General features: G+C 41.4%; 2 long non-coding RNA genes across 2 annotated transcripts in view; one reads left to right on the top strand and one right to left on the bottom strand.

Annotated features, from left to right (window-relative positions):
- The window catches only part of LOC137620697 (uncharacterized), a 36727-nt gene extending 1637 nt beyond the window's left edge, over positions 1-35090 (top strand). The window contains exons 2-3 of the long non-coding RNA XR_011040096.1: positions 28006-28124; positions 35001-35090. This is a non-coding gene — a long non-coding RNA (uncharacterized lncRNA). The remainder of the gene's footprint in view (positions 1-28005; positions 28125-35000) is intronic.
- A 28808-nt stretch (positions 35091-63898) lies between these two features.
- Positions 63899-109031, bottom strand: LOC137621163 (uncharacterized). The gene is made up of 3 exons (XR_011040143.1): positions 108904-109031; positions 102083-102209; positions 63899-65439 (listed from the first exon to the last, which is right to left on the bottom strand). It is a non-coding gene; the product is annotated as an uncharacterized lncRNA (long non-coding RNA).
- Between the last annotated feature and the right edge of the window lie 13469 nt (positions 109032-122500).

Here is a 122500-nt window from a genome sequence, read left to right as displayed (position 1 = left end):
TCCCATTGAATGTTATTTATCATACACTCCATTTTATCTGGTTATATTACTTTTACACATTTTGTTATTACCTTGTCACTCCCAGATTTCACATAAATACTTGCTCTGCACAAGTTTCCCATTCTGGTTCATTCTTGTTTGCTCTCCAGACCCCGTTACTTTTCCGTTAACTAATCACGAACCTATACGTATGAAAAGTTTGCAAAGGGCGGTTAATATTTCCCAACCCGCACCTTCCAACAAACCCTTTTCCGTGGAAACCTTGGTTCAAGTCGGGTTTTTGTTAGTTCAAGTGACGTCCTTTTGCGTATTTTACGATGGAAGATTTAGAAACTTGTTACGTCTGCAGTAATCCATACTTGAAAGTATTTCGGTGAATTCCAAAGTTGATAATTTTCTTAAACCTCATAATGTAATAGCCCAATGTTTACAGTGTCCCAAGTGCAGTACTAATCTAAGACAAATTTCTTTAATTATATATATTTGCAGGTAGAGCCTTGGATAGGGGTTTTGACCTGGGAAGGGGATCCGGGGGCTTGCCCCCGGCTAGGGGTTGTGACCTGGGATCTTCTAGGTTAGGTTAGGTGGGTTTGTTAGGTTCTGTACCCTTTTGTACCTTTTTATATAGTGTAAAGGGTATATGGTAAAATGGTTTAAAATAAACATGCTAATATTATCGTAGCATTGCTAACGTTAGCAATGGCAGTGTAACATTGGTAACGTTGCGTAACATTTCTAATGTAAGCGTTCGCAGTACATACATTCTTGACGAGTGAAGTGGCTCGGAAATTGAACAAGTCGTCGTATTCAAACATTTTAACAGAAAATATATAACGAGCCATTATATTTAAAAATTTTCACTGAAAATTTGTTTTCCTGTAGAAACTAACGTGATTTAACCGGTTTTCACCATTTCAGTCGTAATAACAGCAACCAGTTCGGCTACTTAAAGTTAGTCGAAGTGATTGTTCTGTTTGTTTGCAGTTGAAATGAAGGTCAAAATCAGTCAAATCACATTATTTACTACAGGAAAACATATAATTTCTGTTCGAAATGAGAATGTAATACAGTCAAACTTTACCATTATGTTTTGTCCTGTTTTCACACCCCTCAAGTCCCAGGATCCCACCTGTGTCCGTCGGGAAGGGACCCGTCCATGTTTAATAGGGCCTGGGGCGTGATAATTTGCATATCGTCGATTAAAATGTCAAGTATGTTTTTCACTGTCCATTGTTTACATCTGAGAGACTGACGGGGACTTATTGCGCATGCTTTGTATCGATTGGTTTGGGGAGCTTTCTGTGCATTTACAATGATGTGTTTGTCAGGTGGGTTTTTTTTTTTTTTTTTTTTAAACAAATTAACAACTTAGAAGTGCTTCTTCATGAGTTCCAGGATGTTCTACAACAGCCATTTTTTCCTCCCCCTTCAGTTTCAACTTCGCACCATCACCATTTCATTTTATGTTGGCAATTGATCATGATGGAAGTGCTCTCCGTTTAGTGTATGCTATTGTTACTCGTAAAATTAAAAAAATAACTGAAATAATGATGCATATTTCAGAGAAGCTCATTGTGTTATCCCTCAAAGGTCTGATGTACTAGGAAGTTTGTTCCCTCCGGCAAGTGTTGTGACCCGGGAAGCTGGGTCCCCTCGGCTAGGGGTTGTTTCCTGGGAACCACTAGGTTAGGTTATGTGGGTTTATTAGGTTCTGTCCCCTATTAAAAATCTCAGAAGTGTTAAATAATCACATTTTGGCCTGTTTTCAGCCACTTACATGAACCATATATTTTTCTATCTGGTTACCTTATGCTTATTTTGCATTTCTGACCATTATTATTATTGCAAATCATTCTTTTGACATTTCCCCATCCATAAATCTCAGTTTCCCACTGGAGTCCCCCCTAATTGTGTTTATATAAGGGGGTCCAAAAACTCATGAGTTGGTAGTTAGCCCCAATAATCATTGTCAGAAATGCTTAGAGCACAAGATAGCGAGTAGGAAAAAATATGGTTCATGTATTTGGCTAGAAATTAAAGTATCATATTTGCCTTTGTAATTTTCCTTATTTCCTTTCCTCAGTGAATTACTTTCTGGTTGGGCCTATAACATCCTGCTTTTCCAATTAGGGTTGTAGCTTAGCAGGTAGTAATAACAATAATATTATTGCGCATGCGTTGCTTGCACTCTCTTTTGCTAGCTATTCTGTTTTTTGTATGACAACCATTTCCTGTCTTTTGCAACCAATTACGAGCATGCAGGTATTTATTCACAAGTTCCTGGATGTTGTTTTACAACAACCAATTTTTTTCACCCTCCCCTTCAGTTTCAGCTTTGTCACCACCACATAAAGATGTTTCCAAGAGGGAAGTACAATCTATTTCAGAATTGGTGTGATTTCATATGTTGGCAATGGATTATGATGAAAATGCTCTCTGTCAGTGTAGGCCTGTAGTTATTTTTGCTGATGTGAATGTAAAAAATATCCCCCAAAAATGGGGCGTGCAAGCGCAGCACCGCATGTTCCGCTTGCCAGAACATAGGAGCTGTGATGTTTATTTTGCGAGTACAGCGAGCCACTATGAAGCAAAAAACCTTAGAAGTTTAAAAGATAACCCCAAAATAATGACCCACGGGGCTTCCGAGCGCAGCTCAACATGAAGGCCTACCGGTTGCCAGAACATAACCATTAGAAGGATGTGAAGTGAATCGTAGATAATTATGATACAGTACTTTAATTTACAGTTGCTTACATGAACCACATATTTTTCCAACTGGTTATCTTGTGTTTATTTTGTATTTCAGATCATTATTATTGTTGCAAGTCACTCGTTTTTTTTGGCATTTCCCTACCCCAAAAAAACATAGGAAGAATATATGATTCATGTATTTCGATAGAAATTGTAGTATCTTATATTTCTGTTGAATTGATTTGACATGTAATAAGAAACTTGTGCCTGTTCAAACGAACTACATTCATCCTGATACATTAACATCTAGCCAAATACTGCACATGAACCCAATATTTTTCCTACCCACTGTCTTGTGTTTTATGCATTTCTGACCATAATTATTTTTACCCCTTATATAGAAACCACGGTTTGTTCTGTAAGTGAAATAGGGGTATTACTTTTGGCTTAGCTGAAATGATGAGCCATTAATTTCTAACTAGGGTTTACTACCCACACTGCTAGTTAGGGGGGTTAGGGGAGGGTAGCTTGCTACCCCCCTCCCACACACACCTGTGCTTGAGCTTACTTTGCTCTCGGCTCGGATGGTGGTCGGATGTGTCCGCTCTCATCCTCACCGTCATATTGACAGCCAGTAACGCTTTTTTGTTCTTCCTATTTCTAGTTACTGTGTACGTGAAGTTAACCTCTGCGATCATGCGCACCTGCCCTGGTTTTCCCGACCGCTCCTGTGGAACGTTCATGTCGTCAATCGAGACTGATCCTCACGCCCTTTGTCCTTCTTGTTGGGGCCAACAGTGTGATAGTGTTAAGAAATGTAGTTAGTGTAGGGAGTGGTCTGCCTCCCAGCGGGAGAGGTTTTCGCGACGGCGGAAGAAGTCCAAGTGGGATGTTTCTTCTTTGAAGATTGCTTCGAAAAAAAAAACCCAAGGCCTCTTCTTCCGTTGCCCAAACCTCCTCCGAAACTCCCACTCGGTCGGTCTCTTTCGAGAGACCGTCGAGTGGTAGCGTAGACTGAATTATTTCTATCCAACCTCGGGTCTCGAGAGATGAGGTTGCTTCCCCTAGGGAAGCAGCTCCACCTCTCCCCCTTGGAGGAGGCCATGTCACTAACTTCCCTTTTTCAGCTTTGGTCCTCCTTGGGGCTTACGGGTTCGCCCTCCAAGGAGGTTTTATTCGATTATATCCGCCTGGGTGCTGCTGTCAAGCAATCTGTCGTCACCGTCAGAGATTGATCCCCTGACTCTTGTCGACTTTGTAGTGTCAGAGGTATCCAATGCGGTTTCACCCATCTCCTCCTCCACTCCAGACTCTATGGTAGCTGACGGCTTAGTTTCCCCCGTTCCTGATCATCCTACGAGGGGGAAACTAAGTCCATCGCCAGTCTCTCCTGCTAGTGTTTCTCTCCCTGGGGGGAGTTCACTTACAGAGACTCATCTTCGAAGGACTGCTGAAGGTCAGCTTGCTGATCCAACTGCCCTGAGAGGGCTCATCCGTCCGAAGGCTCGCCTTTCTCTTCGCCATAGAGGCCTTCCTTCACCTGCGGTGAGGAGGCGCCTCTTTGGTTCAACGTCATCTATGCAGTCCCCCGCAGAGGAGCCGCTAGACCGATCTTCCATCACTGCACCTGCATTGGACCTGGACCTCTCTGCAGATCGTTCGCGATCTACTTCGGTGGAAGGTTGTCCTTTTAGAGGACACGTCGACCTGCCGTCACCATTCTTGTATGGGCCTAACAAGGCTCCACTTGAACGCGATATTGCGCACCAACAGTTCACGCGCTACGCGCCCATGTAATCTGACCAGCGCTCATCAGTAGCTTGTCAGGCCCCATCCCTACAGTGCGTTGCTCATCCTGCTCGCTTTAACACAGGGCATCGTCCTAAAGCGCTTACGAGCCAAAATGCGCATACGCGCCAACAAGAGCATAGCTCCATCACGCGCCAAGCATGCCCTCATGCGCATATGCGCCAACGATCTCCTGCGCTCACCCGCCCTGCACCTACATGCCAAGAATCTTCTACGCGCCAGCACCCACTTACAGTATGCGCTAACACTTACCTGCGCGCCAACGTTCTCCCGCGCGCCAACATTCTCCTGCACGTACGCATGCGCGCCCTACATCACGCTCTCCTGAGCGCCATATTGCGCGCCATCCTACGTGCCAGGTTAAACCTGCGTGCCAACTTTCCCCTGCAAGCAAGCTTGTAGATGAGACAGCCATGCTGCCATCACCCGCGCGCCATCTCTTACCAATGCGCCAGCGCTCACCTGCACACCAGCCTTCTGTGCGCACTCACAAGGATACGCGCGTGCCATCCTTCTCCTAGGGATGCGCGCCAACATTCTCCCGCGTGCCCATCACGAATCTACTGCGCGCTAGGGAACATTCTCCTGCACGCGCGTGCCCCAAGTCTTTGACAGAGGCGCGCAAACACACTCCCGCGCGCCCATCATGATTTTCCGCACACACAACATCATTCTCCCGCTCGCGAGCTTCAGTATTCTCCCTCGCGCAAGCGCTATCTTTCTAGCCTCGCCCGAGCGCCACCCTTCTAGCCTCGCCCGAGCGCCATCCTTATAGCCTCGCCCGAGGGCCATCGTTCTAGCCTTGCCTAGCCCGAGGGCCATCCTTCTAGCCAAGCCTCCCCCGAGGGCCATCGTTCTAGCCTCGCCTCCCCCGAGGGCCATCGTTCTAGCCTCGCCTCCCCCGAGGGCCATCGTTCTAGCCTCGCCTCCCCCGAGGGCCATCGTTCTAGCCTCGCCTCCCCCGAGGGCCATCGTTCTAGCCTCGCCTCCCCCGAGGGCCATCGTTCTAGCCTCGCCTCCCCCGAGGGCCATCGTTCTAGCCTCGCCTCCCCCGAGGGCCATCGTTCTAGCCTCGCCTCCCCCGAGGGCCATCGTCCTAGCCTCGCCTCCCCCGAGGGCCATTGTCCTAGTCTCGCCTCCCCCGAGGGCCATCATTCTAGCCTAGCCTCGCCCGAGAGCCATCGTTCTAGCCTAGCCTAGCCTCGCCCGAGAGCCATCGTTCTAGCCTCGCCTCGCCCGAGGGCCATCGTTCTAGCCTCGCCTCGCCCGAGGGCCATCGTTCTAGCCTCGCCTCGCCCGAGGGCCATCGTTCTAGCCTCGCCTCCCCCGAGGGCCATCGTTCTAGCCTCGCCTCCCCCGAGGGCCATCGTTCTAGCCTCGCCTCCCCCGAGGGCCATCGTTCTAGCCTCGCCTCCCCCGAGGGCCATCGTTCTAGCCTCGCCTCCCCCGAGGGCCATCGTTCTAGCCTCGCCTCCCCCGAGGGCCATCGTTCTAGCCTCGCCTCCCCCGAGGGCCATCGTCCTAGTCTCGCCTCCCCCGAGGGCCATCGTTCTAGCCTAGCCTCGCCCGAGAGCCATCGTTCTAGCCTAGCCTCGCCTCGCCCGAGAGCCATCGTTCTAGCCTCGCCTCGCTCGAGGGCCATCGTTCTAGCCTCGCCTCGCCCGAGGGCCATCGTTCTAGCCTCGCCTCGCCCGAGGGCCATCGTTCTAGCCTCGCCTCGCCCGAGGGCCATCGTTCTAGCCTCGCCTCGCCCGAGGGCCATCGTTCTAGCCTCGCCTCGCCCGAGGGCCATCGTTCTAGCCTCGCCTCGCCCGAGGGCCATCGTTCTAGCCTCGCGTCGCCCGAGGGCCATCGTTCTAGCCTCGCGTCGCCCGAGGGCCATCGTTCTAGCCCCGCCTTCCCCGAGGGCCATCGTTCTAGCCCCGCCTTCCCCGAGGGCCATCGTTCTCGCCCCGCCTCCCCCGAGGGCCATCGTTCTCGCCCCGCCTCCCCCGAGGGCCATCGTTCTCGCCCCGCCTCCCCCGAGGGCCATCGTTCTAGCCCCGCCTCCCCCGAGGGCCATCGTTCTAGCCCCGCCTCCCCCGAGGGCCATCGTTCTAGCCCCGCCTCCCCCGAGGGCCATCGTTCTAGCCCCGCCTCCCCCGAGGGCCATCGTTCTAGCCCCGCCTCGCCCGAGGGCCATCGTTCTAGCCCCGCCTTAAGCCTCGCCTTCAGACTGAAAGGAATGGACATTTCTTCATCGCTAGAACTTTCTCTACTCATACGGAGTTATGAACTGGTCGGAAGTGAGACCTCCCCCATGGAATGTGGTTCGAGTTCTCGGGTCTCTTAAGAGACCTCCCTATGAACCATTACGCCAGGCATCAGATCGCCACCTAAATTGGAAGACGGTGTTCCTGCTAGCTTTGGCCTCGGCCAAGCGAGTCAGCGAACTTCATGGTCTCTCGTATGACATCGCCCATTCTAGGGGATGGGGAGAGGTAACGTTCAGCTTCGTCCCTGGGTTTATTACCTAGACTCAGAACCGGGGAGTAGTGGATCCTCGATTCGACTCCTTCCGGATTTCTAGTCTCCGCATTGTAACATGACCCAGACCATCTTTTACACTATGCCCAGTGAGGAGCTTGAGGCTGTACTGTATCTCAAGAGAACAGCCGCAGTCCGTCCTCGTGTGCCAGCACTATTTGTCAGCACAGGAAGGACTAAGAGGAGGGTCACCAAGAATACCATCTCGGCATGGATTCGCAAGGTCATTGACCTGGCTCTGAATCCAGACCCTCCTCCGTCACGTAGCCCCAGAGCACATGATGTCAGGGGCATGGCTACGTTCCTGGTCTTCAAAAGAAATTTTTCAGTGATGCAGGTTCTTCAAGCTGGGATGTGGAAACGACAGACCACATTCACATCCCACTACCTGCAAGACGTGACCCACAGGAGACTCGATACTTTTTCTATCGGTCTTGTGGTGGCTGCACAACAGCTGGTTTAAAACCTCAAGCTCCTTTTTAGATAATTAGCAGAAGGTTGAGGGCATTGTTACCCGGTTTTAGTCTGTATGAATGAAAAGGTTTGACTGGCCCTTATTCTTTCTTATGAATGAAAAGGTTTGACTGGCCCTTATTCTTTCTTCATCATCCCCTCTCTGGGGAAAGCAGCATCCTGGGTTCTCTGCATAACTAACCTCAAACCACTGCAGGTAAACCATGCTTCCTTGTGTTCCTAGTATTAAGAGTAATACTGTTACTTCCCTATACCCTGGGAAAGTCCTAGTATACAAGTTTTCCATCTTAAGAACTTCGGAACAACTTTCTAGGACGAGTCACACTTCTACATACCTTCACACACAGCTTGCGTAGGCCGCAGACCTTGCATAGCAAGGTTTTAGCGAGTTGCAGGGCTCTTTATTTCTTGACTGCTAACACACTCAGATAAGGAGCCCCCTGGCAAAGCCAAAAAGCCAGACTGGCTGGGACGTCTACCCTTCATAATGGGTGAGTCACCCCTATCAAATAGCGTGGTTTGTATTTCAGTTACGGATCAAATGACAAATTCGTAGATAATTTGTATTTTTCCTAACTATACAAACCTTAGCTATTTAACCAAACTTGCCCGCCAGCCCTATCCCCCTTCAAGTCCTACCTCCAAGCAAAGTGAGCTCAAGCACAGGTATGCGAGGGAGGGAGGTAGCAAGCTACCCTCCCCTACCCCCTCTAACTAGCGGTGTGGGTAGTAAACCCTTGTTAAAGATTAATGGCTCGTCATTTCAGCTACGCCGAAAGTAATACCCCTATTAAATAGCTAAGGTTTGTATATTTAGGAAAAATACAAATTATCTATGAATTTGTCATTTTTGTGGGGCGAGTGATGCCAAAAATGAGTGATTTGCAGCAATAATGATGATAAAAAATACATAATAAACAAGATATTCAGTTGGAAAAATATATGGTTCCAAAAAAAGGTGTCAAAGTGCTAAAATTTTAAAAGTTATGACTTAAAATCACATTTAAAAAAAAAAAAAAAAAAGACAAGAACACCACCTAACCTAACCCAGGAGCCATATCCTTACCTACCGGCAAAGGCCAACCTCCTCTGCGACTCCTTTAAACTGCTGTATCCTTACCTACTTACCTTCCCCTTTAGACTGGTGTATCCTTACTGCTGTATCCCTACCTACCTACTTAGTCCTTTAAACTGCTGTATCTTTAACAACTTACTTTCCCCTTTAGACTGCTGTATCAATACCTACTTGGTTTCCCCTTTAGACGGCTGTTTCCTTACCTACTTGGTTTCCCCTTTAGACGGCTGTTTCCTTACCTACTTACTTTCCCCTTTAGACGGCTGTTTCCTTACCTACTTACTTTCCCCTTTAAACTGCTGTATCCTTACCTACTTACTTTCTCCTTTAGACTGCTGTAGCCATACCTACTTAGTTTCCCCTTTAGACTACTGTATCCTTACCTACTTACTATCCTCTTTAAACTTGTATCCTTATCTTCTTACTTTCCCATTTAGACTGCTGTATCCTTACCTACTTACTTTCCCATTTAGATTGCTGTATCCTTACCTACATACTTTCCCATTTAGATTGCTGTATCCTTACCTACTTACTTTCCCATTTAGATTGCTGTATCCTTACCTACTTACTTTCCCTTTATCCTTACCTACTTACCCCCCCCCCCCTTAGACTGCTTAATCCTTTACCTGAACACCGTGGGTGGTTGCAACCCCCACTGAAGAGTGCCACAACCTTAAGTCTCAACCCTGTGTATGCTTCCCAAATGGCTTTATTCCTGGCGAGGTAACACTGAATCATAATAGTTCGTAAATCTAAAGACACGATTCATATCATATTTTAGACCAAGATAAGCACCTTTGTTAAAAAACCTGTCACATTCACTGCATTGCAGGGAATAACAGATTGAGTGATTAAACAGTCATCCGGTCTTTTTCGTTGGCAAAATTGTCGTGTTGCAATGTAACCAAAGTTGAATGGTTAAAAGGTATTATGAACGAAGAGGAATGGATGAGCAATGGACTGGCTAATGAACCCCAACGGATGGGAACTAAGACAATAATGCTGGTTAGCTGATGTTCCGGATTAGTAATGGTCAACATGTATACAGTGAACCCTCGTTTATCGCGGTAGATAGGTTCCAGACCCGGCCGCGATAGGTGAAAATCCGCGAAGTAGTGACACCATATTTACCTATTTATTTAACATGTATATTCAGACTTTTAAAACCTTCCCTTGTACGTAGTACTGTTAACAAACTACCCTTTAATGTACAGAACACTTAATGCATGTACTAACGTACCCTAAACTAAAACAGGCAAAAAAATATTAAGGGCGACTTTATATCATGCGTTTCCTAAACACGCTAAAAAGCACGATAAAAAATGGCAACCAATTTTTTGTTTACGTTTATCTCTGATTATAATGAAGAAACAAACGCATTTACACATCTGTGTATAGGTTAGTTTCTGCATCGATTATATTGATTATTCAGTACAGTATGTTGATTTGGTTATTGCTAATGTTTTACTTAATTTTTCTTAGGACTTCCAAATGAAATGTTTTTCTTTATGACGCCGCCTGAAACGACGGCGTCATAAAGTACGCTCAGTAAACAAACTAAGGAATTTAACGCGCATGATGAAAGTGATAAAAAATGATATTACATTAAAAGCTTAAATAAAATATGTTATTACAAATATTATTTACCGTATCTATATAAAATCATACATACGTAGCAAAGCAGGAAAAAATCTACGAGAGAGAGAGAGAGAGAGAGAGAGAGAGAGAGAGAGAGAGAGAGAGAGATTGTTTTACATACGTAAATGTAAATTTTAAACAAAAAAAAAAATAGCCCCATTTCATATAAAATAGATTACAAATATTTTACTTTATCATATTACAGTAGTCTGTATAATACTGTAAAGTTCAGTACAGTATGTTGTTGTTAAAGTCGTGGCGATGAAATTCTCACGAAACAAAAACACGCCATTTGATTACAACAGCTGATTCTCGCTCTCTCTCTCTCTCTCTCTCTCTCTCTCTCTCTCTCTCTCTCTCTCTCTCTCTCTCTCTCTCTCTCTCTTCGTGTTATACAATACTTACATTTAGATGAAGAAACTAAAATTAGTTTTCTTAGTGTCAATTAAATACGAAACGAAATAATTAGGCCGAGTCTACATCCATTTCAATCATAGCTAAAAATACGGCATCCGATTTCATCAGCAAACCACTATTTTTTGGGAAATATCATTTTATTCTAGAAAATTGCCACTCTTTAAATAGTTAATTGCACATTAAGAAAGCGTGTACTTTTGTTTTTAAATTTCGGGTTTGTTTTAAAAATCGAATATTGTTGACTTCTTTTTTTTATTACTTTTGGCTGTGATTAGATCAGCTGTCATCTAGCTGCCGCTCTTGAGTGTGTACGAATACACTAACAAAGTATCATTTATACCATTTCTTAACTTATTCAAACCGTCTACAGTATACAGTTGATATTACATAAGCACCAATGTGTTATAACCTATCAAATTTTTTTGTTTATTACATTTAAACCCCCCCCCTCTCTCTCTCTCTCTCTCTCTCTCTCTCTCTCTCTCTCTCTCTCTCTCTCCTCTCTCTCTCTCTCTCTCTCTCTCTCTCTCTGTGGGCTACTTTTCACTACCTCCCATTCCTTACCTCTCTCTATCTCTCTAACAAATGATATCTTTGTTGCTCCTCAAAGTTTCATTTATATTGAAAATCAATCACGATTCAATTTTCCTTACTTTCTCCAATCTCGCACCATCGGTCACATCGCGGTATTTTCGATATTTCTGCAAAATCCGCGATATATGTATATACATGGGTTATGAAAAAATCCGCGATGGTCGAACCGCGAAGTAGCGAGGGTTCACTGTATTTATATACATGTGTGTGTGTGTGTGTGGACAAACGTTCTTTCATTATAGTGTAATGTTGCTGTCTTTTTATTGACATCTCTCCTTAGTAACCTCGGGGTACGAGGGTTTGCTGCTTCCCCTAGAGGAGCACCTTCTCCTCTGGCCGCTGTAAAACCATTCTCGCTTTCAGATGTGGTAGCCGTCCCTGGGAGCGACTGTACCCCATTTCAAAGAAGCTATGCTTCAGCTCCATTAGCGTGGGGTACAAAGAGATCCTTTGCCAGTTGCTGCTGCTGCAGCTGACCCCTTAGCTGTCTACAAGGTCCACCTTTCTCCCTCTCCTGGCCCTTCTACGCGGTATCGCGGTCAGCTCAGCCATTCGCCCATCCAACGGCCTCCTGCTGACGACAAGTCCCCTCGCCACCTACAGAGCTCGTCACCCAGTGATCCACAATTTCATCTCTTCTCCCCACAGGCAATGCTCGCCTACTGCGGATCACGAACCTACAAACAATCGTTAACCCTTAGTCAGCTCTTAATCTGCTCACCGATCGCCAGGACGAGGCCGATCTTCTCCTCGTCCTTGTCGACGCTCCCCTTCAGGACATCGTTCTCGACACTTCAATGATCGCCACAGATCATGAGATTGAAGGTCTTCACGATCTTTATGCTCTCCTAGATGTTCACATTCATGAGCTTAACGCTCACAATCATGAGATTGATTGTCATCATGATCTCGACGCTCTTCTTCTAGAGAACATTCAAGAGCCAAATGCTCACAATCTCGAGATTGAAGTTCTTCACGATCTCGACGTTCTCCTCCTTGTAGACGTTCACATAAACAAGCTAAATGCTCACAATCATGAGCTAGATGCTTACAATTACAAACAAGGTAATCTTCCTCAAGAGGCAAACGAGACTTTCTCCTCATGAGGTCGACGATCCTCCTAATGAGGATTATGTTTTCTAGCGTGTCTCACGCTGATTGCCAATCGCAAATGACTTATACAGTTCATTGTGAGCCAATTGCTGATTCTTGTTCACTGATCGCCAGATCACCGATTGTCAAATTGCCCATCGTTCAAATCCCATGCACGGGGGAGAGTTCCTTCACCTGTTTGGTCTTCCCTTCGTTGTATTCCTCAGGCAGGAATTGGATTCGTCCATTCCCGTCCTTCGTTCAGGTAAACCCCTTAAGGAGAACCCAGAAACAAGCTTCGGCTTCATTTCTCTAGCAACACCTTATGTCAATCTTCAAATTGAAATAGGGCTCGTTGAAGGGAAGGATAGAGTTGCCCGGGAGTTCTCCTTCAGGTGTTAGAATATCCCCTTCCGAGGGAGAGTCTACAGAGGCTGCTGTTCGGCAGTCTTCCTGCTTACGAGGAGAATTGCCTATGGTGGCAGCAGATGTTGGTTGCTCCTGCTTTTGTCTCCCTCTTTGGGGGATTCCTCCGACGGATTCCTTCGGCAGGAATTGGGTTCGTCCTATTTCTCACTTCGGAGAAGACCCCAAGCTATACGCTCACTTTCATGCGCTAAACGCTCACATTCACACCCCGATCGCCAGCGCGTCAGTCGCCGAGCATCAACGCTCCGATTGCCTACAATTGCCGTTCTTCAATTCGCTGATCTCCGATTGACTGCTTGTCTTGTGCCGATTCCCAGCTCGCTGATTGCCAATCGTCGAACCATTATGTGGTTCTCCAGCTCCCTGATCACCGATCTCAGATCACCTACCTACAGCTCTCGGATCCCCAGCTCACCAATCTCTAGCTCACAGCTAGATCAGCTTACCGTTTGCCAGTTCTCCTATTTACAGCCCTCCGATCGTCAGCTTGCCAGTCGCCAGCTTGTCGGTTGCTAGCTAACCAATTACCAGCTCACTGATCGTCATCTTGCCGATAGGAAGCGCGCCGATTGCCATGCCGATCCTCTGCTCGTTGGTCGCCAATGCGCTGATTTGGCAGAGTTCACCAATCGCTGTTTTAAATAGCTAGACGATCTCCAACTTCCTATCAATCGCGCCGTTGGCCAATTAACGTTCGACAACTAGTCATTCGTTGTCTCGCCATGTGATAGCTCACCGTTCTTTAACTTAACGCTCACTTGCTTGACTTTTGCTGATCTGTGGCTCGTGATCACTATGTGTCCTGTTCAGGCTCGTCACTAGTCAGATCTCCTGGGTTGCTGTTAGAACCGGCAACCTCTTATAGCATCTACAGTTTAGCCCTGGATACTTAGCCTTCCAAGGTAAAGCTCTTCTGGAACGATCCGTTCTGATGGAGAGACTTCATCGGAGCATGGGCTTCCCGGGAGTCTCCCTTTGAAGAATACTCTACAATAGACGACATACTTGAGATTGTCTTCTGACCTCTCTCTAGGGCTTATGCTACTTCGATAGCCCCTCCACATAAGTTGAAGGACCTGCTCCTGAGAGCCTCTCTTTGGAGAGCACTCTCATCTAGACGACATAGATCGTCTTTTCACTTCACTCGAGGGGGGGTGGCGTTTACGCTACTTCGGTAACCCATCACGTAGAGTTGAAGGAGTTTAATGCAGATTTCCTGGGGACCTAACCTAACACCTTCCATCGACGACTGGAATAATTACGAGGGTTATCCTTGGCGCTTAATGCCCCTCGCCCTTTTGGTTTTGTTTGTTTCTCACAAACAGGGTTTCTTCTGTTCCAGCCCTCTTAATGAGAGAATGCCTTGATGAAGTCATTGAGCTTCAGCACGGCATTTCATTCCTGTGCTGAAACTTGGTGACGGGCAAGAGGGCTCTCGAACTTGGGGAAATTGCTCCCCCAGTTCGAATCTAAATTTCTCTCGTTTACCTTTTTCTTTTTCTCAATATTACTACGACCTTATCCTAATTTCACAAACTTTCTTTAGTCTTTCTTTCCAAACTCTATGAAAAAAGTTTCCCTCATTATATGTGTGTATATATTATGTACATATATATTTATTTTTTTTTTTCTTTTCTCCTATGGCTTGGATGTTTTTACATCCATTGTAGCCCCGGCGGGGATGTTCATACATCCTTTATTACTGCCTGCTTTGATGAATGGGAGGAGGTATCACGGTTGGGAGGTGTTTGCATTCAAAGCTATATGTGAGAGTATTGGATGATTTCAGCCATCCCGAAGATGGTTTGGACCTTTTTGGCGGAACTATTCTCAAGTGTTGGGTCTTCGGAATCCAGGGGGATCCAATGCTTGGGGTAGGACTCTCGGCTTTTGGCCGGAAGCCCGTCATTATAGATATGGGGAGGATGATTCCATAATTTCTTGGTCTCAGTCCTAACAGGCGGGTTCAGCTTACACCTGTGCCTCTATATCTGTTTTGATGCTATCCTTTGGGTAGGGTATGGAGTGGACCATCTGGGAAGTATACTCTCATTGTGCCGATAGTGGAGAGTGCAAATTTCCTTTCCGACGTGTGATGGCCTAACATTCTCGAGCAGGTACATCAAACTAACTTTTCTCTCTTTAGTATAATGGATTCTTTAAGGAACAAACCCCCATCCCCTGGATACGCTGACTCTCCCCCGGCACTGTTGACGACCTCTGCTAATGTGATAAGGGATAGCTCTGTTGATGACCTCGGAACGGGAAAGGACCATTCTACTGATATTTCTAAATCGAGTAATTTGGGTAACACGAGGAAACTTCGAATCCTCCATGTTACACAAATTTCAATAGAAACAAATTATGATGATCTATGTAAAGCATTTGAATGCTATGGATGCATAAAAGAAATAAGGATGAAACTTGAAGCTGAAACTTGGGATTCATGGATATCTTATAGTAGTTATGACGAAGCATTTAGTGCAATAAGTAATTTGAATAATATTAAAATTAATAACTTGAATGTCGCGGCTGCTCTCTGCGATAAGGTACCAAAAGATTTAGATGTGTATAGGCCTGCCGATTGGTTGGAAAAAGACGCAGATTTAGTCATGCCCTCCCAGAGAAATCCAAAACCACCGATGTGGCTTATAGCTGAATCAAAGGGGGTTACAGGGAATTATTTTAAAATATGCAAATTGATTCAGAAAAAAGTAGGAACTATTGCACCAGGCGATATATCTCGTTTCGGAAAAAATAGTTTCCTTATCCATGCCAAATCCAGTACACAGTCGGTAATATTGTCCAATATGAAAATAAGTAATGATGACATTAAGTTAGATGTCAAACCCCACCTAAATTTTAGCTACGGAAGGGGCGTAGTTTTTAACAGAGATCTATATGATTTTACAGAGGAGGAGATACTGGCCATGTGTCCATTAAATGTTTGGAAAGTTCATAAAGTCCCAGGTACATCAATGATAATCCTTACGTTCCAGGATGCTGATGTACCTTTTCATATTATTATCGAGAACGAAAGGATTAAAGTAAGACCCTTCAAGCAGAAGCCATTGCAATGCTTTAATTGTTTTAAATTTGGGCACCCGTCCAAAGTTTGCAAAAATGAGAAGATGTGTGGTATTTGCTCCAAATCTTACCATGGAGAGAGTGCATTTGGAGCCAGGTGTTTAAATTGCAGCTCGAATCACAAATCCACAGACAAGATCTGCGAGCTGTATAAGTTGGAGGAAGCTGCCCTCAACAAATCAAACTTAGAACACATAAGTGTGACCCATGCCAAAAGACTATTAAATAAATCAAATACATATGCCAAGGCATTAAAATCAAACCAACCTAGCGCTGCCAATAGCTCAAAAAAAAGTATACTATCAGACAAAATGTCAAATAACGAGGTAACCATATCACCACCTGAGGCTTTACCACGGTGCATTAACACTAGGTCATTGCCCATTGCTGTACAGCCTTCAGCCGCCATTACAAAAAGTAATACAAACCTCTCTCAGGCCATGTCCCTGCCTGATCTGATGGAGGTTCCACTTAAGACTAACTTACCTGATGCACCTGTTGTGGGAAAGGTGCAAAAACCTCGAATCCCACCATCTATTAATCGCAAAAGAGAGAGACCTCCATCTCTCTCTCCACCCTCCATTAGAAACGTTAAGGTTATGACATCAAATAAATTTGATGTTTTATCTGTTGATGTTTCTAATGAACCAGAAGATGGACTAAATAAATCAGAAATTCAAGTTGAGGTCCACCATCCACCTCAACAAATAGATAAAAAGAATACAAAGAAAAACACCAACGTTAAACCCAACATAACAAGACCACCTCTGAAGAAACATACTGGTAATGATGTTAAATTAAAAACTGCTAATGGGAAGACCTCATCCAAGATGTCTTCCAGAAATAATCCATAGTTTTCTCCTCCATTTTGCAATGGAACTGTCAGGGTTTGAGGGCGAAATATGAAGAACTTAAGCTCCTAATTCATGAGCATTCCCCCATAATTGTATGTCTACAGGAAAGTATGCTTGATTCTAACACTCCTAGTCCTCGAGAGTATGTTAGCTATAGAACTCCATATAATCAACAAGCAGGGAGCCATGGCGGAAGTCTCATGTACATTCGTCGAGATGTTTCCCAAATACCCATGTCTATACGTACAACCCTGCAGGCAGTTGTTGTACAAATTGATATAGGGAGAAAATATACAATATGCTCTCTGTACTTACCTCCAAATGATAATATTTTATATGATGATTTAGCAGAGGTCATTCAACAACTCCCTCAACCTTTTCTCTTACTGGGAGATATGAATGGTAGACATCCTTTATGGGGTGATGTTTTGGCCAACACAAGGGGCAATATTATCTCATCAATTGTGGAGAATGAGGATGTGGGACTCCTTAATACAGGAGATTCCACACACTTCCATGTTCAGACAGGTATTTTGTCATGCATTGACCTTTCAATTGCAAGCTCTAACTGCCTTCTTGATTTTGATTGGAGGACATTAGATGATTGGCATACTAGTGATCATGCACCAATCATTATAAATACCAACAAGGGTCCGCCTTTGCAAAGATCGCCACGTTGGAATCTAGACAAGGCAGACTGGGTTAAATTTTCCGAGCTAAGTGAAATCGAAGGGAGAGCAGAACAGTTTGAAAGTGTTGATGATGCCATAGACCTACTGAGTGGAACTCTTCATACAGTAGGAGTCAATTCATTTCCCAAAACAACAGGGTTATTCAAACGACGACCAGTCCCGTGGTGGTCTTCAGAACTAACTGCACTCCACAGAGCCACAAGAAGATCTCTAACACGATTGCGTAGACGCAGAACTGATGAGAATTTAACTATGTGCAAGAAATGTAGAGCACAGTTCCGTCGTGCCATGAAAGAAGCAAGGAGCCAGTCATGGATGTCTTTTGTTTCTAACATTAACAGTCGAACACCACCATCTTCTGTGTGGAGGAAAGTAAAAAAGATAGCTGACAAATTCACCCCCAACCCACCACCAGTGTTGAAGGTGAATGGCCAGTATGTAACTGAAGCAAATGAAGTTAGCAATGCCCTTGCTAATCATTTTTCAAATGTATCCAGCAAGTGTGAAGGAGCCCCTGGTCACCAGTATAGGAGCACTGAAGAAAAGAAATTTTAAATTTTGCAACAAGAAGGGAAGAGTCGTATAATTCTCCTTTCACTGAAAGAGAATTTGATTCCGCACTTGCTCATTGCAACGATACATCCCCTGGACCCGATGGAATTCCATATGCAATGATTAAACATGTACATTTTAATACAAAGCTATTTATTTTAAGCATTATTAATAGAATATGGCATGATCATAGTTACCCTAGTGTTTGGGAACTAGCCATTATTTTAGCCTTTTTAAAACCCGGTAAAGACAAGTTTTTAGCAGCAAACTATCGTCCTCTTGCATTGACATCTTGTTTATGTAAAATCATGGATAAGATGGTCAATGCAAGGCTGATATGGTACCTTGAAAAGAAAGGTATTTTATCACCGATTCAATGTGGATTCCGAAAAATGCACTCAACGACTGATGTGTTGATACGACTTGAGTCTTCTATTTGTGAAGCCTTTGCTTCCAAACAGCACCATGTTACAGTATTTTTTGACCTTGAAAAGGCATATGATACCACATGGAGATATGGAATTCTTAAAACCATTCATGAATTGGGATTGAGAGGAGAGCTGCCACTATTTATTCAGGCATTTCTTTCACGTAGAGTTTTTCAAGTGAGAGTGGGGGAAACTCTATCAGAGAGTAAGTGCCAGGAAGGAGGAGTTCCTCAGGGTAGTGTGCTGAGTGTAACCCTTTTTGCACTAGCAATTAATGGGATATCCTCAGCCATTCCCCAGGATGTTCTCTCAACATTATTTGTGGATGATCTCTCAATATCATTTGCTGGCACTAGAATGGCAATGGTTGAGAGAAAAATCCAACTCTCTATTGATAAAATTATCCAGTGGGCTGACATGAATGGATTTAAGTTCTCGACAAGTAAAACTACCATTGTCCATTTTTGTCGTATCCGGGGAGTACATCCAGACCCGGATATATACATTAAAGGTCAACGGATACCATGTGTATCGGAAACCAAATTTTTAGGTTTGATATTTGACTGAAGACTTACATGGGTTTCTCACCTAAAAGCGCTAAAAGCTAAATGTGTTGAAGCTCTGAATATCTTGAAAGTATTGTCCCATACATCATGAGGGGCAGACCGCAATACTATTTTAAAATTATACAAGGCCTTGATTTTTTCCAAAATTAGTTATGGTTGCGAGGTATATTCTTCAGCCACCCCAAGCCGGTTAAAAATATTAGACTCGATACATCATGCAGGTATTAGATTGTCTACTGGAGCTTTTAAAACCTCGCCTATCCCAAGTCTCCTTGTTGATGCTGGAGAGTTACCTCTAGACCTTTACCGAATGTCTTCCATTCTTCGATATTGGTTTAGATTGCAAAGACTCCCTAACTCTCTAGCCTTTCAGACTGCAAGCCTTGTAAGACAAGCATCATACTTTGAGTTGCACCCAAAATCTCATCAACCTTATGGCTTTCGGGTGAAACGATTATTAAATAGTCTGGATATAATTAGAAATAAGGTACTTCCATTCAAGGTATCATCAACGCCTCCATGGAAGTTACCAGAGATATCTTTTTGTAAATATTTTATTGGAGATAAGAAGAATATGTCAGACCTAGAAGCCAGGTCTCTTTTTAATGAACATGTTAAAGAACATAGAGGATCAACTTTTATCTATACTGATGGCTCCAAATCTGATGCTGGCATTGGATTTGGAGTACATAGTAATGGTTTTAATTGTAGAGGTGCACTTCCTCTGACCGCTTCCATATTTACTGCGGAACTGTATGGCATATTAACCGCTATTGAGAAAATCGCGTTGGAGAAGGAGGGTAAATTTACAATTTTTAGTGATGCAAGGAGTGTCCTTCAAGCTATGGAAGTTTTTAATTCTAATAACCCTCTAGTTTTAAAGATTTTAGAATGGCTTTTCTTTATTGGACAGAGAGGTATAACAGTTCAATTTTGTTGGGTTCCAGCACATGTAGGTGTGTCCGGGAATGAGAAGGCAGATTCACTGGCTAAGGAGGCTGCATCCGAGTTGCTGCCAAGAAGGTATCCCATTCCCTGTAATGATTTCTTACCTGACATCAAGAAATTGGTTTGCAATGAATGGCAACAGCAATGGGATAGTCAAAATGGCAATAAAATGAGGGAAGTAACAAATGACATATCTCCTTGGAGGTATAATATGATGCCCCGAAAATGGGAGACGTCTCTTTGTCGTCTCCGTGTTGGTCACACTCGGTTGACACATGAGTTTCTGCTGAAGGGCCAACACCAACCGTATTTGTGACAACTTTTTAGTACCTCTAACAGTAAGGCATTTGTTGACCGAATGCCCCAATCATAACAACTTGCGGAATAGATATTTGTTTAAGGCTCGAGGTGAGGATGGCAGGTTCATCCTTGCCAAGATTCTTGGAAATGATGTGTTCTACCATGCAAGTGGCATTTTTAGATTTCTTTCAGAAGCAGGTCTTCTGAAAAATATTTAACTTTTATGACATTAAATTTTTATGATTTTAATTGAATACTCTTTAAATTTTCATTTTATTTCATGTTTTATTTTTGTATACATAAATTAAATGTTACCGGCGTCAATGACCTTAGAAGTCAGGATACCTGAAAACTTTAAATCATTCATTCATTCTTCTGTTCCAGAAGTTTTCAATTCCTTCTGTGAAATTTGAAGAGCCTGCATTCATGTTGCCAGGTTCCTTCATCAAATCCAACACTTTCATTGCTGCTTCGGCTGCTACCTCCTCCCTTGTTTTCACCTATGGTATATGACTACCTTGTGAGCCAACTTTGCTTGGATAAGTTTGTATAAGTTAGGAAAAATACAAATTACCGCATTTCCTGTGTCATAAGACGCACCTTTTTTTTCCAGAAAAATACCTCCAAGATATAGTTTATAGGAGACTTTGACAACCCTGAAACACCTCGGTAATGGCATACAAACACTCACACGCACCAGGCATGAAATATAAGCCTATAATTATCCTTCATATATAATAAATAAATATATTTCTAATGCACTTTCATTGATTAGTGAAGACAACAAGATATTTGTTTTTAATTTGGTGGACATCTGATGACTGGCCAAGCCATCTACAAGCAGACGATGCCAGGATTTCTCATTGTCTATGCAGTATCTATTTATTTTCTCATATTTTGTTGATATCTTTTAAGAAAGCAATATTTTGGTAATGACTTTGTTCTATAGGTTCCAAAACTAGACAGGTAGTGGTTGGTGAACAGAAACTTGAAAAAAAAACACACTGCAATTTGAGTGTAGTGTTACCGAGTTAGCTGTAAATCAAGTAGACCTAGAGTCACACAAACAATAGAAAAAATATTCCACCTTGTGAAATTTATACAAATTCTTTATTTGATCCATAACTAATTTTGTATGAAATGTGCACATGAGGAATTTGGGAAATATTACTGGAATTGTACTTCTCTACTTGAATTTGGTCATGAGAAATTGGAAACACTGCTTTCATGTAAACAAAACACTTGAAAACATTGTTACAATAGTTGGAACTATGACTGGTTTAGTGGCTTTTATATGAAAATGTCATAAAATTGGGATAACAGGTGTACAGCTAATTGATATTAACCTAACACATTTCATTATACACCTAAAATATGAAAATACTTGCCAAACGAAAAATCGCACTGGAATTCGCCGACTAGGAATTTCTGCTACGATAGGGTGTAAAATCCTCCCTCTTTTTCTTTTTTTTTTCTTCAAAATTACTTCGCTAGTGTCTCATGACATGGGAAATACAGTACTTTTAAATTTGTCTTATTACTTTCAAATTTATAATTTTTGTTTAGTTACCTGAATATATCATTTATGTATTCTGTCACGTCCCCAACCTCCTAGTGTGGAGGAGTTAGATAGTGTCATAGCGCGAATGGCCACTCACACTCGCTTGTCATAGTTGCAAAGGCGGTCAACTCTCTAGCATTGACAGGTTAACGGTTCACAGGGTGTTAAGATACTCTTCCCATGCTGTATAGAGCTCAGATTTGTTATCCCAGGTAAAGTTTTTCCTCCAGTTAAAAAAGGACTTCCCACCTTAAGGTGAGTGTATGTAAAGAACGAAGGTTTGTATTTATGCAGGGACAAATGACAAATTTGGAAATAATTTTTTTTCCTATATATAAGCCTGAACTTACACACACACTTGCCCTACCATAACCTTCCCCGCTAGAAGCCCTGCCTGCAATCAAAAGTAAGCTCAACTGTAGGTTGTGTGTGTGTGTGTGAACTGGGCTACCTCAGGTAATTAGCGGAGGGCGCTTAAAAGTTTTTGTAGCTTAACCATCTTGCACTGAATCATATATCCTATGTAAAGAATTCATTTGTTCCTACACTTGATACAAACCCTCATTCTTTACTGTAGGAGATATTCTAGCGCGAGCTGGAAAATACGGCAGAAAAACCTTAACAAGGCCGTTAACGACCTTGCAGGTAATTACCCACCTGTTAGTGGTGGGGCTGCTGTTTACCTTCAGTCGAAATCTAGCCGTCGCAGTGGTAACACCACTGCTCCTGCTTTATTTGTCTGGCAGACTAGCCTTTCTTTTTTGGTTTTTTGGTTAATCCTTTTTCTTTTTCTTTGTTAGATGTGATGTCTTCTATTATGAGGAAGTGTTCCGGGCGCATTTATGTTGCCGGTGGAGGTGGATCCTCTTTCCCTATGCCCTGGCTACAGAGGTCATAGGTGTTCTGAGGGCCCCCTTGCCAAGTATGTAGAAGTGGGCATCGCAGTACCTCCTCCTCTTCCTCCTCCACTTCATTGTCCTCGCCCTCTTCGGAGGCTAGGAGGGAGAGAGAGAAGAGGAAAAGGAGAGCTAGCTCTCCTTCACCCAGACGTTCTCGCCGGAGACACAGGCGACATAAGAAGAGACATAATCGTTCTCGCTCTTCCTCACCTTCTATCTCTTTGCGAAGTGTCTCGCCGCAAGACTATAAGCGCTCTTGTCACAAACTTAGAATAGCAATTCCTCCTTACCCTAACATAGGGCATCAAGACCGCAGGCGCCAACATGCGCATACGCTCCAACAAGAGCATAGCTCCATCACGCGCCATGCGCTCACCTGCGCGCAAACTACCTGCGTGCCACCAATCTCCTGCGCAATGGCGCTCTCCTGTGCGCCAGTGCTCTCCTACGGGCTCCCGCACGCTAACATTCTCCTGCACGTGCGCATACGCGCCTTACATCTCGCTCTCCTGCCCGCCATACTGCGCATTATCCTACCTGCGCGCCAACTTTCTACTGATGGCAGGACTTCTAACAAGTCAGCCATGCTGCCTTCTCCCGCATGCCAACCCTTACCAACGCGCCAACCTTCTCCTGCGCGCATCCGCAAGGATATGCTCGCACGTTTGTGAATCCTCTCCTAAGGATGCGCGCAAACTTTCTCCCGTGCGCCAACATTCTCCTGTGCTCCCACGCGCCCCGTATGAATCCACTGTGCGCCCGCGCGCTAGGAAACTTTCTCCTGCGCTCGCGCTCCCTACGGCTGGCACAGACGTGCGAGAACACACTCCCGCGCGCCCGTTTACGCCTTCACCTAGATGTTCTCGCCAAAGAGACAGGCGACATAGGAAGAGACGTCATCGTACTCGCTCTTTCTCGCCTTCTGTCTCTCCCCGAGACGTCTCGCCTCGAGTCTATTTGCGCTCTTGCCACAAACCAAAGAAGAACGCTCTCTCTCGTCATCGTTCTGCCTCGCTGTCGTCTTTCTCTTGCGAGGGATCATCTAAGAAGCCAGGAGCGCGGCCAAGGGCAAAGTACGTCCTGACCTCGAACCCTCTTCTTCGCATAATCGTTTGAGGGTCTCCGTTCGCTCTAGAAAAGTCAGATAGAGCGCTTCTCCTTGCTTCACTCCATATCTTCAGAGAAGATCGCTCTCGCCTTCAAATTCTTGATCTCTGACCCTTTGGGGTCTCTTGACAAGGAAACTTCGGTTTCCTGGTGCGTTATCCCTTCGTTTTCTCGCAACTCAAGTTGCTGAAACCTCGGGCTCTTGTGCATTTAGTCTCGCTGACACTTTGGTGTCTCTTGACAAGGGAAACTTCCGTTTTCCGTTGCTCTGGCCCTTCGGGTTTTGGCAACACAACCTCTAGGAGCACACACGATCACGCTGAACCTTCTGGTTCTTGTGAAACAAGTCACCAAGAGTTTTACTCTTATGACAGAGAGTCTTTGGACTCTAGTCGAGTGGAGTGTTCGCGTATGCTCAACCAACACTGCGCCCATGACCACCAAGAGTTTTACTCTTGTGGCCGAGTCTTCAGACTCCCGTCACGCAAGGTGTTCGCACGCAATTAGCGCTACACACGCAAGTCTCCGGTCATAGACTCGCCGGGTCAATCCCTCACTCTCGTGTTTCAGACAGGACAACCTCCCCAGTTCCTCCCTAATGAGTTAAGGATTACAAGTCTCTCGGAAACCTCAGAAGAAGATGCAGGGGTTCGGCCCTTCTTCTCTTCGGTTGAGAGCAGGAGGGAAAGGGGAAACGTGTTAGAGAGGCCAAAAGAAAACACCCAGATAGCAGCGACGTAGAACGCAATGCCGATGGTTTTGGCCGCTTTGTTGGTTATCCTGCGCTTCATGTGGCAGCTCATGAGCTGCCCTAGTCACGAGGTAGCACTCGTTGTCAACCTGCAACTTGATCAACTTGGGAAACATAGATTGCTGCCAGGAGATTCGCCTCCAGGGGTTAGAGAACCACCTCTTACGAGGGAGTGATAACCTTCCTCTGAATTGGGCTGCGTGAGAGAACCACCCCCCTTCCGAGGGAAAGCTTCCCCACTTCAGCCATTCAGCAACCTTCCCTCCTTCGTGAGAAGTTGCGAACAGCTCGATGAGTTTTACCTCTGCTATCTCGTCCCCGAAGACTGTGCTTTCTCCCTTTGAGCTGGGGGAAAAGGAAGTCTAAGGCTTGTTCCTCCTTCGGGGGGAGGAACTTCTCCATCATTCGCGAGAGAGATTATTACGCCTACACTTTTTTCCCATAAGAGCTGAGAGAAAGGTTGGCTCAGGCGATGTCCTCTGTCGGGAGGACCTCTCTCTCGTTCACGAGAAGGAGATTATTACGCCTACATTTTTTACATAAAACTGCGAGAAAACTTGCCTTAGGCGATGTCCTTCTTCAGGAGAACTTCTCTCGTTCGCGAGAGAGAGATTATTATGCCTACGCTTTTTACCCATAGAACTGGGAGAAAGCTTGTCTTAGGTGATGTCCTCCTTCGAGAGAATTTCTCTCTCGTTCGCGAGAGAGATTATTATGCCTATGCTTTTTTCCCATAGAACTGGGAGAAAGCTTGTCTTGGGCCATGTCCTCCTTCGGGAGGACTTCTTTCTCGTTCATGAGAGGGAGATTATTACACCTGTTTTTCCCATAGAACTGGGAGAAAACTTGTCTTAGGCGTGTGCTCCTTCGGGAGAACTGAGAGATTATTACGCCTATGCTTTTTTCCCATAGAACTGGGAGAAAGCTTGTCTTAGGCGATGTCCTCCCTCGGGAGGACTTCTCCCTCGTTCGCGAGAGAGAAATTATTACGCCTACACTTTTTCCCATAGAGCGGGGAGAAATCTTGCCTCTTAGGCAATATCCTCCTTCGGTAGGACTTCTCCCTCGTTTGCGAGAGAGAGGTTACTACGCCCACGCTTTTCTCCATAGAGCAGGGAGAGAGCTTGTTTTAGGCAATCTCCTTCGGGAGAACCTTCCTCCCACTCACGAGAGAAAACTTGTAGGAGTTTGCTGATCCACGCTCCTCCCCCTTATGCTTTTGGTTCTCCTCCAGGGGCAGAGCGAGAGCCTTGTCTTAAGCAACGTTCTCCTTCGGGAGAACAAATCTACCCTGCGGAGGAGTTATCTTCATCCCTGACGTTCTCCCCCTCGTGCTGTAAGGAGACGTCTTGGATCCCCTTACGGCGAGGCTCACACTGGGCTAATCCTCGAAGAGAGACACTACTCTTCCAGGCTCTTCTCAGTCACAGAAGCCTCGGCAATGGAAGCGACTTCAATGTCCCTTCTGGCTTGACACGTGGTCTGATACAGTCGGCTACCTCGCGAGGCACGAGGACTTATCAAACCAAGACTCCAGGCAGTCCCTACAGGAAGTCCTAACTGCTGGGGTCAAGACAATGGACTTCTTAACCACTACAACAGCGACCATGTGGAGCAATTGGGTTCTCAAAAGGAAGGATCAGTAGTTCCCACACTTCCTTTTATACCTCAGTGAGGAAAAGCTCCTCTCAGTCTCGGCGATTAAGGGCTATTGCTCAGCCTTGAGCCTCATCTGTAGACTGAGAAGGGGTTGACTTCTCCGCCTCAGAAGACATCACCTTGGTTGATTCGGGGTATTTAAATGATCTTGCCCCCCAGTTGAGAGTAGACCATCACCATGACACGTATCTTACGTTCCCTGAAGGGTCTGCCCTATGAGCCCTTAAGGGCCTCAGGCTACTTTCTGAACCTTAAGACCGTCTTCCTCGTACCTCTGTCTTCGGCAAAAAGGGTCAGTGAGCTACATGGTCTGTCTTACGTCACCCATTCTAAGGGATGGGGGGGGGGAGTGTCTCGCAACTTCGTACCGGGCTTGGTGGCTAGACTCATAATCCTTTATCTACCAATGAGAGATTTCAAGAATGTCAGTTTTCCACCCTCAATAAGGTAACACAGTATACAGACCAGTCGTTTCTATGCCCAGTCAGGGCGCTAAAGAAATATCTGAAGCGCACCAGACCTTTCAGACCACGTCTCCGTCATCTCTTCCTTAGTACCAACAAGGTAAAGAAGAGAACCTCTCGCAACACCATCCCTTTGTGGCTCAAGAAATTTATTGCGAGGTCTTTTCACTTAGACCCAGAGCCCATCAAGTTAGGGGAGTGGCTGCCTCACTGGCATTTAAGAGAAATTTCTCAGTCTCCCAAGTCTTAAGTGCTGGGGTCTGGAAACGCCAATCTACATTCACCACTTACTATTTGAGCGACATGTCACATAGGTCTCTAGACATCCTTTCTATAGGGCCTATTGTGACAGGTCAACAGGTGCTGTAGCTACCTTACGCCCTTTCAGGGGACACTAACCATTGGCTGAGGATACTGGGTTACACTAGGTTTTAAGAAGGACATCCATCTATCTTCTTCGTCTCCTTCTCCCTCCCATCTGGGGATCCCAGTCTGTATCCAGTTTCAGCTGGACTCGCCAATGGAAATAGGTATGATACTCATCTGATTCCTCTCACAGGGGATAAGTTATACTCGTGGTCACGAGGTTTCCCTTTTGCAAGGTCGTGGGAATCCTAAGTTTGAAGGGGTCCGAGTCGAATGTTCCTGACCCACTTCATCCTGAAACATTTGTTTCCTTGAAGCTGCAAACCTTCAGTCGTGCTGAGATTATGGGGATCTACAAAGAAAGAAGATTAACGGAAGATTGTTGTTTCAAAAGAGTCTAGTCTGAGGACTATCTTCCTAGTAATAAGGAACTCCTTGGCCACTCTGGCCTCAAGACTAAATCTCCTATAGTAAAGAATGAGGGTTTGTATCAAGTGTAGGAACAAATGACAAACTTATAACAGTTTGTATTTTTCCTAACATACAAACCCAAATTCTTTTACACAAATCTTCCCTCCATCACCGCCCCCTTAGGATAGTCCTAGCTAGAATCCGATTGAAGGTAAACAGCAGCTACCGACTGGCGGTCCCCCACCACTAACAGGTGGGTAATTACTTGCCCGGTCGTTAACGACCTTGTTAAGGTTTTTCTGCCGTACTTTCCAGCTCGTGCTAGAATATCTCCTGTAGTAAAGAATTCGGGTTTGTATGTTAGGAAAAATACAAACTCTGTTATAAGTTTGTCATGTTTGTATAGTTGGGAAAAATACGAATTACTTCCAAGTTTGTCATATTTTTCTAATTGGTTATCTCTTGTTTATTATTGCAACTATTGCAAATCACTTGTTTATTGTTTCTCCACACAACCCTAGTAACATTATTTTATTAAAGATCTTTTTACATAAATGTAATTGCTAGAAATGGTGGGAGAATTTTGTAAATATTTTACCCTTTTTTTTTTTTCAGGTGCATAATGAGCAATGGCCTATGGGGGATTGAAAGTTGAAGGTTTGTAATTTAGCTGCTTTTCAGTGAGAGCATAAAATCTATAAAACAGCCAACTGGATTAGCTGTAACTTTAAAAGGTAGGGCCAATAAAGAGCAATGTCTGTTATATTCAAATGGTATAAAGAAAAATATTGGCTCATTAGTAGGGTGAGGTCAAATTGACTTTTATTTGAATTAATATTGTAGTAGCCCTTTTCTGGATTTTGTTGATTATTGATTGTCAGTGGATTGCATTAGGACAAGTTGGTTTATGGGTTGAGTAAGATTTAATTTAGATAATTTGATTCATAATTAGTTATTCAAGGCATAATTTTCTTGGTAGTAGATTACAGGATGATTGTCTTCATTCCATACTGCATTGACAATTGTTAGTTAGACTAATTCTAGATTTTACCCATTGAAGGTAGTTACAGGTTTGCAGTAGGGAGGCCCTGCCCCCACACCAGCAGACTAAGAAGCCACTTTGACTAAAGCTCCCTGATCGTACACATGTAAACTCCGTGTCTCTCTATCTTTACTTTTTTTCTTCTTTCTCTTTACAGAGTGAGTGTGTGTTTTCCCCCACACTTATACAAACCATCGTCCTTTACGTAGGAGAATGATAACAGCAAAGCAAGAATATGGCAGTCAAATGTTTTTGTGGGGTATTGAAAACTCGCCGGGAACTATCCTCACTTGCTCACTGACAAACCACTTTGATTTCAGCCGTTGGTGAGAACATCCCCCTTGATTTACTGGCAGAAATTAACTTTTTGTATCCTTTTTTTTTTTTTTCCAGTGAGTTTGTGACTCTGTTTGTCGAGAATGCTGACAGATATGCGGAAGCGTCTTGGAGTGCTACATTAGACTGCAGCATGTTTATGAGTGCCGGGAGAATGAATCCTCATCAGCTGGTCCCTTCCTGAAGGTGGCACTTATGTAATTAAGGGTTACCTTGTGATTAATGTCTGGATTGGTCACCCTCCCAATGGAAGAAGTACGGCAGGAGACGGTAGAATTAGTCTAAAAGGGACCCTTCTCCCTCGGGACCTTCCTCAAGGTCGAAGAAGGCTAGACTTCCTGTACCCCCCCCCCCCCCGACCTTTTTCCTTTGATATCCTCCTACGGTCAGTCTGAGAAGATTGGTGATCCTTTAACCTTAAGGTAAGCCCTGAGACAAGGGATTCCTATTGTTTCCCCTGGAGAAAAAGAAAGGCCTCCTTCAGAATGGGAAGGTTTACCTTTCCAGAAGGAGGATGCATTACAGATGTTGTGGATTCCTTTGGTTTGATTGGTTCCCTGTCGGGGGAATGACTCAAGTATGCCCCATGATCCAGACAGCAGCGTGCATCCCAGGCTTTGAAGGACGTCGGCCCATCAGTGTATGTAAGGAAGCCTGTGGCAGCCTCCAGTCCACCTTTGGAGGCTTCGATGCGAGATTCTTATCCCAGTTGGTGTTCCCGAGAGAGGCGCATTACGCTCACCATCGACGGAGTTCTCCTTAGGAACGTAGCGCTACTGAGCAGGCTTTGAGGATTGTTTTCAACCTCTGCTTTATCTTCCCTTTTCGGAGGTGGATAGTAGAGCAAGTAGACCTGCTTCTACCTCATTTGCCTCTCACAAAAGCACTTCATCTTTGTAGTACTCTCCTAGAAACGTGCCTCAACCAATCGAGAGGCACTGAAGTACATCTTTTCCAAAAGTGCCCCACCCATTCCCGTCTCCCACAGAGCTGCTTCATCCATTTTTCCTCAGCCTGGAGGCAGCCACCTAAGTACACATTTTCCAGAAGCCTTTCACCCAAGTGCACCTCCTCCAAATGAGAGACTCCTGAGAGCGTCTCAACCACTTCAACGTGACTCATCTAGGCGAACCTCCTTCAGAAGAGAGACTTCAGTGTTTTCTTCGTCCAGGAGCGCCTCAACCACGCATGCCTCATCAAGATGCACATTGCCAGCACACATCTCTCCCAGACATGCATCACCCACTCTCGCTCACTCTAGAGGACACACTCCACCAAAGCAGGCTTCTCCTGAGTGCTCTGCTTCTAGTAGACACACCCCACCTAGATATGAGTCATTGAAAAGCACTTCACCTTTGCATTTGTCTAGTGAACGATAGCCTTCCAGACATGCGATGTCCCAAGATTAATCGGAAGTGACTTTTTTTAGATGTTCAAATCCCAGACAAACAGTGGTAAAGAAGGTTACCCCTATTGCGTCTCCTGCTCCGGGGCCAAAGGCAATCAGAGTTGTTCATCTTGGGTTCAATCCAATATTTATCAACCTCTAAATCATCATCATAAAACTGGACAATAGAAGGCGTAATTGAGGAAAGGCCTAGCTAACTCCTCCCCGAGGAGATGGTAGAAGAATCTACAGGGGATCTCTATCCCTCAGGGCAATTACCCTTATGAATAATTATTGCCTCCCCCCTGGAGATGACAACTCGACTCGCAATCCTCTCCCCTAAGAGGAGGAAAAGAGAGGATCCTCTTCTGCAGCTGCACAGGAAAAAGTAGAGGCCAGCTATTAACCTGTAAGTATTTACACAGAATAAGCCTCATTCTTCTAATCATCTTTCCCCTTTTGCAACTACTTCCCGACAACCGGAGCCCAAAGATACAAAGGGAAAGCCGAAGAAAAGCTTGGATCCTCCTATAAATCCCATGCTTGCAAGAGACTCCCAGACTGTGGGAGAATCCAGAAAGGGAATAACTGTCACACCTTTTTCTTCCCATCCTTCTCTTAGGGCAGAAGAGCGACCCTTCTACTTCACCGAGAAGGTGCCTTTTCATTGTGTCATGACCTAAAGATTGTGGTTGATTGAAAGAAGTCTGTGATAATGCCCATGTGAAGACTCATTTACATAGGAATGGACATTTACACAGTCCTCAGGAGGATGTTCCTGTCTCAAGACAGTCTGTCTCACTTAAGAGGTATAGCTCTCTCCTTCTTGCAGTAATCTCATTGGTCAGAACATCAGTGGATGCTTCTGAGGCACCTGGCTTCACTAGAGCATCTTGTGTCAAGCAGCTGTCTTCACCTTCAGTTACTTCAATGGGAGTTGGAAGGCCAAAGGTCTCGCCATCTCGATCACCCCTTCTCACTAGTGTTGATAAAGGAATAGACCTGGAATGGTGGCTGAACAATTCAAATCTATTAAAAAGGGTACTGCTTCTGGTCTGACTCTGACCCCCAAAGTTCTACTCTTCCCAGATGCGTCCATGGAATGTTGGGGAGCGCACCTCCATCAGTGCATTATATTGAGTCGGTAGTCCAATAAACATAGCCGAAACCATGTCAATGACCAAGAGCTGAAGGTAGAATTCTTGGTGCTTCAGCACTTATACCCTCTTCTGTCTGGTCACTCTGTTATCTTGATGAGCAACACCTCCACCATGGTGGCCTACATCAACAAGCAAGGAGGCACCGTGGCATTGCATCTTCACCAACTTGTAGTAGACATTCTTAAATGGATGGAATTCAACTCTATTGTCTCAACCGCTCATTTTATTCCAGGCAAGAGTAATGTATTGGCGAACAAGCTAAGCAGGAAGACCCAAGTAGTTAGCTCAGAATGGACGCTCGCGTTCTAAATCACGAGGACGACGCTCATGTTCGTGAGGACAAAGCTGCCGTTCACGAGAGCAACGTTCACGCTTGAGAGGGCGCCGTTTGCTAGGATGACATTCACAATTGCGAGGCCAACGCTCACGTTTGCGAGCTATGCACTCACGATGTTCACCCCGTTCACGATCGAGGGCTAGATGCTCCCGATCACGAACAGTACGTTCACGATCGCGAACCTTGCCATCATGCAGTAGAGATTTTCAGATGGTCACAAGATCATTTGGTGTCCGTATCAGTTTGCTTCTTTCCAGGCAAGACGAGCGTGATCGCAAACAATCTGAGCAGAGCGACTCAGATAGTAGGCTGCGAATGATGGCGAACAATGTCCTGACTTTGTGGGGTTACCCGACTGTAGGCCTGTTTGCAATAGATCTCAACAGCAAGCATCCACTGTACTGTTCTCCAGTCTCAGACCCTCAGGCTCTATGGCAGGATGCATTTCAACAACGGTGGGACAACATCGTGTACGCCTTTCTCCTATTCTTTCTGAAGAGAAGATTGCATAACAAGACCAGAGCATCCAAAAATCTAATGATAACCCTTGTAGCTTCACTATGGCATCATATAGAGTGTTTCCTGGACCTCCTGCAGCTACTAGTAGTTCTACCAAGAGAGCTCCCTCCACGACCAGATCTACTCAAAACAACCACATGCAAACATCTTTCGCTAAACTGTGCAGTCGCTTTGACTTCATGCCTGGAGACTATCCAGCATCTCCTCTCTTAGAAAGGCTTTTCACAAACAAGTTGTTGATACTTGAATAAGTCCTCAGTCTCAGTGTACCAGGCAAAATGGACAATCTTCTGTGGTTGGTGTTGTGGAAGGAAGATCTCTCCTCTATACCTCTATCCTCGTAATAGCGGTGTTCCTTGTATACCTCCGGGAGGAAAAGCTCCTTTCAGTCTCAGCGGTAAAAGACTATCGCTCAGCCTAGAGCCTCGCCTTTAAGCTGAAAGAAGTGAATATTTCCTCTTTGTTTGCTTTCTTTACTCATATAGAGTTACAAGATCACTTGCCCTCAGTCAGAGATCAAGCCTCCTCCCTGGAACGTGGTTCGTGTTCTGAGGTCCTTAATAGGACCTCTCTACGAATCATTACGCCATGCAACTGACCGAAAACTCACTTTGAAGATGGCGTTCCTGCTCGCTTTAGCCTTGGCAAGGAGGGTCGGTGAACTTCATGGCCTCTCGTATGACATCGCCCATTCAAGGGGATGGGGGAAGTGACACTGAACTTCGTCACTGAGTTCATTGCTAAGACTCAAAATCCGGGGTTACTGGACCATAGATTCGGGCCCTTTTAGATTATGAGTCTACAGTATGTTGTGTAACCAATGATCCAGATCAATTGTTACTGTGCCCAGTGAGGAGTTTAAGATATTTTCTTAAATCACTGCAGCAACGCAGCCCCTACTAACATCTTTTTGTTAGCTCCGGAGGGTTAATTTTATTTTAAATTTAGGGTATATTTTATAAATCTTAAGTATTTTGGGTGCCATGATCAGATCAGCTGATGCACATACGAATCAATAATAGAGTATTGTGTATGCTGTTTCTTAACTTATTCTAAACATCTGTATATAGTTAGGATCAGTGCTATAATCTATCATAATTTTCATATAATACATTTATAACTCATTACAGTAATAGTTCTCTCTTTTGTTCGATGTCAGGATGCCAGAAAACTTCAACTCTCTCTCTCTCTCTCTCTCTCTCTCTCTCTCTCTCTCTCTCTCTCTCTCTCTCTCTCTCTCTCTCTCTCTCTCTCTGAAAAATTTGTTTCTTTGCAAAGTCTTATTGAGCATTTATTATCAAGCACCGCAGAGCTAAAAACTATAAAATATCGTGCATCACAGCATAAATGAAACTCCGGTTAACGTTATGCGATTCAACTCGCAGTACAAGAGAAGCATCTCAAATAAAACTATTGAAATTATGATACTAATTGGAAAATGATAGATCACATAATAATTGTTTCTTTTATTAAATATGAAATGACCTTTGGTAGCATTTTTTTTTTATTAAAGATATGATACTAAAATGTGAACATTTCATGCATTATTGGATACAGTTAGGTGAAACACCAGTTAAATCAAAATGTGGTTTATTTCAAATATAGCTATAATTTTTTACACAGTAAATGTATAGGCACCATACAGAGAGCGCTAGGACCAGCCGAGTGTAGAGATTGGTAGTGGCGCGCAATGCTCCTAGCTTGAATTTTATTGTGATTTTTATTCAATAGGTATTGTATTATTTTTGGCCACAAAAAACCGAAATCGCGACGCAAGCACGCACGATTAACGAGGGCCGACTGTATTACAGGTTAGCGTGTGGAAACTTCAAAATACGTTTATAGCCCACTATTTAAAAGACGTGACCCACAGGAGACTCGATACGTTTACTATTAGACCTCTGGTGGCTGCTCAACAGGTGTTTTAAGAAATACCTTGGCTCGTTGTTGGACATGTAGCAGATGGTTGAGAGCATTGGTTACCCGGATTAAGGCTGGGATGAATGAGTGTGTCTGGCATTTTCCTTTCTTCAACTCCCCCTCCCTTGCGGTGCAGCACCATGTGTCCCTCTGCTGGTAATTATCACTTCCCTCGTGTAGCCTAGTATAGTCATAAATTAATATACTATCCATGTCTCCGTTGCTTCTCGCGAGGTAAGCAATGGAAAACGTCTTTGCTAATTCCTATATAAACTCAAAATGAGTTTGTTCATATAAGACGTACATAGCTCTCATGACAAAGAATTGCTCAAGCCACTATCATACTCACTTTGTATGTTTAGCGAGTTGTCAAGGTTTTCCCTAGACCACATTCATATACTGTACTAGGTGAACCCGGGACAAATTCTATCCCAGAATTAGGACTTCTACCCTCCTAAGTGCGAGTCATCCACATAAATAATTTAAGGTTTGTTAGTATGGGAACTTATGACAAATTTGGAGATAATTTGTATTTTTCCCTAACTATACAAACCTGTAATTATTTATATAAATTGGCCCACCATCACCTGTCACCCAGAAATCCTGCCTGTAACCAAAAAGTGACGTAGGTCACGTTCGTGAGATTATATATACAGGTGGCTGGCTACCCCCCAGCCACTCCCGGCCTACTCACTCAATCAGTAAGGCAGGGTTGCCACCTTGCACTTTTAGTCTAATGGCTACCTTCCAGCTTTGCCGAAAGATAATTCACATAAATAAATATAGGTTTGTATTAGGGAAAAATACAAATTATATTGAATTTGACATTTTTTATATTGAAGTGTGCCGTAAATTATTTGAATAAGACTGATATATCTGTACAATTAACATCTTTTATTTATTTTTCAGACTAGAATTATCAAAAGAATAAGAAATTATTTAAAGCTTACAGCTCAAACCAGGAAATTAAACAGCAAATAAGTAAGCCAAGATGAAGGTCAGCAGCGAATAATCTGGGAATTACTACAGAAAATAATCTAAAGTTTTCGAGGAAGACAAAATACAATATCTTATAAAGAGCATCATTGAATCATCTCGACTGAAGCTGCCCGTCTATCATCAAATTTTTGGAGTGTTGAAATACTCTTGTAAGAAATATCGTTATAGTTCACAAATATCTTGAAATGCTCAGATGACCACTTTTGAACTTTTACGGGGTTGTGTATTACAATGGTCATTCCATTTAAATCTGATAGGGTCAATAGCAATCACTAATTGAGGATGAAAAATTAGTTGAGTTACAGTGATCAAGTAATATGAATTTTTACAACTACTATATTACCAGATTATTTAAAGTTTTTCAAAGCGTTTTATTTCAGGAAGTTGTAAATTTAATTATTAAAGGTACTGTATTAACTTTAACTCAGTCTAGTAACAAGTATTTCATTAGATCTTGATCTTTCCAAAATCAGTGCATATAAAGTCAATTTAGTTAGATTTTAATTCTAAGCATCTTTGCATTAATAAATACATGTGATGCCTATTTTTTTTTTTTTTTTTAGTAAAATTTAAACACCCAAAATTTAACTAGACTATTAGGTCCAGATCAACATTTATGACCTTTTTTGTACTTTCTAATTGAAATTTGGATTGAGAAATTTCCCAATTATTATTTGATATTATACAAGCATTCACAGTTATTATTTGATATTATACAAGCACTCCCAATTATTACTTGATATTATACAATCACAATCATTTGTTTAGTTGCCTGCAAATTATTTGGCAATTATAAATATGCCACATGTTAATGGATTCTTATTGCTTCATAATATAATTTGCCGGAATTATGATAGGTAATATATGTTATGGTTTTATATATATTATTGTAAATCCTTTTGAAAAAGGAGGAAGTTTAATTTTAACAGCCAATTAAAAGACCAACAAATGTAAATAGAAATTTGCTGCTCATGTTTTCAACTTGCTTTAACTAAGTGTTAAATCAAATTTAAATTTCCTCTTGACCTCTTAACATACATCTAGATTGTATCACTTTTAAGATTGTGCAGAGTACTGTAAACAAGTTATCTAAATGTGTGAATGAGGGAAAATTTATTTTAATGATTTTATTGGCAGTTGATTCAAATTCATTTTACAGTGTAAATTAAAGTTCATTTATTTATATAACCTCTAATTATTCTAACTCTATGAATATCATTTCATCTTTTTCTATGTACACCATTTCTTCTCTGTCTTTCTAAATTTTCATCTAATTACCAGCTGTCATTGCATTTTCTTCTAAACAATGTTAAATCTATTGTAGGAACATTATCTCTTAAAAGATCTAAGCAGATACGCTTAAGATGATAGCTATTGGACAAATTTGTTAAATTAGTTACATTTTTTGGGTGGGGTGGGGGGTGTAGGGGGCAGAAAGAATAGCTTATCATATTCCAGCAGCCAACACATACATAAGTATTGGTATTATAAATATACTAGAAAAGTAAAGAAAAATACACGTATTGATGATTTGGACTCCCCTTTTGCAAGAATGACATATTCTGCTTATTTGAAAATTTTAATGTAAAGCCCCAGTACTAGAATTATTTTCCATATATTTTAGTTACACAAAGGGAGAAGCAAAGATATTCTGTAAATATTTTGTTTTTTATTCATTAAATATCTACATAGTTTTCGGGTAACTAATCCATTTATCTATCGTAAAGGTAGCCAAGGCAAATCATGAATAGAATAATTTTGAAAATTTGTGAAAGGAATCACTGTATTCAAGGTCACAAATAGTATTGCTTAGCATTAGGAGGCTAATATGATTCTCTGTCTCTCTCATCATTGAATAAAGTTATTTCCACATCAAAAAATATACCCATTTCAAAATAGGTTATATTGTTTTGAAACTTTTTTCCTGAGGTGTTTGTATGCTCTATCTCAAAACTTCATGCCAAACATGTTTTATTAGTTTTCATAAAATTAAGATTTTCCCAAAATTCAATATTTTTATTATTTTGGTCTCAACATTTCAAATGCTTGTTTGCAGTACAAGATTGTATTTGTTTTTCCTTAATCTAGTGAACGGGAATTCGGATTTCAAAACATTAGAATGACAAAATTTCTATTAAAAGGATAAAATCTGTCGCCTACTGGTTTTAAGCTTTGCATATTCTTGATATAAAAGGGGCAGTTAACTGCTTCATACTAGAGTCTACAATATAGCCTATATAGTTAATAATTGTATTTTGGGGGGTTTTACCAATTAAATTTGTTGAAAAGTTTTATGTAGGAATAATAATCTACTTTTGAGTTATGTGGGTCTTAGGGGAAACCATCAGAGAAGTAATTATAAAGCGTCATTCACGAAATATTTCTTGCTTAAAATAGATGTTCTAATTGGTTTTAATATAAAATTTCAAGATTATACTGCTTAAATGAGTAGTTATACCTAATGGAAGGGTGAAGATTAATGCTTTGTAAAGAGAATGCACCTAAGGCACTGCTTTGAAGGAAAGTAAAATAACCAGGCCATGATCAATTATTTACGACAACAGGAGTAATAAATAGCTTTAGGGAAGCATAGAGAAAAACAATTACAGGTTTCTTGAAACTAAGTTAGTGAATGCCTGCTAGATTCCTTTCATTGTAGCATTTTTTTGTAGGAGTTTTAAAATAGTATTTACAAATTTAGAGGGTAAAGTTGTGATTGAAAATTTCAATTGAAATAAAAATGTAGATTATATCTTTTAAATCTATCAAATATGTTTTTATAGTTAGAATTGCTGTGCAAATGTAAAAGATAACTTCATATAAATAGTATGTGAATTGGAAATGGTAATTAAACATTAAATGCTTAAAACCAGTGGCTTTCTATATAAATAAAGTACTGCTTTGTCATTTACGATTTTATTAGATATATATATTAACCATCAAAACTTAATTGAGAAGCAAGATGCTTGTATAATTCATACTCTGTATTGGTTAGAATGATTGTCATTATTTGTATTGTAAATAATACTAAACATATGTTACTTGAAAGGTATGTTACATATAACAAATTGACGAAGAAACGAAGCAATAAAGATATTTTGTTTATCGTGGAAAACCTCGTGAGCACACTGTTAACATGTTCCGAAATAAGAAAGGATATATTGCAATCAAGTGACATGCCATATTGAACGGAATAAATGCTAACAAAACAGTATTTCAAGAGAAGAGTTGAAATGATTTGAAACATTTTGTTGTAAACAATAGATGCTACTTCATAATGTCAGTTGCATAAAAAAGTATGTATGGATGAGAATACTTGAAGATGCAAGAGCAAGGGTCCCGAATGATAATTTATGGCAAAAAAGTGCCATACCATGGGTAATAGTATAACCACATATATTGAATAAGTAAAGGTAGATGGCCCTGTATTTTGACATCAGTAATTTGGGAATTACTTTTTACTTTACTTTAGTTACATGTAGGTTCATTATATTCAGAGCTGGAAATGGTTCATCCATGTTATTGAGTAAAAGATATTTGAATAGCTTATTAAAATCAACTTATCCATAAAGAAAATGTCTTAAGCAATCCAAGGGTTTTGCAAGGTGGTGTGGGGTGTTCATTCTTAATATCCCCATAACGTTGTCTTTAAAGAATTAAACCCCCCCCCCCTCTTTTGCTAAACATCAGAATTGTAAAATTTAAAGAAGTTTCATTTCTGTTATGAATGAAGTTGATTCTAAATAGATATTAAATATCTTACTCTTAAATGAACCTTTTCCAGCGACTATAATGAACCTAATTTGACTCGAGTATTCAGTCATGCCCCATATTACTTATGTTGAAATTCCGGGTCATCTTCCATTATTTATTTAATATATGTGTAGTTATTAGCTGTGATGTCACTTATTTGCATAAATTATCATTCAGGACCCTTGCTCTTGCAACTTCAAGTATTCTCATCCATACGTAACCTTATGCAATTGACATAATAAGTTGCACCTATTGTTTACAACAAACTATTTCAAATCATTTCAACTCTTATCTTCAAATAGTGTTTTGTTGACATTTATGCTATAATATATGGCACTCAATAATTGTAGTAATAAATCCTTTCATATTCCGGAGCCTGTTAGCAGTGTGCCAAAAAGGATTTTCACAAAAAAAATATATCTACTGCTTTGTTTCCTCTAAATATTTATCTGTAGCAGACCTTTTCTTAAGTGATTGTGTGTTTAGTATACCTTGTAAAGATACAAAACTAAAGTGAAATGTTCAGATAACTATGCTAAAAAATTTGTAACATCTTACGGATTGCAAAATAAAATTCATTTGAAAAGTATAATTTTTAATTTTCCTGGTACATGAAAATTGATAAGAAAATTATTGGTAAAAACAAAGGCCGAGTATTATCCCTTTATCAAACCTCGTATGACGGAGTGTTCTCCCTATACGCCCCCCTGCCCCTTCAAGTACCAGCAAATGCCTTATTCTCTACAAAAATTGGACCAAAAGGCTCATGAAGTCCTTTCTCCTTACTAGCCAATTGTTCATTTAGGCTGTTAATGCTCCTGATGTACAGAGTTGGTTCACTCTCCTCTACCACTGGGGGGATGAGAGCAGTACTACTAGTGTTTTATGATATACTGTATTGTCAAAGTCAAGACGACCACCGAACTCTCTTATTTCATTTTGAACTGAAGTCCACTTTTTAAACCATCTGTATGTCAAATAGCTTTTTAATTCCTGACAATAAATAATGGCCTTATTTCCATTACTTAAGATTCCTCAAAAGCCTCAATAAATGTTGAACTATTGGATTAAGGTGCAAAAGTAGACAAATTTATACTTAGCTTCCAATTTACACAAGAAGACTGGAGAAAAACTTAGAAATTTATTAAAACTTTTATTATAGAAGATGAATGCCAAACATGAAACAGGTTTCAGTGAAATCAGTTTAATTATATAATCAAAATAAACACACTATATAGTCAATGACATCAGATTCATGAAACCTAATTTTCTGAATGCTTTCAAATGCCCTAGAATCAAAGAAAATTTGACATTTTTCATATATTAAGCACATGATTTGACCAAGAAAGGCTCATAGGTAAGGCGCCCTTCATCCAATATGGTGCTTTAAATGACAAAACGTCTTTTTCTTTGTTTCTCCGGTCAGCGTACAATTTCTTTTTTGAACACTGTTAATGTGTTTGAAGCTCATCATTTGAGGTTACATATTTCATGATTATGTAAGTAAGTAGTGCTTTCTCTGATAGACCCCCCCCCCCAAAAAAAAAAAAGAGGAAAAGGAAGGCCCACCAAGGCCATCCCCTATCCCACCTAGTAACCAGAAACTTAATGCAGTCTTCTGAGCAAGCAATGTTACTAGGCCCTTGAATGCTTTCCTTATCCTTTTTTTTTTTCCCCTCTTTTTTTTTTTTTTTTTTTTTTATTGACAATTTTACAAACAATGATATTGAGATCATAATTTAAAGACTTCAGAAATAGTTTGGAGCTCTCCTGAAGTTAAAGAGTAAAACATTTGTTACCATTTTCATTACTATAAGGCAGATTCCAACGATTAGAGTTACACGAAACATGAAATTATACACTTAGACAATAACAAATTACTAATATTTCTTGAATGCAAAACAAATTGAAAATCTAAATGCAAGTCATTTTCAGGCCTTTGTGCAATTTCAGAACAATCCATTACTACAGACACCTGAAGCTCGCTGAAAAGCAGACAAGATTCACAAATGCCAAGTTGCCTCCCTGTCTCGTCCCATTTTATACATATGATTGAGTCGGGTAAAAGAGAAGAGACATGCAAGGCTACTGCCCTGACCATCCTTGCTACTTCTCCCAGCAGACAGTCAGATCGGACCGAAGTACACATTCACCTTACACATGGACACCTGAGTCATTTTAGCTGTGTTTAAAGTTCTCAAATGCAAACCCTAGAAAAATTTACGCTACAAAGAGTTTAACTTGAAACACACTATAAAGCTAACAATGCTATCTAAAAAATAATAGCCTTATGAAAATTGCTTTATTTTTTACATTGATAGTGTTATAAAGCATATTATTCTACTATAATTGAATATTTACCTACAGTTTGAGGTAGATTGTTATTATAGGTTAAATGCACTTTGAATTTAAAAAAACTTAAACCTACAACCAATGCCCCCAAATTTTACAATACTCCTAGAAATATTAGCAAGTCTTATATACCTATAGAATTGGATAAAATCAACCACATTAAATACTATTCTCAGCTTATACTATCTTTAGCTTATAATTCCTTACTACAATATACTGACTATCCTTACCATAAAAGCCCTTAACATACTATTCTCATCTCATAATCATGTTAATACACTCCTCACCTTATAGTTTCTTACTTTAAGTACTATCCTCTGCTCACAATCCCTTAATATACTATCACGAGCGTATACTCCCTGACAAAGGTATACTCAGCCATTAATCAATGATGATTCTTTATTATTTATTGCATCTTTTACGCAAGTCCTGTGTAACTTAATATGTCACTATAAGTTATGGTCAAAATACTTATGATCAAGATAATTTTAGTAATTAAAATAATTTGATACTTTCCAGATTTCTGTCTTTAACAGACTTTAGATTAACCCAACTAGGAATGAAGTTTAAAATGCCTTTTTTAAAGCTACCAGAACAAACTCAGACATAAGAGGCGGATATGCAGAGTTCACGTTCGCCGAGTACGATATTCTCTACTGAAAACCGACACAAGATGAACAGATATTTAATGAAAGATCCGATTTTAGTATTGTTCGCAGCACGAAAGTCTCTGAGTTTTAAATACTGTACCTTTCAATGTAAGGTAGTAAAGTACCAACGAAGGCAAATATATCTTTAGATTACTAGATTTTTAATTATCTATATTACCAAGCATTACACCCACATAATAATCTAACATTAAAATGATGAATTCATTTTATATTTTAAATCGGAATTAAAAAAAAATCAAATTGCTTTCATAATTACAGGGCCAAATTTATAGCTTCTATACAAGTTAATTATTGTAAAGAAAAATATACTATGAAAGAACAAGTATCAAATTCAAATCTCTAAACAAAAAGACAAATTATTAACTATATCGTTTATTTCTCGGTGAATTTATAGACTGAAATTTTCTCCTTGAATAGCTCAGAAAATCACAATTTATACCTAAAAAGAATTTATTCATTAAATTTTTTTTTTTATAAATTCAGAAAAAAGTTTTGTTATCTCTAATACAGTTTTACTCCAATTTACTTTTAAGATTATTACGGGGGCTATTTAGAAATTTGGAATGGCAAATATTTTTTATGCTCGACTTACTGAAGCAGAGGATTGTACATTCTTGGAAAATCCTTTTTTTTTTTATGAAACTCTAGTTTGAAGCTTGGCAATGGACTGACTAGACTGACTGAGTGTTGTACTTGTGAGATGGATAGAGAATATTTTTCACATAGTTAGATAAAATTTCTCCATAAGCTACGCTATGTAAATTACAATGCAAAACCCACACTAATTCTACATGAAACACCTGCAATCCTAATTCGTACCCATCTACATAAAAAATACGTAACTTAAGTCCTTTCAATCTGAATTTTTTAAGGAAACACTAGCAAAAACACTGACTTCCCTTGTCAACCTTTGATATGATCTATTGAAGGGAAATAGGTAAAGGAATGACCTAAATTTACCATAAGAACTCACACCCATCACTCAATACTAGCACAACACACATTCACAATTAAATCAGACACTGATATCAAGGATAAATATTTACAGGGTTTTAATCCTTTTGCTATACTGATGTGCAATGAATAACCATCTTAGGAGAGTAAAAGGGACTTAAAAACAATTAATGTCATTACCATTTAGAAATTTTTAAAAATTACTTATCAGGGAATCATGTGATTAGTGTTTTTTAAACAGGAGATTGGATTGAATTTATGAATATAACCCAGTGCTTGGCCTTGTGAGGTAATTCAGCATCAGAGTGCAACCAGGGGGAAAACCATGCAGGTACACTTTGAAGTAAAAGATATAAGAGCTGGGATGGTGGAAAGGAAGTGTAAAAGTAGGAAAAGAAGAGGTAAAGCTGAAGGCTATGAAGTTATTGGAGGTATAGTAGGGCTCGAAGGAACGTTGCAAAGACCCTTAAGTAATGCCTAGAGAATCCTGATGGCACTAACCCTTTCTGGCTTTTGAGAGAGAGAGAGAGAGAGAGAGAGAGAGAGAGAGAGAGAGAGAGAGAGAGAGAGAGAGAGAGAGAGAGAGAGAGAGAGTGTGTGTAACCCTATTGCACTTTGTCGTGGACTAAAAAAGTAAAACTAAGATAGCTAGGTTATACAATATCAAATTTCCCATATTTTATTTTCATTAGTTTTGCACCTCCATCAATCATTTTGAAACTAATCTTATAATTCTCAATTTAATAATCAAACTACTCTAGCTTGAGTTAATTCTGATGAACTCAAAAAGACACTGCTAAACTAATGGTATCCTCGAAGGTGTGGGCACAAAATAATTACTTGAGATGTCAGTCGTAGGTATGTTGTTCAAGTATCATTGAAGTATATAACATTTAATATTGTACTATGGCCCTACCATTGTACATTGTACCCTCTTTCAACATGACAATTTGTACATTTCTCATTATAAATAATGAGTAAGGTTTGCTATTACTGTACTTTAATAACTATCCATGTTCGGAGTGTTAAGTATTCTAATCATTAAAATTAAATAAAAGGTCACACTGATTTCAATTAGGATAAGTTAATACCATTTATCTAAAGATTAAAAAGAAAAACTGGCCTGAAGCCTAGATAATCTAACAAATGAACAAAAGCTAAAATGGCTACAAAAAAAATGTCAGGTATGAACCTACCCACAATTCAGTGTATAATCTAATCATCTTACAGCTTCAGTACATTATCAAGATATTCTAACCATAAGGATAGTTAGGGGAAAAAAAGGAGTAAAGCAGATTAGGTATATTCTATACCCAGGACATTAGCAAACTTTTGAGTACGATATTCCAATTACCTGTATTGTGAATTGCACAGGTGTAAAATGCCCACTGCGTCTCTTACAATGTTATGAATTTTCCTCAAGGAAGGATACTACTTGAAGAAAGACTATTTCTGCACATCAGTGTTACATTAAACCCCCCCCCCAGAAAAAAAAATTAAAATACATGTTATGAGAATATGCAAAAATGGCAATTTTATGGAAATTGGACTTTCAGACCTTGCCCCTTGCCCAACTAAGGAAATAAACAAAATCTTTGCCATAAATCCATGAAACTTTGCACTTAAAACCTAACAAGATTCTTTGTCAATGATTTATAAACTACTCTTCATATCTAATCAGTTTTCACATCCTTTAAAGAACACACAAACCTCCACATACACTCTCACACACACACACATCTGGATAGCTTTCACGTCAACAACAAGATACAGTATTCAAGAACTTATTACACAATTCATCTAAAAATGATTAAAGTGTTATTTATCCCTCCTTTATGTCATAGGCACAAATGACACGAGACAAGAAGCAAAATAGAATTTATGAACCGAGCTGTGCACCTTTTCAGAGAGCCCAGGTATCTCGTCATAATACAAAAGCTCAGAAGAGCAAGACTTCAAAATGATCCTCATACTAATATCCTTGAAACACTTACGTCAAGTGCACTTAATCATTAATCTTTAAAATTTTAATTATATTTGAACTTTAAGGTTTTATGAAAAATTTGGAAATAACAGTTATCATCAATTACACATCAACTTCAAGAAGAGCATAAACATGTCTGAAGCCCATTGAATCATAATCCTTTTACATTAGATATACTTTGCACTACTTACATTACATAGTTCATAACAAATCTGATATTTTAGTCATTGACACAAGTGCATACACTTTTGCTAGAAATGAAAATAACAGTACCAAAACCTGTACAATTGACATTTTAACCTCCTACAATGCAAGCATATTAAATATTCTGAAATATTTGACTGAAATAATATAATTTATACTAAATTATAAAATATGATAAACCATTACAAACTTAAAGAATTTGAGGCTTTTGAGCAAGCTAATAATGACATAAGAACCATGAATTTTCATGATTAGTTTTTCAGGATAAAACCTGTGCTGACAAAACAGCTGGATCAATAAAGAGACTGAAGTCCAACATGTTTACAAGTACAGGCTATCGGCTTTTGACAAATACAATATATTCAAGCTTACACATTGAGCTACAGCTCTCAAGACACCAGTAAAAGAATGAGCGAGTTCTGTACATGAGGAATAATATAACAGTCTATATGAACAAGTGATTACTCTAGTTAGAATCAGGATCTACCTCATGAACCTTTTAGTCCTTTTTGTGGTGAGGAATAAAATGGCAAATGCTGATGCTCAAAGAGGAGGGGGGAATTAGGAGACTCAGCCATATGAGGCGAGTGATTTTTTTTTATAACATTTCCAATTTTTGGGATAAGGAAGGATCAAGGTTGGGGAGTGGGAGATCTGAAATTGGAAGCAAGCATCAGTTTGAAATAAAAGAGAATTTCTTCATAATTGAACCTTATTAGAATATGTGTACAAAATGCCCCTTTACTTTTAACAATTAGCATGTTATTCTTCAAGGTATATTCATGTTGCCTCAAGGGAAAAGAGAGAGAGAGAGAGAGAGAGAGAGAGAGAGAGAGAGAGAGAGAGAGAGAGAGAGAGAGAGAGAGAGAGAGAGACCTGGAATTCAAAAGAACTTCCTTAGATTAGAGTGGTTACCAAAATGCACCTAGTTTATATTCCATCAATTATAAATATACTCACAAATCAACTTTTATCTAAATAATCAAATGATTCTAAACTCTCCTCTTTTCCTTTAGCTAAACACTAATGTTTTAGTAACATAGTAAATAAAATTTTTTATCTAACTATGCAATTCACTGCAGAAGCTTTACAGTAACCAGCTGCTTGCTGATGTCGCCTTTAAGACTCAGATTCTTTTATTTCATGTAATATGTCTAGGAGTTTACTGTAATACATGTCATAGCTTAATTCTGTTTACCAAAACATTAAAAACACTATAAAATACTTGTAAAATTCATAAAATCAACCTGCGCTTATAACCTTTAACAATAACTTACTGTATCTTTAATTAGAGTAATTTTCTTTCACAAATATCTTATGAGCTGGACTCTACTTCATCTCACCAATATTTCTTCTCATGTTCTTTATTTCTCTTATACTTACACATATCATACAATATTTTATACTTCCCTTAACCAATATATTGTAGCTTATTCTTTCATTCACCAGTGTTATTTTCAGTGACACTCATCTTTGGTTCATAATATAAATATGACTGGATTGGAATTGGGAATTATAGCTATATAACTCAGTGCTAGGGACTCTGAGGTTATTCAGTGCCCAGCTGCAACTGGGGGATACCCCTGCAGTTACACTGTGGCAAGAGATTAGAGATTGAACAGAAAAATGGAAGAAGGGCCACAGGAATGGAATTAGAGTAGAATGATATAAAGCAAGAGAAAGTTGGGTCAGAAGGAACGTGAAAGTGCAGGTAGGGTCAGAAGGAACGTGCAAATGCAGGTAGGGTCAGAAGGAGTATGCAATTGTAGGTAGGGTCAGAAGGAGCATGCAAGTGCAGGTAGGATCAGATGGAACGTGCAAGTGCAGGTAGGGTCAGAAGGAATGTGCAAGTGCAGGTAAGGTCAGAAGGAACGTGCAAGTGCAGGTAGGGTCAGAAGGAACGTGCAAGTGCAGGTAGGGTCAGAAGGAGCATACAATTGTAGGTAGGGTCAGAAGGAACGTGCAAGTGCAGATAGGGTCAGAAAGAACGTGCACGTGCAGGTAGGGTCAGAAGGAGCGTACAATTGTAGGTAGGGTCAGAAGAAACGTACAAGTGAAGGTATGGTCAGAAGGGACGTGCAAGTGCAGGTAGGGTCAGAAGGAGCGTACAATTGTAGGTAGGGTGAGAAGGAATGTACAAGTGCAGGTAGGGTCAGAAGGGACGTGTAAGTACAGGTAGGGTCAGAAGGTACATTGCAAAGACCATTAAACAATGCCTACAATGGACAGCCAAGATAATCTATCTTATTTTCATATCTAGCTATTCAATAACTTAAATCCTATGACATTTAGTCTCCTTAATTGCTATTTCATAATCTCCTTGTTCAAAGGACCTTCATTAACCTATCTTTCATTGCTTTCTTTACCATTTAACCTATTAAGTTTCATTAGCTAGCCTCTCCATTACATCTCACTCACTTTTAAGTTCCACAATTTCTAGAAAAAAGGATTTATATATATATATATATATATATATATATATATATATATATATATATATATATATATATATATATATATATATATATATATATATATAGAGAGAGAGAGAGAGAGAGAGAGAGAGAGAGAGAGAGAGAGAGAGAGAGAGAGAGAGAGAGTGTGTGTGTGTGTGTGTGTGTACACGCGCGCCAACTTTATTGGGATATTGGGATCAAATTTTACTAATATTTAAGAATTATTCACACATTAAAGAATAAGAAATACAAGATTCCATATTATTCTTTATCTTTAACCTATAGTAAATCAAAAGAAATATTCTAGTTTGTTTTCATCCTTAGAAAACAGAATTGTAAAAGGGGAATACATTATTTTCAATAAAAGAAAAGTAAAAGTTATTGTACGTGGTTTCCCCTTGGCAATATACAGTACAAAAAATTCACAGAATATTATGCTTTTAATATTTTCTTATCTAAGAAACAAAAGGGGATAAAGCAAATCTCTTGCCAGTTTTACGATTGTTTGTCAGATAGCATAAGAAGAAAAACTTGAGGGGGTACATGTGAGCAACATACCTTAAATTCTATTGATATAGAAATTCTCTTTTAAATATCCCCTCCCTCCAAAATAAAAGCAAGAGTTATTAGAAATATGTATAAATATTAAATTGAACAATTACAAAGATTTTGTCAATTAGATCTTAATTCACAGAGCAATGCCACGTAACTCTGGAGAGTAATCATTGACAATAAAACTAGAACTGTTGAAAACAATTGATTGAAAAGAAAATTAAACAAGGAAATACTTGAATACAAAAAAGAAAAAACAAGGGACATGAAACAAACAATCCAAAGAGTGCACAAAATAGCTCCTTAGACCAAGGTGTGTAGCGGATAACTCCAAAGGGAAAGGATTGCTCTAAATAATTGTATCAGCGATAGTGCACCAAATAACTTTTTGATCACTTCAATATCCAATGAGCACCCAAGTAAACCCCATAGAAGTGATCAAAATAACACTAACGACGAGAAGTGCAGAATAACTTCCAAGACCAAGAAGGGTAATGAATAACTGAATGGACAAAGGACTAAGGCTCAAATAACTCCATAGCCAGAATAGTGTTCTGAATAAGCCAGTGTGTGCTAAAATAATTCTGCAAACGAGAGAATATTTGAAATGGATAAAACAAATAAGTGCTCAAGATATCTTATCTAATCAAGAACTCCTCGAATAACTCGATAGATAAAGGATTCTAAGATTACTGTATGGCTAATGAATATCCTGAATCACCTAAAGAAATTTGTGCACAGCTTGATTTTCTCCAAAATCCATGACTAAGGAGTTTCTCAAATAACTACATATATCAAGGTGTGCTACAAAAGTTTTAAGCAAATCAGAACTAAGGAGTATAATTGCAAAAGCTTGGCAAATCAAGAATTACCCGATAAATAATCTTTGCCTAGATAAAATTCATAAAACAAGGGGAGCTCTGCAAGACATTTTTAAACAGAAGTATCCCCAAAAATAATGAATACTAGAGAAAACCCTTTATACCCCAACTGACCAAAGAAAGTGTATCTTTAAAATGTTATTTTCATTAGTAAAATAAATTTTTGAATATACTTACCCGATAATCATGTAGCTGTCAACTCTGTTGCCCGACAGAATTCTATGGAGGGATACGCCAGCTATCACAATACTAGAAGGGGGTGTACTTACCAGCGCCACCTGTGGCCAGGTACTCAAGTACTTCTTGTTGACACCTCCTCAATTATTCCTCGGTCCCACTGGTTCTCTATGGGGAGGAAGGGAGGGTCAATTAAATCATGATTATCGGGTAAGTATATTCAAAAATTTATTTTACTAATGAAAATAACATTTTTCAATATTAAACTTACCCGATAATCATGTAGCTGATTCACACCCAGGGGGGTGGGTGAAAACCAGTGTACAAGATTAAAGGATAGCTAAGTATCCCATATTTCATATAACAGTTATCTCAAATAACAATGAAATAATAAGTACCTGGTAAGGAAGTCGAATTGAACCGTTACTCTGTCTCTTTTTTAAGTTCGTCTTCCTTACTGAGCGCAGCGTTCCTCTTGGAGGCTGAATCAACCCAAAGGTGCTAAAGTATACAGGGCTGCAACCCATACTAAAGGACCTCATCACAACCTTTAACCTCGGCGCTTCTCAAGAAAGAATTGACCACCCGCCAAATCAACAAGGATGTGGAAGGCTTCTTAGCCGACCGAACAACCCATAAAAAGTATTCAAGAGAAAGGTTAAAAAGTTATGGAATTATGGGAATGTAGTGGCTGAGCCCTCGCCTACTACTGCATTCGTTGCTACGAATGGACCCAGGGTGTAGCAGTACTCTTAAAGAGACTGGACATCTTTGAGATAGAATGATGCGAACACTGACTTGCTTCTCCAATAGGTTGCATCCATAACACTCTGCAGAGAACGGTTCTGTTTGAAGGCCACTGAAGTAGCCACAGCTCTCACTTCATGTGTCCTTACCTTCAGCAAAGCAAGGTCTTCTTCCTTCAGATGAGAATTTGCTTCTCTAATCAGAAGCCTGATGTAGTAAGAAACTGAGTTCTTAGACATTGGTATAGAAGGCTTCTTGATAGCACACCATAAGGCTTCTGATTGTCCTCGTAATGGTTTTGACCTTCTTAGATAGTACTTAAGAGCTCTAACAGGGCAAAGTACTCTCTCTAGTTCGTTCCCCACCATGTTGGACAGGCTTGGGATCTCGAACGACTTAGGGCAAGGACGGGAAGGAAGCTCGTTTTAGCCAAAAAAAAACCGAGCCGCAAGGAACATGTAGCCGTTTCAGATGTGAAACCTATGTTCCTGCTGAAGGCGTGGATCTCACTTACTCTTTTACCTGTTGCTAAGCACACGAGGAAAAGAGTTTCTAATGTGAGGTCCTTAAAAGAGGCTGATTGGAACGGTTCAAATCCTGATGACATTAGGAACCTTAGGACCACGTCTAGATTCCAGCCTGGAGTGGACAACCGACGTTCCTTTGAGGTCTCAAAAGACCTAAGGAGGTCCTGTAGATCTTTGTTGGAGGAAAGATCCAAGCCTCTGTGGCGGAAAACCGCTGCCAACATACTTCTGTAACCCTTGATCGTAGGAGCTGATAGGGATTTTACGTTCCTTAGATGTAACAGGAAGTCAGCAATCTGGGTTACAGTGGTACTGGTTGAGGAAAACTGCATTGGCCTTGCACCAGCTTCGGAAGACTTCCCATTAAGACTGATAGACTCTGAGAGTGGATGTCGTCCTTGCTCTGGCAATCGTTCTGGCTGCCTCCTTCGAAAAGCCTCTAGTTCTTGAGAGACTTTCGATAGTCTGAAGGCAGTCAGACGAAGAGCGTGGAGGTTTGGGTGTACCTTCTTTACGTGAGGTTGACGCAGAAGGTCCACTCTAGGAGGAAGAGTCCTGGGAACGTCGACCAGCCATTGCAGTACCTCGGTGAACCCTTCTCTCGCGGGTCAGAGGGGAGCAACCAACGTCAACCGTGTCCCTTTGTGAGAGGCGAACTTCTGAAGTACCCTGTTGACAATCTTGAACGGCGGGAATGCATACAGGTTGAGATGGGACCAATCCAGCAGAAAGGCATCCACGCGAACTGCTGCTGGGTCTGGAATCGGAGAACAATACAAGAGGAGCTTCTTGGTCATCGAGGTAGCGAATAGAACTATGGTTGGCTGACCCCACAGGGCCCAAAGTCTGCTGCAAACATTCTTGTGAAGGGTCCACTCTGTGGGGAAGACCTGACCCTTACGGCTGAGGCGATCTGCCATGACATTCATATCGCCCTGAATGAGCCTCGTTACCAGCGTGAGCTTTCGATCTTTGACCAAATGAGGAGGTCCCTTGCGATCTTGAACAACTTCCTCGAATGAGTCCCTCTCTGCTTGGAGATGTAAGCCAAGGCTGTGGTGTAGTCGGAGTTCACCTCCACCACCTTGTTAAGCTGGAGGGACTTGAAGTTTATCAAGGCCAGATGAACTGCCAACAACTCCTTGCAATAGATGTGAAGTGTCCTTTGCTCCTGATTCCATGTTCCCGAGCATTCCTGTCCGTCCAGTGTCGCACCCCAGCCCGTGTCCGATGCGTCCGAGAAGAGACGGTGGTCGGGGGTCTGAACAGCCAAAGGTAGACCTTCCTTGAGAAGAATGCTGTTCTTCCACCACGTTAGAGTGACCTCATCTCTTCGGAAACAGGAACTGAGCCCGTCTCTAGCGTCATGTCCTTTATCCAGTGAGCAGCTAGATGATACTGAAGGGGGCGGAGGTGGAGTCTCCCTAACTCGATGAACAGGGCCAGCGATGAAAGTGTCCCTGTTAGACTCATCCCCTGCCTGACTAAGCATCGGTTCCTTCTCAGCATGCTCTGGATGCATTCTAGGGCTTGGAAGATCCTTGGGGCCGACGGACAAGTCCGAAAAGCTCGACTCTGAAGATCCATACCCAAGGAAACAATGGTCTGGGATGGAACGAGCTGAGACTCCTCAAAATTGACCAGGAGGCCCAGTTCCTTGGTCAGATCCATAGTCCATTTGAAAATCTCCAGACAGCGACGACTTGTGGGAGCTCTTAAAAGCCAGTCGTCTGACGGAGCCGGACACAAGATCATGATACTGCTGCACAGTCTGTAAACTGTCAATCATGGGCAAGCGAGGAAGTACAGTGACAACCCGAATCTGTCTAGACTATCTGGGTCGTACAGACAACTCCTTAACGGGTTGCTGAGGTTGCCGCACTGCGTCACAACAAGTCCCTTCTGTTGGTTGTTGAACGTCTTCCCCGTGACACATTGACTCCGTAAACAAAAAATCCTCTAACAAGGACTAAGCTTGGACTGCATGTCATGCAACACAGCTCAAGGTCTATGGGAGCAGGTGTGGTAACAGACGGGATTAGCGGCTGAAGTGGAACCATTACCTTCCCTGTGAGCATGTTATGCTTAAATAAAAGTCCATAAGAGGTTATGCAGCTAAAGGCTCCCTCCAAATGACAGAGTCCTCAAGGGAATATCAGAAGGAGGGAGAAAAGAACTTTCTCATCTACAGGGACCTTATCCTAGAAAAGCTAAGTTCTCTGAGTGAGGGTTCACTGGTGCAAAAGCAGCAGACTAGAAGGCAACGTTATGAAACTGCTTGACAGTCTAGTGAGTTGGCAACAACCCAAGATATGTTGAGAAGCATGCGGTAAGGTATGCAGAGCATGATGAATGCAGAGTATGCTGTATGCAGAGCATGCTGTATGTAGAGCATGTTGTATGCAGAGCATGCTGAATGCAGAGCATGCTGTATGCAGAGCATGTTGTATGCAGAGCATGCTGAATGCAGAGCATGCTGAATGCTGAGCATGTAGTAAGCAGAGCCTGCTGTAAGCAGAGCCTGCTGTAAGGAAAGCAGAGCGTGTGCATGGCGTTTAACATTTCTCAGAAATTCCATGACCAGTGCTAGAGTGCTTTATGCATGCTTGCATGGGGTTTAAAAATCAACATAATGTTTACCTTACATTCATAACTCATGATTCATATTTTTGCCATGGTTTGAAAAGGAGGTAAGGTATGCTGAACAGCAGAGTCAGAACGAGCTGGAACAACAACAGTGGAAGGTGCAGAAAGTTCCTGTTCCTGTGGTATGAGTGGAGCGTGAAGAGACCGAGGTTGCGCAGAACAAGGTAAAGTTCCCGCAAGCAGAGGTGTCTGAGGCGCAGGATCAGGGTGCACGGGTTGAGCTCGGTGCAGCAGCTGAGGAGACTGACTCACAGGTGGAAGAGGTTGTACCTCCACCGAGAGTTGCACCACCGGTGGAGCAGCCAGGGGAGGAGGAGGAAGAGTGGAGTAATCCTCCTGATCCCAAACCGAAGGTTGCCTTAAAGAAGGCTGAGGCTGAACAACACTGGGAACAGCGAACACAGAAAGAGGTTCAACATCGTACACCTGGCAGATGGTGCTGCGACTGGGTGCAGCGAGTGCAGGCGGGTTGAGCACAGGCTGAACGGGTGCAGGTGGAGGTGCAACACTCTCAGCCCGACACTCACGCAACAGGTCCGAAAGCTGTGCTTGCATGGACTGTAGTAGAGTCCACAACATCGTACGCCTGGCAGATGGTGCTGCGACTGGGTGCAGCGAGTGCAGGCGGGTTGAGCACAGGCTGAAAGGGTGCAGGTGGAGGTGCAACACTCTCAGCCCGACACTCACGCAACAGGTCCGAAAGCTGTGTTTGCATGGACTGTAGTAGAGTCCACAACATCGTACGCCTGGCAGATGGTGCTGCGACTGGGTGCAGCGAGTGCAGGCGGGTGCAGCACAGGCTGAACGGGTGCAGCCGGTTGGTGCACCACCGGTGCAGGCGGGTGCAGCACAGGCTGAACGGGTGCAGGCGGTTGGTGCACCACCGGTGCAGGAGGAGGAGGAGGTGCAACACTCTCAGCACGACACTCACGCATCAGGTCCGAAAGCTGTGCTTGCATGGACTGTAGTAGAGTCCATAACATCGTACGCCTGGCAGGTGGTACTGCGATCAGGCGGAGCGAGCATAGGCGGGGGGAGTGTAGGCGTACTCTCAGCCCGACAAACTGATGACTGAGGAGAGTCAGAGCTAACCCAATGACTGCATCCGGGTTGTTGAACTTTACTTCGTACGTCTGGCATAGGTCTGGACTTTACGTTTAAGAGGTCTTGAGACCTGAGACCAGCGTTACTCTGCCTTTATTTTCTCCTCTAAATCTCTTCTGCAGACGAGCAAAATAAGGGCTCAATCGTCTGCGGGTGGGAGTGACGGTCTCGGTAAGACACGCCCACAACCACCGAGGATACTTCTGTGCGCCGATCAAGGCCTGCCGAACCCTTTTGCCCTTCGACATTGCTTCTCCCCTGGGCTTGGGAGCTTGCAAGAGGTCCCGGGCTGGGAGGACGACTGGCGCGCACAGAAGTACCCTCACGCACAACACTGACACACTTTGCGCTAATCACTTATCACTTTGATTTCTGTTTGCACTTATTTCACTGAACTCGAAACTTTAAGTGGTTTGTACCTGAAACACGCAATTCTATCCTTTCTCAAAAGTTAGTAATTGCGAAAACAGAATTACAATGTAACAGAAAAATCTAATGAAAGAAAATTCAGTGGCTGGAAAGAGACTAAACACTAGATCACTCTAGAAACGTTTAGTTTCTTCCCCTAAAGAGACTAGGGATAAGAGCAAAACGATAACGACGTTACTCGTACGCCTGGCAGGCTTGAGGGAAACGTTTATCCTCTTTCTCCCTCCGTCTCTATCTCTCTCTCTCTCTCTCTCTCTCTCTCTTGACTTAGAACCTGAGAGAAGAGCCCAATCATATATATCGTTAAAACATATTATTGTTAAAGGAAAAAACTGAAATATTTCCCAAAAAGAAAAGTTCCTTATTAGGATCAAAACCATTAAGTTAAGAAAGAATGAACAAAACGCTAGACACGGTTACTCTTACTGCAATGTGAAACCGTGAACATTCTTTCTCTATCGTAACGATAGAGTGCAAGTTGAAACGTTCTGAACGTCAACAACTGCCGAGACAAACAAAACGTTAGTTCAACTTTGAAAAAGTACGAGACTATCAAAGAAATTCTTTCAAAGACCTTAAAATAGCATAATATGTTAACAGGTAAAACCGAAATGACGGGCTCACGATAATTAACTTCGGTACCAAGAAAAGACCGCCTACTATTAGGAAGGTCGAATATAAACAAATATAAAAATTAATTTTAATAAGTTTATAATAAAAGGAAGTTAATCGAAGAGGCCTATAAGAGGCGGAGAGATATAAAATAAATCTATAACTTTTGTTAAGCAAAATTAAGAAAGAGAGTCTATACTCTCTTAGACACCAACACTTCCGTCTAAGGGAAGGGTCGGCCATTGAAAGATGAACGAGAGTTCATACTCTCTTCGTCACCAAAATTAATCAAATTAATTCCAAAAGCTAACTAAGCTAAAATAGAAGTTTCCAGTAAAGCGACAGCCGAAATCAAAGAGAAATACTTCACCAAAGTCGTGAAAATACTCCAAGAACATAAGCGTATCCCAGAACGTCTTGTCAGAAGCACGACAGAGGAATAATTGAGGAGGTGTCAACAAGAAGTACTTGAGTACCTGGCCACAGGTGGCGCTGGTAAGTACACCCCCTTCTAGTATTGTGATAGCTGGCGTATCCCTCCATAGAATTCTGTCGGGCAACAGAGTTGACAGCTACATGATTATCGGGTAAGTTTAATATTGAAAAATGAGAATTATTTGAAAAATCTGTAAACAAAGATTTCTCACAAACAAGCAAGGAATGCCCAAAGAAACTCAACAGACCCAAGAACAAACACACAAGACATCAGAATGTACTCTAAGGAGATATCTTAAACCAGGCCGTACCACCCCCTTACAAAAAAAAAACCTAATGATAAATCTAAAATCTCATGAAACAAAACTGGCCCTTTCAAAACTGTCAGGTAGAGTAGCCAACAAATTTTCTGAAGGCGAGCATAATCCTGAAACTTAGAATAAGTTTGTAAACCTAAGTATGAAGTAAAATATTCTAAAATAATAGATCATAACAGTTTGCTCAATTTTCTTGAAGTTTTTTTACAACTAATAATAAAGGGATTTTGACGAAGGAAAAATCTATTTCTGGGGAGAGACCTGTGACGCCCAGCGAAAAAGTCCTTCTTTGTACTTTTTCTGATATAAATCTTCCAAATATACCAGAGAAAATTAAAAGCATGGAATGCAGAGGTTACAACCCTCGCGCGAGCACCTTGTTGGTGTCGTATATCTAACAAGGGCGTTTGTAAAACACTATTCACAGGCTGTCTTCCATTTAGATAATCCCTTCATCAAAGGGGGAGGGCCGTGACAGGCCCTAGAGAATACAGTTGGGTTACCCTACCGACACCTACCACTCGCGCTCACCAGGTCATCCTTCTGCAAGAACATATGGCTTGGCAAGGAAAGGGTGGGTCCGTACAAAAATAACCGGGAAGGGTTTCGCCGGGCGTCACAGGTCTCTCCCCAGAAATAGATTTTTCCTTCGTCAAAATCCCTTTTCTGGGTCGACCTGTGACGGCCGGCGAAAATGTACCAGAGAATGCCTTCCAAGCCCAATAAATTAATAACATAATGAGGAGAATACAATCACCATGTACGACAATACTATGATATAACAAAGTAATCGTCCAATTACCAACCAGCCAAATGACATAGGGAACGTAAGGTTAAATAATAATGACGACAAGGAACCAACCGAGTGTCGAATCGCAAAAGGCATCAAACCTTACATGTCTAAGTATATCTAAACATTAAAGGAACGGTAACTACAATAACCGTTAAACCATAGGAATTAAACATGGCAAATATCATAGGGCTAACGAACTACCAAGGAGAGCGGCGACGTGGTGTGAGTGGCGGGTAGGAGGGAGAAGAGAAGAGATGGAAGAAAGGAAGAAGCGGAGATTAATGGGGAGGGATAAGGCTCCCCTCTGCCATCGTCGGGTATTTAAGGGCCTGTAAGATCTTTAGATATTGGCGTTTGACAACCATAGGGGATTTCCAACCCGTATATTTTTTAAAATCATCAAAGTCCCTGTTCTGGAAGTCATTGTTGGAGGCATCTACTGTCCGTATATCATGAGCCTGGGGAAATGATTCCGGATTAGTATGTTTAATGAAGTAGAGGATTTGTTGCCTGATACCGTGAATGGAAATAGTACCTCCTTGTTCCCTGATAACCAAGGGGCCAGACGAGCGGGTGGCAGTTCTAGCTAAAAAGGGGCTTGAGAGTGTGACTGTACACGGAGAAAAATCCTGGGGATGAAGAATAATCTTCCGAGGGGAGCACCTATTTTGCGGATCCTCATTTTTTTAGCTAGGAAAGCTTTGTCTGGAAAAGGAGTACTTCGGCTGAAGGGAGGAAATCTATGTTTTCCGGGTTTCGTGAGAGAGCTGCTAGTTCTGATGTTCCGTCACCTGAGGCCATAGCCGTTAGAAATAAAGTCTTCCTAAGAAGAGTGATATAAGAGCAGGATTCATTGTCCGTGTCCATCGCAAGTTTGAGAACACCGTTCAGAGACCATGAGTAACCCTGTGGTGTACTCTTTCAGGATGGGAGTGGATTTCTGGGAGAAGGTCACTGGTGGAGGAGGAGGACCTTGTGGCCATTTTCACCTCACACCTTTAGAGATTATGCTATGAGCCCACAGACCGAAGGTCCAATGGTCTCGAAAGTGTTAAAGTCTACCCCCTACCGGGACCACCGCGTTGTGAGGGAGTGAATCTAGGTACTTTTGTGGCCGAACCGAAGGTCGAAGCCTAGCACATGTTTTTGGGATTGATGAGAAATAGGAATCAGCTACGTTAATGTTGAACCCAACAAGGAAGATCTTCTTCAAAGCTGACTTGATGGTGGTTAAAGTGCTAACTGTTAGGCCTTAGTCAAATAGGAACCTCAAGAAAGAGATGGCTAAATGCGGGGACATACGAGTATGGTCTGCACTCTTAGGGGACCTGCTAGTTGTAAACGGCCGAATCATATTGGCGAATTGTCGAGTCCCTTTTGTCCCATTCGATGAAGAGATCGTTTTCCGGTTCAATGTTCGCGTCTCTACGAGCTGCCAACTTCCTGTAGTCCACAAAGTTAGAGTTTTGGCTATCCTTGAGTAATCTGACACAGTGAGTTTGGATACTCGGGTCAGTTTGAGGAACGGGATCCGGATGGGACTGAGTTTCAACTCGAGGAGGAGAGGAAACCAACAGTTCTTGGCCAGTGAGGTGGTACTAAAGCCACTGCGCCCCGGAAGGAGCGTAGTTTGTGTAAAAGTTTTTAGAAGATTCCCTGGGGGAGATAGGGAAATCTTCTTCTAATGGTTCCAATCCCGGGGTAATGCGTCCATGGCATAAGCCCGAGGGTCCAGGGTTGGGGTCACATAACAAGGAAGTTTGTGATTCATCTGAGTTGCGAATAGATCTACCTGGAGGCCTGGAACGAGCCTGAGTATCCACCGGAACGAAATTATGTCTAGAGACCATTCTGACTCCAGTGGATCCGTCCTGGATAGTGAGTCCGCTCTCACATTCTGGCCTCCCGCTAGGTGAGGTGCTGACAGGAACCAGTTTTTTTCTGTTGCCCAGGCGAAGATAGTGACCAGGATCTGATTCAGATTGGGTGACTTGGATCTTCCCCTGTTGACGTAGTGTACTGCGTCTGTGCTGTCTGACACTACTCTGATGTGGGTCGACCTCGGAGGAGAGTCTCTCTTCAGGGTCAAGAACACTGCCATGGCTTTGAGAACAATGATATGGGACTGTTTCATGGCGAGTGACCAAGAACCTGAAACATCTGATGTTCGGAGTAATCCCCCCATCCACTTAGAGACGCGGCTGTATGGAATGTCACTTGTGGAGGTGGGAATTGTAGAGGGACCGATTTGGAGAGGTCCTTCGGTTCGGACCACGGGCGTAGTCTCATTTTCAAGACAGAGGGGATCTTCGAGACCTTGTCTCTTATAGGTACTGTAGCTCTCTTTCTCCAAACTCGATTGATGTCTTTGAGTTTGGCTTTTATTAGGAGATCTGTTACTGAAGTGAATTGGAAAAGTCCGAGGATACTTTCTAAGGCTCTTCGGACACCTGTTTGTGTTTGAGAAAATTTTTGATCTTGGAAACTATTCCTCTTACCTTTTGGAAGGGAGAGACAACGTGTGCTTCGAAAGGTCCCACTGAATGGCTAACCATTCTAAGTGGCCTGATGGTTGCAGGCGAGATTTTTTGGAGATTGACCCGAAATCACAGGTTGTCGAGAAATCGAAGTAATTCCTTCGTAGCTCTGTTGCCTTCTATGGCCGGCCGGGCCCAAATGAGCTAACCGGCCAGATAAGCAATGATCTGTATCTCTTGGTTCCTGAGTTGTTCTAACACTCTCTCTCCCAGTTTCGTGAATATCCTGGGATCAATGTTGAGGCCAAAGGGCATGTCTTGAACACAAAGGCTTTCCTGCTTAGGCGGAAACCCAGATAAGAAGAGAAGTTTCGAGCTATAGGCGCAAGATAATAGTCGTCGGTAAGATCGACAGAGGTGGTGACGGTCCCACGGGGAAGTAAGGTCCGTACCCGAGAGATAGTCAACATCCGGAACTTGTCGCAGAGAATGTAAGAGTTTAGCTTGACAAGTCCAGGTCCACTCTCAATGCCGACAAGCCTTTCTTCGGAATTGTGAACAGGTGGCTTTGGAACTTCAGTGATCGATCCCGTTTGATTGCTTCTTCTTGAGTAACCCTGTGGTGTACTCTTTCAGGATGGGAGTGGATTTCTGGGAGAAGGTCACTGGTGGAGGAGGAGGACCTTGTGGCCATTTTCACCTCACACCTTTAGAGATTATGCTATGAGCCCACAGACCGAAGGTCCAATGGTCTCGAAAGTGTTAAAGTCTACCCCCTACCGGGACCACCGCGTTGTGAGGGAGTGAATCTAGGTACTTTCCTTCTCCGAGCCCCCTTTTTCCTAGGTCCGTCTCGATGGCGAGACTGTCTTCTACTCCTGTAGCTTCCTCTCTGGTGTCCGCGAAAGGAGCCTGAGGGTTTGGATCTAGGGCTGTATGCAGGTAAAACATCCCAACGGGGTTGGGCTGTGTACCTGGGGAATCAGTGAGGTAGACCACCTGATGAGGGGGATTTGGATGCATAGACGTCGAATCAGAGGAAGGCTGTGATGACGAGTGGGTAACCGACTATCGATTCCTGTCTGATAGAGGCCTCAGACAGAACGTATTTCCCACAACTAACCCGATCAGACCATCAAACGTGTAGGTCGAATTGGAAGGGCAGATCTTGGAATTATCGTACCCCCCAGACTGACAACATCCTGGTCCAGACAGATCGGGCCTGCCCTTTAGGAAATAATACTGTTACCTTCGGTACCTTGTCTAACCTAACCAAGGCAATCTCTTTCAATCGAACGAATCCGTTGAACGGGAATTCTAGTACCTGGGAGTAAAATCTAGGTCCCCCAAAGGGAGGACGTCTATGCCATCCAGATTTATGGTACCATCTATATATGGAACATGTAAGGCAAATCTCTATACGTTGTTTTTATCGAAGGAGGTTACTTCGATATGCCTGAGGCTGTAGGGGGAAACTTCCGAGTTCCTGAACGGATCCGACTCACCACCATACTTTTGAGCTCCGTCATAGCCCCTTAGTTTTCCCTAGAATGTGTTGCTTTTAGCAGTCACGGTTTATGCAAGGTAACATGAACATCAGGATCCATTAAGGGTCCTAGGTCGGTGACGTAGGTAATTGCAAAGCTGAAGGCTCAAAACTCATCCCCACCTACCTGCCCGTCCATGGGGTCGTCGTCCAACCTTAGAGAGGACACTCTGAGGAGATAGGGACCTCTAGATGGAGCATTTCTTCCCAACCTTGATACCCAAGGGCGGAGAGCCTCTCTTGCAGGCCAGAGAGATTCATCATCATCCTGACGGGAACCATGTAGGCGAACCTTCTGTAACAGAAAGGGGACATAAGTCTGGATGTTCCTTGAACTTTGGTTAGTGATCCTATTCACAGGCTGGGATCAGCTGTATAACTCATAAAAATCAATTTTAAAGAAAAGTCATTTAATGTACTATCTTTTGGGGTATAGTTCGACACTTGTATTCATGAAATGTGACACTGTTGGCGCATTCGCCACAGGTTGGCCACCCCTGACTCAGACGTTCAGAACCGGGTCTAACATTATTTACTGGATATTAGTATTCTATTGATTCATCTGTTCACTGACCAGAGTTTCAAGGAACAGTAGATAGCCTCTCATGGCATGGTTGGTCTCGACCCGGCCCTTCATTAGAAGGGGCCAACGTTCGGTTCCCAGTACTGAGTGGAAACTTATTTCTATTTGAACACTATGTTGTATGGATATTTATTCATATTTAGGCATAGTTAGAATTGAATATGCATAAATATAGGCACAATCAATTTATTTCTATTTGAACACTATGTTGTATGGATATTTATTCATATTTAGGCATAGTTAGAATTGAATATGCATAAATATAGGCATAATCAATTTATTTCTATTTGAACACGATGTTGTATGGATATTTATCCATATTTATACATAGTTAGAATTAAATATATGCATAAATATAGGCATACTTATGTTCATATATTTTTATTAGGACTTTCAAGAATAGCTAATGAATATTACCAACGCAAATTCAAAGTGTCATTAAAGTAAGTACAGTTTACTTTGTATTCATGTTATATCCTTTCCTTTACAGCAAAACAAAAGATTGGCCACCCATGGTTTGAGTGATCTCTGTCTGTACCGGAGCTCCGGTAACAATCTCCGGTACAAAGGTTCGTCATAGTGACAACGTGAACACCAGAGGAAAACTAATATTAACCTCAATGCTGATCGCCTGTACGATATCCGGTTAAGCCAGAGATTCGATGAAAAGGATCGTAATAACGATAGTGATTATTCATGAAAAAGGGTTCATACCCTGATTCTGATCGGCTGATTGATCTCTATTTGTACCGGAGAACCAGTGACAAAGGTCCGTCATCGTGAAAACATGATCCTCAGCGGTACGATAACATTCTCTAATACTGAATGTTTGTGTTATCTCCAGTGAAGCCGGAGATTCGATGAAAAAGGGACCGTAATAATGAAACTGTGAAGTCTTCATCGGTATCACATTGTTAACTCCGGTTCTGGACGTCTGCTTGATCTCTGTTTGTACCGGAGATCCGGTAGCAAAGGCCCGTCACCGTGATATCGTGACCGTCCCCGGTACGATAACATTAACCTCAATGAATGTTTGTGTTATCTCCAGCGAAGCCGGAGATTCGATGAAAAAAGTTCTGGACGTCTGCTTGATCTCTGTTTGTACCGGAGATCCGGTAGCAAAGGCCCATCATGATCATCGTAATATCGTGACCGTCTCCGGTACGATAACATTAACCTCAATTAATGTTTGTGTTATCTCCAGTGAAGCCGGAGATACGATGAAAAAGGGGCCCGTAACGATGTAATTATGATCAAACATGACAAAGGTTCGTGTGTAAAAGGCTTCAGCCGGAGTCCGAGTGCCGGATTTCACCGTTGCACTCCAAAAATCTGCTCCTGTACGATAACTAGTTCTCACCCAATGAGTATCCATTATAGCGGAGCATAACTCAAGGTGGAGCTAAGCATAACTCAAGGCGGAGCTAAGGGTGTCGGTATAAAACGACCCCAATTAATGACTCATACACTAACGTACCTATTAATAGTGTTAGCTATATTAACAGTAACCACATCAATAAAAACGTTTATAATATTAAACGTACTATCATCAACTCTGATACTAAGAAGAGGCCTGAATAACTCGTGATCGTATAAAAACGGAGAACGGGAAATTCACCTCTCTTACTCGAGCTAACAAAGAAAACGAGAGAAGGGATAACTCATATCTGTAGAACAGGGAACGAGCAGTCTATGTTTTCGCTCTCAAGGTTACATAATAAAAAACTATCATCACACAATAAAACAAGAAAATTAATAAAATTGATTGCTTTTCTTAGTAATTGTAATAACCAAGAACGAAGAATAACGACAACGTAACAAATAAACAAGGATATAGTCTAAATCGAAGCCTCTGAGGCGAGTACAAACTAACAGACTAAATCGCTAAACTTAATTCGCTATTCTTTAAATCGCTATTCTTCGTAGGTCCAAATTGGACTTGCAAGCAAATAAATACCATAGTAAAAACTAATAAAATTTAATGATAACACAAAAAGGCCATAAAACGTAAGTGATATAACCTAGATGACAGAGTACCAGATGGGCAAAAATAACTAGAATATTTACCGAAGCGAACATAACCCAAAATGGCTGCCGATACCTCGGCAGGACAATCGCTTCCAAAACTAAAAACCACCATATTGGAAACAGAACAAATGCCCGGTACTGTCAAAAGCTGCCAAAACAAACTATGGTACTTAACATTGGTAAGGGTGAAGTAGCAACGTCAGTCATGTTGAAATAACGAGAAACTCTTCGAAAAAACACTGTGCCCAAAAAACTCAACTTGAATGCAAGTTCCAAAACAGAAGGATGACCTGGTGAGCGCGAGTGGTAGGTGTCGGTAGGGTAACCCAACTGTATTCTCTAGGGCCTGTCACGGCCCTCCCCCTTTGATGAAGGGATTAACTAAATGGAAGACAGCCTGTGAATAGTGTTTTACAAACGCCCTTGTTAGATATACGACACCAACAAGGTGCTCGCGCGAGGGTTGTAGCCTCTGCATTCCATGCTTTTAATTTTCTCTGGTATATTTGGAAGATTTATATCAGAAAAAGTACAAAGAAGGACTTTTTCGCCGGCCGTCACAGGTCGACCCAGAAATTCCTAAAGAAGAAAACCATAAATGTACTGGTGTCCTTAGGGTGAATATTTCTGGAAACCAACATAAGAAATTATTACCAATTCTAAGACCTAGTTATTGGCTGATATTAATTTTAATGCACCACTTAATTATCCAGAAATCTAACAATATTCTAAATTCAAATTTCAAGTCAATACTTTCCTCCAGCAACCAATGGAGCAAAATAATTTTAACTATTCCTTAAAAAGGAGACGGACAGGAAGCCTTCAGAAAACCTGAGATCTAAAGGAAACTAAGCTGTGAAATCATCATTACATCTCCGAATGAGATGCATGTTTTCCATATAAAAAAACACAATAATCTTATCATGAAAAGATAAATAAATTTTACGACTAAATTATCATGTATCAAGACTTGTTTAGGAATTGATTTCCAAGCTAGATAACCTTTGAAGTTTGTAGAAAGCCTCAATTCCTTAAAAATGCTAGCATTTCCAAACCATCCACAATTAACCAATGATAAAATATCAGCTTTCAGCAGGACCCATGAAAAGAGACTTCAGAAGACTTTTGTTAAAACATCCGACTAGATTTTCCGAAATGATAAATGTCTGGATAGAACCTTCATAAACAGGCCTAATCAGTTACTAACAAGAAAAACTTCATAGCTTGGCAAAACTTACCAATGTATGTACAAAACAAATAAATAACATATGGTAAGACTTATGATCTAATAATATGTATCATGTGTAATTCTCCAGATTATTCAACATCATAAGGAGGCTTCACATCAATCAGAGCAGAAAAATAGAAACTAAATTATTGTTGCTGAAACTTAGTTATTCACAAAAAGCAGCATCTAACCAAAGAACCAAAGAAAAAAGCATAACAATCGTCATAGTTTTGATGTCATAAAGGAGCCTATGATGTGATCTAATTAAAGGCAAAGCTTAACGACCACCAAATATTCACAGAACAGAAAGGCCTAATGGAAAGCAAGGATAAAAACAAAACCTTATAATAACATGAGCTAAACACAGAGTTAAAAGCCTTGAATTGCTAAGTAGCTTGCTGATCTATCAACCTTAGCCCAATATCCACAGGTGCCACCAAGAGAAGAGTTTTATAGAAATACAATGATCAATAGAAATCACTGTAAAAAAAGAAACCTCATCTGATTGAGAAACGGGTAATCAGTTGAACTGTAAGTTACAAAAATATATTAAGTAAAGTTAAGATCAAATATCTGGAATTGTGGTAACAACAGTTTTAAAATCATACATAATACCATAATATAATCAGATTTAAATCTGTCTATGTCATTTTCATAATAAGAAGAAAAAATTAACCTTTAAGATACCAAAATGTTTGTTTGTAAAAAACTAGCCATTCAATATTAGAACTAAAAAAGAATTTTTAGTTATTAATCCTCCCCAAACCTACAACCATGGCATGTATTTTTTTTTCATGAAGCCACAGAAGTTTTTTTGTGGTTAATGGACATCACCATTAGGCTCCATCTACCGTCAGTCATATGTTAATCTCAAGCAACTGACCAACAGTACCCTGAAAAAAAATATGAATTACTCCTCTTACAATTTAGGACAAATAAGACACGTTTATAGGCAAACTGAAACATATAATGAAATATATAAAGCTGCTAATGGATGAGATTATAGCAAAATATTATTTTCCTTTCTTAGTTGTTGCAGGTGTTGAGGTGCCAGTGATGAGAGATGAGAATGAGAGATTACAAGAGAGGAAGTGAAGAGAATACTAGATGAAACAAGTGTAGGAGAAGCACCTGGTATGGATGGTGTGAGGACTGAGATGTTAAAGGAAGGGGGTGTGACTGTACTTGAATGGTTGGCAAGATTGTTTAATGTGTGTTTTATATTGTCAATGGTAACAGTTGACTGAATGTGTGTGTGCGTGTATTGTACCACTATATAAAGGTAAGGGAGAAGAGATATGCAGGAGTGATGTAATTCAAGGGATATTAGTTTGTTGAGCATGGCTGGAAGTGTTTGGTAGAGTACTAATTAATAGGAATAAGGATAAAACAGAAAATGCAATCTTAGAAGTACATGATGGTTTTCGAAGAGGTAGGGGATGTATGAATCAAGATTTTTACAGTAAGACAGATATGTGAGAAATATTAAGCAAAAGGCAAAGAGGTGTATGTTGTGTTTATGGATCTGGAGAAAGCGTACGACAGAGTTGATAGGGAAGTGATGTGGAACATGATAACGTTATATGGAATTGGTGGAAGGTTGTTGCAAGCATTAAAAAATTTCTACATAGGTAGTAAAGCTTGTGTTAGGATAGGAAATGAAATGAGAGAGTGGTTTCCAGTTAGAGTGGGGCTGAGAAAGGGATGTATGATCTCGCCATGGTTGTTCAATTTGTTTGTTGATGGAGTGATGAGAATGCTCAAATGCTTGGTCGAGGATTGAAACTGATAGATAAGAGTGATTATGAGTGGGAGATAAATCAGTGTTTGTTTGCGGATGATACTGTACTGGTTGTAGACTCGGCAAAGAAGCTTGGTTGATTAGTGACAGAGTTTGAAAGGATATGTGAGAGAAGGAAGCTGAGAGTTAATGTGGGTAAGAGTAAGGTTATGAGATGCACGAGAAGGGAGGGTGGTGCTAGGTTGAATATCATGGTGAATGGAGAGTTAATGAAGAAGATCAGTTTTAAGTACTTGGGGTCTGTTGTTGAAGCAAATGGTGGAGTGGAAGCAGATGTATGTCAGAGAGTGAATGAAGGATGTAAAGTGTTGGGGCCAGTAAAGGGAGTGGTAAAGAATAAAGGGTTAGGCATGAATGTAGAGGGAATTCTGTATGAGAAAGTGATTGTACCAACTGTGATGTATGGATCGGAATTGTGGGAAATGAAAGTGACGGAGAGACAGAAATTGAATATGTTCAAGATGAAGTGTCTGAGGAGTATGGTTAGTGTATCTCGATTAGATAGGGTTAGGAACAAAGTAGTGAGGGTGCGAACAGGTGTAAGAAATTATTTAGCAGGTTGAGTGGATATGAATGTATTGAGGTGGTTTGGCCATGTAGAGAGAACGGAAAGTGGCTATCTGCTGAAGGTCATGAATGCAAGAGTTGATGGAAGAAGTACAAGAGGAGAGCCAAGGTTTGCTGGATGGATGGAATGAAGAAAGCTCTAGGTGACAGGAGGAAAGATGTGAGAGGCATGGAGCGTGCTAGAAATAGGAATGAATGTCGAGTGATTGTGACACAGTTCCGGTAAGGACTGCTGCTTCCACCAGTCACCTTGATGACAGCTGAGGTAGCAGTAGTAGGGGATTCAGCAAATGAAATTTCATTTGTGGTGGATAACGGGGGAGGGTAGGCTATGGCACCCAAGTAGTACCAGCCAATCTCGGCTGAATTCCTCGTCAAGGTGGGAGGAGCGAAGAGAGGAAAAGTCCCCTTTTGTTCCCTTTTTTATGTCGGCTACCCCCCAAAATTAAGGGGTAAGTGTCTTGGTAAATAGTAAATATATAGATAGCTATTTTTTATGGAAAGCAATAGAAACCAGCACACATGCGTTCAATAGATTCAGTTTATAAAAATGTATCATCATTTGAGCTAAATGAATAATTTAGATTTTATATAGAAAAAACAGATTTTATTCATAAGTTGCTAAAAATGGCATTCTTAGATGGAAAATAGCCTTAACAAATGGAAATTAGGATAAAAATTGATATGCATAAAACTGTCTAGAAATTATATAAAAAAAAAAAACTTTTCAAGTAATAGGAGTAACATTTGGAGTATTAGAAAACTCAAGAATCCTTAATATGAAAGTCAATGACTTATTAAATCAATTAGTTAATCATTGTATCCTCTATTATTCTTTTATCAAAATGACGAACATGGATTAGTAAAATGTTCAATTTGCAAAAGATCTAAGCTGTACAAATGTTAAATTTCAATATTCAACTGATTTGTTTATATAACATTTAAAAACTTTCAAAACTCCAAAATTACTAATTATTTGTAAGATTCTATTTAAGGTATATCTCATTTATGACTTTCAAATTGTAAGAAAAGAGACCTTTAATAAATATATGCCTTATCTAGAAGGTTTGTTCACTTCTGCTATCAAAATTTTAAAAGAAGCTTCTAAATCTCACACAGATTTGCCTTATTTTGTATAGACAAACCTGAAATATGAAAAATTAGGAAGTCAATTGTATTTTTCTCTAAGTATACAAACCTGAGTCCTTCACACAGGATAATGATAACAGCACAAGCTGGAATACAGTAGTTAAAAATTATGAAGTGTCAACAACCAGCTGGTAGTTACTGGTCCAGTAGCAAGGGAAGCACCTTCGCCTGCATACTCACTAACAAACCACTGATTGAAGCTGGAACTTTCTGGGGGTTGGAGATGATGGTAAAGTGTGAGTATAGAACTCAATTTTGCAAATTTAGGGAAAAATACAAATTACTTCCACACCCAATATACAAACCCTCATCCTTTACATAGGAGACTCATTTAATCCCTGTTCCAACTGATTGGAAAATTTATTCTAGGATACTCAAAGTCATGCATTGTGATGTTGTAAAGAGTTAAGGATCCTTATACCAAGTGAACCAGTGTTTAGCAATACCACAGAGTACATGGCCCTGGCACCAAAGGCTGTTCTGAGCTGAATATCTATATAGTAAGATCCAACATGTATATGTAATGGATTTGTTTGAAGCTATCCGTATGGCATTTATATTATTTAGTGTTTGCCTGGCTACATCACACTTACCCTCACAAGGAGTGTGGTGAAAAGACTTTTATGGTGAGTATAGAATACCAACATGCAGTGTGGGGCTTGCCTCCATCTAGATCCCATCCAACTGGCAAAGCCTTTGATACTGTACTCCAAGAGACGAAGATATAAAGGAAAAGAAAATAGCCAGTAATTCTTTACTTTCCTCCCAGACCAATAAATAACCTTTGCCCTCGATCTCATGCAGATGGTCCTGTAAGGAGCCGAGGAAACGATACTACCTGCTGTGCAGCTACAACAGGCACAAGCGAAAAAGTGTCTAAGAGACATATCCCTGCCTGTTATACCTGTTCCACAGAGAGATTCTCATCAAAGGCTAAAGATGCACCAACACTTCTGGCATTTAATGGCGAAGCCCATCTGGGGTAGGCACTTAATGGTGAAGCGCATTTGGAAAATGTACACTTTAAAAGTAGCATGAAGGTGAAGAGCGTTTGCATGAGGCGTGTTTTGGTGAGGCGCATCCGCATGAGACGCAACTGGGTAAGGTTTTCTCTGGAGTCTCTCATCTTGTTGAGGCGCACTTGAATGAGGCGCGTCTGGATGAGGGGCACTTGGATGAGGCATGTCTGGATGACGCGCACTTGGATGAGGCACGTCTGGATGAGGCACCCATGGATGAGACACGTCTGGATAAGGCACACTTGGATGAGTCACGTCTGGATGAGTCACGTCTGGAGGAGGTGTGCGCCTCGGTGAGGTGTGTCTGGGTGAAGTGTGCGTCTGGGTAAGGAGTGCATCTGGGTGAGGTGCATGCAAGAGTCTCGTCTGAGTGAGGCGTATACATGAGTCTTTCGTTTGGGTGAGGTGCGTACAGGAGTACAGTACCAGGGTGATGCATCTGAAGAGGATACCCTTTTGGGAGAGGCAAGTAAAGAGAAGGTGTGTTGAGCAAGATGTCTCCAGAAGGTCTGAATGATGTAGACTGCCTATGGGAAGCCCGTTTACAATCAATCTCCAAAATATAACTCCTTTGTTGGTACCATGGGTTAGGCACTTGCTTCTCCGAAACTTCATCCAGAGAGGTAGGAACTGAATGGTGCCTGGGAAATTAATACTCCCTCCAAAACCTCGAAGGTAGACCAGAAACTACCATAGGCTTCTCTCTAGACACCAAAGGGCCGACATCCTTCGAAGTGGGGTGGTTGTTGCTGGTGTCTTGAGACAATGGCCTGCTGCAGCTATTCCTCAGAAGGTGAACCTGCTAACCACAAGGAAGGCCACAACACACATTTGGCATCCTGTATCTGAAAAGAAGGATCACCCTCAGGTGGAGGCCCACCCATTTCATTAGGGGAAAGGGATGGGCCGCCTTGCCACAAGGCTTTCCCCAAAGTTAAAGGGTCACTTCTCTTCTATGATTGACCCTTGGAGGAGACCAAAGGAAAAGAGATGGAGGGTTTTGGTGGCCTGCTGGTAATGTCCTTGTCTGATGGTCACCAAACTGGGCTTCGAGTCCCGCTCAAACTCTTTAGCTCCTTTGGTATGCTGCAACTTCACCATCCTTGTGAGCTAAGAATGGGGTGCTTGGGGGAGCCTATAGGTCTATCTGCTGAATCTTCACCAGCCATTGCCTAACCATCCTTGGTCCTTGGCTTGGGTAGAGAGGGGGCTTGGGCACTGATCATATGTATATATGGTCAGTCTTTAGGGCATTGTCATGCTTGATAGGGTATGTCAATGTCCCTTGACTCCGCCATTCATGAGTAGCCTTTAAACCTTAAAAAAGTTCTGAGGGTTGAAGAAGGAAGTCGGGCCCCTCTTCGACCTTGACGATGACCCCAAAACAAAACAATCTCTTTTTTACTTCTCCTTCCTCCCCTTACCATACATCTCCCACTCAGGAGGTGAACACTCCTAACACCATCCCCAAGGGAAGGCCTGACTACAGTAGTATCTTCTACAGGCAAGGCAAATCTGATGAGGATTTGTGTCCCTTGCACTCAAACGTGCTGCAGACTAAGGAAACACACAATCGCTAACATGCTGGTAAAGAAAAAGAAAAATCAGTAAAAGTCTGCCAATATTCAAAGCCAGATATAATGTCCACTCTCCCAGAAACAAAGTGGGTTATCAGTGACCAAGCATGGGGGTTGGTACTTCCCTTCTAATGGACCGGTAACTACCTGCTGGTTGTTGAGACCATTATAATTTTTCAACTGCTGTATTCCAGCTTTGCTGTTATCATTCTCCTATGTAATGGACGAAACTGTGTACTGTATATTGTTTGGGAACAATTACACATTAAATATTAAATAAATTTATAAACTTAACTAGAGAATAAATTAATTCTGCTTAAACCTGTTATGTATGATACAACTTGCTACATTTGGTGTTGGTTAAAATAATAACATTAATATAAGAAGTTAATAAAAGTAATTTGGTAAATTGATTGGCTTATGTTTTTTTCCACTGAACCTGGAAGTTTATGTTTATTGGCAGAAATAGTTAGGCTTTAGGTTAGTGCTGGAAGGAAAACTGTAATAATCAAATATACCTAATATAGTAATCAAGCAACTGCATTTGCCACAAACATCAAACAAAGGGTCCCAGGTCAAATCCGTTTATGAAAACTTTTTGGTGTAATTACAGAAATACTAGCCTTAAAAATAATGAAAGTTATCCTTTTTTGCAAATATGAATTTCAAGGCAATATTACAATTAATAATTAATTGGCAAGTATCATAAAACAAGTTTAAGAAATATGGCATCCATGGCTCTAATGTCAAGTGTTTGATATCTTTGACCCATGAAAGTATGCTATCCAATCTTATATCAGCTACTGTATCATTGATAGGAATTTTTGAAAATTTACCTTCTGAGAAATATTTGTATATCTAGAACGACCCAATAAGATATTGATATAAAATTAATAATGTATAGTAATGACAAAATCTATAAGCATCTCAAAAAAAAATAATTTGAGAACAATCTTACTTTCAAAAGAGTTGATGTGATACTGGGCTTTATCAGATCATATAAGCTCAACATGACCAATTTGCAAGTAACTTGTAATTTTTCTAACTATACAAATCTGAGCTCTTTACTAAGGATATATTAATCACATGTAGCTGGAAACTAGCGATAAAATTTTTACATGAGGTGTAAGAACCCGCCGTTAGTTAACAGAGGTAGCTTGGGGTAGACCAGCCCTCCCGCTCACACACACTAACTCGGTGCAATGTCACTTTTAATTGCAGGTAGGACTTACCAAGGGACAAGTGATGGCAGACCTAGTATGAGTAACAAGCTCAGGCTTGTATAGTTAGGAAAAATACAAATTACTTTCAAATTTGCCATTTGTTCTTACATACATACAAAACTTTTGCTCTATACTATGGAAATTCACAGTGAATATAGGTGAAGGATCCAACTGGCTTCCTGGAAACTTGTTTTGGGTTACAACTCTGAGTTCATGCAAACTTAAGAGGAATACCCTAACACCTCCTGAACTCCCAGTTTGATAAGCTAGAGAGCTGACAGCCTTGGCAATCAAGGTGAATGAGTGGAAACTAATCATTATGACTTGCCCAGGTAAGAATATTGGAGTGAAAGCACTCCTCTTACTTAACCTGGGCATTGCTAGACTCCCCGTTGCAGGGGAGGACGGGGACATAGCAAATGCTGTACATCACATATTTCAGGTTACACAAAGGAAATGGTTGTTACCTGTAGTTGGAGGTAGGCCAGCTTGCAGAGCCCTCCAGATGCTGTACCCCAAAGAGAGGGGAAGATGAAGGAAGAAAAGGCCAGTCAATCTATCCATTCATCCCAGACTATCATCAAGAACATCTGCCCTTGTACGACTGCTACTTGTCCTGTAAGGGAGCTGAGGTAGATTAAACCACTTGTTGTGCTGCCACCACAGGATCTATGGAGGGAATATCCTGCGGGTTATATCTTTCCAGGTAACATTCTGTAAACGTGTTCTGGCGATACCAGACTCACCCGTAGGACTTGTGCCACAGAGAAGTTTTGTTTGAATGCTAGGGGCATGCTTATGCTTCTAAAATAGAGAGCTCTGGGTCGACGTTCATGTTGAGGAGAGTCAGGATTCAAGGCCCAGTCAATGACTTGATGAATCCCCACTGAAATTATCTTTTAGAGACTTTCCTCTTGACCCTGCCTGTGCTTACAAACAGCCATTCGACACACAGGCAAGCTTCGGATGTTTGTATGAGAATGTGCCTTCACACTCTCGTATGACATGGTAACTGCTGAACAGGGGTCTCAGTTACAAGACAGACTAAAAATTCGGATAGGCCTGAAGCTAGGATCCGCTACAGTTAGATTTTGAATCTTGGCAACAAACTCAGGGGCGAAGTTGAGCTTTAAACTAGCCCTCATCCCCTTGACTGGGCTATGTCGTAGAAGAGACCATGCCCCTCGCTGACTCCCATAACGAAGGCCAAAGTGGAAAGTAAAAACTGTCTTAAGAGTCAAGTTATGATTGGGGGGAATGCTAAGAATCATGAAAGGTGTAGTACATGAGCTACGCTTCAAGGAGATGGTCTAACTTCTGACTGGGGGCAAATAAGCTCTAAGCTCTGTATGAGGAAAGATAATTCCATTAAAGAGGAAATGTAAACTAAGTTCAATCTAAAGATAAGGTTCAAGGCTGATCAGCAGCCTTTCAACAACAAGACTGAGCAGGGTCTCTCCTCGAGGTAACTCCGCTATTACGAGGATAGTGGTATCGAATGTGCATGGTCTCTTTTCCCGTCATCGGCCTTAGAAGATGGCCTACTTCGCCTGATAGACGGCGAATGATGACCGATAGAGGTATCCAAACACACATTTTGCCAATGCTCATATAAAGCTTCTCTGCGAGAGGAGATGTTGGATAACCTACAGACGTGAAGTTGCAGAGAAGTGACTGCCTTGTGGTGGATCTTTGTATGAGGTTGTTTGAGATGGTCGGGGAAAGGAAGGAACCTCTTCCGCTACCTCTGTGAAAGGAGTAAAAGATTTGCCACAGTGGAGCTATCAGGGCCATTGGCAGATCTTGCGATGCCCTTACCTAATTGATAAGTATCCACATCAGACATAAAGGGGGAGAACACACAGACATCCAGTTGTCCCACGGATGTTGGAAGGCATCCTGTAGAGGTGCCTGGAAATCCGTACTGGCGAGCAGTACCCCGGAAGCTTCCGGTTGAGATATGTGAGCAGATCTATCATTGGCAACCCACTTCAAGGTCGGAACTTCGATGGCTTAAAGAGGCAGCAAAGACGGTTCGAAGTATGGAGCCAGATAACTAAAAAGGCAATCAAGTTGTCTTCCTTAAAATTTTGATATTTATATGGCTCGTTGATGGTTATACTCATATAAGTGGACGAGCAACTTGGTGGAGTAATGAGAGCTTTGGGTGTTGAGGAAATCCCCCCTAAATCTTGGTGAAGTCACTGGCAGCAGGGTGACGGATCGGGTTTAAGGCGATGAACAAACTGTCTCTTCAGAGTTTACTCCTGATGCCTGGTAGTTGATTTACTAGAATTACTATGGACTGCCAGAGGTCACTTGCCTTTGTTAGATAGGCACTGCGCATCACATGGAACTACTATCCTTTGATGTATCCAACTAATGAGTCCTCTATGGGTTTAGTCAGTCATGGAAAGAGAAGATGACAGAATGGCCCCAGTTCCGGGCATAGCAGACAGCTAAGAATCTCCCGGTTTATAAATACTAAAGAAAAATTTAAAATAGGTAATTGGAATGTTAGAACCATGAATCAGATTGGAAAGTTACAGCAAGTGGAAAGTGAATTTATGAAATATAGTTTGGATATCTTGGCTCTAAGGAAATTTTAGACCAAGGCAATATACAGTATACTGTATATCTTCTCGGGAAAATCAGATGGAGTTGAAAGAGAAGGGGTAGGAATGATGATGACACCAAGAGCAGAAAAGCTATTAACTGAGTGGAGAGCTGTAAATAGTAGATTGTTACTAGCAAGTTTAAATCAAAGCAGTGCAATATGAGAGTTAAAGTTTGCTATGCTCCAACAAAGGATTCCCTTGAAGAAAGGAAAAATGAATAATATGAAGAACTGCAGGGTGTAATAGACGAGATCCCAGAGAGAGATATGAAAATTGTGATTAGCGACTTCAATGCTAAAGTTGGAAGGAATAATCAAGAGATAGAGAATGTGATGGGTGCCGAGGGTCTTGGTGAAGTTGCAAATGAAAATAGAGCACATTTCATAAGTTTCTGTTCAGCAAACAATCTTGTCATTGGAAGTACTCTTTTTCAACACAAGAACATTCACAAGTATACATGGACTTCACCATGTGGCAATTACAAAAATCAGATAGATCACATTGCCATCAATAAAGAGAGAAGGACTATGAGAAATGTAAGAAGCTATACAAGTGCAGTTATTAGTAGTGATCACTAGCTCCTCATTGCCACACTGAAATTCAAACTGAAAGCACTCAACAGAAAGATAGATAGAATACCTAAATTTGATACAACTAAGCTTTTAGAAGAAGAGCACAGAGAAACATTTACAACTGAATGTAGGAATCGATTTGCAGTCTTAAGAGACTTTAAGAGATGAAGAACAAACAAATAATGAAGAATGGTATGATATTAAGAACATATATCAGTCAGTTGGTAGTGAAGTCTTGGGACACGCAGTTACAAGGAGAAAGCCATGGATATCAAATGATTCTTGGGATACTATAAAAAAAGGAGACAGAGACAGAAACTGATTGTTGAAAGTTTTTGAGAAAGTGCTGAAAATTACAAGGTTGAGCATGCTAAGTATTCCAGTACAGTATTGATAATGAGGTAAAAAAAAAAGCCAGGAATGACTGGAGAGAATACTTAGACAGTAAAGCAGATGAGGCTGACAAAGCTATGAATTCAGAAACTGGCTATGGTGTAAGAATTGCTCATAGAATTATTAATGAAATCTCAACTGGGGCAAAGAAGAAGCATATACCCATCAAAAAGAGAGATGGCTCTGTTTTAGCAACAGAATACGAAGAAAGACAACGTTGGATGGAACAATTTAGTGAGGTTATGAGAAGGAGATATGAAGGGAATAATTTGATTGATATACCTGAAGCTGATGAAGACCTTGATTTGCCAATGAATGAATTCAGTGTGTTTTAAGTTGAAGCTATCCTCAAAAAACTAAATATGGAAAGCCACAGGATATGATGGAATAACCGCAGTCACATACAAATAAAGTTTTAAACAGAGGCCAAAAGCAAAGTAAATACGCAGGAAGTAGGGCGGATGTTGCCGACCTATGACCTCTTCTCCCTAATCCATAGGTAGTGTGGGAAGCAGTTCAAACCACTTTCCTCATTGTTTGGTAAGTGATGACCCAAGCAAACGTGTACTGAATCTGTTTCCATGTCAACAGATACACTGGGGAGAGGAGACGCAGAGTGAGAACCACTCTGGTGCAGTTACATCACCTGCCACTGCTACCCCTAGGCGAGACAAGCCCTCAAACCCCCAAGCAATGTAGGGGAAATAAGAATACCCGGAGTAAGTCAGTCGAGGACCAGTTACGTTTGAGGCTGAGGAGTGAATGGGCAACCCTGAATAGGCCCACCTGCCATGGTAAGCCTACCTCAACCAAGGCGGGCGTCGATACGCCACGAGACATCCCATAATTCCTTTTTAGTTGTAATAATCTTAATCATATAACTGTCTCCACAAGTGTCCGCTCTCCCCGGTGAACCTACTAATTACAAGTTAGTTACTATTGAATTGAACAGATGAAATCATTTGAATGTCAGTGAAAAACTTGTATTTCATCTGTTAGGTAATCTCAAGATTTAAAGTTGTATTTCCCTCGCTTTAAAGATTTATCCTCATTTTTGTTGGGAAAATTAACTTGGACAATAAATCCTCTTACGATGAAACTATCGTCTAATTCTCCGCCTCTCATCATTTATCATTCTTTAATAACCCACGCAATGTGACACTGCTGAGATAATACTGGCTGAAAATAAAGTGACTCCCAGACTACTTGCAAGGTTATTTTGTAGAACGTGTCATGAAGAAGCAAAACCTGATGAATGGGATTTAAGTGTGTTGGTGAAAATAGCAAAAAAAACAAAAGGAGACCTGACTGATTGCAATAATTACAGAGGCATAATACTTAGGTCAGTTTTTATGAAAATATATAGTATGCTTATTCTAAAGAAACTGGAGAGAAAGATTGATGAAAAGCTGAGAGATGAATAAGTAGAATTTTGAAAAGGTAGAAGTTGCACCAACCAAATTTTTATTTTGAGACATGTACGACAATGCATAGAATACAGAAATCCCCTTTGGATGGCATTTGTGGACTATGAAAGAGCCTTTGATAGTGTGCACCGGCCAATTTTGTAGAGAGTCCTGCGTTACTATGGAATTCCTCATACATATGTAAATTTGTTTAAGTCTGTTCATGAGCATAGCAAGTGCAAAGTTCATGTTAATGGATTCTTATCAAATGAATTTCCAGTGAAGAGTAGAGTACTCCAAGGGAATGTGCTGTCACCTATGTTGTTTATCCTCCTCATGGATTTTGTAATGCGTAGAACAGTCAGAGATGGTGGAGAAGGATTGGACTGGATTGGTGATAGGAATTTAGAAGACCTAGAGTATGCTGATAATGCTTTCCTTGTCAGCAGAACACCACAGAGTTTGCTATGCTTGCTTACCAGAATGCAAGAAATATCACACAAGGTTGGGCTGAAGATAAATAGAAGAAAGACAGAGATGATGAGAACAGAGTATGTAATGGAAGATGATATATCATTGGAAAGAGAAAGGATTAATGGGGGTAGAATCATTTAAGTATTTAGGAACTATGATCTCCAATAGAGGGTCTTTAGAATTAGTGTTAAGTGAAAGATTGAAAAAAACAAATCAGACAATGGCTAGGTTAAGTAAAATTTGGAAATCAAATCGCCTGAAATTACATATAAAAATCAGACTATATATCAGTTTAGTGAGATCGGTGTTACTCTCTGGACATGAGTCATGGTATGACAATGAAACAATCTCCAATAGATTTAGAAGATCTGAGAGTTAAATGACAGTTAAAGGGGAGAATGGGAGGACAGGATTAGGAGTGAAACTATAAGAGATTACTTGAGCACCATATGTTGATGAGATCATGATGAGGGATAGATGGAGATGGTTTGGGCAAGCTCTTTGCATCCCTCAAGAGAGATTAGTTCACCAAATGTTAAGTTGGGCTCCACAAGGCACTAGAAGAGTTGGAACACCCAGGACTACATGGCTGAGGACTATGAAGTGCAAAGTAGGAGGTGATGAATGGAGAAATATTGTCAAAGCTGTCATGAAAACAATACCTTCTTGTTTGTTTAGGTGTTCCACTGCTTGTCATGTTATCAGTCATGAACACTATGGAGTATCTTGAAAGTTGTTGGAACTCGTTGAGAGCCAGAAATTCTGCTGTCAATTCCAGGAAGTTTGCGTGGTATTGCCGATCAGAGTCAGACCACAGTCAGGAGGCTTTGTGTTGCAGGTGAGCGGGAACCCAACCCCATTCTTTTGATGCATTCGTTAACGAGCATCAATTCTGGGGAAGCAGAGAGAAGGTTTCCTTCTCTGAGGAGGTTGGTAATCTTTACCCACCTAGTTCCTATCGGAACTAGGAAGTTTGGAGAATCCCTCCGTTGAGATCAAAGGTTTCCAGTTGCCACTGAAGAGAACTAATGCATCGGCGGCTGTCAAGAACCAGTCGCTCCAGGGAGGTCAAGTGCCCTAACAGGCCTGCTTCAGGTGTGCTTGTAACTAGTCTTGCTTGAGTCTTTGTCCAGACTTTGGACAGAACAAAACTTTACCTCTTTATTGTTTATTTGCATTACTTAAAATACCATTTCTTGTGCAGGTCACAGAGAGGACTTTTAGCAGTTTATGCTAGTCCCCTGATCATGGCAAAAACTAAAATATTGTCCTGGTATAAGAGAAGAATCTACCCAGAATCTGCTAGAATCAACCATTTGTCTAAGTAACGAGGAGGGAATGTCGTTGGCATGGACCCAGGTTGAAACCACAGTGAGCACTCTTGTGAACACTCTAGGGGCTATGGACAGGCAAAAGCACAGCACCTTGTACTGTACTGGCAAATCCTCTTGAGAAGGACCACTCTAGACACTTCCTTGACATTTGAAATCCTGTGTTATCAAGAGGTCTATTGGTCTGGAGGCTTCCTGACTATTACCAACCAAAGGACGAGGACCTATGCTGATCCCTTCACAAAGGGACGGGGGATTACTGAATGTTGATTCAACGGAGGGAGAAAGAGAGAAGAACTAGGAAGTGGTACTCCATGTGAAGACTTAAGCCGATCCCAGGCTTGTCCCAAAGGATGACTGTGACTGCCTGCTCACAAAAAACAGAAACAACGGACACTTCGCCCAAAGGGGTAGATGCCTGAGGCAAGGATTCGCGAGACTTGTAGAGTCTTGTTGTGCTTTAAAGGCACGGTGAAGAGAGGCTGTGACTACAGAGAGTTTGCAGCCACCATCACCATGGTGCTTTGAAGAACTCGGTTCCATAGGCTGAGACAGGTTACTGACAAATCGGGTACCTACCTTCCGGGCACTAGAGGGGATGACCACTCAAGTGAGGAAGCCCTTTCACATAGGCAAGAAGAGCAACCTGCTTTAGAGTGTGGAGAAACAAAGTTCCTACTGCTGAGTAGACTCATTGTACTGAGGTGTGGCAAGGGCTTCAAAGAGATCCTTCCCGCAACTCCTCTAGGCAAGGCGCTTCTGCGAAGAGCACGAGACCTTCTGGACATTACAGGGGAGAGTCCGAGGCCAGCCCCTTACACAACCTTGCTGGCTGAGGAAACTCAGCCTCCCCATTCACCCCGGAGGGATCAATGATCTGGCAGGGACGCTGAGAAAACCTACCAGTAACTCCTTTGGAGGTGAGACATTGTAAAGGGCACCTCTGCAAGGAGTACAAGACCTTCTGGAGGGAACGTCACTCCAGATGATCGTGGGGAAAGGCCAAAGCCAGTCCTGCCGAGGCCAGGTGGAGGAACTAAGTTTCTCATACTGAGCAGACTCGGCATCAGCCGGCATGCTCACCCCACAGGGATCGTGGACCGGGGAGAACCTACCAACAACCCCTCTGGAGGCAAGGAGTGGCTGAGGATGCTTCTATGAAGGGCACAAGACCTGCTGGAGAGAACATGACTCCAGAGGCTTAGGGGTGGGAGGGTCGTATCCAACCCCTGCGGAGGAAGATGCGAGCTCCCATTAAGCTCCACTCTGCAGTACCTCCAAGACCCAATCCATAGACTTCTTCCTCTTGCCATTCTGCTCCCACTGGGAGGATACTGCATGCAGGAGTGTCCTCTGCATGTGGGACAAAATCGGCAAGGATCCATCTGCCACGCTCCAACAAACCTGCATGTTGTGCATCCTTAAACATACATACCGCAAACACCTATGAAAGAAAAAGGAAAAGATTATCATTAAGCCAGAGCTGATGCAAGAGTCAAAGAGAAATGCTCCCCTGAGGCCGTGGGCGCTGCCGCTTCACTAGGGGAAGCAACAGACCCCTCTAAAGCAGAGGGTTATCCGGGGGTCAAACAATCATCACTCTTACTCGTTTGTCCTCCAGAGAACACCAAATGAGCAGAGCCCGCGGAGAGAGAACGAGGTGCCGGAAAAGTAAGTCGGGAGTTCTTCGCCCTAGGGGTAAACCCCAAGGGAGAAGAATCCCTTTTAGACTTCTTGCATTACCTACCAAACCACTCCCCTAAAAATGAGGTTACAGCCAGTTTTATACATGGATAACTGTGGAGAGAGATGGCACATCTGTACTCCATGAGCCAAAAACAAAAGTGACGTAATACACAGGGTGAGTGTGTGAGCTATCTAGCAGCGGGTTGTCACAACTCACGTAAAATGTTTATGGCTAGTTTCCGGAAATGCTGAAACTATATATCCATAGTAAAGAGCAAAGGGTTTGTATTTGTAGGCAAAAATTATATTGTAAACCGTACATACGCTACCGTTCCATAAATATTACTTCTCTACTTTGTAACCTAATTGAGGTGCAAATTTCTGAAGAAAAAAAAAAAATTATATTTTTTTTTTTAACTTATCTTCAAACTGATGTTGGTTAGATATTATTTCAGCCTCCAACCCTGTTATCAGCTTTGATTTACATAATAATAATTTAATTTAATTTAATCTTGTGTCATCACCATTCCTTTAGCTTCCATCTCTATCCAATATTATTAGGGGAATTGGGTTGTCCACTAAAGTCTTGTTTACTGGCTTTGGCTTTCTTAATTCAAATGTGCAGGTAAACAAATGCACCTGAAAGAAAAGGAAAATATCTTTACTACAAATGCTCTTCATCATCAAGTCATAACTTGACTTTTGGTAATTAATTTGATACATATAGAGTCACTTTTCAGGATTGTCCATCAGAATAACTGGCTATATCATAAAGAGATCAAGATAACAACTGCTTTTAAACCCTAAACTTGACCATGCTGTGATGTTTTTTAACAAAAAGTCTTGAGGAAGAGCAATGCTAATAAAAAAAAATTGTCACAAAAAATAACATTAAGACAAAGTTCAACTTGAATAATTATTCCGAAATATAGTACAGTACTAGCCTTGTACAGGCCTAATATGAGATTGGTGCTTTCATGTCAACTATATTCTTTAAAAAATTGTTTTATGAGTATTATTCTTAATAAGGTTAGCACTATTGTTATTTCATTGGTAATAACATGAAAATCTCACAATTATGTAGGTGAATAAATAATTAGGTACAATTATATTTTTCTGGTATAAAAGAGGAAGGACAACACAATCTTTTCAAATACTGCAGCTATAAGAAAAGATTTCAATTAACTCACTGAAGAATAGTAGAAAGCCAATTATAGATAAATTTGTCCTCTCAGCTACTCTTAGACCTTGGCTAGTCCTTACTATGGATGTGTTGTCAACTAATCGTTTCATGGCACAGCCCAAATTGCGAGTTGGTATGCAATGCGTATAAATCTTTCAATGTCTACTTGGACAGACTTTTTTCCATTGATATCTTCCAACAGGTACACAAAAGTGAGTACTATACCAGTATGATTTATTAATAATGGTCATATGGCACATTGCTAGAGTCAGGGAGGCCATTCAGCCCCAAAATGAAACTAGGGAAAAATCCCTTCAGATACACTAAGTAAAAATTAATAGATGTTGGACAGAAGGTTGCAAGAAAGGCAGTTGGAACAAAGGCAAGGTAGAAGGATAAAATGAGGACGTAGGTATGGACCGAAGGGAAACTAGAAAACCGTAGCAACATAGCTCTTAGGTACTAACAGAGAAGCGAGGTGAATGTAAGTGAAGTTTATTCAACAGATAACTAGCTTATACACAAACAGTTGAGAGCAACAATGTCACAAAAATTCAAACAATATGAAACGTGGAGACAACCTTGAACAGGTTTTTCTACTATCAGTGCGGGAGAGAGAAAGAGATAAAAAAAGCACTACTGTGAATGAGTGTGTATGAAACGTGTGCGGTACATGGCTCCTCCCCCTAAAGAAGACATACAAGTGAAATAGGGTGCCTTGCTCTACAATGGCAAACTGTAGGCGGGTCATCTTGCAAAAGATACACAGGTTTTAGGCGATCAATGGAGAGCCAGTCTTCCTTTCCACAAATGTTAATTAAATAAGCCTTCAGTGTGCAAAAGACCACAAGGAAAAGGTTCAAGTAAGGGAGTATCAGCGGTAGCTTACTATTGACGATACGTAGGACGACATGCGTTGAAGTGAGTAAATCTTTCGGTATGTGTTGGTTCACTGGGGTCTTGTAAGTCTGGCAGCAGGGAGTAAATTTTCCCACATGACATAGGCGCTTGAGATTTTCAGAGGATACAGGCAAAAAAAAAAAAAAACATCAGGACGACCAACAGGTTGCCATATACCATCTCAGCTGCTGAGGCATTCAGATCATCCTTAGGAGTGTTCCTTAATCTAATCCCAGGAGGACCCAGGGAAGCTGAGTAAACCAGTGTGGTTGTTTTGAGGGTGCGATGAAAACGTTCTACAATTCCATTGGCTATTGGGTTGTAGGTAGTTGTCTGGTGTAAGGTGATGCCCAGGAGATTATCTAATGATGTCCTCAATTAAGAGGTGAAAGTGGTACCCCGGTCAGAAGTAATATACTTAGGGATACCAAATCTCGCAGTCCACCCTGAAAGTAAGAAAGATGTACACAAGGCGAACGTTGCAGTTTGCATGGGGATGGTGTCATGTCAACGAGTGGAGCAGTCGATGACGGTAAACAGGTAATGGTGTACTTGTGATGTGGATAGGGGATCTACTATATTGATGTGTGTGGGGAAAATGACGGTGAGGTTGAGAAAATATACCAACTCCTGACTCCGTGTGTCAATGAAATATGATATTTTCATTAATAAAATAAATTTTTGAACATACTTACCCGGTAGTTATATATATATAGCTTACGTCCCCGACGTCAACGGCAGAAAATTCGAAACTCACGCCAACCGCCAGTTGGATAGCCAGGTGTACCACCCCTGCACCCTAGCGAGGTACCTGGGAACCATTCCAGTGACCCTCATATATTCCATGCCTCTAGTCTCTAGGGGGGAGGAGGGTGGGACTAAAATCATATACTGTATAACTACCGGGTAAGTATGTTCAAAAATTTATTTTATTAATGAAAATATCATTTTTAAACACAAGACTTACCCGGTAGTTATATATATATAGCTGATTAACATCTTTGATGGAGGGTTAGAGACAGCTAGCATATCTGGAATTCTACTTAAGAGTTAATGAAAATGACAAATTCGGAGATAATTTGTATTTTTCCTAACCATACAAACCTTAGCTATTTACATTGGGTTTACCTTTCGGCGTAGCTAAAATGACGAGCCAATAGTTTTTAACAAGGGTTAACTACCCCCGCGCTAGTTAGCGCGGGTAAGGGAAGGGATAGCTTGCTACCCCTCACCCCCACCACACCGGTGATTTGCTTCACTTCACTTAGAGGTAGGACTTGACTGGGGGGCCAGGGCTGGCGGACAAATATGTGTAAATAGCTAAGGTTTGTATGGTTAGGAAAAATACAAATTATTATTTGTCATTTGTTCCATAACTGAAATACAAACCACACTATTTACATTGAGTGACTTACCCCTTAGGAAGGGTGGAAAGTAACCAGCCTTACTGACTTTGGCTTTGCCCGGGGACTCCGCCTCTCAGTGAGTAGCACTTGAGAAAAGGAGCCCCTGCACCTCACAAGTTCCTTGCTTCGCTAGGAACGAGTGGCCTACATAAGTTGTGTGTGGAGGAAAGTGTGACTCGTCTTATGAAGTTGAGCTTGAGACCTTTAAATAGGAATCTAGGATAGGACGTTCCCAATACCACCTCGTCAGGGTATGGGAGACGCGACAGTATTAAGCTTAATACTAGGAGCACAAGGAAGCATGGGTTACCTGCAGAGCTCGAGGTCAGCTATGTGAAGACCAGGATGCTGCTTCCCCAAGAGAGGGGAGAATGAAGAAAGAAGTAAGGGTCAGACATACTCTTTCATTCACGCAGACTAAAACCGGGTAACAACGCCCTCAACCTACTGCTACTTGTCCATAAAGGAGCCTGAGGTTAGACCAGCTGTTGTGCAGCCACCACAGGGCCGATAGAAAACGTATCGAGGCTCCTGTGGGTCACGTCCTGCAGGTAGTGGGCTGTGAAGGTCGTCTGACGCTTCCAGACCCCAGCTTGAAGCACCTGCATCACAGAGAAGTTTCTCTTGAAGGCCAGGGACGTAGCAACGCCCCTGACGTCGTGTGCCCTCGGGCGACGTGACGGAGGAGGGTCTGGATTCAAGGCGTGGTGGATAACCCTTCGAATCCAAGCTGAGATGGTGTTCCTGGTGACCCTCCTCTTCGTCCTGCCTGTGCTTACAAACAATGCTCGCACTTGAGGACGGACTGCAGCTGTTCTCTTCAAGTAGTACCTCAGACACCTCACTGGACATAGTAGCAGCTGGTCTGGGTCGCTTGTTACAGAACAGAGACTCGCGATCCTGAAAGAGTCGAACCGAGGATCCGGCACCCCAGGATTCTGAGTCTTGGCAACAAACTCAGGGACGAACCTGAACGTTACCTCCCCCCATCCAATTGAATGGGCGATGTCGTACGAGAGGCCTGGCGTAATGGTTCGAAGGGAGGTCTCTTAAGAGCCCAGAGGACCCGAACCACGTTCCAAGGAGGAGGTCTCACTTCCGACTGGGGGTAGGTAAGCTCATAGCTACGTATGAATAGAGTGTGTTCCAGCGAGGAAGAAATGTCCACGCCTTTCAGCCTGAAAGCCAAGCTTAAGGCTGAGCGATAGCCTTTCACTGCCGAGACAGAAAGGCGCATTTCCTCCCGCAGATATACGAGGAAGTCCGCTATTGCTGGAATAGTGGCATCGAGTGGAGAGATACCCCTCCCACGACACCAACCACAAAAGACTCTCCACTTCGCCTGGTAGACTCCCTCAGAGGACTTTCGCAGGTGCCGAGACATTCTCTCCGCAACCTGTTGCGAAAAGCCTCTCTCCGTGAGGGATGTTGGAGTGGGGTTGTCTGAGAAGCTCGTGTCGTGGAGGAAGTTCTCTCGGGAGCTCCGTCAGGAGCTGCAGAAGGTCCGGGAACCATTCCGCGTGATGCCACAGCGGAGCTACCAGAGTCATCGAACAGTTGACCGATAGTCTGGTCCTGTTGAGCACCATTCTCATCAGACAGAACGGTGGGAAGGCGTACACGTCAATGTTGTCCCACCGTTGCTAGAAAGCATCTTGCCAGAGAGCCTTGAGGTCCGGGACTGGGGAGCAGTACAGAGGCAGCTTGAAATTCAACGCTGTCATGAACAGGTCCACGGTCGGGGAACCCCACAAAGTCAAGACTTTGTTGGCTATCTGAGGATTCAAAGACCACTCGGTACTCACTATCTGCAAAGCCCTGCTCAGATTGTATAGTGTTATCGAGTGGACTTTGGTCCACCTCAGAATCTCTATTGCAAGATGGGATAGCTGCTGCGAAAAAGTGCCTCCCTGCTTGTTGATATAAGCCACTACCGTGGTGTTGTTGCTCATCACCACCACGGAGTGATCCGCCAGGGTCCGTTGGAACTGTTGAAGAGCCAGAAAGACGGCCTTCAACTCTAGCAGGTTGATGTGCAGGCACTTTCCTGATTCTGACCAAAGGCCTGAGGTCCTCTGGTTCAGAACGTGCGCCCCCCACCCTTCTTTTGACGCGTCCGAAAACAGTGTCAATTTCGGGGGGGAGGACGAGAAGACTCACTCCCTTTCGCAGGTTCTCGTCGACCAGCCACCACCGCAAGTCCGTCCGTTCCAAAGATCCTATCGGGACCTGTACGTCCGGGGAATCGGATCCTTGATTCCACCGGGACTTGAGCCGCCACTGCATGGATCTCATCCTGAGGCGGCCGTTTGGAACCACACGAGCCAGGGAGGACAAGTGACCTAAGAGACGCAACCACGATTGGGCGGGAAGCTCTTCTCGCCTGAGGAAGGGTTCCGCCACCCTCCTCAGCCTTGCTATCCTGTCGTCTGATGGAAAGGCTTTGTGGAGATTGGTGTCTATCAGCATGCCTAGATAAACCAGTCGTTGAGACGGCTGCAGAGAGGACTTCTCGAGGTTTACCATGATCCCCAGATCCTTGCAAAGACCCAGAAGCCTGTCTCGGTGCCGAAGAAGGGTCGACTCCGAGTCTGCTAGGATCAGCCAGTCGCCCTGATAACGAAGGAGACGGATGCCGTTCCTGTGCGCCCAAGATGAAATCAGGGTGAACACTCTGGTGAACACCTGAGGTGCTGTGGAGAGACCGAAACACAGCACCTTGAACAGGTAGATCTTGTCGTCTAGGCAGAATCTCAAGTACTTCCTGGAAGACGGACGGATGGATTGGGATCTGGAAGTACGCGTCCTTTAGATCCAGTGTGCACATAAGGTCCAGAGGTCTCACCGCAAGTCTGACCGTGTCCGCTGTCTCCATGCTGAACCGAGTTTGCTCGACAAACCCACTCAGAGCCAAGAGGTCGATGACAGGTCTCCAGCCTCCAGACGCCTTCTTTACAAGAAAGAGTCGACTGAAGAAGCCTGGGGAGCCGTCAACGACCTCCTGGAGAGCATCCTTCTTGAGCATGGTCTCGACTTCTGCCCGAAGGGCTAGCCCCTTTACCGATCCCATGGCATAGGAGCTCAACAACACTGGATTCGCTGTCAGGGGAGGTTGAGATGTTATAAACAGGACGCGATAGCATTGGCCGATCACAGAAACCGTCCAAGCATCGGCCCCGTGTTGCTGCCACCTGTGCACGCAACGTCGAAGGCTTCCCCCCACAGGTGGACACGCGGGGGGATTGCCACTTCTAGTGTTTGCAGCCGCGGCTGCTCCCTCTAGGAGCATTGCCTCCCCTGGAGCATTGCCTCCCCTGGAGGACTTACCACCCCTCTTGACCTTGGCTGGAAAGGGCTGGGGCTTAGACACCACTTTCTTAGCTGCCGGTGCCTGCTTCGGTGCCTTACGAGGCTGCTGCTGCTGCTGAGCTGGAGGCTTATAGGGCCGAGCTGTAAGGGCCCTATGGAGGAGGGAGTCCTGGCTAGATTTCCTCCACCTCTCAGCCGTTCATTCCATATCCTGTGGCTCCAACAGTTTCTCCCCAAGGAGTGAAGCATGTCTGAGCCTACAGACATCTACGGCGGCGACCTTCGGGTGGAACTTCTCGGTCACCACATCGCGCCGCTTCAATACCAAGTTGGCCCACAGGGTGGTGACCTGGTGTGCCAGGAACTCGATAGAGCGGGTGCCCGAGAGTAAGAAGGTCTCAAGGGCCTTCTTATTGGTCTCCTTAGACAAGTCCTCGGAGCGCAATAGGATGCCCAGAGTTCCTAGCCATATATCCAGCCACGAAGTGGCCTGCATGGCGCACTTCGCGACCTTCACATGGCTCAGGATCTCCGACGCCAAGAACGTCACCTGCCGGGCGGAGAGCTTCTCGAAAGGAACTCCTTTAGCCAGCTCTTCTACGGAGTGATGAAGAGGAAGAGCTAGACTAGACTCACCCAAGATCTCAAAATACCTCCTCTGCTGGAGACGAGGAGGTGGGATGAGTTTATTCCCGGCAGAGGAACGACTGGAGGAAACAAGAGTCGCGAGTTGGGCATTGGCCCTGGCTCTGGCACTCTTCAATCCCCGAGACCAGGGCAGAGCCGCACTGGTCTTAGGGGCCTTCTGAACATCGAACACCTGGTCCAGGACCGTGTCCTTGCCTTCTCGGGGGGCGATCACGGGGTCCATGAACCCGTTGAGTTGCCTCATCAGGCTCAGGACCTGTCAGAAGGCATGTTCAGACTCCTGGTGGTCTCCTCCTTGCAGACTGGCAGCTAAGTCTCCCGTCCCCGGAATCTCTTCCTGGGGCGAAGCGTGGACGTTCTCCCGGGGAGCAGCGGGTTCCTGGCGAATCCTTGAAGACGATTTCGGGATGGTCTTGGAGTCCTTGGGTTCCCTCCTGGGAGGAATACAGGATCCCAACAAAGAGGTTCGGAGAGCACCTTCCGCGCGAGACGATTCTCCTCCATGAGGAGAAGGCTCCCCCCTTGATGCCGAGGGGGAGACTATCACCTCACTGGACTCACCCGAGGACGGAAAAGTCTCGTCCACGGGAGAAGGAGAAAACGCCTGCGAAGGGAATGGGGCCTTCCTGACAGACCTCTTAGGAACCAACTTCTCCCTGGGGGAAGTCACCACGAAGTCCACTCCTCTCCTTCTCTTCAGCGGGGGTGAGGCTGTCGTTGGCTTGTGACCTTGATCGGCGAGTGCAGGCATCATAGCCTTCACTAACGCCCGCATCAGAGGACCAAACCAAGACTGCCGCTCCACGGACACAGAGTCCGAAATCCCCGCTGGAGGGAAGGGGATCGGCCGATCCTTCGGAGTGGACACCACTGGACCTGCCTGAAAAGGAAAAGGGGAAGAAAGTTGCACTGACCTCTCTGAAGTGTCTTCCCTATCCTGCACAAGAGTCCTACGTTTTAGTGGAGGCGATCCTGAGCGCGGTCTGGCAACACGCGTTCCTACTGCAGTCACGGGCTGCGAAATCCAGCACGAACGGTGGTCGCGCGTAGGCGAGCGGTCGCGCAGGCGAGTGGGCGCAAGGGCGTACAGGCGAATGAGCTCGTGGGCGAGCCGGTGAGCGAACGCGTTGGCGCGTCGGCGAGGGAGCGTGTTGATGCGCGGGCGAGCGAGAACGCTCCGATGATCGCTGATGACGTTGTTCAGGAGACCTGTAGCGCGTGGGAGAGCGATTGCGAGCAGGCGATCGGTGGTGCGCTGGTGAACGCTGGCGCGTAGGCAAGCGATGGCGCGTTGGCGCATGGTGGCGCATAGATCGCGTAGGCAAACGACCGCGCGAGGGCAAGCTAACAGAAGGCGACCCATGTCATTCCAGATCTTCTGGGCGATGGCGCGTTGGAGAACGCTTGCGCGCAGGCAATAGGTCACGCGGGCGGTCTGGAGATCACCGATGTTCAGGTGATCGCTGACATGCTGGGGACAGCTGACGCGCAGGAGATCGCTGACGAGCAGGCGAATGTTGATGCGTCTGTGATCGCTGGAAAGCTGGTGATCGCTGACGAGCAGGCGAATGTTGATGCGTCTGTGATCGCTGGCGAGCAAAAGGGCGACGCGTGGAATCCTGTGAGGGGATAGTCGGGGCGGGGCGAAGAGGCGAACGTTCACGAACAGGCACAGGAACAGGAGGCACGTGGGCGTACATGCGTTTTGGAAGTACGCGCTGGAGAACGCGAGCGATGTTGTGCAGGAACAAGCTGAGGATCGCGAGGGCGCTCAGGAGACTGATGGCGAGCAGGGCGCACAACAGGAAATGCAGGAAATTCGGAGTCCACAGGGGAGCGCTGGCGAGCAGTGGGGCGATGGTCATCAGAAGCTCGCTGACAAACAGGAGAGCGCTGACGGTCAGAAGAGCGCTGACGAGCAAGAGAGCGCCTGTGTGCTAACACTGCAGAAGGGCGAGCAGGGGAACGCTGGCGCGCTGGGCGCTCAACAGGAACAACAGGTTGAAGGATGTCCTCAGGAGAGCGCTGGCGAGAAGAGGGGAGATCATCAGGAGAGCGCTGGCGAACAGGAGATCGCTGACGAACAGGAGAGCGCTGACGAGCAGGAGAGCGCCTGTGCGCTAACACTGCAGGAGGGCGCCTGTGCGCTAACACGGCAGAAAGATGCGCAGGGGAACCCTGACGCGCAAGGGAAGAATCCCTTTGCCCCGAAGGGACCATTGCCCGTCGGGTGACGAGGTCAGGCTGCTGAACATCTGCACCAGAAGTTGAAGGTCTGGAAGGCGTAGGAGACCGATCCCCCGAGAGGTCTAAGGAAGCTGGAGCTGCAGGCTGTTTACGGCGAGGAGAGTCCCCTTCGGAGGAAGGAGGTGAAGATTCATAAAGGCGCCTCTTAGCACCCTTATAAGGAGACGGGAGGCCCTTGCGACGCAGCGGACGGTGAGCCTTACGGCGAAGGCGGCCACGAGGAAGATCGTCAGGACCATCAGTCCTCCGAAGGGGAGTCTCAGTCAAAGCACTCCCCTTAGAGGGAGGCTTGGCAGCAGAAGAGCCCGCGGGACTCCCTTCCCCCTTCGAAGGATGTACGGAAGGGGGAGGAGAGCCGTCAGCACCATCATCCACAACGGTACCTGCAGAGGATTGACCCGCCCCGTAGGAAGCCTCTGTCACCACGACGTCGACGATAGACAGAGGGTCTACCTCTGCTATCACCGGCGACTGCTTAACAGCGGCCCCCAACTGAACAAGGTCAATCAGGGCTACCCTGGAGGGCACGCCCTTAAGCCCCAGGGAAGCCCAAATCTGAAAAAGATCATCATTAGACAAAGATTCATTAACAACAACCTCCCCCGGAGAAGGAGGAACCGCCCTGCTATGGGAGGCGACGCCCTCTCCCCCAATCCAAGGTCGGGAAACAGAACTAGGGCCTGCGCTTCCACTCGGCAGACTCTCCTTAGGAGCTTCGGAGGAGGTTTGGGCGGCGAAAGAAGAGTCCCAAGAGCCTTCCTCCTTCAAGGCAACCCTGGAAGGAGAACGGTCTCTCTTGGACTTCTTCTTACGCCGGCGGCCAAACCTCTCCCACTGGGAGGCAGACCACTCCCTGCACTCACAACACGCTGTGTCCACCGGCGACATAAAAGTACCACAAGGGCGGCCGGCAATTCCAGGGCATTTGCGCATAGTGAACAATAAAGGTGGTCAACTTCTAAACACAAACACACAAACTGAAAGAAAAAGCAAAAAAAGATTAAAGCTGTCAACGAGGACGATGGACAGACACGTCTGTTCATCGCCGGAGCCAAAAGTGAAGTGAAGCAAATCACCGGTGTGTGGGGGGGGGGGGGGGAGGGGTAGCAAGCTATCCCTTCCCCTACCCCCGCTAACTAGCGCGGGGGTAGTTAACCCTCGTTAAAAACTATTGGCTCGTCATTTCAGCTACGCCGAAAGGTAAACCCAATGTAAATAGTGTGGTTTGTATTTCGGTTACGGAACAAACAAAACTTAAGGGTTCGTACCTGATAAGGAAGCTGACTTCAATGATACTCTGCCTCATTATGTCTGCTAGCCTTACGAGATACAGCGATCCTCCCAGGGGGCTGAAGATCTCGAAGGGACTGTCAAACCGGTGTCAAAACCTCATCATGACAGAACCTCCTCCAATAACCAATTCCGGGTGCTCTCAAGGCACAAACATGACCACCTGACAAAATCAATGATTGTGGAAGACTGACACAATCTCCACAAACAACCATAAAAACAATTAAAAGTACCAAGAGAAGAAAAGGTTATTGGGATTATGGGAACATAGTGGTGGATCCTTCACCCACTATTGCACTCGCTGCTACGAATGGACCCTGAGTGAAACAGTCCTCATAACAAGTCTGAACACCTTTCAAATAATACAATGCGAACACGGATTTGCTCCTCCAGAAGGTCGTGTCCATTATGCTTTGTAGAGATCTGTTTTGCTTGAATGCTACCGACGTTGCCACCGCTCTGACCTCGTGACTTAAGATTTGGAATCTCGAATGCTTTGGGCCAAGGTTGAGAAGGGCGTTCGTTTTTGGCAAGAAAGCCTAACTGTAAGGAACAGACAGCTTTACCATTACGAAATCCAATGTTTTTGCTAAACGCATGAATCTCGCTCACCCTTTTGGCTGTCGTAAGACTGACCAAAAATAAAGTCTTCATAGTGAGGTCTTTCAAGGCAGTTGAACCCAGTGGCTCAAAACTGTCGCTCATGAGATACTTCAAAACAATATCCAGATTCCAGGCTGGAGAATCTTGGTTCCATCGTTTTGGAATCTCGAAAGACTTGAGAAGCTCTTGCAGATCCTTATTGCCAGAGAGGTCAAGGTTTCTATGCCTAAACACAGTAGCTAACATACTCCTATAGCCTTTGATAGTAGGAGGAGAAATTGCACTTCCTTCGAAGATAAAGCAGGAAATCTGCAATTTGAGCTACAGAGGTACTGGATGAGGAAAGAGAGTTGACTCTACACCACTCTCTGAAAACCTTCCACCTAGATTGATAGACCTTGATGGTTAAAGTCCTTCTTGCCCTCGCAATAGCCTGAACTGCCTCCTTCGAAAAACCTCTAGATCTAGCGAGTCTCTCGATAGTCTGAAGGCAGTCAGCTGTTTTGATGCAATCTTTCCAAGTGGGGTTGTCTGAGAAGATCTGCTCTTAGAGGAATAATTCTTGTGGTGTCTATCACCCATTCCAGTACCTCTGTGAACCATTCTCTTGATGGCCAATAGGGAGACACAAGGATCATCCTGGTTCCTTTAGATGTCACAAATTTCTGAGTTACTCTGTACAGGATCTTGTAAGGTGGGAATGCGTAGAGATCTAGATTGGACCAGTCCAATAGAAAAGTGTCTATGTGGATTGCTTCTGAATATGGAACAGGGGAGCAATATGCCTCTAGCTTCTTCGTCTTTGAGGTTGCGAAGAGGTCTATGTAAGGGCGACCCCAAAGATGCCACAGGCTCTTGCACACCTGAAGGTTGAGGGTCCACTCTGTTGGAAGGATCTCATTCCGTCTGCTGAGACTGTCTGCCATAACGTTTTTCTCTCATTGAATGAATCGCGTGAGAAGTATAACGTTTCTCTCTCTTGCCCACATCAGGAGATTCTTTGACGTCTCGTACAGAGATATCGAGTGTGTTCCCCCTTGCTTTGAGATGCCAATGCTGTCGTGTTGTCCGCATTGACCTGAACTACTTTGTTAGTGACTAAAGCCTCAAAACCTTTGAGGGCTAAAAGAACTGCCAATAACTCCTTGTGGTTGATATGCAAGGATTTCTGGGGTTCTGTCCAAAGACCAGAGACTTCTAACTTGTCTAGGGTTGCTCCCCATCCTGTGTCCGAGGTGTCGGAGCATAACACAAGATCTGGGCTTTTCATTGACAAGTCCAGACCCTCCTGGAACTTGTCTGGTTCCTCCCACCACCGAAGGCAGACTTTGATGGGGTTCGTGATAGGAATGGACATCGATTCTAAGTCCCTCTCCTTGTCCCAATGGCTGTTGAGATGGAACTGGAGAGGACGAAGATTCAGCCTTCCCAGGGGGACGAACTGCTCCAAGGAGGAGGGGGTTCCTATCAGACTCATCTATTTCCTTGCTGAGCAAACTTCCTTGTTTTGAAACAATCTTAGTTTCAACTTGGCTTGCTCTATCCTTGAGGGAGACGGAGAAGCCCGAAAAATCCGACTCCGTATCGTCATCCCCAAATATAAAATCTCTTGAGATGGAACCAAGAGAGACTTTTCCTTGTTTACAAGGAGACCCATTTCTTCCGCAAGGTCCAAGGTTGTCTGAAGATCCTTCAGGCAGTAATCGTAAGGGTGCGCTCTGAGAAGCCAGTCGTCAAGATACAGGGAGGCTCTTATGCCCCTTGAATGTAAGATTTTTGCTACATTCAGCATGAGCTTCGTAAAGATCTGAGGTGCTGTGCAAAGACCGAAGCATAGGGCTCTGAATTGGAAGACGTCTCCCATGAAAACGAATCTGAGGTAGGGTCTGAAGCTTGGATGGATGGGGATGTGGAAGTAGGCATCCCGAAGGTCCAATGAGACCATCCAGTCGTCCCTCCTTACTGCTGCTAGCACTGACTTCGAAGTCTCCATGGTGAATTTCGTTTTGATGATGAACCTGTTCAGCGCACTCACGTCCAGAACTGGACGCCATCCCCCCAAGTTCTTGGGTACCAGGAATAGCCAATTGTAGATACCAGGTGAATGGATATCCTGAACCTTCTCTATGGCCCCCTTTTCTAACATAAGAGACACTTGGTTCGAAAGAGCTTGCCTCTTTGCCTACTCTCTGTATCTGGGAGAGAGATCCACGGGCACTGAGACCAGGGGAGGGTTCCCTAGAAAGGGGGTCTTTTAACCCTCCCTCAAAATCTGAATAGACCATTGGTCTGCCCCTCTCTTCTCCCACGCTTGCCAGAATTTGAGTAGTCTGGCACCCACTCCCTGAAGGCAAAAGCAGTCAGACTCTGCTTCGCCCTGCCCTGAAACCTCTTCTCTTACTCCTTCTAGCATCAGGTCTGGAGCTACCCCTACTAGAAGATCTTCCTCGAAAGGGCTGGGAAAACTTGGGAAAAGTATCTTCCTTAGACTTGCGGCTGATAAAATAGGAAGGCAAAGCCTTTCTAGCAGTCTTGGAGACAGGATCCTGAGTGGCCTTCTGAGCTAAAGCTGCAGAGATCTCCCTGATAAGTTCTTGTGGAAACAGTAATGGAGAAAGAGGAGCATATAAGAGTTCGGACTTCTGGAAGGGAGTCACCCCCGGCGAAAGAAGAGCAAAGTTGATCTCTTTTCTTAAGGATGCCTGCAGAAAAGAGCTGCAAGTTCATTAGAGCCATCCCTCAAGGCCTTGTCCATGCACGACATCAAATGGACCAGGGCAGAGGTATCCCCCTCTTTAAAAGCCTCAACTTTTTTACCCAAGGCCCCCAGCATCCAGTCTAGGAAGTTAAAAACTTCAAAGGCCCGAAAAATTCCTTTGAGAAGGTGGTCCATTTCTGAAGTGGACCAAAAAATTTTGGTCTTCCTCATGGCCGACCGACGAGAAGCGTCTACGAGGCTTGAGAAATCTCTCTGGGCAGAGGCAGGAATCCCCAAGCCGAGAACTTCTCCCGTCTCGTACCAGATGCTCGACCTCGAAGCCAGTCTAGCTGGAGGAAAGGAAAAAGAAGTTTTCCCTAAGGCCTTCTTAGACTGTAACCAGTCACCCATTAATTTAAGAGCTCTCTTGGACGAACGTAACAGAACCCTCATAGTAAAACGGGCTTTCTTAAAGACTTTGCCTAGAGTAAACTCAGACAGAGGAGAGCGCGGAGCTATAGGCACAAAAAGTCCGAAAACTCTTCCGTAAAAACTCTCATAAGTTTTTTAAGATCAGCAGAATGACGGAAAGAAACAGAATCCTCGTCTCCTGAAACGTCAACAAACTCTAAAGGAGAAAGCTGGGCTTCTACTTCCTTCTCTAGCGACGTTCCTCCAGGAGCAGTAGGGTTAAGAGCGGTATCAATATCAGAAAAAACCTGAGTGCCAACCGCAATAGAAATAGGCTCATTGCGAATAGTAACAGGCGGCAGAGTCGCGAGCGGCTCAACCGAACGGTCGCGATCAGCTCGATCAGAGACGAGAAGTTCCTGTACATGAACCGCATCGATGTCTTGAAAAGGATAAGCCTCCTCCTCGTAATCCAAACTAACATCCAAAATATGACCAGGGATAGGACGTTCAGGATCATATTCAGAAACAAGCTTGCCGTCAACTGCTGGCAAGCAATCGGTACTACGAACCGCTCGTTGTTCAGCGACTCGTTCAACTGTAACCATCCCGGAAACGCGAGCTCACTAATATAATTGGCGGAGAGAGAAACTTCCAGAATGATAGGACGTTTGGCAGCCTGCTTAAAAGGACGTTCGGTAGCCTGTTTGCAAGGACGTTCGGTAGCCTGTTTGCAAGGACGTTCGGCAGTCTGAACCGGAGGAGGATCGGCAGCCTGATCAGTAGGAAGTTCAGGAGCCTGAGTCGAAGGGCGTTCAATAACCTGTTTAACAGGACGTCCGACGTCTTTTCTTAGAAGAACGCACAGGCACACAGTCTCGATCGCGTTCAATAAAAGAACCGTGGACTGCGGACTTAGGAGAACGATCACGATTGCTTCCTAAAGGCCGTTCGTATCGGCTAGCAAGAAGCTTCGATCCCCGATTACGAGGCCGCTCGGAAACACGTCCTGGTTCACTGCTCCGATCAAGATCGCTGATACGAGATTTGTCGCTGCGCTGGTATGATTGCATAAAGGAAGAGAGCCTGCTTTGCATGTCTTGAAGAATTACAAAGTTAGGATCCGAACGTTGTGAAAACGGCGATGAGGTCATGACGTTCTCCTCACCGCTAAACGGAACAGAGCGCCTAGAAGGCGAAATCCAGTCTGAAGGCTGCTTGGGAGCTTGGAATGAGGTAAAGCCTGGTCCTGGGTGCACAGAAGGATCCTTGGAAATGTCCAGTGTCCTAAAAGGACGTTTGGTGGGGGGCTTTCAAAAGGCTCTGGAGAATCCCAGTGACTGCATCCAGGTTTAGAACTAGCAGGACGTCGATAGGCCGTATCATAGGACCTCTTAAGAGGCCTGGAAGTGAGCTTTCAGCCTCTTTAAGGTAAAGGGTCATCCGAAGACGACGAAAAACACTTAACCTCACCTTTCTGATGGTGAGGGCGAACGTCCTGGGAGGCGCCCACAGGTACGTTCGAGGGGACGTCTGCTTGTTTGATACAATCTCTCGTCTCCTTTCGCCTTTCGACATTCCTTCTCCCAGGGGTTGGGGAGCTTGGAAGAGGTCTAGGACTAGGAGGACGACAGACACGAGCAGGCGCACCCTCCACTGCACTTAACTTCACTGCACTTGCACTTGCACCTTCACCTTTCAAAAGACGCACATCGGACATCAACTGTGTCCTGTCCGCAGCCAAAGATTCAACTTTAGCGCCAAGAGCTTGAATCGCCACTAACATATCTTTTAGTGAAGGTTCATTAGCAATTGCAATAGTGGGATCAGGATCTACCACTACAGGTGAAGGAATAGGATTAATGACATGGGAGAAGGAAATATCTCTAGAAGAGCGAGAAGAACTGCGCCTCAATCTATCCCTTATAAGTTTACGGCTGTATTTATCTAAATCAATCCATTCATGCTCTGACAGCAAAACACATTCGTCACAGCGATCACCTAAATCATACTCTTTACCCCTACATGCAACGCGGAGAGAATGGGGTTAAAGAGAGGCTTTAGCCATACGGGTCTTACACCCACTAGTCACACATAACCTTAAAGTTATAGAGGGGATGGCCATTTTGAAAAATTTAAGAGAATTCAGACAAGCAAAGGTAAAAATCATCTAATCCAAACAAAATCATGAAATATCCAAAGCGAGATCAAAAACAAGCGGGAGTCAATAACCAAAGATTTGTACTTCACCAAAAAAAAAAAAACGATCAGTAATGACGGAGTAGAATTCACGTGTCTCCGCTAGCGACAGCAGGGAATATATGAGGGTCACTGGAATGATTCCCAGGTACCTCGCTAGGGTGCAGGGGTGGTACACCTGGTTATCCAACTGGCGGTTGGCGCGAGTTTCAAATTTTCTGCCGTTGACGTCGGGGACGTAAGCTATATATATAACTACCAGTTAAGTCTTGTGTTTAAAATTTGAAGTTTGGCATGAAGTACAGGCATGGACCCAATCCTTATCATCCTTAGTAATCCTGTGCCAAATGAACTTCGTCTTCAGTAGCTGTGCAGTAGATCGGTGCAAGGAAATTGAGAGGCCATGTCGACTCATGTCCTACCAGTACTGACGTCACAGAGGGTGGTGGTGTTGGAGTCATCGAGGGTGACATCTTCCCAACAGAGGGATGTGAAGGATGTCCTACATGCTTGGTACTCTAGATCTTTTTATTGGGCTTCTGCCAAGGTATTGTAATCCAATCCCAAGTGAATGGCTGCCAATGCATTTCTTTACAGGGTATCAGCAACAAATACACCGCCAGCAATTTTCAGTCAAAGGTAAACTAAGATTCTGCCTGAAGAAGGCCAATAGGCGGGGCGAGCTTTTGACCACCTGCCCAAAAACTGCACCAATAGTGATGTCGCTGGCATCGGTGGAGAGGAGAGGGGCATGTGACACAGGTCAAGTGTGAGAAACAGCAGTTGATAGGGAATTCTTTGCGTTATAAAAGGCCGCTTCTTGAAGGGGATCCCACTTCAGTTTATTTTGGCTTGCCCTTGTCACAGAAGGTAAAGTTAGGTCAACTAAAAGCAAACAATAACAAGACGAATGCAGGCACAAAACTGTTAATCTGTGCCTTCAAAGCTCTGAATTGCTTAATCAGCAACAGCCACATGTTGCTGATCTGTCATACTGCTGAATCATATCCTTTTCCCACAGGGCTGGAGGCGGAGATGAGACAGCAAGTGGAAGTGCAAATCACTGCAGAATTGGGACCGCCAACCTCCTCTACCTAAACCCAAGTGGACAACCATGGCACCCCATCCAGGTCCTGCCATACATAAGGAGAAAGTATAGCCAAAAAATCAGAGGAGTCTTAGTAGAGATCGATAGCACCGTCCCGTCGTCTGATGCCAATCCTGGCCGTACCAACATCCTTTTTCAGAATGTAGTTTTTCATTAACTTTCTAAATTCCCGCTGCGTGCCTCTCCATTGCAAGACCCTAAAACTTTGTAACATTGATGTACCATTATAGAGCACTTAAAAGATTTTGAATTTTGGAATTCAACTTTGTAATTTGTGACTTTAATATTATCAAGATAATTAAACGGTACTGTAACTGATAATTGATGTGCTCAATAAGATTGTGAATTAATTTTTGTTAAATACACAAACTGTTGAAAAAGATACAGAGTAACATCTGTCATTATCCTCGTTTCCCATACTTTTATATCTCAAGCCATAATTACCACACGGCCACATGACACCTTTGAGTGAGGCATAGAGGGGGGCAAGAGTGGTGGAGATATCTGTCAGAAACCGGTGATAATAGTGTATGATGCCCAAGAAGTCTTGCAGTGCTTTGATGGTCGGGGGTGTTGGGAAGTTCTGAACAGCAGATACTTTCTAAGGGAGGGAGTAAACACCTATATGAGTGATGTGGTGCCTTAAGATCAATACTTCGTTGGCGCCAAAGGTACACATGTCATACTGGAACACAAGGCTGTTGTGTTGTAGGCAGTCGAGAACGATGGGGTTTATCTTTGGAGGAAGAGAACACAAGTATGTCTTTCACGTAACATACACAGAAGGGGAGGTCCCTTAAGATGCCATCCATGAGGTGTTGAAAAGTAGCCCCAGTATTACAAAGGTCAAAACAACAGTAATTGAACGTGTATGTACCGAAAGGGGTAGTTATGGGATTGGGTATCAATGTTATAAAGGTTTGATTACTGCAATTGTACATACCTAAAAGGGTTTAGTACGCTGCAGAGTAGCCCATTTGGTGTTGCTGATTCAGTGTGGCTAATTTGACTCTCATGGCAATGGCTAGAGCAAGATGGAATACCCTGTTAAGAGTCAGGTCGCAATCTGAGAACTAACGCAGCTTTTCATGAGGAACTCCTTTCAGGGATTGTAGTACTCGAACCACATTCTAAGAGGATATGTTAATTCTGTTTAGTCTAAAGACAGTATCTCCTTGCATGCCGATGATTGCCACCTTACCACATTTATAATACAGTGAGGCCGTTACTACTACTGTGTGGCACCAAAGGGGTATATCACGTCAGGTGATGGATCCAGTCATCGGTTTGATGAGATGATCACAGACATTTCACAGAAAACAAAATGCATTGATGACACCCTCATGTAATTCCACACTATTCGGGAAGCATTCTTCCAAGCAGTGGACTGGTTGGATATATGTGCCAGACACAGAATAACATTCAACCCAGCCAAATTCTCATTCACCAAGACAACCAGAGTTTGCTGGCTTTGAAATTACGCATCCCTGTCCGCGATTTCTTGAGGCTATAAAGAACTTCCAGAGGCCATGCAACATCAAAGACATTCGCAGTTAGTTCAGCCTAGTCAATCAGTGTCTGTGTTTGCCTTAGCCGAGTGAATGCTTCCATTCTATGTTCTACTCAAACCAAGTACACCCTTCAAATGGAGCGACTAACTTGACCACATGTTCGAAGAGTCAAAGTCACTGATTGTTGACGAGATACACAAAGGGGTTGAAAACTACGAAAAAAACCAGACCAACTTGTCTTGTCAGTGACTGGACCAAAGATGGTATTGACCTCAGGCTCTTCCAAAAGCACTGCACATCAATTCGACCCTTCTGCTGTAAGACAAGCTGGAGGATCACCCTTATTGAAAGCTGTTTCACATCAGGAGCTAAGTCCCACTATGTCCCAGTAGAAAGGGAAGCACTAGCAGTTGTGGATGCACTTGATAAGGCCTGCTACCTTGTGCTTGTCTGCCCTGACCTCACTGTGGTCGTAGACCATAAACATTCGGTGACAAGATTCTATAATTCAACACAAGCCGATATCACCAGAATTATCAAGAGAGCAAAGAAAACAAACTGCGCGATCGATCCAATGCCAATATCTGAAGTAACTGGGGAAAGAAACTTTCCTAGTCTAGCTGATATAATCACGAGAATACTAAATACAAGCATCGATGAGTGTAAGTTTCCCAAATCTGAAAAAATGGCCAAGGTCACACCAGTTTTGAAAAGTGCTTAAATTATCAGGAATTAAGCTCTTATAGACCTATTTTGAATCTCCTTTATTTCAAAAGTGCTAGAATACGTATCTCTTGAATAAATAATTAGTCATTTAAAAGAAATAGAAGCTTTGCCAGACAACCAGTCTGCTTACAGAAAATTATAATCTATGGAGACAGCCTTATGTTCTGTTGTAAATGATATGCTGGATGTGATGGATGAAAATAAATTTCATTTCAACATTACTCGATCTTAGTGCTGCTTTTAATACAGTTGTGCATTAACTGCTACTAAATGATATATGGTCCATCACTATTGAGGATCAAGCTTTCGAATACCTAAAAGTGTTTGGTTGACAAAAATTACCATGTTCAAATTGGAAACTCTGGTTCATCATATGAACCTTTAAACAGAGGGGTACCTTAGGGGAGTTTACAGAGTTCAATCTCATTCTGTATCAATACTATTGGTCTATTGAAAATACTACACAGGCATGGTATGAAGTTCAAGCTATTTGCAGATGATACACAATTTTACTTCTCCATAAATAATATAGACAACACTACTGAAACTCTACACCGAATTCTTGCCAGTGTTAGGGAATGGATGACAATCAAACAACTACTGTAAAATCAAATGAAAATAAAACTGAGTTTATGGTGGTGGGAAAGAAAAACAGCATAAGAAACTTGGGTGATATTCAAATTAACATAAATATCCACTCTATCCCAATATCTAGTGAAGTTCGCGATCTAAGCATATCTCTTGGCTGTAACTTGTCTTTCAATACCCAAATAAATAATGTAGTAAAAACTGTTGGCTATCATCTTATATAAAAAAAAAAGTACCTGGATGAACATTCTGTAAAGAAACTTGTGATAGGCTGTGTTATTACCAGGGTTGACTACTATAAGTCTATCTACTACAATTTACCAGAAGTACAACTTTAATAGCAAAACAATAAACAGAGGAGCAAGACTGATAAGAGGTGTCCAATCTCAAGAAAGGATCACACCTATCTATACTAAATAATTTACATTGACTGCCCATCAAAGCGAGAACGAGTTTAAAATAATGTACAATAACCCATCCAGTTATCAGAACAAGATGTCCAAAATATCTAAGAAAATTGCTACATACTGTACAGCCAACAACTCGTGTTGACACAAGAATAGTTACCGATGGTTTTAAATTATTGGAACCAAGAAATGTAGGTTCTAGAGCCTTTAAATATGCGGCCCTGAGACTACACAATAAGTTCCCACAGAAATTTGAAAGATTGAAGATATTAAGGCTTTTAAGAGGAAATTGTGGGTGCTTCGATAGTGATAATTTAACAATAAACGACCAATATGCGGTGTGATATGTCGAAGGCTTTTGAACAAACATGATAAAATGACTGTGGAGGTCCTGTAGAGTGTGGGGTTCCCCTGTTGTATGGGACCAAAAAAAAAGCAGCTGTCAATGTAAGTAAGTCAAGTAAATGGAAGTAATTTGTTCCTTACCCAAGTATAGGAGTCCAAAGACAGGTCTTTCTGTAGCTATTATTTGGAGTCAACTTTCTACTCTCAGGTGATGGTATAGCGTAGGTGCTTCCAGTATGAAGTTGTGGAACTGTTCGTTTCTCCTGTTCTGTAGAATAAATATATATGTATAACTACAACAGTCAAACATGAGAAAATATTTGATATAGAAATTGACATTAATGATACTTTTACCTGGTGAATATATATATATATATATATATATATATATATATATATATATATATATATATATATATATATATATATATATATATATATATACATAAACACACACACACACATACACACACACACATACACACACACACATATATATATATATATATATATATATATATATATATATATATATATATATATTATATATAGATACATATAGATACATATATATATATATATATATATATATATATATATATATATTATATATAGATACATATAGATACATATATATATATATATATATATATATATATATATATATATATATATGTATACATACATATATATATATATATATATATATATATATATATATATATATATGTATGTATATATATTTATAATATAAATATACTACATACTATATATATATTATATATATCATATATATATACTGTATTTATATACATATATATATATAATATATATATATATATATATATATATATATTTATATATATATATATATATATATATATATATATATATATATATATATATATATATATATTTATATATATATATATATATATATATATATATATATATATATTTATATATATATATATATATATTTATATATATATATATATATATATATATATATATATATATATATATATATATATATATTATATATATATACTGAATATATATATATATATATATATATATATATATATATATAATATATATATATATATATATATATATATATATATATATATATATATATATATATATATATATATATATATATATATATATATATATATATATACTGAATACATATATATATATATAATATACATATATATATATATATATATATATATATATATATATATATATATATATATATATATATATATATATATATATATAGTTGATAGGGTATTAGTTAAAACATGACTTTCATACTCCCCAACAGAGAAAATAATGTTCTCCATACCTGATCATAGCCTCTTGATGTTCCGGGTATATGCACCTCTATCTACAAAATGTTTTGAGTGATAAACAGAGGTGCATATTCCCGTCACTGTCAAAACCTTCATCGGTGTTCTATTTTGAATTTCCCACTCCAGAACGATAAAATGATTTTTCTTGAATATAAGAGTATTAATATTCCTTAATTAATCCCCAAGAGGAATCATTAAGAACTGTTTGCTCTCCTGCTCTATGGCACCATACATCTACATACCAAAGATCATTCTCTACTATACCACTTAACTTTTGATTTATTCACTTGAACGCTAATGATACGCCTCACAAAAGGCACTTAGTCTTGGTAATACTATTCTGTAACTTCCAAACAATGAGATCTAAAATTGATCGTTTGTTTTATCTAGTCAAGGTTATAAATGGTGCTGTCATGATAAAGAAATTTGAAGGAAATGATTCAATTACGAGTTTTTGCTTCACCTCTACGTGAACCCTACTCATGAAAGTTCATTTAATAGTTACCTTCATTTTATGGTTATAAGCCCACTGATTAACTTCAAGTCTAAATACTCATGACTTTCACCCGGTTAGGCATAACACAGCGTCAGTGAGGAGTCCATGTTGTTTAGGAAACTTGTAGAAATCAGAATTTTTGGCAAAACTCTTCTAGTGAACAAATTTAGAATAAAACATAGCGGAACTTAGGACAAGATTGTAAAATCCTATTGGTTCTAAATGTTAGAAACTTCTCTAGTCTTGTCGATGTAATTACAAGAATGGTAAACATAGTATGAATGGGTTTAAGTTCCCTAAATCTGAGAAAGTGGCTATAGTTACACCAGTGAAGATGTTTGAGATGACTCGAGGTGAGGATGGCAGGTTCATCCTTGCCTAGATACTTGGACATGATGTGTCACAAAATGCTAGTGGCATTTTTAAATTTATACAAGAAGCAGAAATTCTTAATGCTATTTAAGTTTTATAACATAATTACTTTTCTGGTTTTAATTGAATATTCTTTTAATCTTTATAATAAACGATATTGGCGTCAATGACCGGCGATGTCAGGATGCCGGAGAACTTCAAATCATTCATTCATTCATTACCCCTAAATGTTACTTGAAACTAGTTTGAGCACACTCCCAAGTAGCCTAACTTGAAACTAGTTGAAATGACTCCAAATTTTGAATGCTCAAAAATAGAAGCAATGTACGAGTAATTAAATTTCTATCACAAAAATCTTTCTTGAACACAAGATAGTTTGGAATAGTTTGTAAATATTGCTCCTATTGAAAAATCTTACCCATACACAATTCACGAGTCCAGTAACATTTCATCTCTTTAAGGTTGCATATCAACAATTGGTATGCAACAATTCAGCATACATGAGCAAGTATTTCAGGGAAGAGCTCTGTTTGTGCGAGCAGTCAATCATCAGAGAGCAATTACAAATCATATTCATGTTACTTTATATCTTCCTCTAGCTTACATTATGTAAGGTTAAGTTAGATGGATTCATATTTATTTTGGTCTCGTTGAGTGTCTTTTTTCCTAAAGATACAGTTTACATTGAGGTAATCAAGTGTACCACCACAAATCAATTCTACCTATTTGGAGATTCTATAGACAAGTTACTTAAGGCTTAAGCTATTTGCTTGACAGAATCTTTAAACATTCTCTGTATAGTTACCGACTACATGTTAACAAAAATGAGATAAATCGGGAGAAAGCTGGCCAGATCACGATGTCTGCATTTACTCACACAAAATGCGATATTATTTTGATTGCTACTATGTTTAGAAACACATGTTGATTCTATATTCCCACTGAATAAGCTCTGGTTCCAGTTTTTATTCCATATTTAACAACCAAATATATATAAAATGTTAGTATTCAAGATGGTTGATAAGAGACATCATAATTTCATAGTTGTGTTTATTTCGATTATAACATAACTCCAGGAAATGCATATTGCTTGTCATGGAAAATAGTGTAAAAACTAGACTACAGTGACCAAATGCAGTTGCTTAGCCTACTGAAAATAAACATTTGCTGTAAAGAAAAGAAAAGGTTTCATTATTTCAATATTAATTCAAGAATCATTCATATGTGCAGTGCAAACTAAAAGCTTCATAGTGTGATGTCCATTCACCATTAGCGTCTACAACTTCATTCAGAAGACATGTAAGCATACAGTACTCCCCAGTCCTCACAGGATTTTGGCATATGGTACTGTGACGTCATATTGACTACCACAGTTCAAAAGCTTTGTTCCAATGGCTTGATATGGTTTTTGTTCTCCCACGTCCCAATCACAAACCAATATTCTCCATAGGTTCTAGTAGCCAGTTTATTACCTGCATTTCTGGGTATGCTCTAACTAACCAAGCTCTCACTACTGAGAGGCTGGCCAAAGCACCAGCCACCCGTTGAGATACTGCTGCTAGAGAGTTAATGGGTCCTTTGACTGGCCAGACAGTACTACATTTGATCCCTCTCTCTGGTTACGACTCATGTCATCTTTGCTGACACAGCAAATATGCCATATAATTATAAGTTAGAATCATTATAATGAGAGAATTGGGAACGTATGAAATTATATTGAATTTACATTCATGCAATTTTTTGTGGTTCCCTACCATCACATCCCTTACAGCTCTAACAAGTACTCCCCCGGCCCACCGTCTTCCCCCCTCCCCCCCAACAACCAAATTCTTCCACATCTGAAATTCTGGAATCTATAGCTATTGGGGGGGGGGGGCAGTGGGGGACGGAAAAGACAGGGCATTTAGATGCGACAGTACATACATTATATATTTAACCTGTTCAACTTGACAATATCAATACATTTTCTATTCAATTCACTCAACACCACCAAAGCCAGTACCAGACACAGAAATCAAGAGTTATGCAGACAAAAAAAGAAAAAAAATTCACCCTTTCTGCCCTAAGCAGAATTCATGTAAACGCAACATAATCCTGGTTGATGTCTTCTTAAACTAATTTGTTACAGCCATTCACTATACTATATTAGTTTGCTTACATTTTCATAGAATATAAAACCTTACTAACAAAACAGAATTAAGCAATGTACTGTATAAGCCAAGTTGGAACTGTTTGTACTCTCCAATAATTAAATAAAATGCTTCCAATTAAAGTTAGTATAAAGCTTTGGTAAATTTTTAGTTTCAGCCAAATTTGGAAAAATGCAATAAAAATATATTTGTTGCATCAGAAATAGTGTGGTTTCAATGAATTTAACGTTTATTTTGACTGCAAACCAACCGATTTAGAGATTTACTATGTATACCCTAGTTCATCCCACCAATTATGGGGGACACCCTTTGGGAACCGGGGTTTTGGGTGGGGGAAGGGGGGGGGAGGGTGTTGGGGCATTGAATGATATTTGCAATAAATGAATAATTAATGTTCCAGCACCCCTCCCCCATACCCCTAACTAGGCCTACCGGGGGGAGGGGGTAGGGCCCCCCAGCGACCCCCCCTTAAAGCCACAGTAATTTTCAGGGCACCACAGAACCTAACAAACCCACCTAACCTAACCTAACCTAGGGGCCCTGTACCCCTAACGGGGGGGGGGGGGGGGGGGGGGGGGGCTTCGCCCCCCCTGCGACCCCCCCCTTATGGCCAAAGTAATTTTCAGGGCACCACAGAACCTAACAAACCCACCTAACCTAACCTAGGGGCCCTGTACCCCTACCGGGGGGGGGGGGCTTCGCCTCCCCTGCGACCCCCCCTTAAGGCCACAGTAATTTTCAGGGCACCACAGAACCTAACAAACCCACCTAACCTAACCTAGGGGCCCTGTACCCCTACCGGGGGGGGGGGGGGGCTTCGCCCCCCCTGCGACCCCCCTTTAACCAGGGGTAAATTTGAATATATATATTTTGTTAAATCACTTCTTACCTTAAACGGAAGATGACGATGAAGATGTGGAAGGTTGTGGTTGACCCTCTTCTGAATCATCAAGTACTGGAATACGTTCAGATTTGGTACAATACCACACATGTCTATCCTCACGAAAATGTAAAGGCGAATCACATTTACCACACTGGACACTTAAAGGTAATACGGAATGCTCCCTTAGAAAACGATTCACTACTTCAGACGTTCCATTATAATTCCCATGAAATCGGCCGATCACATCAAAATAGGAATAACGACATATTTCACACAACCGTACCGGAGGATCCATGACAGTTAAGTGACGTGTGATGAAAATATAGAAACCGGAACTTTTGAAAACCGAAAACAAACGACAATCACGGGTTTCTCCCATAATGAAATAGGGAAAAAAACAAAATACTATCGTTTACAATGTTATATTGCACGAAAAACAGATCCTTGAAACAAGACTGAGAGACCAATGAATCGTCCAATAATAACCCTTGAAAAGAACCCAGTAGTATTTAGATTGGAGGAGCGACATTAGTGGGAGGAGCAAATGCGCATTCAAGCAAATATTGTCACATTACGCAATGGGGCGGAGCCAAGTAAGATGAAAACAGACATACAAACGAACAAGAGCTAGGTCCCGTGGCAGCGTAAAGGTATGCAGAACACTTAGAAATAAAATGCAGACCTACATTAACTGAAATAATTATCTCTGTAAGTAGACATCAGCGTCAATAATGTATTGAGAGAGTTTTTTGTTATCACGTGCTTTGCTAGGAAAATATATTAATATAATACATTTCCCAATTTGGTTGAATCTAAAACTTTACCAAAGCTTTTCTTGTATTTATGTTTTCCCAGAGCTGTAGTTCAGCATAGGTTGGGGATCACACAAGGTCAGATGGGAATTAGAATAGCTTGTAGGTTAGTTTAAGAATAAAAGTGTCTAATGCATACCTTACTTTTACTCGAAAAATATAGAATGGAAGCAAAGGATGCACAAAGTTAAAGCTCAAATATGACAATGTAGGGTAGGATAGCTATGGTAAGGGAAGGTTAGGTAAGGTAAGGGAAGGTTAGGTAAGGTAAGGCAAGGGTAGGTTAGTTAAGGTAAGGGTACTGTAGATAAAATAAGGGTAGGTTAATTCAAGTAAGGGTAGGTATGGTAAGTAAGGGTAAGTAAGGTGAGAGATAGTAAGGTAAGGTGAGGTTAAGTAAGGTTAGGTTAGGTAAGGGTGTGTTAAGTAAGGTTAGGTTAGGTGAGGGTGTGTAATGTGAGGTTAGGTATGGGTAGGTAAAGAGAGGTTAGGCAAGGTAAGGTTAGGTAAAGAGATGGTAGGCTAGGTATGGGTAGACATGGTAACAGTAGGTAAGGTAAAGGTAGCTAAAGCAAGAGCAGATAAGGGTAGGTAAGGTGAGGCTAGGTTAAGATAACGGTAGATAAAAGAGGTTAGATTACCACAATATTAACTGGAGAATTTATTCAGTAAATTTTGTTCTCGTCATTTGGTTTAAGTGTGCTTTCTCCAAGATACACCCTACGCGAATCTGTACTACAAAGCCTTCACTAGGGGTAGGCCTAATGAAGTTGCTACATCTCGAAAGAAAAGTATAGGCCTAGATTATAAAATACACTTTTATCATCCTAGTTGCACACCAAGAAACTGTAAAATCCTTTAAATATCAAAAAAATTATTAATTACCTTCACAGTACAGGAAACAGAAGAATGAAACAACACAGCACAGAATATATATCGCAGTTCCTTGTTGCCAAGAAGGAATAACAAGTAACATATGGAAGACATTATTGTTCCAAACTGTCAGCAACAAATCACACCCAAATAGGGTTGCCAGGTTTTCTTAATGAGACAAGGCCAACTTTTAAACAACAAAGCTTTAAAAGGCCAAACCAATAGTAGAAAAAGAAGAAAATATAGTATTTATGGCCGATCAATTTTTTAAAAAGGCCAAATTGAGATATTAGACACTAAGAAAGGACACAAATTGAGGGGTTTGGCCTGAAAAAGGCCAACCTAGCAACCCTGCACCCAAAGACTATGTACTGAAGGAAGATAGGAAGGCTCAAAATACTAATGTTAATATACTAGTTGGCAGCTCCATATTGAACACACTAGTTTGACCGCTTAGTGTTCAGATGGCGTTGTAGGTATATCGTTTGTCGTCTGTTTATATTTAGAATTTGACAGTTGACACAAACGAAATCATGTCGCCAACAGTGAATAAATCACACAAGTGTGTTGTTTGCAATAAACGAAAAGAAACCGATCCTCATTTGGTGTCCCACAGGTTCCCAAAAGGACAAAGAACAATGAGTACTAACAGTATAATGCATAAAACATGTGCTACTAATGAGTAAGCCCCACTGACATTGGATGTAAGATTAAGGCAACGCATCCGCAATACATTTTTTTTTCAAACATTTTTATTTGGTCATAAAGCTATTGAAACAATATATTTCTCAGGAGCTGACATATTTGGCTTTAGGAACATGCTTAGTGGTATGCATTATATTTAACTTTGATTCAACTTGAAAGTGTATTAATATTTCGGCATGTTTGCACACCTGAGTAGTATTAGCTTACAAGAGTATACTGATTCAACATGTTATTTTGTTAGTGTTCCTTGTCTTTTTGTTTTTTCTTTTTTTCCAAATTACAGACTAATATTTTACAGTATTTGTAAACTGTATTTGTATTTTCATGTACATTGAATGTGTGTTTACTGTCTGTGGTTTCTATGTTTGCAAACTTGCTTTGTCTTATGTTTGCACGATGTATTCAATTCTTGAAGAAACTTTTTTTTTTTTTTTTTTAGTATTATGTTTCATCATATTTATAATCATAATAGAGTTTATTTGCATGTAATTCATGATGCAATTTTGGTTAGCTTGTATTGTTTTTTTTTCTTCTTTGTTGGTGGGGTGGGGTTTTTATATGTGTAACACTATCCACTGTTTTTTTATTATTTATGTATAATTTATTAAAGTTCATTTGCATGTGATTTATCTTGCATTTTTGGTTGGCTTATATGCTATTTTTTCTTCCCTTTGTTTCTATAGGTATACATTTATTAGTTTATATTACTAAAGAGTACACATGAGTGCATTATACATTTTCGTTTCAATAAAAAGAATTGCAAATGTGTTTTATATACACCTAATATCTCCATTCTACAGTGGCCTACAAACTAATTAAATGTATGCCTACAAATATACACTTGAGGCTAAGTCTAACAAATCAGATATACAGTATGTTTTAGTTTATTCGAGCGTGGTATTGTATAGAACATTTAAAAATTATTGTAATATCCAATACTTAATATTGCAAGAAAATTAACTAAGTTATAAGAAACATAGCTATTAGGTTTTTGTAAAATAGACTGAGAAACATAAGGATATGTATTCTTAATCTATTTATGTACTTATTTGTAAAATTGCAATCTAGTTATATAAAATTTAAGAATGTCACAAATATAAGAATAAAATATACTGCAAATTATGAACATTTATGTCACAAAATTTACAATCGAATTCCTTCCTATATTCCCGTAAGCATTACCACGCTAAATGTTTAACCGTCCGCTCAATAGATGGAGTCATTCGTTTCGCATGGGATATCTGGCATCTTTTACTCGCACACTCATTTGAGTGATATTAGGCTCAGCCTTCCTATCTTTCTTCAGTATATAGTTTTGATCACACCCTCAAAAAGGTTCCAACAATGTCCAGTCAAATCTAAAGCTTTTTTTCATTTACATATTCCCAATTGTCAATCCTCTTACCCATCCTATTTCATTAAAATCTGCACTGAATCGGTAGTTAAAACTGGAACTAGAATTAGCAGTAGTAAGGTTGAGAGTAACAGATTAAATTATTGTTATTGAAAGATATATAGAAAGACTTCGAAAGACGAGAGAAGAGATTATTGATACATAGAACGCATAGAAATCTATTTCTTAAGAAAAATACAACTAAATCTCTTCGAAATTAGTGAAAATTAGATCTATTTTAATAATATAACTTGGTACTGACTTTATTAACATTTCCACTACTAATATATATTCCATCCTATTTTCTATAGGTTGACTAAATATGAAATAGCTCCTGTTATTGAGTTTTTTATGTATACAAGAATCTCCTCTCTCTTCTTTCGAAGTCTTTCTACATATCTTTCAATAATAATATATTTTTTTTCTACGACTATCAACATTATTAATGATAGTTCTAGTTCCAGTACACACACACACACACACACACACACACAGAGAGAGAGAGAGAGAGAGAGAGAGAGAGAGAGAGAGAGAGAGAGAGAGAGAGATTTTGGGTGGGTGGTTATTCTTCGGATTAATATGGCCTTATATTACTACCTTACATGTCTCGGCTCAAAGCTCTGTACTCTGTAGGATGCTGAACTAGCTCATCAAAATGGGTCAGAGAGAGAGAGAGAGAGAGAGAGAGAGAGAGAGAGAGAGAGAGAGAGAGAGAGAGAGATTTGTTAAACTAAAAATGGCTTAACACCATGGATATGCCTTATGTGTTATAAGATTCGAGGGTTTATGTGAAGTCTGACATAGACCTCTAGATCATGAACAATATGTGTCTCCTTTTTTATACCATTCGTCAAAGTCTTAACTAGATATATATTCAGACCCAGCATAGCAAACCCCGGCCCCCTTCATCACACAATCTCCTTTGAGAGAAAGAAAATAAGCGCAGTGAGAGTTTTGTCCACCAAAATTAAGTTTTATCTCTTAATGATCATTATGCTGTGAAAAAAATACCGTGGGCTACTTATACAAAACGTCTTTAGGTTTATAGGAAGTAAACTTGAACTCTTATCATCCACTTCATGTTAGAATCATATTAATTTGATTGTTCCGACATATCTTGAATCATTCATGAATTAATCAATATGAGAAATGAAAATTAAAACGCCAATCCAATTTGGCTATTTGTGAGCGCGACTCACCGCTTCTACTTGGAATTTTGGAAACAGATTATTGTATTTAGGCCAGGATGTATGTTTATATTTCATGTTTGAAATAGTACTTTTAAGGAAAAGAATATATTTTATTACTAACACGGGCCTTTATAGATACATACAAACACACACATCTATATATATATATATATATATATATATATATATATATATATATATATATATATATATATATATATATATATATATATATATATATATATATATGCCTATGCGAAGGCATTCGGTTCAGTACACAGTTCTTTTCTGAGCAGGGTACCTATCCATTTACTTTTTCTTTAAGAATTCCAGGGAAAGATATCTACTTTAGTATTTCATATACAGTAACCCCACTATTTTCTATGGGTTCCTGAGAAGGTGATTATCAGTTACCTTATATTATCTATGATATTCGTAGATAAACGTTTGATTAACACCTCTGAGTTATGGTCACGGTATTGCTTTGCCTGCTAGTTTATATCTTTACAATTGTTATGTTGTGATTATGGTGAAAGATACATAAAGTGTCAGAGACGATGGCTAAATATGTCAAAAAGGGTAAAAATTGCCCAAAAATACACAGATGTGTGCATTTGGTACAGGTAGCGTATATATTTGTGGATATGAGAGAAGGATCTCACAACTCCTTAGCAAATAACCCTGAAATATGATAATTATGTCCTTATTATCTCAAGTGGCGAAGAAAAATACCACTAAAAGACCATATTTAAACATTTAAAGTCTATTCAATCAATCTCTAAAATAAAAACGACTTTAAAGCCCGATTTCTCAAAACAAGAAATTTTCGGACAAAAAATTGCTACATTAAAAAAAAAAAAATAACCGATTTTTGTCAGTCAAAAGTGAAAAAAATACGGATTTCCATAGCCTACAATCTCTACATTCACCCATTGAAAGAAAAAAAACGGAAAAAATTCCTATAAATATAGTCACATTGGAAAGAGACTTCTATACGTTGATAAAATACATATTGAAAAGAATGAAAATGCTAAGACCATTACCGAAGCACAACTTTTAGTGTATAGAATTTTATTCAAATTGGCTTTTAAATAAAAAGAAACAATCGGTAAAAAAACAAAAACCGTAGTAGTTTGATATAACCCCAAAATTACACGGTTCTTATGGAACCGAGGTGACTTAAGGAAAATATTCATCAATTGCTAGCTCAGTGGTATTCCTGGCACCGTTCTCTGGAATTTGTCCATTATTCATACCTCAACCAGGTTTTGACACATTTGGTCAGAGATTCTTATTAACCATCTACTGCATATTGGGTTTTTCATATCATCAGTATTGAGGCACTTGCAGCATCGGTGAGGAAAAGATCAAATCAGATTTAGTCACAACGAAATCTATTATTGTGAGCCTCCATATAAATCACCAATATTTTCAATACGTCATATTAACAATACAATAGATTAATTTATTCCAGATTGTTTTTAGCCAGTAAAACGACTTTACTCAATCTTCCTTAAAATCTGAATATGGTGACTGATTGATTGATTTCAAGTTCTCTGGCATCCTGACATCGAAGGTCATTGACACCGACATCGTTTATTATAAATAAAGATTAAAAGAATATTCAATTAAAACCAGAAAAGTAAATATGGTGAAGGGGTATAATAACTGTAAATTACGACTGCAAAGGTGAGGCAAAACCATCTTCAGTATGATGCTGCTGATAAAGTTACATTCCTTACAAATCCTCAATCAAATGATAAAGCGACACACTCACAATGGAAATGACCCAACAAAACACCAAAATGTAAATAAAAAAAAAGAAAAAGCAAAACCTGTGTTGGGTCTCTGCTACCCGGAAGATGAAACAGTTCGCGGGTAAGCCAGCAAAAGGGGCAAGGGAGGACAGTAGTCAAAGGATAGCAAAAGGACAGCAGAATAAATTGGAGTAAGGGAATGAAGAGAGGCAGATCGGCTGCTCTTTCTGCTGTCACTTTGGTCTCTTTTGTGCGTTTGTGCTCCTGCCTGAGGGAGGCCTTCATACAAACATTGTAGATATATTTGTCCGTCGAGGACAGCTCGGTATTAGTTTCATTTGTTTATTGTTAATTGGTGTATGAGTAGACAATTTGTATTCTTTTTATGAGAGGATATATAGGATTATTCAAACATCATACAAGTACATACGCAATAAAGTACAGGTATATTTGAGTGCGTATATATATATATATATATATATATATATATATATATATATATATATATATATATATATATATATATATATATATATATGTGTGTGTGTGTGTGTGTGTGTGTGTGGAGAGAGAGAGAGAGAGAGAGAGAGAGAGAGAGAGAGAGAGAGAGAGAGAGAGAGAGCTTCTCATAAATTAAAAGTAATTTACTTATAATTTAAAGAATTATCTATATCAGTCTTTAAAATAAGTGGCCAATCCTTTCGATGAAAGAAATATAGTTTATAGGTTTAAATTTCATTACTATGCAAAAGATAATCTAATAAATTTTTCATAGGTGGTATATGTCTCTAACTGCAGAAATCGTACAGCTCATTTAAAAACTTTCCTCTCCCAAAGGCGAAATATTAGACTATTTTAAGCCATAGACGATCTTACAGCTTATCATTTAAGAAATGTCTCTCATTGAAGATAATCTAATGAAATTCTTTTGAGTGGCAAATCCTGTAAGGTTTAAATGGCGCACGCAATAGCCAGATGTCTGCTGAATGACCTGATTACATCATTGGCAGAAGACAATGAAGCTGACAAGACTCGCTGGGGCGAAGAGGGACCACTCGAAACTGAGTTATGTATGGGATCCATTTGCCCGATATCCTCTCCAAATGTTATTAATCTCTATAAGGTCCAAATTTCCGCTGGAATGAGGAGGGATGGTCACCTTTACGGCCTACGGCAGAGGGTCTTGTGAATGCAGTGCGACGAATAATCCATTAATCATCGTTTTAGTATCCGTGTTGTAGCGAAAATGGATGTGATGAATGCCTTAGTTTCACAGCTCTTACTCGAGTGTAATGCTGTCATTAACACATTTAATAAGAAGCGACAGACGAACGGCGGGGGAATGGTCTTATCCGTTGATGGGCAGTGTTAATGAGAAATTTCTCGTAAATTACTAAAGCTATTTAGATAAAAATTTTAACGTATTTTTATGGACTTGAAATGTTGATCAAAATTGTGGTCCTTATTTTTCTGGCTTTTATTTTACAATACTTTACAACTTTCCATCTTATAATAATAATAATAATAATATAATAATAATAATAATAATAATAATAATAATAATAATAATAATAATAATAATAATAATAATAATAATAATTTACTATTATAGAGCCATTTTACCTACAAAAACATTTTCTCTCCAAACTGTACAGTTTTATCCCAAAGCTACTCATTATAGCCTACAGTAGTTATTTAAAATCTGCATGATCTATATTCATCCTTCACTTCCTGAAAATTCTTTATATCAAATACTTATTATTTTCTTCTCCAGACACCGTACATATTGTTCTTGCCCATAAGCCTCTTTCCTGGTTGCTCCCGAAGACAGCAATTTGTGCTGCTCGTCCCGATGATTAATCAGGAGTCGTAATGAGCCAACCACTAGTGGCTGATGGTGTTATGTGACGTCACATGGCCTCCTGTCATCCCTCCAATAAAAGCGAGGCACGTCGCTATCGTTACGCTTCTGTCGTTTGTTATTGATGACATCCCATATCGCCATGAAGGGAGGAAAAAGGGAGAGGGGACAAAGAGAAAAGGACGGGGAGAAAACTACCAGAAGATGTAGACCCATAAGTAAAAAACAGTAGCAGAGGAGGGATCGTAAGTAGAGTCGACAATAGAAGAGACTTGACAACGGATGAATTGCCCTGACACGTGTCAAAACGTATGCGTGCCTGAGAGAGAGAGAGAGAGAGAGAGAGAGAGAGAGAGAGAGAGAGAGAGAGAGAGAGAGAGAGATACGCACTTACGCAGACATGTCGATGCACAGACGTGCTAAAACTGATAGCTAGACAGACAGTTGCATGAGGGTGAACGTGAAGTTTAAAGGAAATGAAAAATGGGAATCTCGGTGAGTAGCTTTGACGATACGAGATAAATGAAAACAAAAGAAGAGGATTGGAGATAACTGGCGTTTTGGAGAAGGGAGGGGGGTTGGGGTTGGCAGGAAAAGGACACATACGGGAAGGGCGTAAAATACAGGAAGCAGCCAGGCCAGAATGGTTGACAGAGCCTTCCACGAGAAGATAAGGACCCCACACGCTCAGGCACCATCGTGGCACTAGGGAAAGGCGGACATCAATGTTAAACAGGCCCCTGCTATCAACGCACAGAAACATAAACGTGACAAGGAAATGCACTGTTTTTTCACATTTATTTCATTCAGTTCTATTCATAGATTTCTTATGGAGAGAATGTTTATAAACTATCCACTTAGGATGAAGAGGAATCTTAGATTTTTCATTTGTTGTTTATATGATTTTATGAAATTTTCTCTTGTCAATAGACGTAAATGATACTCATTTATTCATTCCCCAAGATAACTGTGTCTACATTTTGTTTGATTCATTTAACTTTTGATAAAATGCAGTCTATGCAATAAAAGCAATCTCGTCACATTCTAACTATTCAGTCATTATTTTTCATACCCTAGAAGGATTTTGATTTCCGTATATTTAACAGTTAGTCACTGTTTATAGCCATATATTAAAAAATACAAAGGACAAAAACCCCGTTTATATGAATGTTGCATACGATACAAATAAATTTAAGAAAATGCACTAACTCTATTTACTTGAAATTAAAGTGAAAAATATCTTTTGAGATGTTACAGAATCGTTATCTGAAATATCGGATAGTTTCAGCAATTTTATTGAATAATTTCTATCTATATTCTAAAATCCTTTTCAGACTCTGTAAGGCTTAATCGATAATCATACTTTTGTGTAATAAAAGTAATTGCCACCGCTCATATCAATGAATGGTACTTAGCCTCACTAATTGCTTCATCCTCTTACAAAGCTATGGTGTTACTAAATTAACTGAGGCCTAAGGTGCCAGAATACCCCGGTACCAGGGTCATTGCTCACTGACAAGAATGGATGAAGGGATATCGATTTCAGTGAGTAACCCACGTGCAGCGGGTAAACTTTTGTTAAACATGGATTGAGAATCGAAGAATTGTCACCATATTGTACCAACCGTGTGTCACACGATTGTACATAATTATTTTGTATATATTATGCTTGTATCTGCGCTCTTCCCTCGCACTAAAAGGAACCTGAATGATCATGTCTCCGGTTTTGCTCTGTAACATTGTCTGTCTCTCGAACAGGTTATGTCCCGTTGCCTTGAGGTTTTGTATATAAAGGAGAGTGTTCCTTAATAAACAACTCAGTTGATTGCTTCCTGCCTTTGAGTTCACAACCCTCTCTCGGCACCGTCACAATAGAAACCTCATTTGCTCGCATCACAAGTGGAATATCGTTTGTTCTTGCACTTGTATGTAACACCAAAATGTCCTTTCTTCTCGTCACTGGTACACCACGTTGAACATTGCAAGGTCTTACACTGGCGTATCACTTGGAAATGTGTTTTTCCTTTGTCTCTGATATGTCACATACTTGCTTTCGTCGGTAGTTTTATTAGGACGTAGAAACTGTTATTGGTTTGTGGTCTGCTGTGTATACCAAATGGAATTATAATTACTATTGAGAAATGTATGGCACACTGGAATTTCTCTTGTTTTACTGCAGTGTCACACAGAAAGGACTTTTGTTCTCGTCACTAGTATGTCATATAGAAACGTCACTTGTTCTTGTACTGGTAGGCAACAATGAATTGTCGTTTTCTGTGGTTACTTGTATTCCAGATGGAAACGTGGTTAGTTCTTTCACTGGCATTCCACATAGAAATTGTTATCTTCCATGGTATACCACAAAGAAACCTTTCGTTTATTGTACTGGCATATTACATAGAAATGTCTTTTGTTCTTATCAATGGTATGGCACATGGAAATGTCTCTTGTATTTGTATTAGTATGTCATATGCGAATATGATTAGCTTACATCACTGATTCGTCACACTGGCATGTCATTTGCTGTTATTTTCAAAATGACATAGAGAAGCATCACTTGTTCTTACAAAGCCATGCTGCATGAAAATGTTATCTGCTCTTGCCATTGGTACACAATATAAAACATCGTTTATTTTGTGCTGTTATGCTACATGAAAAATTAATTTTACTGGTATTACCACAGAGAAATTTTCTTCACTTTGTCAGATGAAAATATCGTCAGCTCATCACTGGTATTCACATTAGACAAGTGTTTTGTTTTCTCAGTGAGATCAAAATGGAAACGTTTTCTTGCACTGGTATGTAACATGTAAATATTGTTTCCTCTCCCAATGGTATAATGCATAAGAATGTTATTTCTTCTTTTAATCATTGGTAAACCAGATGGGAATGTTTTTTCCTTGCATTGGTATTTCAGATTCACAAGTTGTTTTCCTTTATCAAATGTGTCACATGGGAATATTGTTTGCTCTCGTGATTGGTCAACCTCATGGAAACATGGTTTCTTGCACTGGTATGCCACCTGGGTATTTGTGATTACAATGGTATGTTATGTTGAAAAAAAATCTTTCTTCATCTCTCTTATACCATTAAAAAAAAATGTGTTAGCTTGCATCACTAATGCGCTCTTGAAAATGTTGTTTGTTCTCTACACTAGCATGCAATATGGAGACATTGTTTGTCTTGCGACAATTTGCCATATGAATATGTTAGTTGGAACTGTCACTTACATGCTAAACACAAATATCTTTTATATTTGCACTGGTATGCTACACAGAAATGTTGTTTACTTTTGTCATCTGCGTGGTACTTGTGGACTTCACTTGTTCTTTCACCGGAATGCCACATGGGAAGGTTATTTCTTTCATCACTCGTATGCCACAAAAATATATCCATTGTACTTGCATTGGTATACCACATGGCTAAGTCGCTTCACTAACTGACGTCTCTTGTTCTTGCATTAACATGTCAAATGAAAGTCAATAGCTCTCCATTCCAGCATTCTAAAAGAAAACCTGGCTTATTTGGGCACCAGTATGCCATATGGATAGGTCGCTTGCTTTACCTAATGGTACACTACATGGATATATCGTGCTTCTTGCTTCGGTATGTCAACTGAAAATGTCGTTTTGCTCTTGTCACTGATATGCCACATGAGAACATCACTTACGTGGTCATTGGTATTTCATATGACTTTTTTTTTTTTTTGTTCTTGCCACATGGGAACGTCATTTATTCTTGCACTGGTATACCATATTGAAATATCTTTTTTTTTTCCTTAGGCCTAGTATACAACACGGGTAGATCACTTATTCTCGCACTGGTATGACATGTAAATGTAGTTTTGTCGTCGTACTTGGTAAACCACAAAAGGACAAAGCTTGTTCTTGCGCTAGTGTGCATAATTTAAACTTTTTGTCTTCGTCACTGGCGTGACATATACAAACGTCGCTTTTTCTCGTACCGGTATTCCACATGAAAATGTCGTTTCCTCTTGTCATTGGTATGCCAATTAAATACTGTTTGGTTCCATATGGAGAAGATGGTATTTTCCATGAAATGATCTTCTCGTACCATTAGTAAGACGGATTGTAATATAGCTCTTTTCGTCAGCATGTCACTTGGAAACGTCGTTTTTTCTTTAATTACATGTAGTATACCATATGGAGATGTCACTTGTTTCTTGACATCGCCAAGCAACATTGGAGCATAGTTTGTTATCGTCACTGTTATACACCTGGAAATGATACTTTTGCTTGAAATATGCAATATAAAAAGGCCTTTTGCTCGCATTACTGGTATGCCACATGAAACGTTGTTAGTTCTCGTCACTGGATAGCTAATGGAAACGCTTGCTTTTGCATTAATATACATAAATGAAAAGTTGTTTGGAGTCGCCATTTGTATGTCAATTGGAAATGTCTTTTACCTACCTCTGTGGCATGCTACATCGAACGTCATTAGCTCTTCTTAGTTTTATGCCAGATGAAGCACGTCAATTGTTTTCGCTATTAGTACCAAGATGTCTTGTGGAAACGTAACAGTACTCCTTACTCTTGTCATGGGTGTGCACCATAGAAACATCATTTTTGAAAGTCTTACACTTGAGACATAAACACGTTGTTTGTTACTGTACTGGATGATTCGGACACGTTTTCTGTAAATGTTATTTGCTTGTCACTGGTATTCCATATGGAAAATTATATTTCCTCAAGACGGCCATGTTTCATGGAAATGCCGTTGACTCTCTTCACTTGTATGTCATAATGATCTTGCAGGCTTTAGTCATCATGTCCTTTTAAGATATATGGAGTGCTTTAATTACGCAACGACCAGGAGATTTCAGCCTAATCCAAGTGTTTGCTTAATCTATGTGTACAGAATATCGCGTACAAATTTATAATTTCGGCTTAAATGGGTAAAATCTTCAAATCCTCCTTCTTGAACAAACTCAAAGGACTTTAAATTGTTTTATCACTAAATTTTTCCCTGTGAAGTAAGAGTCATACATAGATGAGTGTGTTTCACGAGAAAACCAAGCTACAATAAAGAAGCAAAACATTTTCACATAAAATAAAAATAAAAACTACACAACAAGCAATTTCCGAATTTTAATGGCCACTCGTTAGAAAAAAGATAAATGAAATTCTCCCACAGAAAATTCACGTCTGAATTTTCCACAGGAAACGACAAAGAAGAATGAATTCCCTTACTAAAAAAAGAGGACCCATTTCTCTTTCTGCGCGTTTTAAGTCTTCGTCATAAGTTGTGGCTTTCTCGGCTCTTCCTTTTCTCATACATCAAATGACAGAGGGAAAAGATGGAAAATTGAAACCAGGGCCGAACGACTGTAATACTTCGGTTTACTTTTTTACCACTTTGGAAATTTCGATAAGTACTGTTTTTTTATGGGTAATCAACTTAAATATTCTAGCACATGGGCATAATACTGTAAATCTGAATCCATCAATAGCTTACATGATCAGTTCAATGATTGTGGTAGAAAGTTTTATTTTTACATTTATTTATTATGTTTCGTGTTAATACGGTTTTAAGTGATACACAGATTTTCCATTTTTTACTCTTACGACATATACTAAAAGATTATTATAAATCCAACTGAAAAAAATCTTTATTTTGTTTAAATTTCTGTTATTCGTGACCAAAATTTAGATAAACGTAATTACATTAAGGATATTGAATTCTGCATGACAATTTTGTATGTAATCCCAGCAATGTTTTAGTTGTCTGTAATACAGATCACATTTAAGAATATTTTCTTTTTTCTTCAAACAATTCCATTTAGCACAGACTTTTCAAAATCGAGAGATTAAGAAAAAAAAGTTCCCATTATAATCTAGCTAATCAGTTTTTAAAATGTATTTATATAAAATAAAATACAGCACATATTTTATTCTATTTAACATTATAATTCTGCCGCATTGCCTTAAACTATGGACCCCTCGCTTTAGCCTTACGGCCATCATTAGTGTTACAACGAATTCATCCAGACATCATCTTCCCCCATTCTAGTGTCTAACTCTCCTATTCGTAGTCAGAAAAAAATCTTCAGTTTTATCAATTATATGTCTTTTCTTCCGACATTTTTCTTTTTATTAAGGTTTAGTATTATATCCTTTTTTAGTATTGATAAGAAAAAATGTAAGTAACATAATGAATTTGTCGCAGGCGGAATTAGCTGTATATGCATCATTCAATTACAGCACTGACATAGAAATCCTAGCATAAGTTTTTTCTTTTTTTTCTTTTACAAAAAAGAAAATATACGCTTTACTGCACAACTTCTATACATACTTTACGATACTTTTCCTTCATTTTGTTCTTTTTTATTTTCTAGATTTTTTTTCGTAGTTTGCGTAGTATTGGAATCAATTAAATGCTTTAAAACCTCAATTAACATATCTCTTTTATTGAAATTTATTTTAGTTTTAATGAGAGCATGGCACTAAAACTTTGGTGCTTAGAGCAAGCATTATGTTGTGCAACAAATGACTAGTATACATTCATTTTTATGATAAATGGTAAAACCCTGTTAGGTGCGCTAAAAGAATCCCTCTAAAATGTAAGTAATGTTCATTATTACCATAATGTAAATTTGGCTTCTAGGCAACTCACGCAGTCCATTTAATTTTTTTTTATTATGATTATCATCTCGTGAAGACTCCAAGTACATATACATTTA

Source organism: Palaemon carinicauda, chromosome 27 (genome assembly GCF_036898095.1).
Source record: "Palaemon carinicauda isolate YSFRI2023 chromosome 27, ASM3689809v2, whole genome shotgun sequence".
In the NCBI taxonomy this organism is placed as follows: Eukaryota; Metazoa; Arthropoda; class Malacostraca; order Decapoda; family Palaemonidae; genus Palaemon; species Palaemon carinicauda.
The sequence above is the reverse complement of the archived record's forward strand: the minus strand, read 5'-3'. Positions and strand labels throughout refer to the sequence as shown.